Source organism: Callithrix jacchus, chromosome 15 (assembly GCF_049354715.1).
Source record: "Callithrix jacchus isolate 240 chromosome 15, calJac240_pri, whole genome shotgun sequence".
Taxonomy (NCBI): domain Eukaryota; kingdom Metazoa; phylum Chordata; class Mammalia; order Primates; family Cebidae; genus Callithrix; species Callithrix jacchus.
In genome coordinates this window covers 23,511,639-23,653,881 of record NC_133516.1, presented here as the reverse complement: position 1 = coordinate 23,653,881, position 142,243 = coordinate 23,511,639, and the positions used below count along the sequence as shown (strand labels likewise).

The 142,243-nt window shown below is 46.9% G+C and overlaps 3 protein-coding genes and 2 pseudogenes across 24 annotated transcripts; 4 read left to right on the top strand and 1 right to left on the bottom strand.

Annotated features, from left to right (window-relative positions):
• Positions 1-15,329: 15,329 nt before the first annotated feature.
• Positions 15,330-18,475, bottom strand: FAM43A (family with sequence similarity 43 member A). Its single transcript, XM_008981425.4, has one exon. It carries the CDS (start codon positions 17,532-17,534, stop codon positions 16,272-16,274), a length of 1,263 nt encoding a protein of 420 aa, XP_008979673.1. The 5' UTR covers positions 17,535-18,475; the 3' UTR covers positions 15,330-16,271.
• A 15,942-nt stretch (positions 18,476-34,417) lies between these two features.
• LSG1 (large 60S subunit nuclear export GTPase 1) lies at positions 34,418-76,025 on the top strand. Of its 2 annotated transcripts, XR_001907284.4 has the most exons (15): positions 34,418-34,587; positions 37,377-37,503; positions 41,338-41,458; positions 41,609-41,695; positions 42,287-42,373; positions 47,596-47,656; positions 49,861-50,037; positions 54,634-55,047; positions 56,538-56,639; positions 56,725-56,868; positions 58,908-59,031; positions 66,052-66,131; positions 67,703-67,876; positions 70,125-70,619; positions 75,900-76,025. XR_001907284.4 is itself a non-coding variant. In XM_002758209.5 (14 exons), exons 1-14 carry the CDS (start codon positions 34,489-34,491, stop codon positions 70,302-70,304), a joined length of 1,977 nt encoding a protein of 658 aa, XP_002758255.4. In that variant the 5' UTR covers positions 34,418-34,488; the 3' UTR covers positions 70,305-71,321. The 2 variants fall into 2 exon arrangements, 1 of the variants encoding a protein (XP_002758255.4); XM_002758209.5 differs by lacking the exon at positions 75,900-76,025 and having other exon boundaries at positions 70,125-71,321.
• LOC103788205 (grainyhead-like protein 2 homolog pseudogene) lies at positions 60,835-63,547 on the top strand (annotated as a pseudogene). The gene has a single exon (XR_013527221.1). The product of XR_013527221.1 is annotated as a grainyhead-like protein 2 homolog pseudogene (transcript).
• Positions 76,026-77,137: 1,112 nt separating the features above from the next.
• TMEM44 (transmembrane protein 44) lies at positions 77,138-125,798 on the top strand. 20 transcript variants are annotated; one of them, XM_078350541.1, is made up of 12 exons: positions 77,138-77,478; positions 78,243-78,372; positions 80,860-80,986; positions 82,720-82,813; positions 84,978-85,144; positions 85,357-85,443; positions 92,072-92,242; positions 94,320-94,466; positions 99,189-99,293; positions 109,419-109,573; positions 120,635-120,667; positions 124,538-125,798. In XM_078350541.1, the coding sequence occupies exons 2-11, from the start codon at positions 78,281-78,283 to the stop codon at positions 120,654-120,656; spliced, it is 1,167 nt and encodes a 388-aa protein (XP_078206667.1). In that variant the 5' UTR covers positions 77,138-77,478; positions 78,243-78,280; the 3' UTR covers positions 120,657-120,667; positions 124,538-125,798. The 20 variants fall into 20 exon arrangements, with proteins under 20 accessions (XP_078206667.1, XP_078206666.1, XP_035130821.1 ...); XM_078350540.1 differs by lacking the exon at positions 78,243-78,372 and having other exon boundaries at positions 120,638-120,667; XM_035274930.3 differs by lacking the exon at positions 78,243-78,372.
• Positions 125,799-137,287: 11,489 nt separating this feature from the next.
• LOC100387548 (small ribosomal subunit protein uS2 pseudogene) lies at positions 137,288-138,115 on the top strand (annotated as a pseudogene).
• Positions 138,116-142,243: the final 4,128 nt, after the last annotated feature.

The window sequence follows — 142,243 nt, the reverse complement described above, 5'->3', positions numbered from 1 at the left end:
GTCCCAAATGCAAGAGCCAGCCTAGGCTTCCTGCCCACTGACAAGCAGGTCAGGACCATCCTCTTTATATCTAAAGGAAGCCCGCTGGAAAATAGGCATGAAAACAAAGCCCCCCGGTGCTTTTGTGAAGGGATTAAATAGTATTATTATTAACAATAATATGTTGTTATTATTATTACTGTGAAGCCCTTGATTTTTATAAATTAATTTACACATAAATAAAATCTTTTTCTGGCCAGGTACGGTGGCTCATGCCTATAATCCCAGCACTTTGGGAGGCTGAAGTGGGCGGATCACAAGGTCAGTAGATTGAGACCATCCTGGCTAACACGATGAAATCCCATCTCTACTAAAAATACAAAAAAAATTAGCCGGGTGTGGTGGTACACGCCTGTAGTCTCAGCTACTCAGGAGGCTGAGGCAGGAGAATCGCTTGAACCTGGGAGGTGGAGGTTGCAGTGAGATGAGACGGCACCACGGCACTCCAGCCTGGGTGACAGAACAAGACTCCGTATCAGAAAAGAAAAGAAAAAGTCCTTTGCTAATGGTTGATAGACATTCTCTACTATAGCCACACTAATTGGTAAAGCATTGAATTACTTCCATATCTACTAAACAGCCACCCACCCAAGCCTCGCTACAGTACTCCTCCCAAGGGTCTCCTCTGGGAGAGCCCCACTATACACACCTGTCCAAGACCCAGCAATCAAAGAGTTAACAGCTGGCTAAGCAGGGGCCCTGTGACCTATTGGCCAGTGCTCTCACCAGTGCCACTCAGCTTGGTGGGTGTCCATGCCACGCTGGTCATTCAAGGTTTTACTGCCTCTGCCAGGCGTGGTGGCTCACGCCTGTAATCCCAGTACTTTGGGAGGCTGAGGCTGGTGCATCACCTGAGGCTGGGAGTTCAAGACCAGCTTGACCAACGTGGAGAAAACCCATCTCTGCTAAAAATACAAAATTAGCTGGGCATGGTGCCATATGCCTGTAATCCCAGCTACTCAGGAGGCTGAGGCAAGAGAATCGCTTGAACCCTGGAGGAGGAGGTTGCAGTGAGCCGAGATGGCGCCATTGCATTCCGTCTCAAAAAAAAAAAGTTTTACTGTCTCCTCTGAGACGTGTCTGCACTGAGAGGCTGAGGGCAGAACACCCTGCGAAGTCCCTGTGCACCCTGCACTCTGCTCTCTGGCTCTGCAGTGGCCTCAGTGTGCGAACACAAGTCAGGTGGCTCCAGAATAGCTGCAGGACCAACACCCAGGGCCTTCAGACCCTGCTTTAGTTGTGAGGGAGAGTGAGAAGCCTCCCCAGTGACTGGCACTTAGATGTGACCTCCTTCCCCTTGGCTGAGCCCCAGAGTCCCATGTTGGGTGCCTCTTAAAAACCAGAAATAATAACACCTAACAGTTATAGGGGCAAGTCTTTAACCTGCTGTCTGCATCAGTTTCCCTCTGTTCAGTCCAATGGGGAGGGATAATGACCTATCTTCGGTTTAATTAACAACTGGGCCCTGCTGCTGGGAGATTCCCAAACCCAAGTCTCCCTGTAATTGCAAACCTTTATTTCTTTGGGCACTTTGATGACAGCCACATAATGGGAGCTGTGGCCCCAACCCCACCCACTGCCTTGTACTTGCCAACTGCCAACATCTGCTGCCTCTCCCTGTTACTCTCCTGTCTACCAGCCCTCCCCCAGGACGCCTTACCCATAATCCCCTCTGCCTTGTGCCATTCTGCAACACTCGGAATCAGGAGACCAGGACTGCTTGTTACTTACTCTACGGCCATGGGAAGCCCATACCTGGGGACCAGCACTTGTTTGCATATGGTAGGTTCTAAACACTTAGGGGTCACCTTCCTTTCTACTCCATTGTACCCCTTAATCCCCAGATCTCTCATATCTGGAAATTGAATTACTAATACTGCTCTCTGCTTGCCTTGTTGGGTGATTATGAACAACAGGAAAGAAAGCATCTGAGCACAACTTTTATAAGTTAAAATGTATCACATACACAGAAAAGCAACTTCCTTGGAAGAAAGGCTTGGAGGCCAGATGCAGTGACTCACATCTGTAATCCCAGTACTTTGGGAGGCCAAGGCAGGTGGATCACCTAAGGTCAGGAGTTCGAGACAGTCTGGTCTACATAGCATCTCTACTAAAAATACAAAAAAATAGCTGGGTGTGGTGGTGAGCACCTGTAATCCCAACTATGGGAGGCTGAGGCAGAAGAATTGCTTGAATCCAGAAGGTGGAGATTGCAGTGAGCTGAGATCATGCCACTGCACACCAGCCTTGGCAATAGAGCAAGACTCCATTTCAAAAAAAGGAGAAGGAGAAGGAGAAAGGCTTGAAGGGCTGGTAGGATCACTAGCCAGACACAGCCTCCCAGGATGACAATCCCCTGGTGAAGGTACCCAGTCAATAGTCTGGCCTTTACTAGTGGAGGTCCTAAGGAAATACTTGGTCTCCATCTTCAAGTTATTTTGGGGGAAGCAGGAATCCCAGTAAGCAATTAGAAAAGGAAACATCAGGCTCTGCTTGGCTAAAATCTATCCCTGCCACACTCCCTAATTCTGCCAAGACCTAACCCAAGCCTGACCTCCAGCTTCCTCCAGGAGGACAGCAATGAAAATTCCTCACGTTGGTACACTTTTTCATAAAAGGTGGCTTACATGTACTATTTCCTTTGAATTACACTGTGTCATAAGGTAGTGTAATTATCCCTATTTACAGTTAAGCACATAGGACCTCAGAGAATTATACCACTTTGTGCAATGTCACAAGAGAGCCTTGTAGGACGGAGGTGAGCCCAGCCTGTGAGTCTGAAGCCTGTGCTTCTCCTCCAGCCGCTGGTTGGCCTCCAGGAAAGATGCAACTTGCTTCCTTTGCTTTCTTTTGTCTTTCTGCCTTTCTTTTTGTTTCTTAATGATACCTTTATTTTAGCTATTAACAGATGTATTCCTAATGTTATCAAAAGATAATAATCATAATAAAGTAATTCTGTATTCCATTAAAAGCCAAACCAGTGGCCGGGCACGGTGGCTCACACCTGTAATCCCAGCAGTTTGGAAGGCTAAGGTGGGTGGATCATCTGAGATCAGGAGTTCAAGAGCAGCCTGACCTTGCTTATAGCCATTACTAGAGAAAAAAAAAGAAAAGAAAATTTAAAAAAGAGCAGTCTGACCAGCATAGAGAAACCCCATCTCTACTAAAAATACAAAATTAGCCGGGCATGGTGGCACATGTCTGTAATCCCAGCTACTCAGGAGGCTGAGGCAGGAGAATTGCTTGAACCCAGGAGGCAGAGGTTGTGATGAGCTGAGATCCCACCATTGCACTCCAGCCTGGGCAACAAGAACAAAACTCCATCATAAAAAAAAATTTTTTAAAAAGCTATACCAGTAAATTTCTCAGATAATCCTGTTAGGTACCATAAGCCTTTCTAAAAACACCATTTTTAATCAAAATATTTCTTAAAATGCATTATGCAATTCTTTATTTTTTAATCAGATTAGTTTATTGAAAATGTAACATGCTAATAAACACAATAAAAATCCAAATATTACCATATAGTATAAAGTAGGTAAACTTCTTAAGGATGAAAATCCAGTATTTCCTCAGGACCCTCATGACTGAAGGCCAGCCTTGGCCTAGAGTGGCCCCACCGAGCGACTATAAAGGTCCACCTGGCTGCCCACCCTCCAGGCCAGTATGAAGCGTTAACTAGTTCGCAGAAGTGTTTCTGAGAGTGGACAGTGACTCCTCAGTTGGGCATCTCGGTGGGGCCATGGCAGGGGGTGGATTCACTTAGAGGCTTCCTAGAGCATGCAGTTACTGCTCACACCTGTCTCCAGGTCCTCCTCTCATCTGGAAAGCAGGTCTTTCCCTCTCTGCAGGTGTCTGGGCTCCCTGGCAAAAGGCAGCTGAGGCCTCTGGGAAAGAAGAGTGCAGGCCTCTCCCCTAAGGTGGCTGGGTCTGACAAGGAAGTGGAGTGGAAGGCCTGCAAGGTTTCTGATCTGCCCTGCACACTGGGAAAAACAAGACCGCCCACTCTCTGCAGCCTCACAGTGCAGAGGGAGGACCAGTGCAACAGGTCACAGGAAGACAAATCTCAGAAGAACTTTCTAAGAATCAGAGCTGTCCTTTTAGGGGCTGGGCTGTCTCAGGAGAGAGATCTGCTTCTAAGAGCCATAAGAATTGAGGGATTGCCCCTCCTCCCAAGGAAAGACAGTCTAGCTCAAAAAGTCCTTCTAGACTTGAGCTAATGTGATTTTCAGCATCTATTTCTGAGAAGTTACTTGGGCTCTGGGTTCTGAGCTCTATTTAAAACACCCTTAGGACCATGTGCAACGTGATGATGAATATGATTTCCCCATGACCCCTCCAAAGTCTAAGTTTGTATAAACCTGAGCCAGTGGTCATAAAATGAAGATAGGACAAGAGAGTAGGTACTTTTTCTGTTTGGGACAACTAAAGTTGTAGCTTTCAAGATTTGAATCTCCAGGCCTGGCACGGTGGTTCACACCTGTAATCTCAGTGCTTTGGGAGGCTGAGGCTGGAAGATTGTTTGAGCCAAGGAGTTTGAGACCAGCCTGAGCAATAAAACAAGACTTCCATTTCTACAAAAAATAAAAATTTAAAAATTAGCCAGCCATAGTTTCACTCACCTGTGCACTCCAGCTACTCGGGAGGCTGAGGCAGGAGGATCACTGGGGCTTAGGAGTTCAAGCCTGCAGTGAGCTGTGATCACACCACTGTACTCCAGCCTGAGTGGCAGAGCAAGACGCTGAAAAGAAATTCGAATCTCCAGTGTACAAGCAGACTTGGACGAGTAGGACTTCCTCTTCACCTGTTGCAGAGTCTACACACCTCTTCTCCAAGCCCATTTCTCCATTTCTCTTTCCTTCTGGACACACAGCCAGGCTACATTTCCCAGCTTTTCTTGCAGTGACATATAGCCAGGAACTGAGTTCTGCCCAATGGAATGTGGGCAGAAGCTGTGTGTATCCCTTCTGGACCTGACCCATTAAAATGTCCTAAATGATCATACACACTCTCTGTCCACTGGAGGACATTCTTGGGCCAGATGTGGATGACCAGAGAGAATTCCAAGACCTTAGAATATAAATCAACAATTTTTTCCTATAAATGGCCAGATGTAAATACTTTAGGCTTGTGAGCTACCCAGTCTTTGTTGCAGCTAGCCAATGCTGCTGTTAGAGTGCAAAAGCAGCCATAAATATGTAAGTAAATGAGTGTAGCTGTGTTTAGTAAAACTTCATTTACAAACAGCTGGCAGACCCAATCTGGCCCATGACTCCTGCCCTAGGAGATGGCAGAGCCACAATGGAGAAAGAGCCTGGGTCCCTAAATGAATGCCTGGCAACCAAGAGTATTGATACTGACTGTTGCATAATTGAGAACTCATCTTTTATTATGTCAAGTCAGCAAGAGTATGAGACTTATTACAGCAGCTGGTAATCTCTACCCTATTTATTATACTCACCATATTCTATTTTTTTCTGATGGCCAAGTTTGCAGGTCAAGAAATGGACCACTAAGGAAGAAAATGTGAATGATTTTCTGAAATGGCCTTTAAATGTACAGGGCTGGAGAGAGGTTGCACGTAGATTTTCAAAAACACCTCCCCCACCACCAAAAAAAAGTTCTAGAGAATGATGCGTCCTCTAGAACCCAAGTCAGGCAGCTTTATGACTCCAGGCAGAGCCCTTGAGGAGACCCACTTTGACGGTGAAAAAGGATGAGCAGCTCCTCTGTGAAGCTCTTTGTGATCACCCCTCCCTCCCTTGGGTGGGTTGGCTGCCCCTCCACTGTGTTCCCTCAATATTTTACACATAAACTGACCATGCCTCTTCTTATGTTGAACTTGTCTTACACGCTTTGCTCTTTTCTGCTGGATTTCAAGTTCCATAAGAGCAAGGACTGCATCTCGTCTCCCTGGGTTCATTCTCCAGCCCCCCACTTTATCCCCCAACCTCCCCCTTTCCCCATACTCTCCAACCTCCCTCCACAATCAGCACAGTTCTTGGCACACAGTAGATACCTTGTAATTGTCCCTTCAATGAAGGAGAGAACAGAAATTAATGAATGAAGACATGTACAGATTAACAAAATTGCCTTGATTACAGGTGGGTGGCCATGTCGTTTATCACTGATCATCAAACTGGAACGTCTTGAGAGTGAAAGGTGGCTCTACTATAATTATGTGATAACACTGGACATAAACCAGGACTGTGCTGAGCAAACTGGAATCCACAGTCATCCTAGCAGTAGGCATCTTTGGACCGTGGTCTCCAGCAATATAGAGCATCCCCAAAGGGAATCCTGGTTTCAATTAGGTTAAGGGCATTTAATATGAAAAACAAACAAAGAAGAAAACTCAGAGCTCAATGGAAAGGAAAGGCTGATGTGATCTGAAGTGTTTTTTTGGCAGAAATCTGGGAGGATCAGCATAGCTCTCTCATTGCGCTATGAGTTTTCACTGATCATTTCACAATGCCAAGCACAACAGGTTGAGTTGACAATACAGCTCATGTCCACCCTTGAGCACTCCCAGGCATTCCCAGAGGAACGCATGCACGTGCGCGCACGCACACACACACACACACACACACATTCATACCACCGTTCTAGCAGGATAAAAGAATCACACATGTTCTCATGTATGCTCTCTCGCTGCGCATGTCTCCAAGAAAAACCTCAGAACCTCCACATTTCTAGAAAATAATCAGTACAAACAATTACTTTTAAAGGATGTGTGTCCATTTCAGGGATATCTATTTAAGAGGTAAATGAAATCACAATTCCAAATATTTGTGGAAAGTTTTGGGTGGTCGTGTGTATGTGTGTGCTGGAGCATAGAACACTAATCACAACAGTAATACTGACCTGGGCTGATAATCAGATGCTGACTAAATGAATCCCATTATGTAGAACAAATAAAAATGCAGCCAGGGAGCGTAGGGCAGCTGCCTGCCGTGCTCCCCTGCCACAGCTGAGGGGCTGGAGATGGCCATGTAGTCCAGGTGGATATTGAGATTTTGGATGGAAAGTTGACCATAATCTTTCCACATGAAGCGTGTCATTCAAATACCCACCTACTGCTTCCTATTCTTAATGGATGACTTCATTTTTTCAGGTTTTCCCACCTTAGGCCATGAGATATGTTTCTGAAAATGTTCCTACCAGTGGACACATTGGCTCTGCGGGTGAGCCTGACTGCGGCTCACTCAGCCAGGCTGTATTCTTTCAGTGAGAATACTCCAGCTGCAACTACTCCTTTCCTGCACTGCACTTTACAAGGCACTTACTGGTCCAACGTTTAGATTCAGAGCCGAAACACAGCCTGAGAGAGAGTTTGATTAGGTATTACCATCTCTAGGTCACAGAAAGAACTGGTGCCAAAAGGAAAACTACCCAAGGTCAATGAGCTAATACGTGGGAAAACCAGTGCCAGAACTCACTCTTAAGTGCATTTCTCCTTAGCTGTACCTTACAGCCTCACCCATAGGAATATTGCCCACCACCCCATCCTGTCCTCAGTTCCATATGTGTCGGGTAACACTGGACACTTGCTGAGACCTGGGGCAGAGGAATGGAGTGGCAGATTTATCACAGACAACTGGAACCTGTTTTGATCTCATCAGCGTGGACACCTCCAAAAGCACCCGACCGGCCATGGACTCCATTATAAGTTTCCTTCATCTGTAACCACCGCTGCAGACACAAGATAGGAGAGGCCTCATACACCTGGCTGTGTCTATGCATCTCTTTCAGACAAGCAGCATGGTTTGGTGCAGACACAGACCATAGCACCAAATCACATGTTGCTCTTTTGAGGAGATGAGCTTCTCTACTGGAAATCAGGTGGCGAGCACCAGCGAAGGTTTCCCCTGGGAATCAGAGCCACTGGGGCCAAGGTGACATACAAAGATGAAGACAGATTTCTCTACAGGGGAAGCCTTGGGGGAGGACAGACAGAAGCTGTGGGTAAGGAGCTGCTGATGTTTTGGTAGATTTGTAAATGGTACCTGGGATTCATTAGCAAGCCCTGAAGTGAAACACAGAAGTGAGAGTGTGCTGATGCAGGACCCAGCGTCCTACCCATCCTTCCTCCTTGAACTCATGTGACCTTGGAAACTTTATTTTCTCTTTCTCTGGGCAGGAGTTCGGCTGCAAGATTGGAACCTTTAGGAATGTGGGTTATAGTGCTAGGGGAACGTCTATAAAGTTATTAAAACTACTCCCTGCACTGAAATATTTGTTGCTGCCCACTCTGGCCTCCTCCTATTATGGTGCCTAAAAATAGCCTTAATATTTGGCCTGTTAGCTCTCAAAGACTTTTAATATTCAGGAGTCCGCTATTAAACTGTCAGGTCCATGGGAAAATCATTTAGGCAAGTGTTTGGGATATTCACTGCAGCTCGAGGTGGCAAAAGTGGAGACTTTACCAGGGTGAGGAGTGGGAGAGCCCCAAGCTTCACGCACATACAACTGGCTGGTGTTCCAGGGCGGTGGGGCTCCCTGCACTGTTGCAGTGAGTGTCTGAAAGACAGCAGTGTGGCGTCTTAGAAGGGGACTAGGGAAAATCAAAACTTGGGTTCCAATCCTGGCTCTGCTGTAAGCTTCCTGTGGCCCATGCACAAGTCCTTTCCCTTCTCTGGGCTTCAGTTTCCCCATCTGTAAAATGAAAGGACTGGAACCAAGGGGTGATGAGGTTCTGTCTGGGCCCTCAGGATGAAGGAGGGTACAAGATTTGGAAGTGAGCTGGTGAGCCATGATTGGCTAATCCTGAAGCAGAGGGTAGGGAGAATCCCCAACCATCAGCTAAGACCAAACTCTCTTAGAGAAGGAATCCGGTATACGGTGAGTCCTAGAGCAGGAGAAGCCTACTGCAAGAGAGACAGGGAAGCATTCCCCAGGCCATCAGCTTACTCCTCTTCCCAGACTTCCTCAAGTGGGTCTTGGTCTCCATTGTCAAAAGCAGCAAACACCCTACTGCCAGGTGCCCTCATGGTCTTTGATCAGATGCTTCAGCTCTCCCGAGTTTCCTTGGACAGTTCCCGGGTTGCCTCCAAACTAACTTATCCCCATCTCAAAGGATTCAGGGAAAAGAACATAGGACCTGGAGTCAGGGGACCTTGAGTTCTGGTCCCAAGTTGCTGAGTAATCTTAGGCAAGTGATCGCACTTCTCTGAACCCTAACTTGGCCTGTAGGTTCAGTGCCAGTCCCATTTCAGGACCTACATGGCCTCTAAGTTTTGAGGTAATGAAAGGGATATCTACCAGGTGGTTCCTGGCTTGGCCAAGGGAATGTCACTTCCAAACCAGACATTGCTGAAGGTCCAGGAACGTAGGTCTGAAGATTAGCTCTGTCCTCAGAGCCCAGATAGTTTCCAGCCCATAGTCAGAGGCTTTTTCTATTTTGTCCTAGTAGGGAAAGGGGAAAGGGAGAAACTCTTGACCTTAGCCTTGGCTTCTTGAAGTCACAATAGTGAAAGTCTTGTTGTTGTCTGTACAGCCACCCACTTTACCGTGAGGATCCTGGGGCTGGTGAGGGGAAGTGACTTGATTGACACCAAGGCAGTCTAGAACACTCCAGGCCTGGACCCAAGTGTCTCCCTTGCTTTCTGCCACACCACCTTGTTTGAGTCTTTATTCAGCACAATTTAGGGAGATTTGGACAGTGAACTTGGGGCTGGGATGAGCAGGAATAAGACTCCAATTCCTGGGCCGGGCGCGGTGGCTCACGCCTGTAATCCCAGCACTTTGGGAGGCCGAGGTGGGTGAATCACGAGGTCAAGAGATCGAGACCATCCTGGTCAACATGGTGAAACCCCATCTCTACTAAAAATACAAAAAATTAGCTGGGCATGGTGGCGTGTGCCTGTAATCCCAGCTACTCAGGAGGCTGAGATAGGAGAATTGCCTGAACCCAGGAGGCGGAGGTTGCGGTGAGCTGAGATCGCACCATTGCACTCTAGCCTGGGTAACAAGAGCGAAAGTCCATCTCAATTAAAAAAAAAAAAAAAAAAGACTCCAATTCCACTCAAAGCCAATTCCAAATAAACCATCCTTCTCTGAACCAGAACCAGCCCTCCCTAGAAGGTCAGGGAAGTTCCAAGGAAATTCTTAGGAATTAAATATACCTCCTGGAGAGTTGAGGAATTGAATGATTTCCAATCTTCCCTCCTTGCCAAACATATATCCTTGAAACCTTGGTTCCTACCACTGGGCAGTGACCTTGAGCTTAATTAGACCTGTTCTCCTCTCCTGGGGTGGAATCACTCCTTTACTCCTTCCTTTGCATTCCCTGAGTACCCACTAGGTGCCAAACCCTGTGTTAAGTATGGTGAATCAGAGCTGCCTAAAACATATACCTGTCCTTGAAGAATCCAGCCAACCAGGAAGGACACAGATGATTCATAATCATGATACAATGGCAAGAGCTCCTCCACCCTCAAACTATACCCACTTTTCTAGGACAGGGTCTCACCACACCAGATTTCAAGGGTGGGAGCAAAAGAAGATGAAGTTCCTCTGGGGGCTGCCACCCCACTCATCAGCAGCATTCTCCCCAGGAAGACAGACGCCGAGCCCCTTTACCTCCAGCATCATGCATCTAGTACATATTCATTCACACTTGGTCTGGGGACTGAGGGTTTGTGAACATCAGAAATATTTCTCATCAAGCATCTACTGTGTATGAAATGTGGGAGTACAAATAAGGGGAAAAGAAACAGGAAATTCAAATGCCAGTTTCTGCCATCCCAAAGCTAAAAAATTGTTTATATGCCATAACAACTGGAGGCCTAGGCCAGGCGTGATGGCTCACGCCTGTAATTGCAGTACTTTGGGAGGCCGAGACAGGTGGATTGCTTGAGGTCAGGAGTTTGAGACCAGCCTGGCCAACGTGGTGAAACTCTGTCTCTACTAAAACTAAAAAAAATAGCTGGTGGTGGTGGCATGTGCCTATAATCTCAGCTACTTGGAGGCTGAGGCAGGAGAATAGCTTGAACTCCAGAGGCAGAGGTTGCAGTGAGCAAAGATCACCACTGCACTCCAGCCTGGGTGACACAGAAAGACTCTTGTCTCAAAAGATAAAATAAAATAAAATAACTGGAGGCCTATTCAAAGTACATCAGTTTAGGAGTTTGCACCTGTGGGTCTTGGTCCCTTAGCATTCCCTGGAATTGCAGGATTGGTGCTGGCTGATGCCTACGTGCTTGGGGAACTTTTCCCTTAAAGCCTGGGCTTTGCTATCTTTCAGGCAACATAAGGTCTCAGCTAGGTTTGTGGGAAGGGTAAATAAACTTAAGACCAGGTGGGGAGCTGGGCCATAGGGGAATGATGTGTGAATCTGGAGAAATGGGATAGGACAGAGATAAAGAGCAGGGGAGAAGAGGAAGCTGTTAAAGGGTCACTCTCCATGGGGGTTAGAAACAAGGACCTTTTCTGGTACCACTTAACAGCTCAAGAAAGAGGAAGGAAGGCGTGCCAAGTTCCAGGGCCAGCTTGTCACCGTGTAAACCACCAAGACGATGGGTAGTCAAGGCTGCTCAAATTGGGTCACAAGAGCTTTAGAGCAAGCAGTCGGGGTTTGTTTTAGGGGACCCCAACAGGGATGAGCCCGAAGAACAGAAAAGGTCCTGGCTAATGGTAAAGCCAGATCCAGGTGTGGCTGCTGTAGTTTGGATGTTTGTTCCCCCAAATCTCACCTTGAAATTTGATCCCAGTGTTGGAGGTGGGGCCTAATGCGAGGTATTTGGGTCATGGGAGTGGATCCTTATGAACAGACTAATGCTCTCCCTGTGGAGGAGAGGGAGGCAATGAGTGAGTCCTCTCTATTCACTCACTTGAGAGCAAGTTGCTCAAAAGAGCTTGGCACTGCCCTTCTCCCCTTCTCTTGCTTCCTTCTTCTTGCTATGTGATTCCTGCTGCAGTTCACCTTCTGCCATGAGTGGAAGCAGCCTGAGGCCTCACCAGGGCAGAAGCTGGCACCATACTTCTTGTACAGCCTACAGAATGTTGAGCCAAATAAACCTCTTTATAAATTACCCAGCCTTACCAGGCACGGTGGCTCATGCCTGTAATCCCAGCACTTTGGGAGGCCAAGGTGGGTGGATCACCTGAGGTTAGGAGTTCAAGACCAGCCTGACCAACATAGCGAAACCCCATCTCTATTTAAAAAAAAATTCAAAATTAGCTGGGTGAGGTGGAGGGTGCCTGTGATCCCAGCTACTAGGGAGGCTGGGGCAGGAGAATCACTTGAACCCGGGAGGCGGAGGTTTTAGTGAGCCAAGATTGCACCACTGCACTCCAGTCTGGGCAATAAAAGTGAAACTCTGTCTCAAAACAAATAAATACATAAATAATAAGTTACCCAGCCTAGGGCATTCCTTTACAACAACACTAAACCGACTAAGACAGTAGCCATGTGCAACAAGCCTGGAGCAGAGAGTGCAGAGCGCCCTGGGCCGGGCAGCCTCCTGGCTGCCTGGAGCCCTGGGCAGTTTCCCACATGTTAGCCATGGCTCATGGCTCCTAGCCCCAGCAGTCCGTGCACATTTCCAGGACTGTCATGCATCAATTACCAGCAGATGCTGGGACTACTGATGCATACCACACAGAGGAAAGAGTTCTGCTTATTAAATTAGTAAATCGTGTTAGAAAAGACGGCAACTTACTCCTGATAGAATTTGTATGTTTCTCGTGATCCTTGGCAATTACAATGAGATTTTTAAATCTCCAATATGGTGCCAGGGGTATAGATTCTACCAATCAGTTATCTCCCTATTCAGAAGCAGAACCCTCAAAAACAGCTCTGTCCCCTGGGAGGAAATTGTGCTTTCTTAGTATAACAGAGTCTTTCTAATTTGTTTAAAATCTGTTCTGCTGACTGAGGGGCAGTGAGAGGGGTGTTTCTTTAGGGAAACCATGTATGTGTGCACACACACGTGTGTGTGGAGGGGGTGTTTTCTGAAGCCCTAGTAGTTGAGAGGGTATGAAATACTATTGTTTATTTGATATCATTTTATTCCTCCCACCTTCCTGCTCACATATGCAACAAATGGTAGAAATGAACGTGGGATGCTTGTGCTGTGAGAAGTTGATGAATGCCTCCTCCCCGGACGCTGCCACCCCTGGAAGATAGCGCTTGCTGTCGGAAGTCACTCTGTTTTTCAGGCACTCAGTGCTGCATTGTTGAACGCAGAGGATTACTTCGGCTGCGAAAGAATGTGGGAAGTGTCTCACTGCACTTAAACTACCATCAGGTGAAGTCAAGGAGAAACATGAGCCTCACTCTGCAAGAAGGAAAAGTTCAATTTGATGAGTAAACCTGACTTCAGGTGTTTTCTGGAAGGCGGATTTTATCTAATGACTTAGCTTTGTTTTTGCCTCTCTGCTCTTTTCCCTTGAGCTCCAGAAGCAAATTGGTTTTAGGGTCTTTTTTTTTTTTTTCACTCAAAACATCTCTTCTTACTCTAGTGATATCATCCCTGGAAGACTGAGATGTAACAAGAGGTGAATCATGTGTCACCTTCGCTTCTCTTCTAGAATTACATCAGTCAGAGCTCGGGGGTGCAGTGGGGATCAATGCCAAAAGGCAGAGGGGAGGAAGGAGAGATGGGGAGGGCACAGACAGGGAGGAGGGGAGCTGGCTCCTTTCAGCCTGCTTCTTTTCTTCTTCCTCCTCCTCAACCTTCAAGTCCCCCTTCCTATTTATAAATCACATAAGAGGAACAATCAGACTTTAAGAGATGGCTGCTTTATATTTATTGATGGTGTTGGTTTCAATGCCATTTGCCTGAACTTTGGACCAGTCACCATATGCCCATCCGTCACAGATGAAAGCCATCACTGGCATTCTCACCAGACACTTAAACTAGATAAGAATGAAGACACACAGACCCTGCCCTGCCTCCCAAGTATTAGCCATATTATCTTCACTGTCTCATCTCTTCATCAGTTTCAAACAGCAGAGGACTTCGCAATGCATGGAAATAATTTGAAATGTGAAATCTAGTCACACAGGCTAGTGATGGCCCACACAGCCATTTGCTGATCAGGTGAGCGCATTGGGGTGAAAGGGCTGGGATTGGGGGGCGGACTGAGATTTGACTTTCCTGACCTCTCTCTAGCTGGGGTTTTTAATGTCATTCAATGATGTGTATCTGAGGTATTCATGGAGAGAGATCGAGTCTCACAACCAAGCCAAAAGAGAATAGATTCAAAGGCCTGGACCTTGTCCTAATGCCCTTAAGAAGTGACTGAATATTTTTTTAAAAATATTTTCCACTCACCCTCTTTTATTTCTTAAAGCTAGTTCTATGCCTGAACCACTCCCGTTAATTAGGAAGAAAATCTTTCACCCTCCTTTCCTCTATGGTTCCAGTGAATTCCAGACCCCTTAGGATTTCTGGGTCTAGCTGCTCAGAACATATTTCTGATGAAAACAAAGCAAAGTGGCCTCAGGACACCAGGGAAGGCCAGGAGCGAGATCCATTTCTGCAACACAGGAAGAGAGGCCCAAAGGGGCAGAAGGAAAATGTAATTTGCAGAAGGCACAGTTTTGGCAGCATCTTATTACAACTTCCAGCTGATCGGGTGTAGCCAAACTAGAGACATCTGTTTGGAGTTTACAACAGAAACAAACACACAGAAAGCATGAAAGCGCTCTAACAGCTCCTCTCCGGCTCGACCTTTGGGCCATCCCCCCACTGGGCCACAGTGAGTTATAGAAGGGAAGGAAATGGGCTTTGCAGCCTGCCCAGCCACCCACCCACCTGCACCATGACTCACTCACACCAGGATCAGAACTTGTCAACTTTTCTCTCCCCCTGGTTTTCCTCCCAGGAAAAACAGAGATGGCCCCACTCCTCAGAGAACTCCTCTTTGGGTTTTTAGTTCATCTTTAAAGCTCCTTGAGCTGTTTGTGAAGGAAAAGATAACGGGGTCTCCTCACACTTGATTAGTAGTACGGTGGTAAAATCTCGGCTGACCTGGAAAGTCACTCCTCCATAACCTCACAGGTCTGAGAGTGCAATAAGGAACTCACCTTGGCCTCTCCGAAAGACCAGAAAAAGACCAGACTCACACAACTTCATGAGTGAAAAAAACGAGATAATACCTGAAAGGGGGCCCCAGACACAGCACCTGCAGTCGTGGGGGTCCAGGAAGGCCCCAGATGATGCATCAAGTGGACCTTCCTTCCCTAATTCTCTCTAAGCATAGGAAAGACCAAAGACTGTCCTGTGCCACCCAGGATTGGACAGTCTCCCACTCCCACACAGCAGTTCCAGACATTCACCTGATCTGTTACATTTTCCTCTTTATTCTCTCCCCACTGGCTGCAAACAGAACCAGAACAGTGCTACTTTTTTAAAATAACAAAATGTTTTATACACATTTCTGTATATACAACTGAACATTTTACATGTTTCTTTTGCACAGCAAAAGATATAAACAATCAGCTCTGAGAACACAGTTATGTACAGAAAAAAGTCAAAAATACTTCACAACAGTGCAAAAATATTTTACACAGTATCATGGAGTGAGATCTTTTGAGCAAGAGGAAGGGTGTGTGTTTGTGGGTGTGTGTTTCTAAAGGAAAACTCCTTTTTAAGATATTAGATGTCTTTAGCTGTAAACAAAATGCAACTTTCTTTCATCTCCCCCCACCACCCCCCAAACAGTTATTTGAGGAATTTGGCAGAATTTCAGGGGTCTGAGTCTGAGGTAAACAGCCCGAGCTCTTGCATCAAAAAGAACCAAGGGCCAAGGGGTAGCATTAAAGCCTCAAACACCTTGAGAGCAAATTCTTGTTTTTTTAAATGACATGTCAGTGACAGTGCAGGGCCACTCCCAGGGGGTGGGAGGAGGAAGTGAACCCCTCCTCCTCAGGCCCCAGCTGCCCCACAAACAGGAAACTGGCCAGGCACCTATGGCCTGAGACTAGGAACTTCAGCCAGCCTTCCTTCACCCGCACCCCAGAAGGCTGCCTCTCTCTCCCTCCTGGCGGGGTTTCTCCCCTCGCATCTCCCCGCATTCCCACACGCAACCCGAGTCCGCCTGGCACAGAGCCAAAAGTGCTGGGGCGGGAGCGGGGGCGGGGAGGTAGGGGAGCAGTCGGGGAATTCTGGGCCTGGGCCCCAAAGGCCCCATTTCCCCTTTCCTGGGGGCGGGCAAGGGACAGGGAGGTGGTCGGGGCAACGGATGGGTAGCCACGGTGCAGCGCTGGGGACGCACGGAGGAGTTCAGTTCGAGTGGGGCTCGTCTGTGCTGGCGCTGTCGGCCTGGCTCGACCGGTCCCCGGCGGTGGCGTCCGGGCCCCCGCCCTCAATGGAGCTCTCGCTGCCCGTGCTGTCGCCTGACAGCAGGCGCGTCACCCGCAAGTCGGCCTGCAGGGTGCGCACGTCGTTGCCGAAGCTGAGCTCGCCCAGATCGTTAATAAGTTGCGACAGCTCGACCTTCACGTCGGAGGCGCTGCCCAGCAGGAGAGGCGGCGGCCCGGCCCTGGGGCCCAGGGAGCCAACGCCGCTCCCCAGCGCCTCCCCGCGGCCATTCTCCAAGGTGTCCAACAAGTCCCCGCACTCAAAGTGCATGGCAACCACCAGTGCCCGCTGCGCCTCGGCCTCCTCCTCTGCTGGATCTCCCTCTGCTGCGCGGTTCTCCTCCTCCTCCGGGGAGCCCTCGGGGTGCTCTTCTTCCTCTTCCTCCTGCAGCTCCTGCTCCTGCTGTTCGCCGAGCAGGTCCTCGGTGATGGAGCCGAGCTTGGGCGCGCTGCGGCTACGCTCCACCGGCGGTTTATAACAGCTGGGGCCGTGCAGGAGCAGCTTGCGCAGCGGCACTAGCGGGATCGTGTGCGCCCCCACCAGCTCCTGCTGCTGGTGACGCGCGTCGTCCCGCCGCTTGAGGCGTTTAAATTCCGCCAGCGCATTAGCCGACGTCTGGTAGAGCAGCAGGGCCATGGCCTGCGCCTTTTCGGGCTTGGATACCAGCACCGCATGGCAGCGCAGCATCACGGCCTTGTGCTTCAGCTCGTGCCGGTACACCCAGGCGAAGACCTTGGGCAGCCGCGCGTCCGCCACGCAGTAGGTGACGCGGTGCAGCAGGTACAGGTGCCCCGGGCGGCGCAACGCACGCTCCTCGGCGTGGACCATGCGGATACCCTGCGCACTCACCGTCAGCTTCATCTTGGTGCCCTGACGGCCCGCCTCGCTCTTGCTCCAGATCTTGCCCACAGCAAGGTCCGTGCAACCGTCGCCGCGCGCCTGGATGGTGGTGGCATTGCCCAGGTAGAGCACGGTGTAAGTTGGGTCCTCGCTGGTGATGTGCAGCTTCTTGCGCTTGGAGCGGAACATGCTGCCCACCCGGCTAAGCGCGCCTTCGGGGCACGCCCGCGCCAGCGAGCTGAGCGCCGAGTAGTGCAGGCTCACAGCGTAGCCCTTGGGCTTGGACGCCTGCCGCGGCGGCGCCTCGGCCAGCAGCTCGAACTTGTGCTTCTTCCACGGCAGCATCTCCGAAGGGCGCCCCGGCGCAGCTGGGCGGCGGCGGCGGAGCGCCGGATGCGAGCCCCGCTGAGCCACCGGCCCCAGCCGGGCTCGGCCCGGGCAAGATCGAAAAATAAAATTCTACTGGGAGTGGCCCAGGGGTAGGGAGTTGGGGGGAGGCGGGGGAACCCCTCAGAGAGTGGGGGTAAATTTTCTAAAAAAGAAAATATTCAGCTTCGATTGTGCTGAAAAGGTATGTGTGTGTTGGGGGGGAGTTGAGGGGCCAAGCGCGCACACAGACTTACCCCAGCCTGGGCAAGGGCGAGGGCAAAGAGTCTCAGGCAAGCCACAAAATGCGAGAGAACGAGCGTGGAGCAGAAACGGTCAGGAAAAAAGCTAGAAGCGCGCGTGCAAATAAATAAAGAGAGCCCCAGCAACAGCACTGGGATGGTGCGAGAATATGCAGGAACTCCTCGGCGAACGAGAAGAGGGTCCCCTAACACACACAACCCCTAGGACTGGGGCCGAAACCCGGGGAAACTCTACAGCGAGTGTGCCCAGGGGCCGCTGCTCCCCACCTCCAAGGGGTGCTGGAGACGAAGAGCCCCTCGGCCGGGCTGGTCTCAGAGACAGCAGCTTGCCCCAAGTGCGGTGGGAGGCTGGGTCCGGCTGACCGCGGCGGGCCCCGCGCAGCAGTCCCGCGGGGGCTCACTGCATCTTCGCTCCGCCAGACACCGGGGACTCGCGCTCGGCCGGCTCAGTGTCCGGGATAGCTTGGCCAGGGCAGCGCTGGGCTCCGAGGGCAGGGGGCGCGCATGGTCGGCTCTGGGGACCGCCGCTACCTCATTTCTTCCCTCCGAGGCGATGTCCAACTCCGCTGCCCGGCTCTCCGCGGTCGACTGCCCGCCTTTGCAGCGCGCCCTCTCCAGTGCTGCGAGCGATGGCCAGCTCGCCTGCTTCACATCCTTGCCGTCCGGGAGGAAGATCTCGGGTAAATATAGGCCGGCGCAAACCATTCGCCGCGCGGGGACAGGGGAGGAGCAGAGAAGAGGATCTGTTTCGGGCTCCGACGCCGGGCAGATTCCCGGTCTCTTAAAGGGACCCGGTGACAGCCATTGCTCGAGGGAGCGGCGAGACCGGTCCAATCCGGCAATTACATCTCAAATTTATCAGCATCTCTTTTGTCTACGGAAATCTCTGGGAACTGGGGTTACCCCGCAGCAAAAGGACTTGAATCCTGACACTCCACCCCCAGGCTGAATTGCAACTCGATGAATACAGGTATGTCTAGATCGAAACTTCTGGGGTAGGTGGCAGAAGATGAGATTATAGGCTATAATTTCCTAAGCAATCGTTTGGGAAAATAGTGGTTTCTTCCTTGTGTGACAGCTCTCCGAGAATAACTGGGTGCTGTTTAATATTCTTATTTTCAGAATTGTATTCGATATTAAAGAGAGAGGCACAGAAAACACCAAGGCTTATCTGTCACTGTCTTGGAACTGGTATTCACAGGTAAGCGGCAGACAGTGAAAAGTCAGGTGCATGGTAAGATGATTGGAGTGAATCCTGTAGACTATCAACAATGAATAAGGGGCTTCCCGATCTTAACCCCCAGCAAGACCCCCTCCTGCTGTCGGACCTCAGAGTAGAACAATTTTTTGATATACATACAATTTCTTTCTTTTTCTTTCTTTCTTTCGAGACGGGGTTTCACCATCTTGGCCAGGCTGGTCTCGAACTCCTGACCTTGTGATCCACCCACCTCAGCCTCCCAAAGTGCTGGGTTTACAGGTGTGAGCCACCATGCCGGGCCTGAGATAAATACAATTTCTAAGTAATGCGTGTGTAGTTAGTTTACTTCACCAGGCCATTCATGCAGTTTTATTATATATCATTGACATATTTTGGATGAGAATTCCTAGTAAAAATTCAAATGACATTTTTTATTTGAGTGACAAATACTGCCTGGCCACCCTCCAATGGGAGTGATAATTGCATCAGTATTGCTTTTATCAAGTGCCAATTGGACAGTGTAGTTGTAGTCCTCTGGCCCGATTCACCCTTAGCCAGTAACTCATTTCTGGGCCCTTGAAACAACCTCCTCACTTCTATGGTCTCCTCATTCAAAGCAAAAAGACTTATAGCTGGAGTGGGATAAATGTCCAAACTATCCTGCATCAAACTCCCAGGCTGGTCCTGGATGAGGACAGTGATCCCTTGCCACCATCCAAGTCCACTGGGGATCTTTAATGTCTCTGGCTTCCACGCCAGAGTCACTGCAGCCAATCCTGGGAATTCCCTAACCCTCTACCTTTGCCAACTTTTAACCTTCCTTTGAACTCTAATTCAGTTTTCTCAGTCATTGATGCTGAATTTCCATTTAAGTCACTTTTATGACTGCCTTTGGGTGCCAGGCCCTGAGCTAGAAGCAGACAGGATTCCTGCCTCAAGAAGGTCCTAGTCTAATGAAGACTGTAAACTTTACCCAACTCTGTCTGGGGTTCCACTGGACTGTAGTTTCTATGCAAGTACCTTGTATCCTCATTGTGGTACAAATAGGCACTCAATAACTAGAATTAATGAGCAAGACACGCATGTGAACAAGAAGACAGAGTGGGCTAAACGCTATGAGAAAGACCCAAAGCACTATGAGAAGCTGGAGGAGGAAAGCATTCACGGTGACTGGGAAAATCAGAAAAGTCTTCCTGGAGGTGGTGACCTTTGAAAGATGAACAGAATTTATACAAACAGGAAAAGACTGAAGGACTTCCTGGATATAGAGGGTAGCAAAATTACAGAAGCATGAAAAGGCATACATAAGGCCAGGCACAGTGGCTCACGCCTGTAATCCCAGCATTTTAGGAGGCCAAGGCAGGTGGATCACTTGAGGTCAGGAGTTCAAGACCAGCCTGGCCAATGTGGCAAAACTCTATCTCTACTAAAAATATAAAAATTAGCCAGGCATGGTGGTGCACACCTGTAATCCCAGCTACTTGGGAGATTGAGGCAGGAGAATCCCTTGAACTTGGGAGATTGAGGCAGGAGAATCCCTTGCAATGAGCCGAGATCACACCATTGTACTTGAGCCTGGATGACAGAGTTAGACTGTCTCAAAAAAGAAAGAAAGAAAGAAAATGTGTACACATGTAATAATTAGGATGGAGCTTAATGATTGTAACAATGAAAGAAGAAAGCTTCCTGACTGTGGTTTTCAGCTCTCGTAGTCTCTGAGGGAAGGAATGGCCTTTTCGTGGCTAACTGGCCCCATAGTGTCGCTCCTCCAACGCTGTGTAGTGCCTTACTCCTCAGCTGCACTGATGGCTCAATGGAGAGATGCCAGACATGCTGTTGGAATGAGTTAGTTAGGACTATAATAAGCCATTTAAGCTAACAGTAATTTCTTAAATTTCTGGAGTGTCTTGCAGTGGTAATGAAGGAGAATAAAACATTCTGGCTGAGCGCGGTGGCTCACGCCTGTAATCCCAGCACTTTGGGAGGCCGAGGCAGGTGGATCACCTGAGGTCAGGTGTTCAAGATCAGCCTGACCAACATGGTGAAACCCCGTCTCTACTAAAAATACAAATATTGGCCAGGCGTAGTGGCTCATGTCTGTAATCACAGTACTTTGGGTGGTCAAGGTGGGTGGATCACGAGGTCAGGAGTTTGAGACCAGCCTGGCCAACATAGCGAAACCCCCGTCTTTACTGAAAATACAAAAATTAGCTGGATGTGGTGGCACCTGTCTGTAATCCCAGCTACTCATGAGGCTGAGGCAGGAGAATCGCTTGAAACCAGGAGTCGGAGGTTGCAGTGAGCCGAGACCGTGCCACTGCACTCCAGCCTGGGTGACAGAGCGAGACTCCGTCTCAAAAAATATCTGGTAAGAATATATCAAATGAGGCTGTGATAAGTGACCTTTAGTTGGTCCATCATCTTGAAGTCCAAACTCCACAAAAGCAGAGGTCATGTTCAAGCAGTGATCATTTCCAAATGGCTCCAAGTTCCAAGGCTCAAGAGGGTGTCCGGAAGAGGAAGACGGAGCAGTCGCAGGAGCTGAGGCTGGTCTCAGCCTTGGTGAGAGGCACCACTTTGTACTTCGTACAGTGGCATGGACACCAGTGGCCCACAGAAGCAGGGAGAAGGAGTCCACTCGTGGCCCCATTCTTGAGCAGCAGCCAGAGTGCCAGTCCCAGCAGCACAGGCCCACAGAGCTGCTCCTGTTGACAAGGCTATGTCGTGGATTGACTGCCTTCCTAATAATCTTGTTTGCAACCTTGGGAGAACAGAAAGGTTCTAGGCCAGTGTGAACACCCTGGTGTGAGTCATGCTCTGTGCCTGTGCTCAAAGACCCAGGAGAAGAACCTGCTATCCCCCTGTGGCCTGGACCTGGGCCAGCCCCAAGAGCCTGCCTCACTTTATGGAGAAGCTGGCCACCCCACCTGAAGCACACACCACAGTTAAGGCTGCGTTTCTTCAGCTGGGAGAGCTGGCAGCACCCGGTATGAGTCTACATCACAGATCTGAGGCAGGGCAATTCCAGAACAGACGGTCAGTGAAGTGGAGCTGGGAAGCAGGTTAGAAACTGCAGACTGTAGTTTTTTAATGACACTGCCCCATCTACTGGTAGCAGGCAGACATGCTGCTTGGTGGGATGGTTTCTTCTTAAACCGGATAAGCCTGTGGTTGGAACTACACAGCTGGAAGGAAATGCTGCAATCAAGAGTCCCCGCCCCAAACTCAGCATCCAGAAGTCAGCCTTCCATCCCACAGAGGCTTTGGACCAGCCTCCTCCCACCTCCTGTCTTACATTATGCTCCTTCCCTTGCCCCCTCCTCCACCATCCCACTCAGAGGACATTGGCTTCAGAGATGACACATGACGAATCTGGAATCTTCAACGTCATCCAGTAAATAGTTGTGGAGAGTCTCCCATGAATGTGATGACGCTGCTGGGGATATAGCACTAAAGAGGACAGATAGACAGGTTTTTGCCTGCATGAGAATTGCAGCGGATGGTGGAGGCGCGACAGGGAAGAGGGGCAGACAGTGAACAAAAAACTAATAAAATACATGAAAAGTCTCTGGAGCAAAGGAGGCAGTGCTAGGAAGGGAAGGTGGCTGGTTTAGACAGCATAACCAGGGAAGGTGGCTGGTTTAGACAGCATAACCAGGGAAGGTGGCTGGTTTAGACAGCATAACCAGGGAAGGTGGCTGGTTTAGACAGCATAACCAGGGAAGGTGGCTGGTTTAGACAGCATAACCAGGGAAGGTGGCTGGTTTAGACAGCATAACCAGGGAAGGTGGCTGGTTTAGACAGCATAACCAGGGAAGGTGGCTGGTTTAGACACCATGGCCAGGGAAGGTGGCTGGTTTAGACAGCATAACCAGGGAAGGTGGCTGGTTTAGACAGCATAACCAGGGGAGGTGGCTGGTTTAGACAGCATAACCAGGGGAGGTGGCTGGTTTAGACAGCATAACCAGGGAAGGTGGCTGGTTTAGACACCATGGCCAGGGAAGGCGACTCTGGGCAGAAGCTGGAATGAGATGAAGCTGCAAAGACATGGGGGAGAGCATTGCAACCTGTATGGCCCAGTACGTAGTCACCAGCCCATGGGCTGCTGCTGACACTTGAACCATGTGTCACTAGGTCAATGAGCTGACCCAAATTTATTTGCTCTGCAAGTATGAACTACACACTGGATTTTCAGGACTTAGTAAAACAAAAAGAATGTAAAAAAATCTCAATAACATTATATTAATTATATATTGAATGGTAATATTCTGGCTATGTTGAGTTAAATAAAATAAATTATTAAGATTAATTTTACCTATTTCTCCAGCCTGGTCAACATGGTGAAACCCTATCTCTACTGAAAATACAAACATTAGCTAGGCATGGTGGTGCATGCCTGTCATCCCAGCTACTCAGGAGGCTGAGACAGGAGAATCGCTTGAACCTAGGAGGCGGAGGTTGCAGTGAGCTGAAATAGTGCCATTGAACTCCAGCCTGGGCAACAGAGCAAGACTCATTCTCAAAAAAAACAAAAATTACTGTTTCTTTTTGCCTCTTTTTTTTTTTTTTTTTTTTTTTTGAGATGAAGTTTTGCTCTTGTTGCCGGGGCTGGAGTGCAGTGGCGTGATCTCAGTCCATAATTTCCACCTCCCAGGTTTAAGCAATTCTCCTGCCTCAGCCTCTCCCGTAGCTGGGATTATAAGCATGCACCACCACACCCAGCTAATTTTTGTTTTGTTTTGAACTCCCAACCTCAGGTGATCCACCCACCACAGCCTCCTAAAGTGATGGGATTATAGGCATGAGCCACCGCGCCCAGCCTTCTTTTTGCTGGTTTTAGCCCAGCGAGGTCCGTGTTGGACTTCTAACCTGCAGAGTTGTGAATGTGTTGACTTAGGCTACTGCGTTCGCGGCAGTTTGCTCCAGCAGCAGTACCCCTCCCATCCAGCCACCTTTTCACTTGTCCTGACTCTTCCTCTCCCACTCTCCTCAACTCGTACCCTAAATTCTCAGCAGTTTCCCAAAGCCACGTGCTCCCCCAGAGCTTAGCAGAACTATGAGGCAGAGAAAGCTCCAGCCCCTGTCAACCTACAAACAGCATGTCTACCCCAAGCCCACCTCCTCCTCCAGGCTCGGAAGTCTCCCCTCCCTTCAGCCTGCCCCTCAAAGCCATCCTCAATACCTACCACACCACACATCTGACCTTTTCCTTCCCCCCATTTTAACCTTCAAAGTGGCTTCCCATGAGCCACAGAATACACTCCCACTGCTCAGTATAACACAAACAGCATGGTGGTGCATGCCTGTAATCCCAGAATGTTCAGGTCTGGTGCCTGCCTTGGCTCCAGCCTCATTCTCTTCTCCTGGACTCCTGATTTATGAAGCAGCAACAGAGAATAGACTGCACTTCTCCCCGTGCCTGGTTCTTCCCTTCCTGCCATGACTTATGTGGCTCTCTCTAACTGAAATGACCTCCTCCTGCCATTTCTCCTGGCCGGTTTTACTCATTCTTGCAGAGCCAGCTCTGATACCATTTTCTCCAGGAAAGCCACCTAGGCCTACCCATAGCCTTCTCCACACCCCTCGTGGGTATCCTTACTTCTGCACTTGCCTTGTTATAATAGTCTTTTTTTTTTTAGAGGGAGTCTTGTTCTGTTGCCTAGGCTGGAGTGTGTGATCTTGGCTCACTGCAACCTCCTCCTGCCAAGTTCAAGTGATTCTCCTGCCTCTGCCTTCTGAGTAGCCGGAATTACAGGCGCCCATTACCATAGCCAGCTAATTTTTTGCACTCCCAGGCTGGAGTGCAATGGCACGATCTTGGCTCACTGCAACCTCTGCTTCCCGTGTTCAAGTAATTCTCCTGCCTCAGCCTCCTGGGTAGCTGGGATTACAGGTGCACTACCATGTCTGGCTAAGTTTTGTATTTTTTTAGTAGAGATGAGGTTTCACCATGTTGGCCAGGCTGGTCTTGAACTCCTGACCTCAAGCCTGCCTCAGCCACCCAGAGTGCTAGGATTATAGGTGTCAGCTACCGCGCCGGCCTGTAATATCGTCTTTAACTCTCTGCCCACCCCCCAATAGACTACAGGCTCCTTTTGGGTGGTGTCTATATTTTATTCACTCTTTGTATCCCCAAATTCTAGCATAATGCTGGCCACCAAATTAATGTGTGGCAAGTGTTTGTAGAATGAACTTAGTTATGTGTTTATTTTTTTCCTTTTTTTTTTCAGCACAATACTGCCAGTGAGTATTTATTTCAAAGTCACCAGACTGTTACAAAGAGACTGTCAGAACTGGAAGAGCCTTATCTGGAAGGCCCTTAGAGATCATCTAGTCAACCTCCCCTGATTTTCCAAATGAGGAAACTGACGGCACAGTGCAATCGCGTGGCCATAAGGCAATTTAGGGACCACGCCAAGATGAGGACTCATGTGGCCTGAATCTCAATCCAGGGTCCTTTTCTGTGGCTAAAAGTAAAGCCAAAAGCTCTTAAACACATATGTTTAGAACCCATGTTCTTCCTTCGCTCCCCATCTAGGAAGAGTAGCTTTGGGGCCCACAGGTTCATTCAATGACCCCAATGGGAGCAGCCCTACCAGCCAAACATACTTCTCTCTGTGACTTGATTGAGTGGTCACTCACTGGGTACCTTAATCAAAAGGGCACTTTGCCAGTGGCTCTCACTGCCCCTAAAGACGTTAGAGTCAAGCACGACTGTCACAGGCCTCCCCCACTGAGATGGGTCTCTGTGGTGCTTGAGATCACACTTGGGTCTCGGAGAGTCTGGCAGCCCATTTCGCATTGCAGGCAGAATAACTTGTAGTCAAACAGTGACCAGACCAGGGCCCTCTTCAGGAAGGAAGTGGACTTCCTGCTAAGCCTGGAAGGATGGGCAGATTGCTGTGGACGGAGATAGGAGAGAGCAGTTCAGAGGAAGGAAATGGCTCATGCAGAAGGGAGTTAGTGCTGAACATCAAACGACTGGGCAAGAGGAGGGAACGCAAAAGTACTGAGTCCCTCCTGTGTGTCACACACTGTGCTGAGTCAGATCTGTCCAAAGGTTACATGTTCCTAAGAGTGTTGTCAGCGCCTAAGAGGGTTGTGCTAGTCTCTTCATTTTACAGAGGGAAAGACCATGGCTTGGAGGAGTTAAGAAATTTGCCCACTGGGCACAGTGGCTCACCCCTGTAATCCCAGCACTTTCGGAGGCTGAGGCAGGCAGATCACGAGGTCAGGAGTTTGAGATCAGCCTGGCTAACATGGTGAAACCAGATCTCTACTGAAAATACAAAAATTAGCCAGGTATGGTGGTGGGCACCTGTAATCCCAGCTACTCGGGAGGCTGAGGCAGGAGAACTGCTTGAGCATGGGAGGTGGTGGTTTCGGTGAGCCAGGATCACACCACTGCACTCCCGCCTGGGCGACAGAGCAAGACTCAATCTCAAGAAAAAAAAAAAAAAGAAATTTGCCCAAGATCCCCAAAGCCTAAGTTCTTTGTGTTTGGGTCCGGCCAGGGTCCAACTCCTGATGGCCCTGAATGGCAGGCAGAGGCATCTCATAAGCTGTGGTGAGTCACTGGAGGCACTAGAGCAGGGACCTGCCATGATCAGAGCCAAGGCTCAGGTATGCAAGATTGGCAAAGAAGGAATCCAGACCCCCACCCCCAAGCCCTAACTAACTGAGGGACCTGGAGCATGCTGCTGCCCTTCTCTCCCTGTTAGGAGCTAATCAAATTCTCATTCATTTCTAAGATCACAAAAAAGCTGTATGAATTTCCTGCAGCGGCCATAACAGATTACCATCAATGAGGTGGCTTAAAACAACAATGTATTCTCTTCCTGTTTGGGAGGTTACAAGAAGGCAGCATCCTTCCTTGCATCTTACTAGCTTCTGATGGTCACCTGTCATCATTGGTGTTCCTTGTTTTTTAGACATGTCACTCCAATCTCTGCCTCTGGAATCACATGGCCTCTCCCTTTGTGTCTTCTGTATATGCAGCCAGATGTTTCTCTTTCTAAAATAGTAGTAATGGGCTTAGGGCCCTCCTAATCCAGTGTGAGTTCATCTTCACTTGATTACATCTGCAGACACCCTTTTCCGAACCTGGTCCAGTGGCTCATGCCTGTAATCCCAATATTCAGGAGGCCCAGGCAGAAAGGTCATCTGAGCCCAAGAGTTTGGAGAACAAGCCTGCACCACACAGTGAAACCCCATCTCAAAAAAAGACCTTTTTCCAAATAAAAGCACATCCACAAGTAGGGGTTAGGTCTCACTCTGTCACTCAGGCTGTAGTGTAGTGGCGCAATCATAGCTCATCACAGCCTCGACCTCCTGTGCTCAAGTGATCCTCCCACCTCAGTATCCTGAGTAGCTGGGAACACAGGCACACGCCACCACACCCAGCTAATTTTTTTTTTTTACTTTTTTGTAGAGATGGGGGTCTTACTATGTTGCCCAGGCTGGTCTTAAACTGCTGGGCTCAAGTCATCCTCCAACCTCAGCCTCCCAAAATGCTGACATTACAGGCATGAGCCACCAGGCCTTTTTTTTTTTTTTTTTTTTTTTTGAGATGGAGTCTCACTCTGTTGCTTAGGCCAGAGTGCAGTGGCGTGATCTCAGCTCACTGCAACCTCCACCTCCTGGATTCTGGCAATTCTCCTGCCTCGGCCTCCCAAGTACCTGGGACTACAGGTGCACACCACTACGCTAGCTATTTCTTTTTTATTATTTTCATAGAGACAGGGTTTTACCATGTTGCCCAGGCTGGTCTCAAACTCCTGAGCTCAGGCAATCCACCTGCCTTGGCCTCTCAGAGTGCTAGGATTACAGGCATGAGCCACTGTGCCCAGCCTGAACATCTTTTTAAGGGACTTCATTAACTCAAAACAGAAGCTGGATTTCCAACAAAGCTCACTGAAAATAAATAAATATAAAAGACAAAAGATTAAAACAGAGCCCATGGCAGGAAATTGCAGGAGTGACAGAGGAGCAATAGACAAGTCAGAGGTCTACAAACTCTGGAGGTCACCCTGTGACCAAAGCTCCCAGAAGTGTCCTCACCAAGTCTCTTGTCTTGGAGCCTGTCCTTTCATGGGCTGCTTGTGTGGGATCTTGGACAAGGCCCAGGCAGAAATGCAAGGGTACTAGAAGGAAGCCAAGAGCAGTGAAACCATGAGCCTTACAAGCGAGCCTTCTCCTCAGTGCCACCAAAGGCAGGAGCCAATAAAGATTGGTTTGTCCCCTCTGAAGATGGAAGGAGGAGAAATCATTAACGCCTTCATGATTAAGTTTAAAGCAGAAACCATGGATCTTTTCTTCAAAGTGATGATTTTTAACATTTCCATTTGTATTGGTAGTATTTGTGACTAATGATGACTGAATTTGCCAGGTGGCAGTTCATGGTACTCTCAACTCTCTCGTGACAATGAGGGCAAGATGTACTCTTCTCCCCACATTATATGGTGAAGGCATCACCCTGCTTTCGCCAACCTTGGCACCCTCTCTGAGACCATCACTGTTCCCTTCCTGTTTCAGACACTGGGATGAGGCAAGGGGTAGCATAAAGAGGAAGAGAACCTGCCAGGGTCAGGGGTCTGTAAAGTACCTTAGCAGTTCTTTATTTCAACACCCACTTTGAGGCATGAACCTGACTTAGAACATCTGACACCTGATTAGCTGACTTTTGCTTGAATACCTCTGATGGCAGGGAGCTCACTACCTTACTAAGCTGTCCATTACATCTCTGAGCCACTCTGATTGTAAGAAGTCTCCAACACGTTGAATGTAAAATTGTAACCCTGTGGTTTCTATCCATTTGTTCTGTTGTTCTTGCCTTGTGTCTTCTCAGAACTGTCTTCTCTCCCTTACCTATGACTGTCCTCCACATAAATGGCAGTGATTCCCACACACCTCCGGAGTCCCCCTCCTTAGGCTGGCCACATTTCTATCAGCTTTTCCTCACACAACATAGCTTTGCATTCCATCACCATCCAGGTCTACATGCATATATTAGTATATTTATTTTGTGGTGATTTAAGGAGACTGATCACTTTTACAAACAAAAAGTAAAATCCTAGTGGTCAGATGCACTTTTAATAGAGTAAGGTCTACCTAGTGCTGTAGTTCATGAGTTGAGCTATTTAACCCTGGCTGAGTCTCTCTGTTAGGCTCAAGTCTTCAGTGTAAGGTCTTCAGGGCAAGGAGTTTGTCCAGTGCTGAATTTTCAGAGTCCTGTGATGAATGAGTGAATGAATGAGTGAGTGAATGAATGAATGGGAGAAACCTAGGTCTTTCCATTTGCAGATTTTAGAGTTGGTTATTATTCATTCTACTTCTAGCCTCCTTTATTTTACTTTGCTTAACTGTTTTGGGTCTCCATTTCTAGACCTAAAAGTGCAGTAAAATAATAGCCTTTCTCACTTGACTGTCAAGAGGGAAAAGTAATTGCCGTCATCTCTGAATAGAAGATACTAGATATTCCATACATAACACAAGTTGAGAAAAAGTTCATGGGTTCAAATATAGTGTACATAAAATCTTGTATCCTGTATCACCAAAGCAAGAAGTCTTTTACACTTTTTTTTTTTTTTTTTTTTGAGACAGAGTCTCGTTCTATTGCCAGGCGCCAGGCTGGAGTGCAGTGGTGTGATCTCGGCTCACTGCAACCTCCACCACCTCCTGGCTTCAAGCAATTCTCCTGCCTCAGTGTCCAGAGTAGCTGGGACTACAGGCATGTGCCACCACCCCCAGATAATTTTTGTATTTTTAGTAGAGATGGGGTTTCACTATGTTGGCCAGGATGGTCTCGATCTCTTGACCTTGTGATCAGCCTGCCTCAGCCTCCCAAAGTGCTGGGATTATAGGCGTGAGCCACCATGCAGGAACTTAAATGAATCATTATAATAACCACCAATAAATGTCTACTGAAAGTATCATGACTATAGTTAACAATATTGTGTTGTATATTTGAAAATAACTAGAAGAGAGGATTTTTAATGTTCTTACTACAAAGAAATGATAAATGTATGAGGTGATAGACATGCTAAACATTCTGAATTATTACACAATTTATATGTGTATCAGAACTGCACCTTGTACATACAATTATTATATGCCAACTAAAAAGATTTTTAAAAGTCTGCTGAATTATTGAAACTCATGTGAGAATCCACCAATTTTCAACAGGGATAAACGGAGAATGGCAGATAATCAGGGAGTTTCCCTGATTCAATTTCGTTCTACAGAGGCTGCCAGACTTCAGTTTTCACCACTGTCAGCCTTATGCAAACTGCTTTAATGTCCTTTGAGAAGGAGGCGATGTATCATATGGGAAAGGAGAGAGACCAGGCTGCAAGCTCGCCTTGGAAAGACTTTTCTGCCACCAACACATTTTCGGCCAAGGTGTGAAAGGAAAAACAAAACAGAAACCAACCCACTCTTTCCCCTCCTTCCTCCGACAGATGCGGAGCCCAGGGACACAGCAGCGTGGACTTAGAGAGCTGAAAGCAACTCCAAAGTTTGTTGCTGGGTGTGGGTTTCAGAGCTTGCAACTACGTTTGTTCAGACGCGGTGGAAATCGAGCATTATGCAACACTATGAATAGGGAACCCTCCCTGTGTCGCTATTTAGAAATTGGATGCCAGGCTTCCAATCCCCAAATCAATACAGCCTCCTCCAGGAGCCAGCTTTTCAGAGAATCCTGGCTTTATCGGAAGTGCTCGGCTACGTGGGGAATCAGAAGGATCTGACCCATCTTCCAGATACAAGCCTGGTGGGTGAGAGTTTCTGCTGGTATGAGAAAGTTTGGCTAGGTAGTGTTGTTCCCGAAGTGTGTGGGTGAAATGGCTTCTGCAGTTGGAGGGCAGGGACCTGCCCTAATTTATCTATGCAACCCCCTCACTTGGGTAGCAGCCAGGACCTCGATCCACCCTTCATCACTGCCATCGTCACTCCTCCCCCCCCCAACAATCTTACTTCGTTCCTTTTAATCTGGGTCCGATGATCTTGTCTCATCAACACCCTCGATTTCCTTCCTCCTTGTCCTTCTCACTGAAAAATTTTCCAGCTGGGTTCTCACCTTCATTGCTTAGTTGTTAGGGGGGGAAAATGTATTCAGCTGTGCTAGTTGGTACCCCACAAATTACTGGCAATGACCTTGCAGCATTTTCTTGTTGGCTACCTCTCCAGGAGAGGAATTGTTATTAGCCCCATTAATCAGATAAGAAGACTGAGATGCAATTGTCTGTCATCGGTTGATTTTCATAACGTCTTGGGAGAAATATTAGAATTATGTATCCTTTCCATTCAGCTAGGAATAGTTGCTGCTAATTAAATCTGGATAACGTTTTGACTCCTCACCACACCTGATTATTACTTTGGTTTAATTGGTCAAGATTTTTTTTTTTTGAAACAAAGTTTTACTCTTGTTGCCCAGGCTGGAGTGCAGTGGTGTGATCTGGGTTCACTGCAACCTCTGCTTCCTGGGTTCAAGCAATTCTCCTGCCTCAGCCTCCCATGTAGCTGGGATTGCAGGCATCCACCACCACGCCCAGCTAATTTTTGTATTTTTAGTAGAGACGGGGCTTACCATGTTGGCCAGGCTGGTCTCGAACTCCTGAGGTCAGGTGACTCACCTGCCTCAGCCTCCCAAAGTGTTGGGATTTCAAACGTGAACCCGCATGCCTGGCCTTATTTGGTCAAGATTTTTTAAACCCTTAGAAAAGTGACAATAGAAAACCTAAGTGTTTGTTTTCTCAGAAATCTTTGGAGGTGACACAATCAGGAAAAGGAAACTAGGGTGAAATCCCAAGTTCCTGGCTGACTGAGCTCTAGGAAAGAGATAGCGAGTTTCTTTTTTTTTTTTTTTTTTGAGATGGAGTTTCGCTCTTGTTACCCAGGCTGGAGTGCAATGACGCGATCTAGGCTCACCGCAACATCTGCCACCTGGGTTCAGGCAATTCTCCTGCCTCAGCTTCCTGAGTAGCTGGGATTACAGGCACGCACCACCATGCCCGGCTAATTTTTGTATTTTCAGTAGAGATGGGGTTTCACCATGTTGACCAAGAGGGTCTTGATATCTTGACCTGGTGATCCACCCACCTTGGCCTCCCAAAGTGCTGGGATTACAGGCGTGAGCCACCGCGCCCGGCCTGCGAGTTTCTTTATATCATCTCCTAGTATTATTGTTAAAACATGAAATCCACCTAATCTTACTTCATGAGTTAATTTGATCTTTAGCCACTTAGCTGTGTAGAGAATGCCGGGAGCTGTCTGCTAATTCTATTCAATCTCACTTCTGGAGACTATGTGCAGGAATTTTAAAGATACACTGTTTCTAAATTGGGAAACAGGAGAAATCCTGTTCCTATGCATTCCTTTGCTCATCTGTGAGCACTGCCTTCTCAAACCATTGCCAACCACTCCACAGCTTGTCAGCAGTCCCCTTGGGCACTTCCCAAAAGTCATTTCAGTTCAGTAAGAGAGGTAAGGTGTAGCAAACAGAGGGCTTCCCAGGGAAATCAGAAATGGGTGGGAGTCTGGACCCAGTTTCACCTGATGCTAACTTGCTATGACTGACCTTTAGTCAATCCACTTCTGTGTCTTTATTTGCACACAAAAAGAGTGGACTACTCTTGCTATTCCAAGTGTGACCCAGGGACCAGTAGCACGGGTATCACCTGGAAGCTTGTTAGAAACAGAGCTGCAGGCCTCACCCCAGACCTTATGAATCAGAACCTGCATGTTAACAAGATTTCCAGGGGATCCATGGGCACATTAAAGTGTGAGAAGCCCTGGATTAAATGGATTCTTGACCCTATGATTTATTTTATTTCTTTTTGGCTGTTGTTTTGATACTATTTATGTTGTACAGCATGGTGTTTTGATACATGTGTACACTGTGGAATGGCTAAATCAAGCCGTGCTAGGTAATACATGCATCACCTTGATCCTATGATTTAATAATACATGTTTGGCCGGGCGCAGTGGCTCACGCCTGTAATGCTAGCACTTTGGGAGGCTGAGGCAGTTGGGATCACCTGAGGTCAGGAGTTCGAGACCAGCCTGGCTAACATGGTGAAACCCTGTCTCTACTAAAAATACAAAAGTTAGCCTGGTGCGGTGGCCGACATGTATAATCCCAGCTACTGAGAAGGCTGTGGCAGGAGAATCGCTTGAACCCAGAAGGCAGAGGTTGCAGTGAGCTGAAATCATGCCATTGCACGTCAGCCTGGGCAACAGAGTGAGACTCTGTCTCAAAAAATGAAAATAAATAAAAATACATGTTAACAACTCTCATTCCCCCTCTCTCCAGGAGTGTACAGACTAGTGACAAGACTTGGGTTTGATTCCTGACACTGCAGCACTCAATCTATGACCTGCTCAAGCTGCTTTTTCTAAGCATGGAAACAAAGAGATGGTTCTCCAGATCAGTGAGAATGTCTAAACTGACTTTATATTCCAATTATAGGGAAATCGAACATTAAAGTGAGGAACAAAAGCCCAGGCCTCTAGGAGTGGAGCTGGCTCACTGTTTTCACTTTCATTTTAATTATTATTATAAAAAAAAAATTTTTTTTTGAGACAGTTTCAGTCTTGTTGCCCAGGTTGAAGTTCAATGGCGTGATCTCGGCTCACCGCCGCCTCCGACTCCCAGGTTCAAGCGATTCTCATGCTTAGTAGAGACGGGGGTTTCACCATGTTGGCCAGGCTGGTCTCGAACGCCTGACCTCAGGTGATCTGCCCGCCTCGGTCTCCCAAAGTGCTGGGATTACAGGCGTGAGCCACCGCGCCCAGTCCATTTTAATTATTTTTTTAAAAAGTAATGAAATTGTAACTGTTTAAACACTTCATTTGAAATAAAGCGTAAGTCACTTCCTGTTGGCTTTACAACCTTGCCAAGCTCTAGAAATATTATTCAGCCTCTCATTCCAAATTCACATTCAGGCGAAGACATTTCTCTCCAGTTCGCAGCTGGGGACGGATAGGTAAACAAAAAATTAGTTGCTGGGCTGGGCCTCAGAGAGACCACGACCCTGGAACGCCAGTTGAAAACCAGCGCTGGGAAACTTCCCCGTCCTAGCGCCACCGAAACACTCTTCCTCCGAGTCTCCGCCTCCTCCTGACGGAAGCCGCGGGAGGCGGAGCTAGTGCCGCTTCAGTTTCTTGCCGGACGGACGCTAAAGCCCGACGCACAAATCGGGAATGGACCATTCTTTTAACTCATCCAAACTCGAGACATTCGCCAGGAAATTTACAGAAAAGTTCCAGAAGCATCTTTTCATTTATATTCTATAATACTGGCAAGCTCAAGACGTAAAAGAGCACTTTAGGACAAGTGATTCTGCTTTCCCCTCTCAACTTTGAGACTGAACGACTTGGGCTCGCTTATCGTCACTTCCGGTAATCCAACTGTGAATTTCGGAAACTGCACGCGCCGAGAGGCGAAGGTTCTTGCGGCGGTTGTGTTGCCATGGGCCGGAGGAGAGCTCCGGCCGGTGGGTCGCTGGGACGGGCCCTTATGCGCCATCAGACTCAGCGGAGCCGAAGCCATCGTCACACTGACTCCTGGGTAAGACAGACCATGTCGTCTGTCACCATGTTTTCTGTCTAGCCTGAGTGTTGCAAAATTCCGGGTCAAAAGTCAGATAAGTTTTCCTGGATGGAGGCCTCAGCCGGGTTTGGAAGGATGAGTTGATGTTTTTGCGAGGCCGAGTAGCAGGTCCTCCTCCTCCTGGCAACGTCCAGAACACAAAGGCAGAAGAAGCTTGAAAGGAGGGTTAGTGTGGTGATGAGGCGGGGAGTGAGAGAGGCGTGGAGTGAGAATGTGAAGACTCTTCAATGCCAGAATGTGTTGAGTACGTTTGGATTTTGCCCTAGAAGCCACTGGAGTGCTTGAAACTTTCTGAGCAGGAAAAAGACAAAACGTATTTTTGTATTAGTTTGTTCAAAAGAATGGATCTTCCAGGAGCGATTGGTTACTGCCAGAAATACAAAATTCAGATCCTTGCTTCACCCCTGCGAAGCACCCCCTAGTGGTTTAGCTCAAAGATAAATCATTGATTTCTCAGCTGTGATAGGACCTAATATTTTACTAGGTTACAGAAGGATCTTTAAACAATGATTGAAGTGATTTGGCTTGTGTTAATCATTCTAGTCGTTATTTTCACCACTCATTCCCCTGGAATGAATGAGAATGTATTGAGTTCTAAAATCGTGTACTAAAGTGTGTCCCTGGAGCTAACTAACCGTGTGCCACTGTCACACCAGCTGATTTTCATCCATGTAGTCTGCAGAGTAAACAGCATTACAGTGCTTATCCGTATTCATCAGGTCAGAGTTACTCTGGACATTAGATTACTGGTAACTTGTATTAGTTTTGAAGCAACTTGTTATTAATGAAGCCTTTTAGGAAAGACTGGGAAGATTGAACTTGTATTCTGAAGAATTGAATCCTAATCCTTATTTTTGCTGATTTTATCACTACCTAAACTTTTGGCCCTTAATATTTATTCATACATCATTCATTCAATTTTAGAGACAGGGTCATCACACTCTGTCACCCTGGCTAGAGTGCCAGTGATGTGATCACAACTCACCACAGTCTCAAACTTCTGGGCACAAATAATCCCCCTGCCTCAGCCTCTGAGTAGCTGGCATTACAGGTGCACACCACTAGGCCTGTTTTTTTTAGAGACAGTGTCTTGCTGTGTTTTCCAGGGTGGTCTCAAACTCCTGGCCTCAAGCAATCCTCCTGCTTTAGCCTCTTGAGGAGCTGGGATTACATGCATAAGCCACCACACCTGGCAATTTTTTTTTTATTTGTACCTATACTAAGTATATAACTTAGGGTGATGTTTATTAAACTCTGGGTTGTGTCTGGAAATCAATTTAGTGGTTTGCAACTAGCTTTTTTGTTTTTATTTTTTCCCCAGCAAGATAGAGAAATATCAGAATGTGTGACATGTAATCGGGTATGGTTTCAGTATTCTTTATTGCCCAGGCTGGAGTGCAATGGTGTGAACTCAGTCACCACAACCTCTGCCTCCCAGGTTCAAGTGATTCTCCTGCCTCAGCCTCCTGGGTAGCTGGAATTACAAGCATGTACCACCTTGCCCAGCTAATTTCTTTGGATTTTTTTTTTTGAGACGGAGTTTCGCTCATTACCCAGGCTGGAGTGCAATGGCGCGATCTCGGCTCACTGCAACCTCCGTCTCCTGGGTTCAGGCAATTCTCCTGCCTCAGCCTCCTGAATAGCTGGGATTACAGGCACGCGCCACCATGCCCAGCTAATTTTTTGTATTTTTAGTAGAGACAGGGTTTCACCAAGTTGACCAGGATGGTCTCGATCTCTTGACCTTGTGATCCACCTACCTTGGCCTCCCAAAGTGCTGGGATTACAGGCTTGAGCCACCGCACCTGGCCATTTCTTTGGATTTTTAATGGAGATGGGGTTTTATCATGTTGGCTAGGCTGGTCTTGAACTCCTGGCCTCAGGTGATCCACCCACCTCGGCCTCCCAAGGTTCAGGGATTGCAGGCGTGAGCCACCATGCCTGGCCTGTTTCAGTATTATTTTGTTTCCATTTTACTATACCGAAGGTACTTGAATGTTTTTATCACTGTATGTACATACACCTTTGGGTCACTATGTAAAATGTATTTCTTTTTTTTGGAGGTGGAGTCTTGTTGTGTCGTCCAGGCTGGAGTTCAATGGCATGATCTCAGCTCACTGCAACCTCTACCTCCCAGGTTCAAGCTATTCTCCTGCCTCAGCCTCCTGAGTAGCTGGGATTATAGGCATGCACCACCAAGAGGGCTAATTTTTGTATTTTTTTTTTTTTTAGTAGAGACAGGGTTTCACCAGGTTGGCCAGGCTGGTCTGGAACTCCTGACCTCGTGATCCACCTGCCTCGGACTCCCTAAGTGCTGGGATTACAGGCATGAGCTACCTCACCTGGCCTGTAAAATGTATTTCTTATTGTGGGACTATATCAGGCGAAGTTTTGACTAATTTTGACTAGCACAGTCAGACAATCTGAGTTCAGGTTCTAGTTCTGTCATTTAGTTTTCGACTATAGGCAGGTTATTTTATCTGTTGAAGCCTTAGTTTCATCATCAGTAAAATGGAAATGTAATAAAATCCACCTCAAAAGATTTCAAAAATTAATGAAATTGTGAAAGGGAACTGTCTATTATGAGGTAAGAATGTGCTTCTTTAAGTATTAACTGTTAGTATTGATTCTGAAGGGGCTGCAGCCACCCTTGAGACCACAGACTAATTGCAAGGAAGTTTAGAGCTTATTGGATACCAAGAGCAGAAGAGAGCAGCTGGGTTTATTACCCTGTGTTTTGTTCATAGTTGCACACAAGTGAACTCAATGATGGCTATGATTGGGGTCGTCTTAATCTTCAGTCAGTGACTGAACAGAGCTCTCTTGATGACTTCCTTGCTACTGCCGAACTTGCAGGAACAGAGTTTGTTGCTGGTAAGTTGTTTATTGCTGACTACACGTGACACTGGTCACATTTCCATCTGGGGCTGAGGCTTTTTTTTTTTTTTTTGAGACAGAGTTTGTCTCTGTTGCCCAGGCTGAAGTGCAGTGGTGCGATCTTGGCCCACTGCAGCCTCCACCTCCCAGGTTCAAGCAATTCTCCTGCCTCAGCCTCGTGAGTAGCTGGGACTATAGGTATGCACCACCACGCCCAGCTAATTTTTGTATTTTTTAGTAGAGATGGAGTTTCACCATGTTGGCCAGGATGGTCTTGATCTCCTGACCTTGTGATCCACCTGCCTTGGCCTCCCAAAGTACTGGGATTACTGGAGTGAACCACCATGCCTGGCCTGAGTCTGAACAATGAGTAGCTATTAGGACAGGTGAGATGATATCAGACCTTTTACACAGACAGGCAGAGGACTCTAGTCAAGATGTGAAGCAGCAGCCAATTGTGTTCAGAAAATGGCTAGAAGTTTGGCTTTGGTCATGCAGGGGACAGGGTGTGACAGAGACACCTCCTCAGAGTACAGGTGCTGAAGAGGTGGGCAAGGGCTAGATTCTGCAGAGAACAAAGGTTTAAGGGAGGCTTTACAGGGCTTTAAGCAAATGTGCAGTGGGATTTCAGATTTCATTTTTTAGTGTTTTTGAGGGGGGTGAGTGGGTTCCAGCTTTAGTGAGCTATATAATTGGCAACTAAAAATTGTATATAGTTACAGTATATAATATGATGTTTGGTTATACTTACGCATTGTGAAATGATTACACAATCAAGTAATGAATGTATCCATCACCTCACATTGTTTTTGTGTGTGTGTGTGGTGAGAACAAGATATACTCTCTTAGCAAATATCCTATTATTAACTAGTAAATGCGTTGTTACTAACTGTGGTGACCAGGCTCTACATTAGATCTCCAGAACTTACTCATCCTGCCTCAGTAAAACTTTACTGTTTGATCAGTATTTTCCTATTTCCCCCATTCCCTAGTCCCTGGTAACCACCATTTTCTCTCTGCTTCTCTGAGCTTTACTTTTTTAGATTCCACATGTGAGTGAGATTGTGTGGTATTTGTCTTTCTGTGCCTGGGTTATATCATGGAACATAACGGTTCATTCATGTGTCACAAATGTCAAGATTTCCTTTTTCTTTTTTTTTTGGAACATAAGATTTCCTTCCTTTTTTTTAATGCAAAATAGTATTTCATTGTGTGTATGTATATGTATACATATATCATGTTTTCTTTACCCATTCATACACTGATGGGCATTGAGGTTGGTTCCATATCTTGCCTATTGTGAATAGTGCTACAGGGAATATGGGCGCGCAGGTATGTCTAATGGCTACATGACATTTTTTTTTCTTGCCCAGGCTGGAGTACAATGGCGTGATCTCAGCTCACTGCAACCTCTGCCTCCCGGGTTCAAGCAATTCTCCTGCCTCAACCTCCTGAGTAGCTGGAATTACAGGCATGCACCATCATGCTCAGCTAATTTTTGAATTTTTAGTAGAGATGGGGTTTCACCATGTTGGTCAGGCTGGTCTTGAACTCCTGACCTCAGATGATCTGCCCACCTTGGCCTCTCAGAGTGCTGGAATTACAGGCATGAGCCACCACACCTGGCCGCTACATGAGATTTTATTTTCTTAAAGATCACTGATGAATTTTAAGGAAGCAAGATGAGTTAAGAAACCATATCATTTTAGTCTAGCAAGATAAACAGGCCAGAACTGAAATAGGAGTAGAAGAATGGAGAAAATAAGAGGAACAAGAACACTTACGGAGCTGGAGTAAACCAGACTTGATGGAGAGGGTGGCTTAAGTGACAAAGAGTGAGGAGACAAAAATAAACTCCTGGGTTTCACAATGAAATACTGCTTCACCCACTAGGATAGCTAAAATAAAACAGTAACAAATGTTGCTGAATTTGTAGAGAAATTAGAACATCATACATTGCTGGTAGGAGTAGAAAATGGTGTCTCTGTTTTTTATAAAAAAATTTTGGCAGTTCCTCAAAAGGTGAAACATGGAATTGGCATATGACCCAGCAGTCCCACTCCTGGGTCTATGCCCAAAAGAAATGAAAACATGTACACAAAAACATGTACATGTGTATTCATAGCGGCATTATTCATAATAACCATAGAGTAGAAACACCAAAAAGTCTTAAATAGGCAAATCTGTAGAAAGTAGATTATTTCCCCCAGTTACCTGGGGATGGACAGTGACTGCTGATGGGTAAAGATTTCTTTGGGGTGATGAAAATATTCTAAAATGGATTGTGGTGATGGCCGCACAACTCTGAATATGCTGAAAGTCATTGAATTGTATGCTTTAGTGGATGGATTGTATAGTATGCGAATCCTATCTTAATAAAGTTATTTTCTTTTTAAAGTCAGTAGTAATCTCTGCCAGAACAGTGTTAGTGGAGTGATAGAGCCACAAGTGGAATTAGAGAAACAGAAAGTGGGAGGTGAGGACATCAAGGATTGACTGTTGCAGGGAAAGAGAAATGTAAGGGTGTGTGTGAGAAGGATCAGGGTTAATGGTAGTATGTTCTTAGGTTATGGGTGAGACAGTTGAGGGGGGGTTGGAAAGTTTGCTTTGGCAGTATCTGTTAGAAGTTTACAGATGCAGGCTAGGTGCAGTAGCACACACCTGTAACCCCAGTACTTTTGGAGGCTGAGGTGGGTGGATCACCTGAGGTTAGGAGTTTGAGGCCAGCCTGGCCAACATGGCAAAACTCTGTCTTTACTAAAAATACAAAACTTAGCCAGGCGTGGTGGCGCAGGCCTGTAGTCCCAGCTACTCAGGAGGCTGAGGTGGGAGGATCACTTGAGCCTGGGAGGCAGAGGTTGTGGTGAACCAAGATTGTGCCACTGCATTGCAGCCTGGGTGACAGAGTGAGGTCTGTCTCAAAAAAAAAAGTTTACAGTTGCATATCCTAGGACCCAGCACTTCTACTTCTCAGTGTCTCCCTAGAGCAGCAGAATTGCTCAGAGAACTCTTTAATACATAGATTCCTGGTCTCATCCTCTAGAATCTAGAGCTTCTAATTCAGTGAGTGTGTGTTAGAGCTAGAGCATTTACATTTTTAACAAGCTCCCACATGATGGTGCATTTTCATAATGAAAACTTGGAAACTGAATGTTCCAATAGCAGGGAAAATGGCTAAATAAACTGATATAGTCACAGTATGAAATACTGTGTGGCAGCCAAAAACAGTGTTGTAACTGTGGATAGTTCCTTGGCATAAAACTTCATTTGGGAATAATAATTTATCCAAGGCTAGAAGAATCTAAATGAAGACAGCTGAAACTTTCTTAGGCTCTCATTTGTAGTTTTCTAAGTTTATCAGTATGACCCACACTCTGCATCTGTATTGCCTCTTTTTTTTTTAGATGGTCTCGCTGTGTTGCTCTATCTGGAGTGCAGTGGTGCGATCTCGGCTCACTGATTCTCCTGCCTCAGTCTCCCGAGTAGCTGAGACTACAGGCACCCACCACCATGGCCAGCTAATTTTTGTATTTTTACTAGAGGCGGGGTTTCACCATATTGGCTTAGCTGGTCTCGAACTCATGACTTCAGGTGATCCGCCTGCCTCAGCCTCCTGAGTAGCTGGGACTACAGGCGTGTGCCACTGCACCTGGCTAATTTGGTATTTTTAGTAGAGACGGGGTTTTACTATGTTGGCCAGACTGGTCTTGAACTCCTGACCTTGTGATCCGCCTACCTTGGCCTCCCAAAGTGCTGGGATTACAGGAGTGAGCCACCATGCCTGGTGCTATATTGCCTCTTAAGTAATAGTACTTTTCTTTATTTCAACAGAGAAACTCAATATTAAGTTTGTGACAGCTGAGGCTAGAACTGGACTGCTATCTTTTGAGGAGAGCCAGAGAATTAAGAAGCTCCACGAAGAAAACAAACAGTTCTTGTGTATACCAAGAAGGTGAGTTGAAGAAGAATTTAGAATGCCCCAAAACATACAAGACCACTAAGTATTCGTTCTTTTTCTCAACTGCCACGATTAGATCCAAATGCCCTATTTTGTTTTGGTTACTTCTGTGAGGAATTTCTTTTCCTTCTATGATTGTTTCAGACCAAACTGGGACAAAAAAACTAGCCCAGAAGAACTCAAACAGGCAGAGAAAGATAACTTTCTAGAATGGAGACGTCAGCTTGTCTGGTGAGTATTATAGACTTATAATACTTATCTTACCTTACCTTGAAAGGTGAGTACTTACCTTACCTTGAAATCCTGAGTCCAGACATTTGGCGTGCGTGCGTGGCCATTTGCATTTTGAAGTTTTGATTCTTTTAAAAAGGAAATGGGAGCATTCTACTGACAAGGACGGATAGATGTGTGTGCAAAAACAACACTGCTAGGTGCATACACACCCTTGCACAGGGATAGTGAGTTGGTTACTCTGTTCAGTTCCTGGCCTTTTCTTTCATTCCTTTCTTTGGCCATTGGGCACCCTGGAGTTGATCACTGTGCTCATGCACATTTTCCAGTAAGAGTTGTGGGAAAGAAATGACTTTGTGTGATAGATAAACTTCCAGGGCATAAATAGCTTCAGAATAAAACTTGAATTTGGTGGCATAGTGTATGAATAAATAGTATTTTTATGGTGTCTCAGCAGGAAATACATAAAATAATTTGACTCGATATTTGTACACAGTACTTATTTTTCAGGTAATGAATTTGAGCATTTACACTGCTAAAAATTGTCTATTGTAATCTGGCAAAGATACAAACTTCTCACTCAAAAACTAGGCTAGAAGAGGAACAAAAGCTGATACTGACTCCATTTGAACGAAATTTGGACTTCTGGCGCCAGCTCTGGAGAGTCATTGAGAGAAGGTAAAGTACCATTTTCTTTTGTGTAATAAAGACATTGTAGTGACGTTCTATTAGATTTGAATGCTGATACAGGCTTATAGGCTCAGGGTATAGGGAATTAAGTTATGCAGAGGGTTACTGAGAGTCATAAAAAGTATGATACTGTTGTATATTTTGTATAGGTTTTTTGTTATTAGATGAATATGTTGATAAGTGTGAGAATATTGAATATTTTCTGTAGGATGAATTCTGAAGCATCTACATAGATATTTTAGCAAATGTATATTTTGAGTGTCTACTGGCAATATGGAAAATAAGGGCACGGAAAGAGTTAAGTTCCTGCCTGCAAAGAGCATGTATGTTAAGGGGAGAGGCAGATGTCGACGCTCATGTCAGCTGACTTTCACCACGGTCAGCTAAGCGCTAAGCAAAGCGGCTGGCACCAGAGGCACACAGATGGATGGATGGATGGATGGATGGATGGATGGATGGATGGATGGATGGATGAATTCTTGCACTCAGAGAGCTTAATACGTAGTAAAATACAGAGGGTGGTAAAATTCTTGCTTTGCTGCAGGTAGAAAGGCTGTGGGCCGAGTCATAGCAGAGGAAAGAGCAGTTGATAAGTATTGAAGAAATCACGAGAATTTTTTTTTTAATTGCACTCTGAAGAGAATGATTTTGACAAATTGAGAATGGAAGATTTTTATTCCTTTTTATGTAACACTAAGGAGAATTCCTGATTGTTAGAAGTTGCTGAATCAAGTGTCTCTAGTCTCACCTCTTTGGTGTAGTTAAAAGGTTTTTGTTTTCCTTGAGGAGTTTCTGAATTACTTTCAAGGACTCCATAAATGAACCTTGTATTTGAAATGATGTTTTTTACCAAGGACCCTTCAGGCTGGTTTCTTTTTCCCCTGAAATCTATACAATGAACCTTATAAAAAGAACACTAGGAAACAGAATGTTTTAATTGGGATTCTCAGAAAAGAATCTTATCACATTTAGCATTGTTATTAAGAAAACGGCCCAGCTCATTCCTGTAATCCCAGCATTTTGGGAGAGCAAGGCAGGTGGATCGCTTGAGGTCAGGAGTTTGAGACCAGTCAGAGCAACATGGTGAAACCCTGTCCCTACTAAAAATGCAAAAATAAGCCAGGTGGTGGCCCATGCCTGTAATCCCAACTACTCGGGAGGCTGAGGCGGGAGAATCACTTGAACCCAGGAAATGGAGGTTGCAGTGAGCTGAGATCGCGCCACTGCACTCAAGCCTGGGCAACAGATCCAGACACTGTCTCCAAAAAAAGAGAACAGGACTCGGATTAAACTTGTAAAAGTCACTTACGTTTCTAATTAGGGTGACGACAATTAAAGTCACTTAAATACCCCCATCCACTGCTCTCTGGGGATACAGAAAGAGCTCTTGGGCTGGGATGTGGGGAGGTCAGAGAAGCAGGGCACACCTCTCAGGAGGAAGAAAGGAAAAGCCTACTGCAGATTACCAGCTCCTTTTACTCAATTAGGCTTGAGGAGGGGGCAGAACCGCTCTCCCAGGGGACTGGGGAACTTCTGTGGAGCAGAGTAGACTCTTCCTTGGTGCCTCCTTGGTAGTTGAGGCTGTGTGCTCCCGAGAATGCCCGTTTTCTTATTTCCAAAGAGAAGTGGTAACAAGCACAGAAGTACTGCAGCCTGGACCTTGAGGGGAGCCCCCTCCACCTTCACACTCCGTTACAGTTTTTCTTTTGTTTTCAGAGTTTTTCCTGCTTCCCCTATTATCTGTCTTTCCTGTTCGTTCCTTTTCTTTTGATTCTGGTTCCGGACTGTTACGGAAGAGGCCTTCCTTCGATGTCTAGTGATGCTTGTCTGTCTGTATTTAAGAACAAAGCATTACAAAGCCGATTGACAGGCCTGCCTGTTTAGGTGGAATTCGCCAGCTGGTGAGTTTCGCTGTAGGGTGCCTGGGCAGGAGTCAGTTCTATGTTGTAGGAATACCCCAAGGTGTTAAGATCTGCCTTTTCCCCAGAGCCAGTCCGTTTTTAAAAAGAAGAATGACCTCCTGGCAGGAAAGGGGCAGGAGGTGGTATAATACAGGCTGCTGGGCATCTTCACAGTTGAGTATCTTCAGAGGCTTACGTTTCATTCTCCTTTTTGCACTGTGGCAGCTCTTTCCCGTTTTCCCTCTGAGGTCCCAGTCCTGGAACGTCTCAAGTTCATTTTCTCCATAGTAAACTCCAGCCTTCTGCTGTTGGGGTGGGAAAGCAGGGCTGTGTGATGGGTTGTAGTTGCCTCTCTGAATGGAACAGAGGAGCCGACCTACAAGCTCACTGTTCAGACTGGTTACAGGCCCAGGCCTCATTCTTGCCCTTGAGAGACAGAGCTGATGCTTCTAATCCTGGGCTTTCTTTATTGTCTGGGGCATGAACAGCTTTGCTTCTTATTGGTTTGATATTTGGTTGCTGCTGTTCTTTCTCTTTATCCTAATGAATTTCAGCCTTTGTTTTTGTAGGTTTTGAGAGGGAGCAGAGGTAACCATCTGTGTTGAGTTTAACAGGAAGCCCCTCTTACATTTTTTAAATCCCTAAATAACTTCCCAAGTGAGCCTGTACATCTTGAGACTTCTAGCTTCAATTGGATTAAAGTATCATTTGCTCTGTTGCTCTGTTATTTTTGTTACGTGGTATTTCTCGTTTTTTAAAATAAGAGAATGTTTCCTAACTCATGGAATATAGTTGTCAGAAAGTGGATCTGAGTTACGTAGAAATATTTATTTAAAAATGACTGCCGCCACGTCTTTGAATGGCAAATATTTATTGATGCCTTCTCCACAGCAGATGTCTCCTGTTCGGTAACAGGCTGGCTAAGCCATCTGCCTCTTTCATTCTAATAGTAGTGGTCAGAAAAGATTAGATGTATAATGTGTCGTTGAAATGCAGGAAACCACAGAGGCACTGAGGGCAGAATACTGTATTCCAGGAAGATAAGGCACTTCCATGGTGCTGCATCGACCCTGCCTGCTACGAGGCTGGCGCTTCGCTCTGCATCCTCATTCAGCACATGAAGCAGCTGTCTTAAAATGTCTTCTTTTCTTACTGGTGTTTCTAAACTGACGGTTCTTTCTATACATTCAGTTTGTCGACATAATGTTTGTAGACGTTGTAGTTTGTCCATTTTTTGGCAATCATTTTTTCATTTACTATTAAATATCCCATTTGAAAGTGAATGCTTACCTTAAAGAAGGAAATACTAGAACCAGTTTAACTAGAGAACTTAAAAAACAGTTTGTCCAAAATTAGCAAGTCTGTGAGTTTCGTTGCATCACAGGATTATGCTAAAATTTTAACTATTCTAAAAGAAAATGCACTTTTATTGTCAAAAGTGTGCCCTAAATGGTAACCTTAATTCCTTGATGTTGGGCATATTTGCAAAGTTGCCCCAGAAAAGGCTAGTTAACAGAATGAGGATTTTGGGGAGACCCTGCTGTGAGGTAGTAGTCGTGCATCTGTAGCTTATTTCCTTCCAGTGGCAGTCATGGTGGGCCTTTATAACATCTAGCCTCAGAGGCTGAAGGAAGGGAGGAGCCTCTCAGAGAAGCGAATTTTTTTTTTCTCCTTGCAGTGCTGGAGACCTGTAGTCCCCACTGTATTTGTGAGGGATTTGAGGGGCTTGCCATCAGCTGCAGAGTTGCCTTATTGCCGTACCTCCTTATATGTGTTGGAAGAAGTTGGACTTGCCCTTCCTGCTTCAGCCGGGCTCCCTAAATCCATACTTTCCTGTTCTGTAGTTTTGCCATTTAAACACATCTTGGAATTGGTGGATGACTGTTTCCCAAAAATATGCTTGTTTCTTGTTATTCCTGGGTTTAAATAAGATACTAGTTTCAATAATGGCAGGTGTCAGCGAGTGATTTACTGGTTTTCTTTTGAGGCCTTAACATGAATGCAGATTAGGGATTGAATATCTAGTAGACTTCACCTTGGAGTGAAGTATTTGGAATACCGTTTTATCTCACCAGGAGTACAGTGGATGTTTTGGCAATGAAACGTCATCTGAACCCCCCTCTAGGCTGTATGAGAGCAATAGCATTTATGATTAAGAGCATAACCTCTGGTCCAAGCTGCCTGGGTTCCCATTCTGGCTGTGTTACTTATTAGCTGGTGGCTCTGGGCAAGTTACCTAAGTGCCCTGAGCCTTAAGTCACTCATACATAAACTGGGAATAATTAATACCTTAAAAAATTAATATATGGGCCAGGCATGGTGGCTCATGCCTGTAATCCCAGCACTTTGGTGTTGCAGCGAACTGAGCACAGAAAGTCAACACCAGAAAAAAAGTATGCCAAATTGCAGGGTTTATTGCTGGCGACCACGGAGGACTCACGTCTCTCCAACCCGTGGCCCCGAAAGAAGAGAGATAAGACCTTTTTATACCCGCAAAACTACCTTGGGAGTGGGGGTGGAGATGGGAATGAAAGCTGTCAATCACCTCCCAGGCTAATCCTAGGGCCAGTGTATTCAAATCACCTTCTGGGCGGAGAGGAGGGTGAGGGGGTTCCGGACATTTCAAGGGCCAGGGGACTATTCTGATTGTTATTTAAGGGGTTCACAGATGCTAAGATTAGCATTCATTTACGCATCGTCTGGGTAGGGGTGGGATCCATAGATTTTCAGTTGCTTGGCGCCAGGATGGAATTATCTGGGGCTGCTTACTCTGGGAAACAAAGGCCAGCAATTCTGGCAGATAAGAGAAGGTATGCAGCTATACCTCTCTTTGCATCCTGCAAATAATCTAGCAGTTTACAGAAACCAAGGTTAGCAGTCCTTGTGAGGAGAATGGAAACATTTTTGTCTTTTATAAGATGGCAGTATACAGGTTCCAACTCTAAGTTAGCTATATCACATTGGGAGGCCAAGGCAGGCTGATCACCTGAGGTCGGGAGTTCGAGACCAGCCTGACCAACACGGAGAAACCCCGTCTCTACTAAAAATACAAAATTAACCAGGCGTGGTGGTGCGCACCTGTAATCCCAGCTACACAGGAGGCTGAGGCACGAGAATCTTTGAACCCAGGAGGCAGAAGTTGCAGTGAGCCTTGATTGTGCCATTGCACTCCAGCCTGGGCAACAAGAGCGAAATACCATCTCAAAAAAATAATAATAATGTATGTCCAGTGCTTCATATATTGCAAGTGTTTGCTACTCTGGCCATTTCCCTTCACAGTGATTGGTCTATCTCATGTTTGTTTTTCAGTGATATTGTGGTCCAGATAGTAGATGCTCGAAACCCACTCCTGTTCAGATGTGAGGATTTGGTAAGTCAAGTTTGACAAAATTCAAACGTAAGTCCTTTGAGTAGCAATGAGAGGGCCGCGTCACTCAGTGCAGTGACTGTAGGCATACATTCTTTCCTCTCTGGCTTTGTTTAATTAGGCCTCCTCCCCTTCCAGGGTCCGGAGCTTGCATAATGCCACTGTTTAGACAGATGTTTTCTCTTCTCAAACAATTGTTTCTATCTGCAAGAAGGCACAGACACTTACATGGGCTTTCTAGCTTTTACTTTAGAAGCCACTTAATAGACATTTGCCAGTTTCCCATTTTTCAGGAAACCCCAGTTGAAACAGCATTTTATTTATTTATTTTAGCATATTGCTGGTCACTTCACTTTCTAATTCATCCCGTAAGTTCTCTCTTCTCACACTTCAGTTATGACTCCCTGTGGTATTTTACAAGTGGGCTAAGTTTATGAAACACCACAGGGGTTAATAACTAAGGTGTGAGAATCCCCTGAGATAATGTAATAAAGCTTTGGGTTGAGAACTGTAGTACTGTGCTATAGCTGGCCTAGAGTTAGAGCCTGAACAACACCATTTTATACAAGACCAAGCTTGGCGTCTGTAAATATAACTGCTAGCTTGCTCTGCAAAATGCCCACTATGTAAAGCCGCTCACCTTTTCTTATCAGTAACTGCCTGAATTGCTGGCCTTTGCTTACTGGTAATGACCAGAATAAGCAGCCCAAGCTAATTCCATCCTGGCCCCTGCGACTTGTAATAAGTAACTAAGATCTGTGGATTCCACCCCTGCCCAGACGATGTGTAAACTAATAACTAAGGCTTAGCTTGACTTCTGTAAACCACTTAGGTAACAATTGAAGTGACAAGTCCCCTAGCCCCTTGGAATGTCCGGAGACCTGCGCCCTCCTCTCTGCTAGGGAGGTGATTTACGGAATCCCCTCGCCCTCAGAATGTCTGAATTCCTTCACCCCCACCCCCGCCCCACACCCTCACCCAGGAGGTGGTTTATGGGCATTAAAAGGTCTTGTCACCCTCCTTTCGGGGCCACGGGTTGGAGCCCTCCGTGGTTGCCGGCAATAAAGACCCTGCAATTTGGCATAATTTTGTCTTGGTGCTAATTTTATACTTGATCCAAATACTTCCAGTACATATTATTCTTCATTTATTTATTACTATTTTATATATGTAATTTTTTGTAGAGACAGGATCTTGACATGTCGCCCAGGCTGGTCTCCAACTCCTGGGCTCAAGCAATGCTCCCCACTCCGCCTTCCAAAGTGCTGGAATTACAGGCATGAGCCCCCATGTCTGGCCCAGATTATTTTTAAATAACAAAAATATTAATGATAGGCTGGGCACCCACTATTAATATTTTTGGTGATTCAACGATCACGCCTGTAATTTCAGCACTTTGGGAGGCTGAGGCGGGCAGATCACAAGCTCAGGAGTTAAGACCAGTCTGGCCAACATAGTGAAACCCTGTCTCTACTAAAAAACTTAAAAAAATTCGCCGGAGAGGGTGCTGTGCGCCTGTAATCCCAGCTACTCAGGAGGCTGAGACAGGAGAGTTTCGTGAACCCTGGAGGTGGATGTTGCAGTGAGCTGAGATCACGCCACTGCACTCCAGCCTGGGTGATAGTGCGAGACTTCGTCGCAAAAAAAAAAAAAAAAAAATTAGTGGTGGAACTTCTTTTCAAAGCTTACTGAAAGGATTAGTATAATGCATCATGATTAAAGATCTTTAAATTTAGGATGTGATTTAAAACTGGGGGCAGAGCCGAGGGTGGTGGCTCAAGGCTGTAATCCCAGCACTTTGGGAGGCTGAGGCGGGTGGATCACGAGGTCAAGAGATCGAGACCATCCTGGTCAACATGGTGAAACCCCGTCTCTACTAAAAATACAAAACATTAGCTGGGCATGGTGGCGCATGCCTGTAATCCCAGCTACTCAGGAGGCTGAGGCAGGAGAATTGCCTGAACCCAGAAGGCAGAGGTTGCAGTGAGCCGAGATCGTGCCATCGCACTCCAGCCTGGGTAACAACAGTGAAACTCCATCTCAAAAAAAAAAAAAAAAAAAAACTGGGGGCAGTCTGTAGGAGTTGGGTGGAAAAGAGAAGAAGAGAAAAACTAGGGGCAGTAAAAACTTTTATTGGGATCTTCCATATAATCAGCTTCATTTTTTCCTTGTTTGAAGAGGTCTTTCTAAATCTCTGTCTTGCTTAGGAATGTTATGTGAAAGAAATAGATGCCAATAAGGAGAACATCATTCTGATCAACAAGGCAGACTTGCTGACTGCTGAGCAGCGGAGTGCCTGGGCCACACACTTTGAAAAAGAAGACGTGAAGGTTATTTTCTGGTCAGCTTTGGCCGGAGGCATTCACCTGAACGCTGACTCTGAGGTAATCTGAGGGACTTTTCTTGGTTGGGTTTCAAAAAGGAGGATTTTGATTTCTCATTAATAATGCTTCGCTTGTTCTTTGTTTATTCTTATTGGAAATTTATGGGAATTAGAACCCATGTGCTGCATTAGAATGACGTATAGAAAGTAAATCACAGTTACTCTCTCTGTGGCTGTTGAATAGTCTGACATTTCCACTGTTGTTACACACTGATACTAGCTATATTTTTTAATTTTTAAAAAGATTGTAGGCAGGAAGTTGTATAGGAAGTTCCACAATGACCTTGTAACTGCTTTTAAGAGACGTCGGAACACCAGGGTGCAATTGAAGGAGGCAGTCAGTTCTCAGGACTTGATTAGAATCCCTTTTGACTTTGTTTGGAAAACAAAGAAACCGAGTAACCCTTAATTAAGATAAACCACATTATTTTCTTAATCTTGTAACCCAAATTTTGCAGAAGTAGTTGGAGCTTTGTTTTCACTTTCGAATAAAATAGTAACTCTGAAAAGAAATCAGTGATAATTGTAGAGGTGGAGAGGCTTGCGAAGTACTGTCTTTTTCCATGTTCTCGTCTCCTGTGTCTGTGTATCAGACATCTGCTGACTTCAGAGTGTTGTGTCTAGCTGGGTTATGAATACAGCACCCTCCCCTCCGTGAGCTCAGTTTATAAGCTCTCATCTCTGTCTCTGGGAAGGAGTTTCTTCCTCCCCCTCCCTGTCAAACAGTTGCATATTTCTCTTTGACTGCTTTAAGCCACAGGATGCTCGAAACCAGGTAACTCGTTCCTTTTTGCCTCGAAATTTAGAAAGTTCTTCCATTCAGTGGAAGGAAGTCAGCCACCGTATCCTTTGATCCGAGGACTCTGTCCCTTCAGTTCTCTCCTGCAGCTGTGCATTTTGTGCTTTCGTGTTCCTCATAGACACAAGCTCCGGGGCGCCCTCCTCATAGACACCAGCTCCGGGGCGCCCTCCTCATAGACACCAGCTCCGGGGCGCCCTCCTCATAGACACCAGCTCCGGGGCGCCCTCCTCATAGACACCAGCTCCGGGGCGCCCTCCTCATAGACACCAGCTCCGGGGCGCCCTCCTCATAGACACCAGCTCCGGGGCGCCCTCCTCATAGACACCAGCTCCGGGGCGCCCTCCTCATAGACACCAGCTCCGGGGCGCCCTCCTCATAGACACCAGCTCCGGGGCGCCCTCCTCATAGACACCAGCTCCGGGGCGCCCATCATGGGTGCCTGTTTACTTGTGTCAGGACTGCCGGTAAAACTGGCCACGCCTAATTGAATACGTTATTCCAGGTGGTGTTTGTCTAGGGCAGGTACAGAGCACTCATCTTTCTTGTCATCAGGATATTCACATGCATTCAGTTTCTGGTAGTTCATCCCCTTTCAGAAGCTGTTTGCTCTTGGCTCATTGAACCTGTGAGCAACTGAATCCCTCAAATATCAAAAAAATAAAAAAGACTTATTAAGCAAACTTCATCCCATCTTTACATGTAGAGAAAGACATTCGTTCTGTTTTATCTCACCTTAGGATAGTGCTGTTCCCTTTAAATATGTTAATGATTTGGTACCAAGGCAGAGTTCATCTTAGAGTGTGCGGTTAGAGTTTCCTTACCTTCTAGCTGTGAATTTTCACGTCATTGATAACACTGTTGAACAGGATAGGAGCAAGGATACGGCCCTGTGACCTTTTGTGGACTTACTAGCAGCACTCTGCTAAGCGTTTTTACGTGAATATAGATATATTCACAAGAAGGTAATAATAGTTATTACCATCATTAATTAAAACTAACCCGTAAAAGTAATAAGTTAATAAAAACATATTCTTTACCAAGCACCACTGTTCTAAACACTTTACATATCTTACTCATTTAATCTTCTCAGCATTAAGTATAGATCCTTACCATTCTTAGACAGAAGAATAGTTCGCCCTCTTAAACCATTATTTCTGTTGTTTCAAGTCTTTTCTGAACGTCATTGTCTTACTGAAGTTTTAAAAATAGGTATTATCATTATATTGCTCTGCTGCGATGCCATAACCCTGTAAAAAATGGAAAGATGAGTTTCTGCAGGTTTGGCCTCTCTTGACTTACTAATCAAGTAGTCGCTAACAAAGGGAAATGAACCTTTTTGCATGATCAGTAACTCTTATTGCCTCCTGTTGACCGTCTTATTGTTAGAGCTCACCAGGTAACCTGTGGAACTGTTTTAATGTCAGTCACTGATGGAAGGTAATTCCTTCCTCCTTTTTAAGAGTTAGGCACCATTTGATTCTCCCAAGTTTTCTGGACTCTGCTGTTCTCCGTGATTTCTCAGGCTGCAAAGTCTTACTTGTAACCATATCTGTAATGTGGGTATCAAACATGAACGTATTAGAAGCAGCTTAATAGTCACTGTTTTCTCGCCTGAAAGTTGGGTTCATCTTCTGCAGTTGTTCAGCTTCTGTTGTTCAACCTCAGTTTTCAACTTCCGAAAAATGTGACGTTTTTGAAAAGACAGAGCCCAATTCTGAGTTGACTATCTCTGGGTTTCCTTTGGTCACCTGGAAATTACACTGTGTTCCCCAAAAGATTGAGTTTTTCCTTCTTTCTTTTAATTTTTAACTTAATTATGGCAAAGTCCTTTTATTGTCTTCACTACTTTTCCTGAGACTGAACTGCTCCCAGCTGTAGTTTTTCTATTACACATTGACGTTCAGTTCGCATTCTTGTTTTTCTGTTTCTTTAGTATTTTAAAATGACTCAAAAGAGTTCACAGTGAGGACACTGACTTCTTTACATTCACTGCTCATTTACCATGGAACGTGCTTCCAATTCTGTATTTCTCTCATAAGCCAGGTTTCTTTTTGAGTTGCCAGGCTTGATTGTGAAATCATCCTATTTTTCCTGGCATTTTGTTTTTATTTCTGCTTTCTTAAGATTTAGGATACATGTTTGAATTCACTGTGACCCCTTCTGTGACTGTTAATCATTCTAACACAAAATTACTTGGAAATCATACAAGCTTTCCATTACTTTCAAGTCCTAACAAATTCACCCTTGTTGATAAGACTTAGTAACTGTAAATTGCCTTATTTCTGCTTTGTTGTCAAGAGGGACTCAGAAGAATTAACACACCCATGAGTAGTAAATGATTTTTACCTTTCGCTTTCCAAAGGGAATCTTTCATCTCTTTCATTGGTAAATTTCCACATGTGGAGTTGAGTTTTGCCACCGCATTTCACACACACAGATCTGTGCTCCATGGTACTTTGACTTACTAAAAGCAATTAAGAGAGGAGAACAGTTTTTTTAAACATGCCAACCACTGTCTTTAAAAATACAAACGTGGCCGGGCGCGGTGGCTCATGCCTATAATCCCAGCACTTTGGGAGGCCGAGGCGGGTGGATCACGAGGTCAAGAGATTGAGACCATCCTGGTCAACATGGTGAAACGCTGTCTCTACTAAAAATACAGAAATTAGCTGGGCATGGTGGTGCGTGCCTGTAGTCCCAGCTACTCAGGAGGCTGAGGCAGGAGAATTGCTAGAACCCAGAGGGCGGAGGTTGCAGTGAGCCGAGATCGCGCCATTGCACTCCAGTCTGGGTAACAACAGCGAAACTCCGTCTCAAAAAATAAATAAATAAAATAAAAATACAAATGTAAAATGAACTGCAAATGGCAAAGTTGCCCTTGCTTTGTGCAGAGTATGTTAAATGTGTTGTTGCTCCTGAGAAATGCTTTGTTTTATTATGTAGCCCATTGCAAAATAATGTACTGCCAAAGAATTAAGTTGAACATAAGCTTTTCCCCTTGTGTTCTTTGAAGTGTTGTTGTTTTCTGTTTGTTTTTGGAGAGACCCTGTCTCTGGTCTTGAATTCCTGGCATTGAGCAATACTCCCACCTCAGCCTACCCAAGTAGGGGTATTACAGGTGCTGGGATTACAGGTGTTACAGGTGTGAGCCATCACACCTGGCCGAAAGAGTTATTTTCAATTACAAAAGCAATACATGTTATCTGTATAGAGTTCAAATAGTATAGAAACATATAAAGTAAAAAGTGAAGGGAAGGTCCCATTTCTCCTCCCCTCCACGAGGGCGCCACCATTGATGGTTGTCTGTCACAGCACTGAAAGGCTTTCATTGTCTTCTCCCTATATCACCTTTCAGTCTCCATCAGAACTTTGCTTGTCCTCTGTTCATCCCTTTTTTTTTCCTTTTTTTTTTTTTTTTTTTTTTTTTTTTTCAGACAGAGCCTTGCTCTGTCGCCCAGGCTAGAAGAGTGCAATGGCGCCATCTCGGCTCACTGCAACCTCCACCTCCTAGGTTCAAACAATTCTCCTGAGTAGCTGGGATTACAGGTATGCACCACCACGCCCAGCTAATTTTTGTATTTTTAGTAGAGACAAGGTTTCACCATGTTGGTCAGGCTGGTCTCAAACTCCTGACCTCAAATGCTCTGCCCGCCTCAGCCTCCCAAAATGCTGGGGTTAAAGAGTGAGGCACGGCGCCCGCCTGTCCTCTGTTCATCTTGCATAACCGATTCATTAAGTATCTTGCCTAGAGTGGAAACTGCAGTTACGTACTTCTGAGTGTTTCTATTTTATCAGGAAGAGGTAAACAGAGATGATAGACAAAGCAATACCACTGAGTTTGAAAACTCCAGTTTCGACGAGGCTGAAATTTCACACAGTGAGACCGAACATCTCCCAGCCAGGGACTCTCCTTCACGTAGTGAAAATCCCACTACTGATGAAGATGACAGTGAGTATGAGGACTGTCAGGAGGAAGAGGAAGATGACTGGCAGACGTGTTCAGAAGAAGACAGTCCTGATGAAGAGGACTGTGGCCAGGACTGGAAGGAAAGCTGTATGTCAGATTCTGAGGCTCCGGGCAGGAACACCCCGCAGAAGAGGCAGATACACAACTTTAGCCATCTGGTATCAAAGCAGGAGTTACTAGAGCTTTTTAAGGAGCTACACACTGGGAAGAAGGTGAAAGATGGACAACTTACAGTCGGACTGGTAAGATGACATTATGTCAGAACATTGTTACCACATAATGTCTTTATTCCCCATTCCTCAGTAGCTACATGAGGACCCCAGAGACTAACCAGGCTTCTGGCATCACAGGGAACATTGCCCTCTTGTTGCCCACTGGCATCATGAGATTAGGCAGTGGGACAGACAGACCCCAACTCGAAGGAATCAGCTTCCTCAAGGGTTGTACTGGTAACATACCTGTTCACATTAAATGCATCCTCCAGTTTCCCTTCAGTAAAGCTTTTCCTGTCATATGAAGGACCAAGAGAGCAGAATAAAAGAGATGTTATTGTTGTCTTCAGACTTCAGCCCAGTGCTCTTTTGACACGCTGTGATCCTTGCCAGCTTAAGCTGTAAATGTTCCAGATGCTTATTAGGGAGAACCCCAACATCTTGGGGCTGGACAAAATTGACAAATGAGTTAGTTGCATAAACACTGCAGAGCATAGCAGATGGGGGAAGTAGATCACATCCCCAGCTTTATATACCCTAGTTCCAAAAGTGGCTGTGGAAGTGCCCAAACCCCAAGGGGCTACAGTATGGTTCTAGGTGGCTCCATCCTTAGCTAAGGAGATGTAAGGTGTTAGAGAAGGTATTTATTATAAAGATCTATCTATAATATAACAGTGAGGGAAAGGAGATCGTGGCAGGTTTGAAAGTCTCCTAGCTTTTCAGTTGCATGCTAAGTATAGCTAATCATAATTATTTTTGAGCCCCCTTCTCTCCTGCCCCAACCCCCTGCCCCAAAATGCCTGCTTAAAATGACTAAAGTAGATTAGCATCTTATTTTACTGCACTAGTTAAAAGAGTTGTCTGTGGAGTCAGACAGGCCTAGGTGTGATTCCCAATTCAGCAGTAGAACTAGCTTGTTATGAACACTGGGAAAGTTGCTTAATGTCTTTGAGCTTTCAAGCTTCATTGTCTATATTGTTGCTAAAAATTTGTATCAGAAAGTTCAACTTCTCTACAAGTACCCTTCTTTCTCACATTTATGGAAAAACTGAGCAGCCTTCCTCATTTTCTGAATTTCTCACTCTAGAAATTCTGTAAACATTTATTGATCACCTGCCACATGCCAGGCAAGAATGCTGACTCTTAATTGAAAATTTAAAAAATGTGTTATGATTATTAAAATGTCCATCTGGTCATCCTCACCCAGTGTCGAAGATGCAACAGAAACAGCTGCCTGTAGATGGGGCAGTGAGGGAAGGCTGGGAACAAGGGGATGAAACAACAAAACCTATACAATTAAAATGTGCATAACCTGACCATATGTCACTGGAGACACATCTGAATAAATATACCCACATCACAGGAGAAAAAAAGATGTCTCAACAAACACAGAGCATCGATTTCAAATCATTTTCTCAAGTAACCAGATGCTTATGCTAGTCTTGCCACTATCTGTAATGCCTCTGAGTCTTTGATAGATGTACTGTTTTCCTGTTTGGTAACTGCTGAGTCTCTTCTAGGTGGGCTACCCTAATGTTGGTAAGAGTTCAACAATCAACACCATCATGGGCAACAAGAAAGTATCTGTGTCTGCCACACCTGGTCACACGAAGCACTTTCAGGTATGTCTGTAGTTCCTTGCCACTCCTATGCTGCTCTTTCTTTGTTTGTTGTATGCCCAGCTCAGACCTCTTATTTGTCTTTCAGACACTCTACGTGGAGCCTGGCCTCTGCCTATGTGACTGCCCAGGCTTGGTGATGCCATCTTTTGTGTCTACCAAGGCAGAAATGACTTGCAGCGGAATCCTCCCAATTGATCAGATGAGAGATCACGTTCCGCCTGTATCATTAATATCCTTTCTGCTTCAGAAACACTGTAGTTATTATGTGCGTATTAGGGCTTCAGGTTTGTTTTAGGCATTTGAGGGATTCAGATTTGATGAGGAATTTAAAATACTAGTGATCTGCACAAGTTCATAGTGTGAGATAGCATGAGAACTTCAGAATTAGAACTTCACTTCCTATTTCAGCAGTGCAGGAATGGAAGAGTCCAGGTTTCAGATACTCAGCTCCAAGTTGCAAACCTGTTTAACAATGCCATTTAACCATTTCAGTGACCTTGGAAAACTTGCTTTGCTTTTCTCTAAGTGGGGAAAAATCATCGATATCACGGTTGATTAATCAGTATAACTAACATATATTGAATACTTGCTATGTGCTTTTCTAAACCCTAACCTAGTATCTTTTAATCCTCAAAAAACAACCCTTAAGGCAGACACTGCTGTTATTCCCATTTCTTCAAACTTGAGGAAACTGAGGCACAGAGAAGTTAAATAATTTATCTAAGCCCTTATAGCTAGTAAGTAGTAAATTAGGAACTCTACTGCCTCTCAGTAGCATAATGAATTAACTTACATAAAGCATCTAGGACAGTCCCCAGCATGTAAAAAGGACTCAAAGATGGATTTGTGAAGAACTATGTGCAGGGGCCAGTCATGGTGTTTCATGCCTATAACCACCAACACTTTGGCAGGCCGAGGTGCATAGGTCACTTGAGCCAGGAGTTTGAGATCAGCCTGGCCAACATAGCAAAACCCTGTCTCTACTAAAAGTACAAAAATTAGCTGGGCACAGTGGTGCACGCCTATAGTCCCAGCTACTTGGGAGGCTGAGGCACGAGAATTTCCTGAACCTGGAAGGCAGAGGTTGCAATAAGCTGAGATAGTGCCACTGCACTCCTCACTGTGGGTGACACAGTGAGACTCTTGTCTTTAAGAAAAAAGAAAATGAAAGAAAAAAACTTGCAAGATCTGAGATTTTACTCTGTTTACGAGCTAACAAGTTTGTCATTGTTTTGTGGATACTAGCAGAAAACAGGAGACTTCATGAAACTGGCACAGTAATCCATTGGCTCCTGAGTAGGGTAAAATTGCAGACCCTTCATAACTAAAGGCCACAGCTTATTTATAGATATATCTATTTGAAAAAGTATATACCTTTTTTTTTTTTTTTTTTGAGATGGATTTCACTCTGTCACCCAGGCTGGAGTATAGTGGTTTGATCTTGGCTCACTCTAACCTCTGCCACCTGTTTAATCAATTCTCCTTCGCCTCCGAAGTAGCTGGGATTACAGGTGCACGTCACCACGCCCAGTTAATTTTTGTATTTTTTTAAGTAGAGACGAGGTTTTGCCATGTTCAGCAGGCTGGTCTCAAACACCTGACCTCAGATGATCCGCCTGCCTCGGCCTCCCAAAGTGCTGGGATTATAGGCATGAGCCACTGTGCTGGGCCTTTTAAGTTTCTAATTAATAGTTAGACATGAATTATTTATTGCAGGCAGCCTCAGGTTAGGTACTGTGGAAGGTAGGGCATGAATGGAGATGGCTCCTGACTTTTATGACGCATCAGTCTGTTGGGGCACATGAGGCATGTATGTGAATAACTTGTACAACACAGAATATCGTTACTGGCTTAAGGAAAATTCAGACAAACTGTAGGAGATTAGACAGAGGAGGAAAAGTAATCCCGCATAATTGTAGACATTAGAAACAAAGACTCCACTTGCTTTATCTCTAAATTAGAATCATCTCACAAATGCGTGATCTTTTCAGGGTAAAAATATGGCATCTTTAAAGTCTGCTTCAGAGATATTTTAAATTATTACTTTAAAAGAATTCCTATGGAAGAGTTGTTGGAACTTAAGGCCTTGTTTAAAAGGAAAAAAAACAACTGAGTCTTTTAAAATTAATCAGTAACTATGCTTCTGCTTTGGAGAGGAGAAAGTGTTTGTCATACAAGTGACGAAGTACCATGTTCCTAGAGGCAGGTTTCTTATGCCATGGGGAGGAGGGAGGCAGTTCAAGAGAATGGTTTCCCTGACAAGCTTACGTTTGCCAGAATATTCCAAGACATGTTTTAGAAGTTACCTATGGGATTAATATCATAAAGCCTAGAGAGGATGAAGATCCCCACCGGCCTGCAACGTCAGAAGAACTGTTAACAGCTTATGGATGTAAGTTGTGATTCATTAGAAAACATGAACAAAAGTAACAGCATACCTAATTAATAGAAATGACAATAGTAATAGTACTAGAAACACTATTGTGCAAAGATAGAAATTTACACTATTTCTTTAGCATTTTCAAGCCGTCTTCCCGGGTGAATGTTTCTGTCTCTGCAGGCCTTGCCTGCAAAGTAACCTGAAGTGCAAATAGCTTTTAGGACGTTTGCTGCTTTGACGGTACCCACGTGCAGGCACAGGGTTCTCATCTTAGGCTGTGTTGGCTCTTTCTGGAGCCTTCTCCCAAACAAGAAGAAAAGGGCTGTGTGGAAGGAAGTGAGTATGCACACCAGAGCGAGACAGGAGAGGTATGAGGGAACACCAGCAGGGAAACCGTCAGAGACGGGACGGAGGGGAGCTTGGTTAGGAGAGAGGCACAAAGCGTCCTCCTTCCATCAACCCCAGAAACCTTACTTGACATTAAAATGAGCCCACAGCCATCCCACCTTCACATTTATCCCAATTCCACATGAGAACCTATGATTTCTTACTTTAAATGTAAACTTTAAAGGTGGCCTGGAGAACCTGTGTCTACCTAAAAAAAAAATAGCAGTGTTAGGAACATTTCCATGCATGTGTGGCTTGCCTTTAAGGGATTGCCACTTGCTGGGAAGGAGTTCAGGTGATTTCAGTATTTACTGGCAGAGAAAGGTGAAAGGTGATTTGATATGAATCACACTTAATCAAACCTTGAACGTACAGACTCTAACGAGGAAAAATACTAAACACTTGTGGTAAAACTATTGTCATTACAGATTCATAGAGCAAGAAAAGACCCTGAAGATCACCTCACCTCCTAGCCCCCACCTTTTTATTTTTGTTTTTTGAAACGGAAGCTCAGTGTAACCCAGGCCAGAGTGCAGTGGTGTGATCTCGACTTAGTGAAACCTCCACCTCCCTGGTTCAAGAAATTCCCTTGCCTCAGCCTCCGGGGTAGCTGGGATTACAGGCACCCGCCACCACTCCAGCTAATTTTTTTGCACTTTTTGTAGAGATGGGGTTTCATCATGTTGGTCAGGCTGGTCTTGAACTCCTGTCCTTATGATCCACCTGCTTCAGGCCCCCAAAGTGTTGGGATTACAGGTGTGAGCCACTGCGCCCAGCCCTAGCCCCCGCTTTTAAGAGTAATCTGAACTCAGAGCCTGAGCTGACCCAAGGTGAGGTGGCTGGTCAGTTGCATACCCTGGGTGGGATCTCTCTCCAAGATGTTAGCCTGGAAAATGCAGAAAGGTGTACTCCACCAAACTTTCAATTTGATTGTACTTCCAGATAAAACTGAAAAGAATGAGTCTTTTAAGATTTTTCATCTAATGCTGCCTTATAAAATCAGAGTAAGGAAAAAGCCAGTTTGTAAAAGCAAATGACCACACTCACAGTTTTTAAGTTCAGTATCTGCAAGTGCATGTAGAATAAAATCTCTGGCTGTAAATTTTCAAAGATACTGCCAAATTAATGTCATTCATTCTATTTTGTATTTCTTTAAATAGTTGTGAAGTTGAACATCTTTCCAAATGTTTTGTGGCCATTTGTATTTCTTCTGGGAATCACATTTTCCTGTACATGGTTCCTGTCTTAATGAGTTCTAGAAGTTCTTTGTTATATGTGCTACACGTTTTTCCCAATGTTAATTTACGGTGTCTTTGTCCCCACAGAAGTTGACGATTTTAATAGACTGTGTATTTCCTTTTTGGTTTGATTGGGTTTGGTGTTTTACTTGGGAAGGTCTTATCCATCCCAAAAAGATAAAACTATCTGGAGAAAGTTACCTGTGGCCGCCCAAGTCCGCCACTTTGTGCTCTGTGTCCGCCCATTGCCACGATCCAGGAGGACTCCGCGCCGCCCGGCCGCCTCCGAGCTCGGGCCCCATGTGAGGGGCCCCCCCTTATCCCATCTTTCCGGCTAGACTTGAAAGTCCAGTTTCACCAGAGGCTGAGGCTCCAGGAAAAGGGGAGCAAGTTCATTGGATCAAACATGTCACATGAGTCGGACAATAATAAAAGACTAGTGGCCTTAGTGCCCATGCCCAGTGACCCTCCATTCAATACCCGAAGAGCCTATACCAGTGAGGATGAAGCCTGGAAGTCATACTTGGAGAATCCCCTGACGGCAGCCACCAAGGCCATGATGAGCATTAATGGTGATGAGGACAGTGCTGCTGCCCTTGGCCTGCTCTATGACTATTACAAGGTTCCTCGAGACAAGAGGCTGCTGTCTGTAAGCAAAGCAAGTGACAGCCAAGAAGACCAGGAGAAAAGAAACTGCCTTGGCACGAGTGAAGCCCAGAGTAATTTGAGTGGAGGGGAAAACAGAGTGCAAGTCCTAAAGACTGTTCCAGTGAACCTTTCTCTAAATCAAGATCACCTGGAGAATTCCAAGCGGGAGCAGTACAGCATCAGCGTCCCCGAGAGCTCTGCCATCATCCCCGTGTCGGGAATCACTGTGGTGAAAGCTGAAGATTTCACACCAGTTTTCATGACCCCACCTATGCACTATCCCCGGGGAGATGGGGAAGAACAACGAGTGGTTATCTTTGAACAGACTCAGTATGACCTGCCCTCGCTGGCCACCCACAGCGCCTATCTCAAGGATGACCAGCGCAGCACCCCAGACAGCACGTACAGCGAGAGCTTCAAGGACGCAGCCACAGAGAAATTTCGGAGTGCTTCAGTTGGGGCTGAGGAGTACATGTATGATCAGACCTCAAGTGGCACGTTTCAGTATACCCTGGAAGCCACCAAATCTCTCCGCCAGAAGCAGGGGGAGGGCCCCATGACCTACCTCAACAAAGGACAGTTCTATGCCATAACACTCAGCGAGACTGGAGACAACAAATGCTTCCGACATCCCATCAGCAAAGTCAGGAGCGTGGTGATGGTGGTCTTCAGTGAAGACAAGAACAGAGACGAACAGCTCAAATACTGGAAATACTGGCACTCTCGGCAGCACACAGCGAAGCAGAGGGTCCTTGACATTGCTGATTACAAGGAGAGCTGTAATACAATTGGAAACATTGAAGAGATTGCATATAATGCTGTTTCCTTTACCTGGGACGTGAATGAAGAGGCGAAGATTTTCATCACCGTGAATTGCTTGAGTACAGATTTCTCCTCCCAAAAAGGGGTGAAAGGACTGCCTTTGATGATTCAGATTGACACATACAGTTATAACAATCGTAGCAATAAACCCATTCATAGAGCTTATTGCCAGATCAAGGTCTTCTGTGACAAACAGATGGGAAGCCTGGGAGCATGAAGCTAGAGGAAATCCTGGCTCACTCATTTCACTTGAAAATGACCAACAGAAAAGAAAAAGCAATTAAATCCTATAGAATGTTTCATGAGAAAAGAGATTAAGATCAGACTGACTTCCCTATGAATAATGAATGCCTATCAAAAAGGCCTACAAAACAAGTGAAAACTGTAGCCTGATATTTCAAAATAAGCTAAATGAAATTAAAGAAATAATGGAAGTTTGAAGATCAACACGAATCACAATTTGAAAAATTCAGCTTGAGATGTGTAGAAAAAATAGAATGACTTGAAAGGAGATGAGATGGAACTCATGGAATTTAGAAATAAAGGATTAAAATATATTAGAAATAAAAACTATGCTAGAAGCAGTACAGAGTAAATAAATGTAAAAGATAATACTTTAAGAAAACAAGCTGGAAAACAACAACATTTTTTAAATCAGAGGAAATGAAGAAAGAGGTGTGAGATAAAATACAGATATAGATGAAAGGTAAAGAAGATGTGATATAGGCCAGGTGCATGGCTCACACCTGTAATCCCGGCACTTTGGGAGGCCAAGGTGGAAGAATCACATGAGTCCAGGAGTTTGAGGCCAGCTTAGGCAACAAAGCAAGACCCTCATCTCTACAGAAAAATGTAAACATTACCCAAGTTCAGCGATGCTTGTCTGTAGTCCTAGATACTCAGGAGGCTGAGGCAGGATGATTGTTTGAGTCCAGGAGTTTGAGGTTGCAGTGAACTATGCTCTAGCCTGGGTGACAGAGTGAGACCCTATCTTTAAAAAAAGAATTCAGCATACATATAATATAAATCTTTGAGAAAAAATAGTGCGAGGGTGGAATAATAAAAATACATATGCTTTATGCATTTAAATACATATGCTCTAAGGGAAACTTTAAACAGAAAATGTATGTATTTAAACAGCCCACCACCCACTTGGGAAAATTGATCCAGTATAACCAATACCAAATAGTTAAGTTATTGGACTTTTGAAAAAAGAAAATAATATAATTTGGGCATCTCAGTAAATAAAATAAATATTAAATTACTTATAAGGCAAATTTGATTATCAAACTTTTAAACAGCAATACCTTGTCAGAAGACAATGTTATTTAAGGTAACGAAGTAAAGAAAATATGAGCCAAGAAGTTTATACGCAGCCAAATTGACTTTGAAGCATAAAGAGAAACACAGGCACAACAAAATAAAATAACAAACTCCCTGAATCCGAGAATATTTCTTCTTAGAGACTCCAACTTTAGACAAGCAATATTACTGTAAAGACACTGATAAAATGACTGGTGGTGAGCATTCAGGATCTGTTTGCCTGTAGATCTCATTCCTAATGATGGCAGAGTGTGACAGTGTATTCTGATAAGGTAGACATTGTACAATTATTTTAAAATTGGGAAGGATAGAAAGGAGAGCATATAAAAAATAAAATAAGTTGACTAACCGCTTATAGATATTCATTGTAAATGAAAGGATACTACTTCATATCAGATGCCAGGGAGAGAGAGGAAGGGAGAGATGATATTAGCAGCCAGTTCACTATTGCCCATCACTCTTTTTTAAAAATTATTTTTCCATAAGTTACTGGGGTACAGGTAGTGTTTGGTTACATAAGTAAGTTCTTTAGTGCTGATTTGTGAGGTTTTGGTGTGCCCATCACCTGAGCAGTACACACTGTACCATATATGTAGTCTTTTATCCCTTGCTCCCCTCCCACTTTTCCCCAGAATCCCCCAAAGTCCACTGTATCATTCTTATGCCTTTGCGTCCTCATAGCTTAGCTCCCACATATCAGTGAGAACATGTGATGTTTGGTTTTCCATTCCTGAGTTGCGTCACTTAGAACAATAATCTCCAGTCGTATCCAGGTCACTGCAGATGCTGTTAATTCAGCCCATCACTCTTAAAGGTGCTGCAGTCAGTTGTATTAAAGGTCTATATGCTGTTAACATTCCTGAGACTTCTGGTTTAGCAATAACAGAGCATTGAGAGAAGTAGGCTCCAGTGAGCAGACAACAGTGGCAGGAGGAAGCAGAGATGGGCCATGACAATTTCAGTTAATGCCAATCATCCAGCTTTCAGAGCAGCACAACAATCAATAGGACAGTTTCCATGACACTGGTAGGACAATAGAACAGTACACAGTAGGAAAATTCACAATACACAGTACACAGTAGGACAGTTCATAGTATACAGTAGGACAGTGCACCGTAAGACAGTTCACAGTACATAGTAGGACAGCTCATAGGACACAGTAGGACAGAGCACAGTACACAGTAGGACAGTATACAGTAAGCACACAGCAGGATAGTTCACAGTAGGACAGTTCACAATACATAGTACACAGTAGGACAGTTTAGGACAGTACACAGTATATAGTAGGACAGTACACAGAACACAGTAGGACAATACACAATAGAACAGTTCACAGTACATAGTAGGACAGTTTCCATGACACAACAATCAGTAGGACAGTTTCCAGGACAGCAGGGAGGTTTCTGTGACAATTTCTAGAGGCCTGTTAAATCAATAGACATAGTTATGTCGAAATGGTGAAATATCAAAGGCACAGACAGCATAAGTAATTTCCCCAGAGACACACAGGGAGAATGCAGAGGAGTTAGATGCAAATCTAGGCCTGATTTCAAACTCATTCTTCTGGAACTGATAAATAACTGTATACAAAAAATACTGAAATGACAACTGGCAATTCAAAACCTCCATAAAGAGCCAAAGTAGCCTTTAAAAACAAAACAAAACAAATCAGCTTCTATCTTTAATTCAGCAATATTAAATATTAAGAAACATTTTCAAACAATGTATAAGAGAGATTTTTAAAGCATAAATAACAAAGCATTTAAATAATTTGAATTCCCTTACTTTATTTCAGATATTCCAAGGGAGATTGTAGAATCCCCCTCTATGAATCCCCTTCTTAGAAATAAAGAACAAAGTCAGAGATGAGGAGAAAGAGGGGGAAGAATTAGAGGAATCTGGCAATCCATTCGTTTTCACTTTGGCAGTTGGAATTAAAAGTGAGAGAAAGGGTTAAGGATTCTCCTAAAATTATTCTATGTTATAGTGTTATTGCAATAAGTAATAAGAAAAAGAAAGAATAAAAGCCTGCGGATGCATGGAGAATGTTCTATTGTTGTTCACCTATGTCCTAGAATGAGAGGGACTCTAAGATGCTAAGAGGGCAAATAAAATTATTGATTGATTATAAAAAAAAAAAAAAGATAAAACTATCTTCCTGTAATATTTACTTTTTTTTTTAACATTTAGATATTTAATCTGCCTAAATTTATTTTTGTATATTGTGTGAATTAGGATTCTAACTATTTTCTTCTGACCTGGAAAAGCCAGTTGACAGCTAGTATGTGAGGGAGCTGAGTCTTGAACCCAGCCTGTCTGCTGAAGCCACGTTCTTAACCACTGTGTTTGCTACTCCTCTAATTGAGTTAGTATTAAAGGGGTCTTACTGGGGAAAAAAATGTAGGTATACCATTAAATAAGAAAACTTGATCTATTGCTTTTTGTTTTGCAAATAGTATTGACAATGTAGCATTCTCCTACAGGTAGCCTCCATGAATAAATGTTTAAAATAAAGAGGAGTAAGAATGCATAGTTATTAATAGAAGCTACATCACCTCGGTTGTCTTTGTTGTGATACTCTGTCATCTGAGAGTTTGCAAAATTCTTTTCACAGATATGCGAGGATTCATGACAGCGCATGGACAGCCAGACCAGCCTCGATCTGCGCGCTATATCCTGAAGGACTATGTCAGTGTAAGCGATCCCTGCCTCTATGCTCTCGAATACCTAAGTCTTTTTCCACATTCTGTGTTCTTAGATAATGGCAACCTGTTGTGTTATAAAGGAAATATTTTTTTCATTGAAACTGGAGCTGTGTTCTTGATCTAGGGTAGTTGACGTTATATGGATTAAAGATGGAGGTCTCTGAACACCTATTACGGGTGAAAATCACCAGTTTATGCATCCGGCTTTTCCATCTCCTATAGCCCTTTGCTTGTTATGATTGCAATCATTGTCACAGTCTTTGTAGTAAAGCTGTTTATATGCCTAGCTCTGTATTTCTCTAGTAATGATATTATTAACATCTAACATTTCTTCGAAGCTGACCCTGCTAGAAATAGTTCTGTTTTACATGTGTCTTCTCAGTAAAAATACGTAACAAGTCTGTAGGATTATTATTTCTCCTATTCAAATGAGAACATGCTATTTGGGGGTTTCCCCGTGGTAAAATGGAGATGAGCTGGGCCTATCTCATGAGATTATTGGGGGGGGCACTAAGCTCAGTGCCTTGCACATAATGAGCCCCCAATAATGGTTATGTATTAAGTTTAATTCTTTCCTCAAGTAAGCATTATAGGGCCCTGTTAATAACCAGTTGTGAGGGTTAGGCTTTGTTTTCTTTTTGAGACAGAGTCTCACTCTGTCACCTAGGCTGGAGTGCAGTGGCATGATCTCGGCTCATGGCAACCTCTGCCTCCGGGGTTCAAGCCACTCTCCTGCCTAAGCCTTCTGAGTAGCTAGGATTACAGGTGTGTACCACCACACCCGGCTAATTTTTGTATTTTTAGTAGAAACGGGGTTTCATCATGTTGGTAAGGCTGGTCTCAACTCCTGACCTTGTGATCCACCTGCCTTGGTGTCCCAAAGTGCTGGGATTACAGGTGTGAACCACCACGCCTGGCTGAAGATTTGGTGGTTCTCAAATCCTCAGCCTTCTCAAGACCACATCAGTGGAGCTCTTGGAGCATAGTGGCAACCATATGGGCTTGCCTTCAGTTCAGGAAGAAAGCAGTTAATACTATTGCTATGGATAAGTCATGTATTCATTTACCACTTACCATGGAGGCTGTAAAGATGAGGTAAAAATAGTCACAGCCTTCAGAGCATTTATGATGGAAAGAGGCAGACTTGCACCTAGTGAGTGCCTGCAGCCCCGCATACAGGAGTCTAGGAACTCCCCTGACTTGAATAGTCTGCCCAACATTACCATTAGTCATAACTATTCAGTTGTGTCTTGAGTTTGGTTTTGGAAAATATTCACCATAAGTATAATCATGTCAGTATACTGAAGAATACTTGAGTGGGAATGAAACCAAGGGAAAAGAAGAGAGTTCATCCTAGTCTGGGGGGCATGGGAAGAGCTGGATGTCTCGAACACTTTGACCATTATAGAGAAAGGACTCTTGAGCTGCAGTAAACCAAAACTCAGCTAACTTAACTAGAAGGCAGAAAGTTCCATCAGAGTGTGACTGGGTGGAGATGTCTCCTCTGAGGCCACGGATGGCACTGAGGATGCACTGTTCTCGTTCATGTTGTCTTTGTAGGGTAAGCTGCTGTACTGCCATCCTCCTCCTGGAAGAGATCCTGTAACTTTTCAGCATCAACACCAGCAACTCCTAGAGAGCAAAACGAATGGAGATGAAATAAAAATACAGCCAGGCAGAAATAAAAAAGCAAAGCAGATTGAAAATATAGTTGATGAAACCTTTTTCCATCAAGTAAGTTTTAAAGCTTTTCTTAAACCTCTGAGCCAACACTTGATAACAGCTTTATTGAGTATCACATGCCATAAACACATTTCAGTAACCTTAAAAAGGATTTCATAACCCCCAAAAGAAACCTTATTAACAGTTACTCCTTGTTCCCCTTTTCCAACAGCCCCAGCAACCAATAATCAATCTTTATGTGTAGATTTGCCTGTTGTGGACATTCCATGTGAATGGAATCATACTGTGTGCTCTTTGTGACTGGCTTCTTTCAGTTAGCAGAATATCTTTAGTTGATGTTGTTGTTTTGACACAGAGTCTTGCTCTGTCACCCAGGCTGGAGTGCATTGCACCGATCTCGGCTCACTGCAACCTCCGCTTCCCAGTTTCAAGCGATTCTCTTGCCTCAGCCTCCTGAATAGTTGGGATTACAGGCACACGCCACCACGTCCAGCTAATTTTTTTTTTTTTTTTTTTTTTTTGTATTTTTAGTAGAGATGGGGTTTTACCATGTTGGTCAGGCTGGTCTCAAAACTCCTAACCTTGTGATCTGCCTGCCTCAGCCTCCCAAAGTGCTGGGATTACAGGCGTGAGCCATCGTGCCCGACCTTAGCATGACATGTTAAAGATTCATCCATGTTGTAGCATGTATCAGTATTTCATTCCTTTTTATGACCAAATAATATTTCATTGTATAGATGAGCCACATTTTGTTTATCCGTGTATCATTTGATGGGCATTTGGGTTGTTTCCACTTTTTGGCTACTGTGAATAATGGTGTACAAGTTTTTGGGTGGACATGGATGTCCTTTCTCTTGAGTAGATACTGGGGTTGCTGGGTCATATTGTACCTCCATGTTTAACATTAGAGGTGTTGCCAAACTTAGCCCAAAGTAGCTGTGCTGTGTTACATTACCCCCAGTGATGTATGAGGTTTCTCATTTTTCCTCATCCTTGTCAGCATTTATTATTTCCCATCGTTTTTATTGTAGCCATCCTAATACATGTGAGGTAGTACTGCATTATAGTTTTGATGGTTATTTCCCTAATTACTAGTGATGCTGAGCATCTTTTTACGTGCTCTTTGGCACGTGTATATTTTCTTTAGAGAAGCATCTATTATTAAGTTGTAAGAGTTCTTTATGTATTTGGGATACAAGTCCCTTATCAGATTTATGATTTCCAAATATTTGCACCCATTTAGTCAGTTGTCTTTTCTCTGAGCCAACACATTTGGTGATAGAAAGTGCTAAAGAACAGACTTCATAAATGTCTTCTGCACTTTAAAATGTTGATAACTTTAGTTGCTGATATCACAGCTACAATTAATTTGTCAGCAGTATTTTAAAGGACAAATCTACAGGCCAAAGAGGTAAATCATATAGTTGTAGCTTAAAGATGTGTTTAAGTGACTGCTATAGCAAAAATGGGACAGGGGTTAGGAGGGGGTGGTCAGCTGTGTCCTGAGAATGCTCTTGTATTTATCTACTGTTTTATCTGGGGCCTCAGACAGTGAGCCTGGAAGTAGGCCCAGCAGATATCACTCCCTGAGGACACTGGGGCTCCAAGAGATTGAGTTGCCCCAGGGTACCTGCTTTAAACTGCATAGTGTAACTTAGAGTGTAACTTAGATATTCGCAGCTCCTACTGTGAATTACTTCCAAGTTGGCACCAGTGTTTGGAAGAAAATTTACCAATATGCAAAAAGATCACAAGTTTCTTCTTGGGCCTACAACCGTCATACAGAACATTTATTTTGAATTTTTAAATGTTTACAGGTTTCTAAAGGCTACATACAGGAAAGCTGAAAACTTGCCATAATTTTAATATAATTCATATGTCTAAACTGTGGCCTCTAGAGTAATATTTTACTATTATAAGTAACTTATAAATCATATTGTAATTTTTTTTTTTACTAAGTAAACTTAAAATTTGTTTAGAGTCCATTTCTAATTTGGTTGAAGCAGGTTAAGTTTTGATATTAAGACAAATGTCCAGAAAACAGCTGGGACTGAGTCTAGTTGTCGATGGCATTTTCAACTATGGGACTAAACAAAGTTGATGAGGGAATGAGGACGGAGAACAGATGACCTGAAGACAGAATGCTGGGGAGAGGAAGAGGACCAGTGAAAGGGATGGATGGAAATTCACTGAGTGATTTACTCCTTCTTATCTTGAAGTGATCCACTAACAGTACTGTGCATATCCCTTAAAGGATAGCCTGCTGACACCTCAGATAATGTTTTCTCTTCGTTCCTAGGAGAATGTGAGAGCTTTGACCAAAGGAGTCCAGGCTGTGATGGGTTACAAGCCCGGGAGCAGGATAGTGACTGCGGCTACTGCGAGCTCTGAGAATGGGGCAGGGAAGCCCTGGAAGAAACATGGCAACAGAAATAAAAAAGAAAAAAGTCGTAGACTCTATAAGCACCTGGACATGTGAAGTTGGGCTATAATGGAAGGTCATCTGCACTGTGCAGATGGGAAAGAGCAGAGGCCGCTGGTTGCCTATGGAACGGTTCCAAGACACTGGCACTGTAGAAGGGGCCTGCTCTTGTGGAACACAGCTGCACCCCACAGTCTTCATGTCAAGACTGAGGGCCTCCTGGAAACACCAGCTCTCACTAGAAGGAGTTATTGGGGAGCCCCAGAAACCTACTCCAGCTGCACCCAGCAGTCTTCATATCAAGACTGAGGGCCTCCTGGAAACACCAACTCTCACTAAAAGGAGTTATTGGGGAGCCCCAGAAACCTCCTGGTAGGCACAGTGGTTCACGCGCCAACATGGTGAAACTCCAGCGAACCTCCATCTCTACTAAAAATACAAGAAAATTAGCGGGGTGTGGTGGCGTGCACCTGTAATCCCAGCTACTCGGGAGGCTGAGGCAGGAGAATCACTTGAACCTGGGAGGCAGAGGTTGCAATGAGCAGATATTGTACCATTGCACTCCAGCCTGGGTTACAGAGTGAGAATCCATCACAAGAAAAAAAAATGGCAAGGGATAGTTCATGAGACACATTTGGGACAAAGGTGAAACAGAAATTCCCCATTCCGAATGCCGTCATTGGGTTCCTCAGATTCTAAACAAGGGACTTGCATTCAATTAGTGGGTAGTGGGGGCTCACTTCCACTGAGGAACGTGTAGAATATATCCACTGGGTGACGGGGAAGCTGCAGCATTTACTAACTAGCCGTCTTCACTGGTTATTCCACTTATTTAAAATATGTCCAGAATAAGCAAATCTCTATATAGAGGAAGTAGATTAGCGGTTGCTTAGGTATAGGAGGGAATGGGAAGATTGAGGCCTGTCTTTTGCAGGATAAAAATGTCCTAAAATTGATTGTAGCGATGGTCATACAACTCTGAATATGCTTAAGACCATTCGTTGGTGAATTACATGGTATGTAAATTATAGTTCAATAACATAGTTACAAAATACAATCAGAAGCATGAAAGCACTACTGATAATGGTTTACATCTGTGTCCTCTCCAAATCTCATGTCGAAATGTAAGCCCCCATGTTGGATGTGGAGCCTGGTGGGGGTGATTGGATTACGGGGGAGAGTCCTCATGAATGGTTTGGCTCCATACCCTCCGTGCTGTTCTTGTGATAGTGAGGTCTCATCACATCTGGTTGCTTCAAAGTGTGTGGCGCTTCCCCTCTTGTCTCCCTCCTGCTCCAGCCATAGAAGATGTGCCTGCTTCTCCTTAGCCTCTGCCATGATTGTAAGTTTCCTGAGGCCTCCCTAGAAGCAAAAACTGCTGTGCTTCCTGTACAGTCTGCAGGACTGTGAGCCGATTTAACCTCTTTTCTTTATAAATTCTGTCTCAGGTATTATTTATGTTTCTTTTTTTTGTGAGTCAGAGTCTTACTCTGTTGCCCAGGCTGGAGTGCAGTGGCACAATCTTGGCTCACTGCGACCTCCCTCTCCCGGATTCAAGCAACACGTCCTTCCCAGAAGAGAAAGCTGTTGAACTCCTGGCCTGTCTCCCCACACCATTGGCTGCCCTTGCCCAGGCTGCTGTCCTTCAGAAGGACGGTGCCTGAGGTCCTGCCGCCCCTGCCAACAGGAAATGCCTCTGAGCAGTCACATCACTGCCCACCGTCCAGAAGGACAAGTGCTCCGGTCCGCTTGTTAGTTTTTCTTTTCGGCTAGCTCTGAACCGTAGCCAAAAATGTAATCTTTAGCTCCTGGGCAGCCCTCTGAGGAGCCTGGTTAAGGAACTGATTCATTTCCTGAGGGCTGACCACGTGCAGAACCCTGTGGAAAGTACAGGGAGAGCCTGGGTGGGGTTCTAATGGCCTCTGCAGAGCTGCTGCCATGGCCTTGTTGCCAAAATCAAACATAAAAAGGCCCAGTTCATGCGTTATTTCTTGAAAACCTTCCCTCACACCCCCGCTCACAATGCTGGGTGTCACCAATGTACTTTAAACATGTCCCTGCTGTAGTACATGTCACATTTTTATGGCCTGTTTAAAAATCAGGGTATTTGGCCAGGAAGAGTGGCTCTTGCTTATAATCCCAGCACTGGGAGCCTGAGGCGGGTGGATCATTTGAGATCAGGAGTTCAAGACTGGCCTTGCTAACATGGTGAAACCCCACCTCTACTAAAAATACAAAAATTAGCTGGGTGTGGTAGTGTGCTCCTATAATCCCAGGAAGTGGAGGTCGCAGTGAGCCAAGATCGCGCCATTGCACTCCAGCCTGGGTAACAGAGCTAGACAGTGTCAAAAATAAAAGGCCAGGCACGGTGGCTCACACCTGTAATCCCAGCACTTTGGGAGGCCAACGTGGGTGGATCATAAGGTCAGAAGATTGAGACTATCCTGGCCAATATGGTGAAACCCCATCTCAATTAAAAACACAAACATGAGCTAGGCGTGGTGGTGCATGCCTGTAATCCCAGCTACTTGGGAGGCTGAGGCAGGAGAATCACTTGAACTCAGGAGATAGAGGCTGCAGTGAGCCGAGATCATGCCACTGCACTCCAGCCTGGCAACAGAGCAAGACTCCATCTCAAAAAAAAAAAAAAAAAATCAGTGCATTCATTCAGCAAATATTTCCTTATTATGTGTCAGGCACTGAGCTAGGGGCTGAAGATGCAAGTATAAATTAAACAACCCTGGCTGCATGCAGCTCACAGCCTGGTAGAAAAACAACACTCCTCACCCTTTCAGAGCTGTCAATAGAGCAGGGCAGGTACAAGGGCTTGGGCCCCCACAGGACCAGGACACCGAGTCAGCTGAAGTAAGGATGGTTGTGGTGGAGGAGCTTGGTGAGGGAGAACTGGGAGTTTGGTTTTAGACATGTGCAATTAGACATGCAGGTGGAGATGTCAGGTAGGCAGTTGTATATGTGAGTCTAAAGTATGAGAAGGAGGTGACTTGGAGCTATGCATTCAGGAGGTGCAGGTGCAGGGACGGAAGTTAAAGCCAGACACCCGATGAGATCCCCAGCAGAGGATAGGTAGGGATGAGAACCAAGAATTGGGCCGGGTGCGGTGGCTCACGCCTGTTATCCCAGCACTTTGGGAGGCCAAGGCGGGCAAATCAACTGAGGTCAGGAGTTTGAGACCAACCTGACCGACATGGAGAAACCCTATGTCTACTAAAAATACAAAAATTGGCCAGGCGTGGCGGTGCATGCCTGTAATCCCAGCTACTCAGGAGGCTGAGGCAGGAGAATCACCTGAACCCAGGAGTCAGAGGTTGCAGCAAGTCGAGATGGTGCCATTGCACTCCAGTCTGGGCAACAAGAGCAAGACTCCATCTCAAAAAAAAAACAAAAACAGAACTGAGCCATTATGTCTCCCCATGATTAGCTGACCTCCTTCCTTTTATAGAAAGAAACACACAGTGCAAGGAAGCTCAGTGCTTTGCCCCAAGTCCCAGTACAACTGCTGCACCGTGGAGGGAAAATTCCAGTGTAAGATCAGCAGGCTCCAGAGCTCACACTCTTCCCATTGCTTCTTTCTTTTTATTATTTTTTTGAGATGGAGTCTCTGTTGCCCAGGCTGGAGTGCAATGGCATGATCTCAGCTCACTGTAAACTACACCTCCCAGGCTCAAGCGATTCTCCTCCCTCAGCCTCCCAAGTTGCTGGGATTACAGGTGTACGCTACCACACCCAGCTATTTTTTGTTTTTTTAGTAGAGACAGGGTTTCACCATGTTGGCCAGGCGATCTCAAACTCCTGATCTCAAACTGTGAAGGAATCAACCAAAGTTGTGCCAATTTATTACAGCAACTACTGGAGACGAATCTATGCTGAATCCAAGGACATGTGCCCAGGGAGCTGGACTTATGTTATATGTAAATTTTCGGTGCCACAAAGAAAAGTCAGCACTGGGACAAAGGATCTCTCAGCAAGGCAATCTTTACTTCCTGCAGAAAGGGTACTTTCACCAGCAGTCTAGATTGTGTTCAGTTTTAGATTGTGAGGTCTGGCTCCAACCAACGGAGATCAGACACAGCACTAGGATGATCCCAAATGCGTAAAAGATAAATATGTCTGCTTTCCCTTTGTTCATTGTACTCTCACTGCAAGATGGCTAACAGGAGCACCCTTTCTGCAGGAAGTCAATTGTCTTGCAGTGAGTTGTGATACCAGCAATCTATGGACCACACTGCCCCAACTCCTCAGCCAGGGGACTTGAAGCAAAGGACTCAAACCCTTGAACTAGGGGTTTTTAGACTGGGATCCTGGGGAATCCACTGGGGAATCCATAGTTGAATTTCAGGGTGCGGAGGGTGGTTCATAAATTTTTAAAAACTGTATGAGAAACTGTGTGTGGTGTGCACACACATTCCTATTTTTCAAAGACGAGATTTTTTTCTTTTTCAGATTCTCAAAGAGGTCACAAAAAAGGGTTAAGAACTAACCACTAACCATTAACCACTAATTTAAGAACAAAGTGCTGAGGTGTGTAAATCCAGCCCAGAGTGAGTGGGGAGGAATAAAGCACCTTTTAAATCAGGCCCAGCTCTGAGAGTTCATGCTGAGCCTGAGTGGGAGGCAAGCCATCTTAAGGTGAATCAAATTAAGAGTGGTATCTTCAAATCTCTACAAACTCACAGCTCAGGGAGCTCTGCCCTAGGGCCTGGTGAGAGGGTGATACAAGACTGGGTGGGGCATTTCCCTACTTTAGCAGGATAGTGAGTGAATTATCTTTTGAGAACAGCAGATGGACAATATCCCCAGGGGAGTGAGGATTTAGGCAATCACAGGTTAGTATCTGAGGGAGGTAAAGGCAGAGGTGACCACTGATGAGCACACAGGACACACACCAGAAGCTCCAGGAACAGACGGCAGGGATTTCAGATGGGGGGGATGTCCTCCCACAATGTGGGAAGTGGCTCAGCTAGAAAGACCCTGTGGGTACTATTTATAGACTATGAGAAAGTTGGGCTATGTATTTTTTTTCTTTTAACGCTTGAATCACTCCATTCTTCATCTTGTTTTATTATTTTAATTTTGGCCCTTTTTGGTAAAAAGCATATTTTAATTGTACCTTTTTGTTCAGTTGCTAGCTTAATTTTTTTCTTCCTTTCCCTTTTTTTTTTTTTTTTTTGACAGGGTCTTACTCTATTGCCCAGGCTGGAGTGCAGTGGTGCAATCTCAACTCATTGCAGCCTCTGCCTCCAGGGCTCAAATAATCCTCTCATCTCACCCTCCCAAGTAGCTAGGACTACAGATGCATGCCACAATGCCAGGCTGATTTTTTGTAGAGATGGGGTTTCACCATGTTACTTAGGCTGACCTGAAACTCCAGAGCTTAAGTGATCCACTCGCCTCAGCCCTCCACCCCCCAAATTGCTGGGATTACAGGCATGAGCCACAGTGCCCCACCAGTTGCTTGCTTAATTTCTCTCTCTCCTACTGGACTGTAAGCTCCATGAAGGTAGGACCCATGTCCGTTTCACTCAATAGTGTCCCCAGCTCCTAACACAATGCCTGTCTTAGTCCATCTGAGCTGCTATAACAAAATACTTTGCACTGAGTGGCGTGTAAATAACACAGATTTGTTTTTCACAGTTCTGGAAGCTAGGAAGTCCAAGATCAAGATGTCTGCAGATTTGGTGGAAGCGCCTGCTTTCTGGTTCTTGCTGTGTCTCCACCCTCATAACCTAATCACCATTAAAAGGCTCCACCTCCTAATACAGTTTGGTGTAAAAGTACATTTATTCATTTATTTAGAGACAGAGTCTTGCTGCGTTGCCCAGGGTGGAATGTATCGGTGCGATCTCGCCTCACTGCAACCTCCACCTCCCGGGTTCAAGCAATTCTGCCTCAGCCTCCGGAGTAGCTTGGATTGGCGCCCGCCACCATGCCTGGCTAATTTTTGTATTTTTTTTAGTAGAGACGGGGTTTCACCACGTTGGCCAGCCTGGTCTTGAACTCCTGACCTCGTGATCCGCCCGCCTCAGCTTCCCAAAGTGCTGGGATTACCGGTGTAAGCCTCTGCGCCCGGCCAAAATTGTACATTTTAAAAGCACTAAGTTTACTGCATATAAATAATATCTCCATAAAGCTGTATTTTTTTAATTAAATGATTTTTTTTCAATCCATCTGTAGAAATAATTTTTTCAAGTCATGTCTTGTTTTAAGCAAACTTACTAAAATCAATAAGGAGATTTAAAAATTACATTAATAGTTTGCTCTCAAGAAAAACAGCCCTGTGTACTTGAACCGTGAGCCATGCGGCTGGACAGGAGGCGGCTGGTTCCACAGATAAGCAGTTCCTTGGCTGCCGGGGCTGTGGTCTAGGATGACATCCCGAAGCCAGGCTTGGGCGACTGCCTGGGGGCGGACGGTGCCGGGGACAGCTCCAGAAAGGAGAGTGAGAGGCGGATGTGGGGGTATTTGTTCTCCGGCATGTTAGTTTCCTCCTAACTGGCCTTGCACCCCACCCTTTTTATTGCACCGTGTCCGGTATCAGGACCAGGCCCCATTCACCTTGGGATCCCAGCACCCAGGCGCTTCAGCAGCGCAACTAATTGCATTGTTGGCTCGGGAAAGGTGCCGAATGCCGGAAGGGACGCGGTGCCTTAACAGTGGCCAGCAGGGACCCGGTCCTCCCCGAGCCCAGCCGCCTGCCCTGCTCGGGTCAGGATGTTGGAGGTGCCTGACCGCTAAGAGGCCCGCGGGGAGCTGGCGCCCGCGGCGGCTGCAGTCTTTGTGCCCGAGCAGCTCCCGGCTCCCACCGCTGGGGGGCGGCCTCCTCCCCGCCGACCCCCGACAATAGCGCGAGGGGTGGGGAGCGCGCGGTCCCGGAAACTTTTCCCCGGCGCCTTAGCAGCCGCCGCCTGCGTCCGGGAGCGCGCCCTTCTCTGCCCGCGGTCTGTGCGCTCGGCCGGGACCGCTGCGGCAGAACGGAACCCAGAGAACGGGGCTCGGGGCGCCGGCGCTCGCGGCTGCCTGCGGCGGGGGAGGCTGCGCCCAGGTCCCCAGCCCCGCAGAGCGCGCCCAGACGCGCCATGGGGGAGGCGCCCAGCCCCGCGCCGGCGCTCTGGGATTGGGACTACCTGGACCGCTGTTTCGCCCGCCACCGCGTCTGCATCTCCTTCGGCCTGTGGATCTGCGCCTCCTCCTGCTGGATCGCCGCCCACACGCTGTAATGGGGCCCTGGGTCGGGGGGCTGCCGGGCGGGGAAAGAAGCGCCACGCCCCTGCTACTCCCTCTTGGAAACCTAGAGGAGAAGGCGGAAAGGGGGGCTCAGTAACAGGATCAAATAGAATATTGCTCCGTAGACTGAAGTGGGGTACTTCTTTCCAGATCCTACGCACAGGGAAGCTGGGCTGTGAGCCACAAAGAGGAGGCTGGGTGGTGCAGCCGATGGGGCCCCAGTACAACACGAGCCCTGGTGCTATTGTCAGCCCTTGCCCCATTGACTCGTGGTATGACTGACTCGTGGTATGACCTTCGCAAGCTCTGGGCCTCCTGTGACTGGGGATAATACCGCATAGGATGATGGGAGGATTAAATGATTCAGTACGGGTAAAGCGCTTAGTAAGTGCTCATTAAACATCATTTGTATTGCTCCAGCTAAGCCACCAACTCTTGGCAAGTCCCTTGATGTTTCTGGCCTCCATTTACCCAAAGTCCTCTTAGATAGGAAGGGGAGTGATGATCCAACTGGCCTGTCTTTTCCCTGGTCTGTCCAGCACCTGGACTGGTTTTGCCAGAGGCTCACCATAGCCTAAGTTCTAAGAGTGAATCTCCAGGTCCTCAGCCGCCCTGTCCTAGGCTTGGAAATCCACTAGCATTGTCCAGGATTCCCTGGCAGGGGAGAAAGGACCAGCACCCCGGGAGAGGTTACAGCTGTCTCCCCGTAGGTGCTCAGTGGTTATTCTCCTAAGGCATGTGGTCGTATTGCAGAGATTCTGCAGCCCCACTACCCAGTGACTGGAATACAAATGAAAAGAAGCCTAGAACATTTACTATGGGCCCAGCGTTGCATTCATTTAACTCATTCAGTGCCTGCCACTCACAATATCAGCACCAGGAGGTGTCACCCCCACTTTCGGTAACGAACCCTGAGGTTCTGAGAGTTTAACTTGTCTGAGTGAAACGAAAGCACCAAAACCCCAGCTCCTACTGAAAAGGGGCAGGCTGGTAAAAGAGGTTAAACTGTCCAGATCAGAGGCTGGAAACTAACAAGGCACTGGACACCCAGTATCCATTTGTTCCTCACAGAGTCCTCAGACCAGCACTGTTAGGCACTTTCCACCCTTGGAGGGGTTAAGAGCAAGCCTCTGCTTCTCACCCTGCTTGGGATCTGGACATAACTCATTTGTTGTCAGGGCCTTGCCATCCCTGAACGTCTCCCGTCCTCTTCTCTTTGGAGGACGTGTCTTCGGAGTGGTGTGTGGGGTGGGTTAAGGTCAGCTGGAACCCCGGCCCCAAGAGCTGGGGAAGTGGCTGAGAACAGGGTGCAGAGCAAAGCCCCTGCATGTGAAGAAGGGGCTTTGAAGACCACCACTAACTCACCTTCTCACCAGAGGCCTCACTTTTCTCCTCTCAAATGGGAGGGTTGATATAAATTATTTCTAATTTGGTTCCGCCTCTGGGAGTCTCCAATTTAAGAATTTTCACTCCTGGCTGGGCGCAGTGGCTCACGCCTGTAATCCCAGCACTTTGGGAGGCGGAGGCAGGTGGATCATCTAAAGTCACGAGTTCAAGACCAGCCTGGCCAACATAGTGAAACCCCGTCTCTACTAAAAATATGAAAAATTAGCTAGGCATGGTGACAGGCACCTGTAATCCCAGCTACTCCGGAGGCTGAGGCAGGAGAATCAGTTGAACCCGGGAGGCGGAGGTTGCAGTGAGCCGAGATTGTGCCATTGCACAGCATAGGCAACAAGAGCAAAACTCCGTCTCAAAAAAAAAAAAAAGGATCTTCACTCCTTGGCCTTGAATTGGTTTTAGGAGCTCAGGACCCAGATTAAAGTTGATGTTGCCACTGTGAGTTTCAGATTTGGGCCAGCAGGTCAAGAACTGTTTAGAAGCTGGGGCGCGGTGGCTCATGCTTGTAATCCCAGCACTTTGGGAGGCCTAGGTGGGAGGGTCACCTGAGGTTGAGAGTTCGAGACCAGCCTGAGCAACATGGAGAAACCCCATTTCTACTAAAAATACAAAATTAGCCAGGCGTGGTGGCACATGCCTATAATCCCAGCTACTAGGGAGTCTAAAGCAGGAGAATCGCTTGAACCTGGGAGGCGGAGGTTGCGGTGAGCCAAGATCATGCCACTGCACTCCAGCCTGGGCGACAAGAGTGAAACTCTGCCTCAAAAAAAAAGATAAAAGAAAAGAAATATTTAGAAAGCCAAAGCCTTCTGTCATCCACCATTCCCAAGGACAGGCACTCAGAATCAGCCACGTTGTTCGAAGGATGTGGAATGAGTGCCGCCCTCTGGTTAACAGAAATGAAACCAGAGCTGCAGTCATGCCTCAGTGTCTCCAGAGAAATGTAGCAAAGAGGCACGTACAACAATGCATTTCTGAGACCCTGTCAGTGATGCTGATAGAAACCTCCGGCCTCTTCCAGCCCGTTCTGCCCTGCCCTTCTGTGCATATTCTCTGGTGGATATGGGCTGGAGAGGGGCCATAAGGAGAGAATGAACAGGGGAAGGTTCTAAGGAAAGGTCAGCACAAAGTGCCAAAAAGGCTCTCCCTGTAAAGAACATGCTCGTTGTGGACACAGGCCGGCAGAAGCCAGGCTGCCCCACTTCCCAGGTGGTTTAGAAGAATTTCACTTTAATTTATTTAGGAGAAACAAGTTTCTTTTTAATTTAGGCAGTTAACTCTGCTCTGCAGTTATCTGTAGTGGTTGGGTTGCTTCCCCCCCCCCCCCCCCCCCGAGATGGAATCTCACTCTGCCGCCCAGGCTGGAATGCAATGGCATGATCTCGGCTCACTGCAACCTCTGCCTCCTGGGTTCAAGCACTTCTTCTGGCTTAGATTCCCGAGTAGCTGGGATTACAGGCACTCGCCACCACACTCGGGTAATTTTTGTATTTTTAGTAGAAACAGGATTTCATCATGTTGGCCTGGCTGGTCTTGAACACCTGACTGCAGGCAATCAAAGTGTTGGGACGTGGCCTCCCAAAAGTGCTGGGATTATAGGCGTGAGCCATCCCACTTGGCCTGGGTTACTTTTATAGCCCTCCTGTTTCCCTTTCAAAAAATAAAACCTGATGGCCACATTTTTAGTGCTAAGTGGGGAGTCATCAAATGGAGCCAGCCTGATTTGGAGTCTGAACGTAATTCCTCTTCACTAAAGGAGGCGGTGTCTTCACATCTCATGAGGTCTAGCTCCTGTCACGGGCATCTGGACAGGCGGCTCGGGAGTCTTCTGATTGTTTCCCGTCCGGAAACTAAGTTCAAAAACACCCCCTAAAAACCTCAGGGACACATGAAGATGCCCTTTACAGATGCACGAGTTTGGGTCCCAACTCATGGGTCCTGTGTTCTGTCAACACCCCTGTCACCCCAGGCTTCTCTATCTGAGATGTACAAAGAAATCCAGACAGGACCAGTCGCCACTGTGTGCTGCGTGCTGCCTCCTGACCAGTCTGTGCGACACTGTGGGGGCTATTCTGGCCAGACAGCTCACAATTCAGGTATGTTGGGCCTACAGCTGACGGTGGCTTAGGCCAGCAGAGGCCTGACCTCTCTCTCTGCTGCAGCCATGTGGCTTCTGTCTTGTTGCTTCAACGTGCATAGCACAATGTCGCCTCAGAATCTGTGCCTTTGCTGTTTTTTCTGCACCCCTCCGAGGCTCTTGTTCCCGATATCTGCTTGGCTCCCTGCTTAGTCCTTCAGGTCTTTGCTCAAAAGTTACCTCTTGGTCAGTTGCAATGGCTCAGGCCTGTAATCCCAGCACTTTGGGAGGCTGAGGTGGGTGGATCACTTGAGGTGGGGAGTGGAGACCCTGTGTCTACTAAAAACAAAATTAGCCGGGCGTGGTGCATGCCTGTAATCCCAGCTACTTGGAAGGCTGAGGCAAGGAGAATCACTTGAACCTGGGAGGCAGAGGTTGCAGTTAGCCAAGATCACGGTATTGCACTCCAGCATGGGTGACAGAGCAAGACGCTGTCTCAAAAAAACAAGCAAAAAAAAGTCACCTTCTCAATAAGAACTCCCCTGCTTATAATGGTGACCCACCTCTTCCACCAGTGTTCTGGATTCCATTATTCTAATCTATTTTTATCTATAGCTTAATCCCTAACGCACCATATACTTTACTTATGTGTACTCCTTTTTTTTTGGAGATAGAGTCTCGCTCTGTCACCCAGGCTGGAGTGCAGTGACATGATCTTGGCTCACTGCAACCTCTGCCTCCTGGGTTCAAGCAGTTCTCCTGTCTCAGCCTCCTGAGTAGCTGGGATTACAGGTGCATACCACAACACCCACCTAATTTTTTTTAAGCCTTCTGCAGCTTGTAACCCAGCTAATTTTTGTATTTTTAGTGGAGACAGCGTTTTGCCATGTTGCCCAGGCTGGTCTTGAACTCCTGAGCTCAGGACAATCTGCCCACCTTGGCCTCCCAATGTGCTAGGATTTACAGGTGAGCTGCCAAGCCTCACCTGTTTATTACTTCTTGTATGTGAACTCCCATTAGAATGTCACCTCTACAAAGGCAAGGATTTGTTCACTGCTGTATCCTTATCACTTTAAACAGCACCCGGCACCTAGTAGGTGCTTAATAAATAGTTATTTAGAGCTTTGACTCAGCCCCAGCTCATGTACTGGTGGCTGAGTCTTTTCCCAGGTGGTGATGTAGGCTTTGGGGCAAGGGAAAAGTAGCTTCAAGTTTCCCAAAAGCCTAGGCGCTCAGACAGACCTGTGTAGAAGGGTCCTATCCCAAAACACGTATACCCAGGAAATCCTGTTGTGCCCACTGTGGAAGCGCCTCCCGGGACTGTTCTTGGTCTTATGCCCATCCAGGTAGAAATGAAGGAAGGCAGCCTAGAGGGCAGGGCACAGATTTGGAGCCTTCTAGACCCTGCTTCAAGCAGCGTTGTCTCAAAAGCAAATCACCTTTCATTTTGGGTGCCCATTCTCATTAGCTAATAGAATACAATAGGGCCGGCTGGGTGAGGTGGTTCATGCCTGTAATCCTAGCACTTTGGGAGACTGAGGTGGGCACACTGCCTGAGCCCGGGTGAGACCAGCCTGAGGCATGCAGACCAGCCTGCGTGGTGGTACATGCCTATAATCCCAGCTACTTGGGAGCCAGAGGCAGGAGAATCACTTGAATCTGGGAGGCGGAGGCTGCGGTGAGCCGAGATGGTGCCATTGCACTCCAGTAAAAATACTTGAATGCCAAGACTCTCTTCCCATTTGCTCCCAGGTCTTCACGGGTGCCTACCTCGCAGCTATTGATTTAGTGAACTTCATGTTCACCCTCTTCCCAGTCTGTGGATCCAGATTCAAGCCTAATGCAGGTGAGTACGTGGCTGTCTGTTCCTGTCTCTATTCACCCATTCATTCTTCAGCACACTGAACGCCTACTCCTTAGGACTCTATGAGTGGGTGCCAGCCAGACACAGAGAAAGGAGAGGGTCTCATTAGGGCCACCAGCTTGGAGGTGTGTGCACACTGTGGACAGCCAGAGGGAGGGAAGGGCTGCTGGTGTCAAGGAAATTCAGGGCACTAGGGCTGGGACCACAGGCCGGGCATTCGGGCACACAGAGCAGCATGGGCAAAGGCTAGGAGGAGGGTGGAGTAGGGCATGGGGATGAATAGTGATATCTCAGCGTGCAAGTTCGGGGTGGCCAGGTCAGGCTTCACAACTGCTGGATGTGGATGCCAGGAACAGGCACGGGGCAACACAGGCAGGGGTTGGAAATGATGGGGCAGGATGAGTGGCCCTGAGCATCTACAGCTGGGGCTTCTTGAGAAGGGTCAGTAGTGTGCTTGGACCCTTGTTTAAAAAGAAGGGATGAGGGGCCGGGCGCAGTGCCTCATGCCTGTAATCTCAGCACTTTGGGAGGCCAAGCCAGGCAAAGGGAGGTCGGGAGTTTGAGACCAGCTTGGCCAACATGGTAAAAACCCATTTCTACTAAAAAAAAAAAAACAAAAATTAACTGGACGTGGTGGCATGCAGCTGTAATCCCAGCTACTTGGGAGGCTGAGCCAGGAGAATCACTTAAACCTGGGAACTGGAGGTTGCAGTGAGCCAAGGTAGCACCACTGTAGTCCAGCATGGGCAACAAGAGTGAACTCCATCTCAAAAAAAATAATAAAAGAACAAAAGGGATGAACTGCATGTGGTGGCTCATCCCTGTAATCCCAGCACTTTGGGAGGCTGAGGTGGGAAGATTGCTTGACACCAAGAGTTTGAGACCAGCCTGGGTAACATAGGAAGACCCTAGCTCTGCAAACATTTTAGAAAGTAGCTGGGCATGGTGGTGCATGCCTGTGGTCCCAGCTGGGGAGACTGATTTGGGAGGATCACTTGAACCCTGGAGGTGGAGCCTGCAGTGAGCTGTGATTGTGCCGGTGCACTCCAGCCTGGGCAGCAGAGCGAGACCCTGTCTCAAAAATAAACAAATACATTAGAGGGACTGCTGCTGCCTCAGTGTGTAGTGTAGCATGCCCTCAGCTGTCAGTGCTGCCCACTGAGTATTTTTAGAGTTTCTCAGGAGAGAGCTGGGCAGTGGTTTATACCTAGAATCCCAGCCACTCATGAGGCTGAGGTGGGAGATTGCTTGAGCCTAGGAGTTCAAGTCCAGCCTGGTAGAGTGAGATCTCACCTCAACAAGAAAAAAACAAGTAAAATTGCTCAGAGGAGTGTCTATCTTATATTTCAAGGAGATTTTCAGACACCACTCATGGCCGGGCACGGTGGCTCATGCCTGTAATCCCAGCACTTTGGGAGGCTGAGATGGGCAGATCACGAGGTCAGGAGTTCCAGACCAGCCTGGCCAACATGGTGAAACCCCATCTCTACTAAAACTACAAAAAATTAGGCAGGCATGGTGTCAGGCACCTGCAATCTCAGCTACTCGGGAGGCTGAGGCAGCAAAATCACTTCAAACCAGGAGGCAGAGGTTGCAGTGAGCAGAGATCATGCCATTGCACTCCAGCCCGGGCCACAGTGCGGGCCTCCTCAAACAACGACAACAACAAAGAAACAAAGGCCCCGCTCACTGCTGTTTGTCCCATTCGCAGCTCCTGCTGGTGCCATCACCGATTCGCTGGTTGATGCTCTCACCACGCTTGACCTTATACCAGTTCTGCTCTGCGGAGACTGTAGAAACCACCAGGGGATGGTGCCTTATCCCTGGGAGCGCTAGTCCCAGTGAGGCACTGCTGTCTGCATGCAGATCCATACAATAGAAGATAATGTCCTCTCTCATCTCCGCCTAAGGAAGGAGAACAACACCAGTTATGGGAGCAGGGGTGTGCCCCAGTGGTGGAGAGGAAAGGCTCCTTGAGGAGGTGGCTCAGTTACAGGGCCCCGAAGGGTGGGGAGGAGCTGGCCTGCAGAATAACGTGGGACCCCGTTTTGGCGTCATGTGGGGAGTTGACACCAGTTCTTCCCAAGCAGCTATCTGACAAGTTCTAGGTCCCAGGAGCCACGTGGGGTTTTGGTGTCTGTTGCAGATTGGGAAGCCCGAGAGAGGAAGAGGAGGCGGCGGCTTGGGGCGGGCGTGTTTGCCCTGGCCCTGCCACTGAGCCTGGGTCCGTGCTGGGCTCTCTGGGTTGCTGTCCCAAAGGATTCAGCCACCATCCGGGGGCCGCAGCGGAAGCTGCTGGCGAACCTGCTGCAGGTGAGGCTGAGCCATTTTGGGGAGGACTCGGGGTACTGTATGTCCTGCCAAATGCCCAGGGTGGGATGAGACGGGAGCCGGGGCAGTAGGGTTAAGCCTTCCATTGTTGGAGGAAACCTGAAAGCAGGAAAGGACTCCTGAGCTTTGGCTGTCTCTTGGGGCGCATGGGCAGACTGCACTGTGTGCTGACGGCGGATCACCTGTTCTTGCAGGAAAACCCTGAGATCCTCGGCTACCTGCTGGGTGGCATTGCTGCCTTCGGCTCCTGGGCTTCTCGGATCCCCCCTCTCTCCAGAATTGTGAGGCTGGGGGTGGGCCTGGGACTGTGGGTCACATGGCAGGTCTCAGGGCATCTGGGAGCATCCCGAGAGGGGCAGGTCTCAGGGCATCTGGGAGCATCCCGAGAGGGCCAGGTCATGGGGCGGAGGAGGTGTGGCATCACTGTGGGGGCATGACGTGGACTCAAATTTTTCTCAAGAGCATTAGTGTGTATGACAGCAAGTGGGGGTGTGTGTGGAGAGTGGGCAGCCAACCCGGGCCTTCTGAGGACTACGGGAGCCTCTCGGGGAAAGCCCAGGTGTACTTTCCCATTTCCTGTAGCAAATGAAAAGCAAGCTCTGAGGGAAAAGCCCCTACACTGGATAAACCCAGGAGAGAATGAAATTTGAGAGACTACAGGAGTCAGCTGTGAGGTTCTGTGTAGATCAAGAGTGTCTTACTGGCAGGCATTCTCCAGGCATCTGGGTGAGGGAGGCCCTGTATTGACCAGTCCTTGGGGGGTAAGATGTGAGCAGGGCTGAGTGCTCACCCTCCGGAGCTCACAGTCTCATGGAAGACGTAGGAATGTGAAGCAGCATCTCCCAATGCTTGAAGAAAGATAGGAACGAGTGTTTGGGGCCGTGCGTGGTGGCTCACACTTGTAATCCCAGCACTTTGGGAGACTGAGGCAGGTGGATCACGAGGTCAGGAGTTCGAGACCAATCTGGCCAACACAGTGAAACTCCATCTTTACTAAAAATACAAAAATTAGCTGGACGTGGCGGCAGGCACCTGTAATCCCAGCTACTGAGGAGGCTGAGGCAGGAGAATCGCTTGAACCCAGGAGGCGGAGGTTGCAGTGAGCCGAGATTGTGCCACTGCACTCCAGCCTGGGCGACAGAGCTAGACTCCATCTCAAAAAAAGAAAAGAAAATAATAAACAAGCATTTGGGGTTTCAGAGGAGAGAGAAGCCTCCTACACTCTTCAAATGAGCAAGAGTGAAAACTGTTTACGCTGCCAGGCGGTGGGGTAGTGGGGAGGTGTCATGTTGGCTCAGAAGGGAATGTGAATTTGAGGACACAGGCTAGGGAAAAGCCATCGACAGAGCACACAGGAAAAGCCCCCATGCGTGAAAGCACCTGAGAAACAGCAAGACTGTGGATGTGTGACAGCTGCTCTGCCAAGTTTCCTGTGCAGATGACTCTGAGACAACTGCTCCTGTCTCACTGATTGAACAGTGGCCAAATCCAGCCCCGTGGCATGCCATAGGCCCATTTCATCTAAAAAGAATCAGCCGGGTGCGGTGGCTCCTGCCTGTAATCCCAGCACTTTGGGAGACCGAGGCAGGTGGATCATTTGAGGTCAGGAGTTCAAGATCAGCCTGGCCAACATGGCAAAACCCTCATCTCTACTAAAAATACAAAAATTATTCAGGCATGGTGGCGGGTGCCTGTAATCCCAGCTACTCGGGAGGCTGAGGCAGGTGAATCATTGGAACCTGGGAGGTCGTGGTTGCAGTGAGCTGAGATTGTGCCACTGCTCTCCAGCCCAGGTGACAGAGCAATAATCCATCTCAGAAAAAAAAAAAAAATTACTTGCCCAAGAGCGTCCTGATTAGCATTTGGGGATGGAGCGTTGTTAGTGGTTGTTTGCGAAGTCAGTGAAGCTGAAGTCTGTGCTGTGACTGCTGCATGGGTCTCATCAGTGGTGTCCTGTCTTTAGATTAATGGAGGGGAGAGTGGTGACCATCTGGTGGTCAGCAGCCCACCAGTGTGGCTCTCCAGGGTGGTGTCAGAGCTGGGAGGCCAGTGGCATCAAGACCTGTGAAGGAGCTGACACAGTGCCCTGACCCCGATAGTAATTCCCTAGGGCTGTTGTAACAAAGTGTCGCTAACTCTGAACAACAGAAGTTGATCATCTCAGTGCCAGAAGTCAGAAGTCTGAGATGAAGGTGCCGGCGGGGCCGTGCTCCCTCTGCAGGCTAGGGAAGGATCTGTTCCAGGCCTCACTCCTCTCCACGGTTCAGGTAGCTCCTTGGCTTATGGTAACTTCAGTTTCACGTGGCCTTCCCTCTGTACCTTTCTGTGTCCGACTTCCTCCTTTTTATGAGGACATTGGACTAGGACCCACCCTAATGACCTCATCTTAACCGGATCATCCACAAAGACCAAAGACCCTATTTCCAAATAAGGTCACATTCACAGGTACTTGGGGTTGGGACTTCCACATCTTTTTTTTTTTTTTTTTTTTTTTGAGATGGAGTCTCATCTGTCACCCAGGCTGAAGTACAGTGGCATGATCTCGGCTCACTGCAACTTCTGCCTCCCAGGTTCAAGCGATTCTACTGCCTCAGCTGCCAGAGTAGCTGGAATTACAGGCATGTGCCACCACACCTGGCTAGTTTTTGTATTTTTAGTAGAGATGGGGTTTCACCATGTTTGGCCAGGTTTGGTCTCAAACTCCTGACCTCAAGTAATCTACCTGCCTCAGCCTCCCAAAGTGCTGGGCTCACAAGTGTGAGCCACCGCGTCCAGCCTAGGAACTTCAACATCTTTTGGGGAGCACATATTGCAACCCATAACATCACTCCACCTAAAACAGCCCCAGGCAAGCCCCAGCACTGTATTTTCTTCAGAGCATTTGGAACTACCTGAAAGGTGCCCCTTATTTCCCGGTTCTGCCTGGTCCGGCAGTGGAATGTTAGCACCTTGCGGGTGGTAGCCTTGTCTGTGTCGTTTCTCATTGCCCTGCAGGCACCTGGGGCCTGATCATGGTAGGGGTCAGCAAACACTGAGAGAGCCATTTCATCTGGCCTGGAAAAAAAGGAAGCTGATGGGTGCGTGAATCAGAGGGCTGTGTGGCGGCAGAAAGAGCAGCCTTGTTCTCTAAGTCTCAGAGAACAGAACCAAGACAGGGAAGAGGTTGGGGATGGGCCTTTTCCTGTTTTTGTTTTGTTGTTTTTGACTTTGTTTTTGAAATGGAGTCTTGCTCTGTCACCCAGGCTGGAGTGCGGTGGTGTGATCTTGGCTCACTGCAAACTTCGTCTCCCGGGTTCAAGCAATTCTCCTGCCTCAGCCTCCCGAGTAGCTGGGACTACAGGCACCCACCACCATGCCCAACTAATTTTTGTATTTTTGGTAGAAAAGGGGTTTCACTATGTTGGCCAGGCTGATCTCGAACTCCTGACTTCATAATCTGCCCACCTCAGCCTCCCAAAGTGATGGGATTACAGGCGTAAGCCTCCGCGCCCAGCCATTGTTGTTTTTGAGACAGAGTTTCGCTCATCCGCCAGGCTGAAGTGCAATGGCTCAATCCCAGCTCACTGCAACCTCTGCCTCCTGAGTTCAAGCAGTTCTCCTGCCTCAGCCTCCAGAGTACAGGTGCCCACCACCATGCCCAGCTAATTTTTGTATTTTTAGTAGAGACAGAGTTTTGCCATGTTGGTCGAACTCCTGACCTCAGGTGATCCACCTGCCTCGGCCTCCCAAATTGCTGGGATTATAGGCATGAGCCATCACACCTGGCCCCTTCCTGCTGAGTAAAAGGTAGAATTTCAGGGTAAGCCACTACACACTGCCTGGCATCTGGATAGCCGTCAGCATTCCCCCGCCCTAGGAGGTAGTCCTCTCCCCGTCCCTACAAGGTAATGAAGCCTGAGGGCCCCCAGGCAGGATGATGAGTGAGATTCCACTGGGGATTCAAAAAAGGAAATGTGGTATTTATAGGGAAGTAGATGCTGCCACCTCTCAGTGACTCTGGTTGCATGGAGAAGAGCCAGGGCTAGGGTTTCCTTCGTAGGGAGAAACCCAGCAGGATTTGGGGTATTCTGGGAAGCCAGGCCAGCATGGCTTCAGACCTTGGCTCTCCCAGAAGCTGCTCCTAATTTGGCCATGGTGAGCTTGCTGAGGAGATGGCTGGGTGGCATTGGTGGGAAAATTCCCATTGCTCCAGGAGTGAGTCCTTGAATGGGACAAGGGGTCTGAACAGCCACTGATGAGTGAAGCATTCTGCTGACACCAGGAGTCCTGGCAGCTGCAGGCACCATCTTGGCATGTTCTGACTCCAGCCCCTACACGGACGTGCCAGGCAACCCACAGGGGGCGTGCTGCCTGCATCTGTCCTGCCTGTAGGCAAGGCCTGCATAGGCTGGAGAGGGACTGCCACATCTCATTCAGCCACAATCGAGTTCTGTTCTTCAAGCAGAGGTTAAGCACCTACTGTATGTCTGGTGCTGCAGATAAAAGCTCTCTACTTTTTTCAAGGTCAGCCCCAGGCCTGACCCTGAGAAGAGACTTATTTGGAAGACAGTGGGCACTGTCACTGGTTAGCATGGGAGTGAGGGCAGAGGCTCCCAGTGCGGGCTCATCCTGAACAGCAGTGAGAGCAAGGCCAAGAGGCAGGAGGCCCACGCCCAGCCAGCTCTGCCCGCCACTTCCCCTCTGGCCGTCAGTGTCCCCTATAACATCGTGGTGGGGTGGTTAGGCCGGGAGACCTCAAGGACCTCTAGCCAGAGAGTGCTGCTCCTGTGTGAGGTGGGAGGGGCTGATGGGAAGGGGCTTCGTCTCTATCCTCAGCCTCTGGGTCCAGTGGGCCAGGCCCCACCCTCCCAGCCGGCTGCCCCCACCTGGGAGAAGCATTGGACTGCGCTCTTGCTGTGATGCAGTCTTCAGTGGGGCAGGCCAGACACAGGGAGGCCTGGGGACAAAACTGGAGGGGACGCAGACGGAAATGTGACGCTCCTAAGGATTCATTTTGAAAGTTAAAATTAAAATGGGGCAAAATTGGCCAAAACATGCTTTTCCTCCTGATTTTTTTCCATTCCCTAGCCAAAGCCCATATATCTTTAAAGGTGGTCACCGAATGAACATATTTAATGAGCCATCTAATGAGTTTATATATATATTATATATATAAACTAAATTTTATATGTATTATAAATAAACTAAATTATGCATAAACTTATCTATATATAATTTAATTTATATAAAGTTAAATTATACAAAAATCATAATTTATGTATATGAACTCATCTAATGAATTATAATTTAGTTTATATATAACTCATCTATTGAGTTTAATATATAAACCAAATCATTTACAATTTTTATTCATAAAAATTTATATATTTAAATATATAAGTATATAATCATAAATATATGGTGTTGGCCAGGTGTGATGGCTCATGCCTGTAATCCCAGCACTTTGGGAGGCGGAGGCGGGTAGATCGCAAGGTCAGGAGTCCGAGACCATCCTGGTCAAAATGGTGAAACCCCATCTCTACTAAAAATACAAAAATTAGCCAGGCGCAGTGGCAGATGCCTGTAATCTCATCTGCTCAGGAGGAAGGCAAGAGAATCACTTGAACCCAGGAGGTGGAGGTTGCAGTGAGCTGAGATCACGCCACTGCACTCCAGCGTGGGCACCCGAGCAAAACTCCATCTCAAAAAAAATATATAGTGTTTACGTATACATATTCATGTATATATAAAGTGACTTTCTGTATATAAAGGCTACTTACATATAAATAGTGCATATTTCCTTTTTTGAACCAATATTTTCATAACATATGCTCCAGAAATGTCCTCTTGGCTTTAAAATTTTCAGAATGTCATCTCTCATTTTTCTGACCTTCCCCATCTGAACTGGCTCAGGTACAGAAGGGTCAGGCCTTAGCTCTTCTTTTTTTTTGAGACGGAGTTTCACTCTTGTTACCCAGGCTGGAGTGCAATGGCACAATCTCGGCTCACCGCAACCTCTGCCTCCTGGGTTTAGGCAATTCTCCTGCCTCAGCCTCCTGAGTAGCTCTTCTAATTTGATCTCTGTGTTTGGCTGTTCTTGCGTTGCTATAAAGGAATGCCTCTGGCTGGGTCATTTGTAAAGAAACGAGATTTAATTGGCTCCTGGTATTGCAGGCTGTCCAGGCATGGCGCCAGCCTCTGCTGGGCTTTTGGGGAGGCCTCAGGGCCTCATGGCAAAAAGCAAAGCGTGAGCAGGCAGGCCACTTGGTGAGAGAGCAAGAGTGTGCTCAAGAGGGTGGGAGGGAAGGTGCCACACATTTTTAAACAGCCAGATTTCTAGAGAATTCACTCACAATCCTGAGGCAGCACCCAAGGGATGGTGCCAAACCATTCATGAAAAATCCACCCCATGACCCAGTCACCCCCCCACCAGCACCACCTCTAACACCAGGGATTAGGATTCAGCATGAGATCTAGGGGAACAAATGTCCAAACCATACCCTCATGTTCTCCCAGCAGACACTGAGAAGCCCTTGCCCAGCATCAGGTGCTGGGGCACTGAGATGGTGAGGACCCCGTCCAGCTCTCAGGAGCCCTCTGACTGTAAAGAGCTGAGTCATGATCAATACAAGGTAGTCTGCTAGAGGGATGTGTTAGAGCCCAGAAGAGGGAGTTGCTTGCTCCCCTTAGGATGGAGTTGGTAAGGGAAGGTTTCCCAGGGTTAAGTTCAAGCCAGGTTCTGAGGGATGCGTAGGAGTCTGACAGGCAGAAGAAACAACTTGAGTAAAAACTGGAAATGTAACAGAAGCATTGCCCTGGGAGACTGGTTGTGGGCAGAGGGCTTGCCCCACAACCTGCTGTGCCACTGAGGGACGTGGGTCTTGTGATCTGGTGCTCCTCCCTGCCCAGCCCCTTCTTCTCTCTGTGCAGTGCCGGGGGAAGACATTTCCCTCCATCCATCTATGGGCCCGGCTCCTGTCGGCACTGGCTGGCCTCCTCTATGCCTCGGCCATTGTGGCGCACGACCGGCAGCCTGAGTACCTGCTTCGAGCCACACCCTGGTTCCTGACCTCCCTGGGCCGCGCTGCACTGGACCTCGCTGTATCCACCCAGGCCTGGGGAGCTCCCTGCCTGCAGCCAGAGGAGGCCTGTGTCTCCACTGCTCCCTGCCCCTGCCCCACTCTCCTTTTCTCTTGTTAGATGGAATTCTCCCAGCAGCCAAGGGATGGTTTGAAGGTTGGGGCAGGCAGGCTGTGTGTGTGGTGGCTCATACCTGTAATCCAAGCACTTTGGGAGGCTGAGGCATGTGGATCCCCTGAGGTTGGGAGTTCGAGACCAACCTGACCAACATGGAGAAACCCCGTCTCTACTAAAAATATATATATATATATATATATATATATATATATATATATATATATATATATATGTATATATATACACAAAATTAGCTGGTGTGGTGGCACGTGCCTGTAATCCCAGCTACTTGGGAGGCTAAGGCAGGAGGGCAGGAGAATCACTTGATCCTGGGAGGGAGGCGGAGGTTGCAGTGAGCCGAGATCAAGCCATTGCACTCCAGCCTGGTCAACAAGAGTTAAACTCCATCTCAAAAGAAAAAAAGAAGAAGAAGAAGAAGAAGGTTGGGACAGGCAAACACAAATGCAATTATTTGTAGTTTTATGTTTCCCCCTTTTTTTTTTCTTTTGAGACAGAGTCTTGCTGTGTTGCCCAGGCTAGAGTGCAATGGCGTGATCTCAGCTCCCTGCAACCTTCACCTACCAAGTTCAAGCAATTCTCCTGCCTCAGCCTCCCAAGTAGCTGGGTCTACAGGTGCGTGCCATCACGCCTGGCTATATTCTGTATTTTCAGTAGAGACTAAAAATGTTTGTATTTTTAGACGCTGCCTGTGGGTGATGGCTGTGCTGTGTTGGTGGTGGGGTGTGTGTGGGCAAAGCAGGGCTGCACCCTCTCTGCAGGTGCTAGAGGGGAGTCTTCGCTTGCGTCTTCCAGCTGCTGGTGGCGCTTGGTGTCCCTTGGCACATGGCAGCATCATTTTCATTTCTGCCTCGGCCTTCACATGGCCCTCTTCCCTTTGTGTATCTTCGTGTGTCTCCTTTTCTTACAGGGACCCCAGTCGCTGGAGTCAGGGCCCAGTCTAATCCACAATGACTCCATTGTCTCTAATTATATCAGCAAGGACTCTACTTCCAATAAGGTTACAGTCTGGGCCAGGCGTGGTGGCTTACACCTGTAATCCCAGCACTTTGGGAGGCCGAAGCAGGTGGATCACCTGACCAGCCTGGCCAACGTGGTGAAACCCTGTCTCTACTAAAAATACAAAAATTAGCTGGGCATGGTGGCAGGTGCCTGTAATCCCAGCTACTCAGGAGGCTATGGCAGGAGAATTGCTTGAATTGGGGAGGCAGGGGTTGCAGTGAGCTGAGATCATGCCACTATACTCCAGCCTGGGCAACAGGGAAAGTCTCTGTCTCAAAAAAAAAAAAAAAAAAAAGTCACGTTCTGAGGTGGATCTGAGTTTTTGGGGACACCATCCAACCCACCACATGTATTGTCACTGTAAGCCAGGCCTGTCAAGAAAGATGTTCCAGGCCAGGCATGGTGGCTCACGCCTGTAATCCCAGCATTTTGAGGGGCCAAGGCAGGCAGATCATGTGAGGTTGGGAGTTCGAGACCAGCCTGACCAACATGGAAAAAACCCTGTCTCTATTAAAAATACAAAATTAGCCCGGCATTGTGGCACATGCCTGTAGTCCCAGCTACTCGGGAGGCTGAGGCAGGAGGATCGCTTGAACCCGGGAGGCAGAGGTTGCGGTGAGCTGAGATTGCACCATTGCACTCCATCCTGGGCAGCAAGAGTGAAACTCCATCTCAACAACAACAACTACAAAAAAAAAGGAAAAAAAGATGTTCTTCATAATGCTTTTGTTTTGCAAATATTTTCCAAGTGCCTGTTAGGGACAGGGTCTCATTGGGTTCTGGGCCCTTGTGGGAACAGGTCTATGTGTCTTCAGACGAGCTACTCTCTGTCCCAGGCAGGATAAAACTGGGGAGGGAGGAGAGTAGGTGAGTCGGGGTGGGGGGCAGCATGGTGTGAAGGGGTGAAGAGCCGCAGTAGGTGGCTGGAATCTGCTTCCTCCCTTAACTTCTACCGTCTCAGATTATTTTCCTTTCGTGTGTGATGAAGAGCAAGATGAGACAGGCGTTGGGATTTGCCACTGAAGCCAGAGAAAGCCCCGACAGCCAAGCCCTTTTGACCTGTGCAGAGAAAGAGGAAGAGGACCAGGAGGCGAGCAACGAGCACAAGGTCTCTGGCTGGAAAACTCTGGTCCCAGCAACAGTATCTTGAGAAACAGCAGGATGCTGTGGACGTGTGAAAGCTGCCTGCCGAGTGTTCTCTGCAGGCGACAGACAGCTGTCCTGTGTTGCTGACACACAGTGGTTAAACCTAACATGACATGTAACGGGCCCATTGTGTTTACTGGTATGGAGTGGACGGGGCAGTGAGCCTCCGTGAGGGATAGGACTTAGGAATTCTGGAAGTCCCTCCCTGCTTGGCCAGTTGGTCACTTGATTTTTATTTGTATTTTATTTTACTTTATTTTTATTTATTTATTTGTTTTTTGAGATGCAGTCTCGCTCTGTTGCTCAGGCTGGAGTGCAGTGATGCAGTCTTAGCTCACTGCAACCTCTGCCTTCCGGTTTCAAGTGATTTTCCTGCCTTATCCTCCTGAGTAGCTGGGATTACAGACACATGCCACCACACCTGGCTGATTTTTTTTTTTTTTTAGATGGAGTCTCACCCTGTCACCAGACTGGAGTACAGTAGCGAGATCTCAACTCACTGCAACCTCCGCCTCCTGGGTTCAAGTCATTTTCCTGCCTCAGCCTCCTGAGTAGCTGGGACTATAGGTTTGTGCCACCACACCCAGCTAATATTTGTATTTTTAGTATAGACAGGGTTTCACCATGTTGGCCAGGATGGTCTTGATCGCTTGACCTTGTGATCTGCCCGCCTCCCAAAGTGCTGGGATTACAGGTGTGAGCCACCGCACCCGGCCAATTTTTTGTATTTTTAGTAGAGACAGGGTTTCACCATGTTGACCAGGCTGGTCTCAAACTCCTGACCTCAGGTAATCTGCCTACCTCCACCTCTGAAAGTGCTGGGATTACAGGCATGAGCCAGGGTGCCCAGCCCACTTGGTCACTTTAAAAAGCTACTGTTTATGTTCAAAGCTAAGGGAACCCTGAATGCAATAGGAGCCTCCATTTTCCCAGTTATACAAATATTTTGAAGTTTTTTTGATCACTGAATTACTTAATATATGTTTAGCAATGTAGATGAAATAGTCAAATGCCCACTGAATTCTTTTGAATAATTTACTTAGTGGTATATAAATTCACATGCTACATACCTTAATATATTTATTTTTAAATAATGTGATTTCGGCCAGGTGCTCTAGCCTACACCTGTAATCCCAACACTTTGGGAAACCAAGGCAGGCGGATTGGTTGAGCTCAGGAGCTCAAGACCAGCCTGGGCAACAGGGTGAAACCCTGTCTCTACCAAAAATACAAAAAATCGGCCAGGTGTGGTGGCACATGCCTATAGTCCCAGCTACTTAGGAGGCTGAGGCAGGAGGATCTCGATCCTGGAGGCAGAGGTTGCAGTGAGCCAAGATGGCACCACTGCATTCCACTGCAGAGTGAGACCCCCATCTCAAAAAAATAAACAGGGCCAGGCATGGTGGCTCACTTCTGTAATCCCAGCACTTTGGGAGGCTGAGGCAGGCAGATCACGAAGTCAAGAGTTGGAGACCAGCCTGGCCAACATGGTGAAACCCTGGCTCACTAAGAATACAAAAAAAAAAAATTAGCTGGGTGTGGTGGCGCACGCCTGTAGTCCCAGCTGCTCGGGAGGCTGAGGTAGGAGAATCACTTGAACCTGGGAGGCGGAGGTTGTGGTGAGCTAAGATCACACCATTGCACTCCAGCCTGGGCACCAGAGGGAGACTCCATCTCAAAAATGTGAATAAATAAATTCTGTGATTTTCACTCATACTTCTCCAAAAACCGTATTCCCACTTTCACAGGCATCTTTAACATCTACGTCGTTACCACCACCTAACAGTGCTCCAGAGGCTGTCATCATGCTCAGCTATGATACAGCCTTTGGGAATCGGCTTGTGGTGTTGTCTCCACAAAGTTTTCTCAAGCCACAAAGACCCATTTCCTATTTATGGTCACTGGAATGTAACTGCTTACTCTATTGCTTTTTGTTGTTGTTGATGATAGTGCTAAAAGCTGATCTTTAAAAGTGTTGTTTAGGCTGGGCGCAGTGGCTCACGCCTGTCATGCTAGCACTTGGGGAGGCCTAGATGGGCAGATTGCCAGAGCACAGGAGTTCGAGACCATCCTTGGCAACATGGTGAAACCCCATCTCTACTAAAAATACAAAAAATCAGCCAGGCGTGGTGGTGGGCGCCTGTAGTCCCAGCTACTCAGGAGGCTGAGACAGGAGAATCACTTGAACCCAGGAGGAGGAAGTTGCAGTGAGCTGAGATTGTGCCACTGCAGTCCAGCCTGGGCAACAAAGTGAAACTCTGTCTCAATATATAAATAAAAAGTAAAAATGTTGTTTACCGTAATATCAAACCTTTATAATTATGTCATGCCACTGCCAAAAGTTAACATGTCCCCTTTTATTGATTCAAATAGGTGATCTCTATAAGTAGCCAGAACTTATTCTATTCTAATTGAAGCCATTTGTCTTCATCAAAAGTCTTTGGGGCCGGGCGCGGTGGCTGACACCTATAATCCCAGCACTTTGGGAGGCCGAGGCGGGTGGAACACAAGGTCAAGAGATCGAGACCATCCTGGTCAACAAGGTGAAACCCCGTCTCTACTAAAAATACAAAAATTAGCTGGGCATGGTGGCGCGCGCCTGTAGTCCCAGCTACTTGGGAGGCTGAGGCAGGAGAACTGCTTGAACCCAGGAGGCGGAGGTTGTGGTGAGCCGAGATCACACCATTGCACTCCAGTCTGGGCAACAACAGCGAGACTCCGTCTCAAAAAAAAAAGAAAAGAAAAGTCTTTGGTTCCAAATAGTTGAGAAAGCACCTCAAAGAAAGCCTATAAGGACTTGAATATAAAGTGGCTTCCTTTTTTCTAAGATTTTTTTTTTAAGACAGAGTTTCACTCTTGTTGCCCAGGCTGGAGTGCAATGGTGCAATCTCAGCTCACCACAACCTCTGCCTCCCGGGTTCAAGCAATTCTCCTACCTCAGCCTCCCGAATAGCTGGGACTACAGGCATGTGCCACAATGCCGGGCTAATTTTGTATTTTTAGTAGAGACGGGGTTTTTCCTTGTCGGTCAGTCCGGTCTTGAACTCCTGACCTCAGGTGATCAGCCCGCCTCGGCCTCCCAAAGCACTGGGATCACAGGCGTGAGCCACCATTCTCGGCCCTTTTATTTATTTATTTATTTTGGAAAAAAATTTCTCATGTATTACCTGAACTCTTCACTACTGACTCCTCTCACAGAGAGTGGGAATGAGGCTGTGAATGAACCTCCTTTGTGACCAGGATGGAGGCAGTAATGGGGAGTGCATTTGGACCAACAAGAATGAAAACTGCTCCTCCGAATGTTCTGCAAATGGCTTACCAATGTGATCTGACTGAGTCAATGAAATAGATCATGGTGTGTGTATATGACAGATGAAAGCGTTTTATATAGGTCCTCAGACCAGAGATCCAAGTTCCCAGTGAAGGCCCTAGTGGGAAGTTATTTTCATTTCGTTCTAGCAACTGTTAGGAAATTGTATCCCAAAAGGGGGCCAAAATAGTAACAGGGCGCTGTGTGTCTTGAAATTCTGAAGAGAGAAGTAGAAGCCTTTGGAGTCTCTCTTTAGCAATCCTTCAGAGCAGTGGCCCTAAACCAGGATTACCTAGGAAATGTTAGAAATGCAGATTCGAGGGCTCCACGCAGATCTCCCGAATCTGAAACTGAGGGTGTGGTCCAGCAATATGTATTTTATTTATTTTTGAGATGGAGTCTCACTCTGTTGCACAGGCTGGAGTGCAGTGGCATGATCTCACCTTATTGCAATTTCTGCCTCCTGGATTCAAGCGATTCTCCTGCCTCAGCCTCCCAAGTAGCTGGGATTACAGGTGCCCGGCACCACACCTGGACAATTTTTGTATTTTCAGTAGAAATGGGGTTTCACCATGTTGGCCAGGCTGGTGGTGAACTCCTGACCTCAGGTGATCTGCCTACCTCCGCCTCCCAAAGCACTGGGATTACAGGTGTGAGCCGCTGTGCCCGGCTGCAATCTGTATTTTAGCAAGCCCACAGGGTGCTTCTGATGTGCACCAAAGGTAGAGAACCACAGCTTTGCAAAAGCCCTTATTTGGCACCTCTTGCAGTGGTTCCCACATTTTGCTGCATGTTAGAATCATCTGGGGAGCGTTTAAACTATCCACTTTTTTGGTTACATCTCGTACCAATGAAATCAGAATCTCTGTAAGTGGGAAGTAAGTATTCGTCGTTTTGTTTGGAAGACAGGGTCTCGTTCTGTCACCTAGGCTGGAGTGTAGTGCCTCGATCACAGCTCACTGCAGATCGCTGCTCAGTGATCTTAAAACACAAAACCAACCAGGTGTGGTGACTCATGCCTATAGTCCCAGCACATTGGGAGGATCACTCCTGGATCACGTGAGCCCAGGGGTTCAAGAAAAACCTGGACAACACAGTGAGACTTGTCCCTACAAAAAAATTAAAAACATAAAAAATAAAGATTCCTAGCTGATGCTACTGTGCTGCAAAATTTGTCACATCAAAGAGAAAGATAAGATACATCTTATAGGAAGCAGAAAGTGAGATGTGCTGTAAAAAACAAAACAAAACAAAACAAAAAAAAAAACAGAAAATACCACGGGGATTCTTTTGGATAAAATGTGACCTTGTTTTTAGAAAATGCCTCCTGACTTTGAGAATTCTCCTTTCTGTCTCCCTGCCTCTACTTGCAAGAATTCGGATTGGGTGCCTCTCACCACACTGTCACACTGCAAGTCACTGAGGACAATGACAGCAATCAATCGCTACATGGAGCTGACCATCGAGCCTGTGCAGCAGGTGAGTGGCCATCAGTCACATCCAGGGGCCCAAGAGGGTGGGAAGCAGTCATGGAAGGCTTCCGGAGGAGGTGATGCTTTAGCTGAGGGATGAGTAAGACAAAGCAAAGAAGCAGGTAAAAAAGGAGCTCTCCAGGTGGGGGTGTTGGAGAGAAAAATATTTTCTCTGTACCCTCATAACTGATGAAACAGACTAACGAGAAAAAAACCAGCTTTAGTTATTTGTACATGGAAATTTACAAAGAAAACTGTGGCTCAAGGAGGTGGCCAGACGATGGAGGCTTATATACCATATCAGGCTGAATAAAGGAAAAGAGGCTTAGGGTTCCGGGGTGGGAGGCGAGCTGAGGGAGGACCTGTGTGATAAGTAAGGGCTGTCTTGCTATACAGCTAAGAAAGAGTCTCGGGTGACAGGAGTCGTCTCCAGAAGTAGCTCTCTTCCTGGTGCAGAAATATCTTTACAAATGGAAATTTCCTTTATAAATAGAAATTTCCTTTAAGAAAGGGAAAATTTATACTCGATTTTCAGGCAGTTAGGGGATGTTAATAGCTCCTGTTGCTTTTCAAATACCTTTAAATCTAAAGAATCCATATGCTGGCCGGGCGCGGTGGCTCACGCCTGTAATCCCAGCACTTTGGGAGGCCGAGGCAGGCAGATGACCTGAGGTCAGGAGTTGGAGACCAGCCTGGCCATCATGGTGAAATCCCGTCTCTACTAAAAATATAAGAAATTAGTTAGGCATGGTGTCACATGCCTGTAATCCCAGCTACTCAGGAGGCTGAGACAGGAGAATTGCTTGAACCTGGGAGGCAGAGGTTGCTGTGAGCCGAGATCGCACCACTGCACTACAGCCTGGGCAACGAGAGTGAAACTCCATCTAAAACAAAAAGAAAAAAAAAAAAGAATCCATATGCTAAAGAGGCATATTTTGGGGTGGCATATGCTGGTACCCTTCGGGAGTGAGGGGAGATGAAAGGGTGAAGGAAGGGGTCGGGTCATTTAGACGTGGAGTCTACCTATCATCTTGAGGGTGATGGGAATCGGGAGGCTTGAGAACTGGAGACTCCGGGTCAGATGTGTATTTTAGAGCCATTCTGGGAAGTTGTTGTGGGTGGCCTGGGGCAGAGGAGACTAGCAGCTGAGCAGCCTGTCAGGGCCAGTCCGAAGCCTGAGAAAGAGGCAGTGTGACTTAAACAGAGGGTGGAGCAGGTGGAGAAGCAGAGACAGAGTTGAGAGAGATGGGAAGTGGAGCATTGGAGGGGTGAGGAGGTGCGGGTGAGGCGGGGGCTCCGGATGACTCCCTGAGTTCTACACGAGGGGTCCTCATGAGGAAGAGGATTGGGAAAGAGGTGATGAGAAGTTCGCCCCATGTCCCACAGTTCCACCCAGACGGTTCTTGTCAAGGTTACCAATGACCTCCAAGCTGCTAAATCCGCCGTCATTGCATTCTGAGATTCCAGAGCTTTGCACCTGGCCACCGGCTGCTCCCGGCGCCTGTGGCCCGCACTCTTCTGTGCTTTCTGCCCCTTCACAGGCTCTTCTTTCCTCGCAGCCTCTGCTGGCTCCTCCTGTAAGCTGGACTGTAGAGAGGGAGTCCAACACCCTGTCCCAGGCAGGCTCCCTGCTCCTGGCGGACCCCTGCAGTCCCACAGTCGCCTCGCTCTGCATATCAGTGCTTGCTGACTTCCCCGGTTCATGTCTCCGTCCTTACCCCTCCCCTCAGCTCCCATCTCAGCTGCCCAGCTGCCCATTCAGCTGTCACCATATGGCATTTCAGTTACCGTGTCCAACACAGAATTCTGGATTTCCATGCCCAGACCGGCTCCTCTGCCCATCCTCATCTCAGTAAATGACGCATTGTCTATGCAGTGGCTTAAGCCCAAAATTCCTCTTTCCTCGGCCCCACCCACATGCCCATCCATTCCTTTTAAGAGTCCTGTAAATGCTTCCTTATTTAAACTAGGTCTTCAGTGCCTCGGCCTCCTGGCTGATCATCCTCTCCACTTCTCCTCTGGTCCTGCCCTGCCCATCTCTAACAAGCAGCCAGAAGAATCATTCACAAATGTAAATGACATCTTGTTCCTCTTGTTTAAAACACTCCTGGCCAGGCGCGGTAGCTCACGCCTGTAATCCCAGCACTTTGGGAGGCCAGGTGGGCGGATCACGAGGTCAGGAGATAGAGACCATCTTGGCTAAAAAGGTGAAATCCCGTCTCTACTAAAAATACCAAAAAAAAAAAAAAAAAATTAGCCAGGTGTGGTGGCACGTGCCTGTAGTCCCAGTTACTCGGAGGCTGAGACAGGAGAATCTCTCGAACCCAGGAGGTGGAAGCTGCAGTGAGCTGAGTGAGCTGAGATCACGCCACTGCACTTCAGCCTGGGCGACAGAGCAAGACTCAGTCTCAAAAAAAAAAAAAAAAACCAAAAAAAAAAACAGGCCAGGGCTCTCAGTGGCCCACACCTGTAATCCCAATGCTTTGGGAACCTGAGGTAGGAGTATCACTTGAGGCCAGGAGTTTGAGACCAGCCTGGACAACACAGCAAGACTCCACCTCTCATCTCCTTTTCATTCTTGTCTAGCTACACAGAGTTTCTCTCCATTCCTCTGCCCAGAATGCTCTTCCTCCCAATTTTTCACACGGCTACCTTTTCTTGTCTTTCCAGCTTCAGCATAAATGTCTGCTCCAAAGCTCTTACTACCACGTCTGAAGTAGGACCCCTCTGTCCTACACTCTATTTTATTACCGGTTTCAATTCTCTGCAAAGCACTTATCACTGTCTTTTACTTTGGTTTGTCTGCCTTCTGCTGAGGTGTATACTTTATCTCCTGTCTTGTTGACTCCTGGTGCTTGTACCATTGCAGTCCCAGGCGCTCAGTAAAGGTGTGTTCTGAATACATGGTCCAGTGGTGAGGGCCCCGCCAGGCCGCCCAGACTCACAGGTACCTGCAGAGAGTCTGAGCCTGAGAGAGAGGTTTTGTTCTTTGCCATTGTTGCTCCCTGGATACTGGGTGATCAGAACCTGGTGTATGACCTACGCGAAGTTCAGAGAGATTCAGAGCATGCCTTTACAGCTAGGAGCCCGCCTCAGCCGTGAAACCATCCTTCCGAAGGGAGGGAGGAGGCGGGGCATCCGGGGAATCTCTTGGGAAGGCATGGGAGTTCCTGCAGCATCTGGGCAGAGCTTTGCACTGAAAAGTTGGTGTTTTTTTTTTTTTTTTTTTTTTGAGTTGGAGTTTCCCTCTCATTGCCCAGGCTGGCGTGCAATGGTGTGATCTCAGCTCACTACAAACTCCGCCTTCAGGGTTCAAGGGATTCTCCTGCCTCAGCCTCCCCAGTAGCTGGGATTATAGGCGTGTGCCACCACACCCAGCTAATTTTGTATTTTTAGTAGAGATGGGATTTCTCCATGTTGGTCAGACTGGTCTCGAACTCCCTACCTCAGGTGATCCACCCACCTCAGCCTCCCAGAGTGCTGGGATTACAGACATGACCCACGGTGCCCAGCCTGCTCTGGAAAGTTATACTTCATGGGACTTCGGAAGAATAGTGTAAAAGTTGTATTCACTTTAACCCTTCCTGGAGCTCAGTCTTGGCAGGATTCTTGGGAAACAGACTCCATGAAAGAAGAGTGTGTTCCACCTTCATTCTCTCCCACCGAAGCCCACAGGGGTGTCTTCAAGATTCCATCCAGCTTCTTCCTTCTGTGTCCATCAGAGGGCAAGACGAAGAAGCCCCACGCCCCATGGTCCACCCGGGCTGGCAGGCACCTCCCTCAGCGCTGGGGGCACCCCTCCCCTCATAGCCTATCTACTGAGGGGGACGGACTTGCCAGGCTCTGAGTAAAGAACAGCAGCCAACGCTTCCATGGTACTTATGAGTTAGGGTACTGGTCTAACGCTTTACACAGATTACACAGATTAACTCCCCACAGCCGACTCCTGAACTGTTATACTCATTGCACAGATAAGGAAATTGGGGCTTGGAGCAGTTAAGTGACCCGCTCAAGGTCACACAGTTTGTTGGTGATAGAACCAGATTCAGACCCGCCTCTACCTGAGTTTGTGCCATTGACCTCTGTGCCATACAGTCTTTTACTTGGCATAATGGCTGACACCAAGTAAACGCTTGATAAACGGTAGTTTATTCTTAAAAAAATACTACTACTGACTGGGTGCAGTGGCTCACGCCTGTAATCCCAGCACTTTGGGAAGCCAAGGCAAGTGGATCATTTGAGGTCAGGAGATCGAGACCAGCCTGACCAAAAGGTAAAACCCCGTCTCTACTAAAAATACAAAAAAATTAGCCAGGCATGGTGGCGGGCAACTGTAGTCCCAACCACTCGGGAGGCTGAGGCAGGAGAATTGCTTGAACCCAGGAGGCGGAGGTTGCAGTGAGCCAAGATCATGCCACTGCACTCCACCTGGGTGACGGAGCCAGACTCTGTCTCAAAAAAATAAAAAATAAATAAAAATAAAATAATACTACTTACCATGTAAGTGTTAATAAAAATTATCCTAACAACTTTATGAGGAAGTGTCCTAGTCTGTTTCACATTACCATAAAGGAATACCTGCAGCTGGGTAATTTAGAAAGAAAGGAAATTTCTGTGGCTTATGGTTCTGCGTGTTTACGTGGCACCAGCTTCTGCACTGATGAGGCCTCAGGCTGCTTCCACTCATGGAGGAAGGCAAAAGGGAGCAGGTTCCACATGGCAAGAGAGGGAGGAGGGGGTGCCAGGCTCTTTCTAACAAGCAGTTCTTGCAGAACAAAGTGAGAACTCACTCATGTGAGAATCGTACCAAGCCACTCAGAAGGGCTCTTCCCCACGACCCAAATGCTCCCACCGGTCCCCACTTCCAACACTGAACTCACATTTCAACATGAGACTCGGCGGAGTCAAACGAACCACTTCCAAACCAGAGCAGAGAGATACTAATATTATTTCTATTTTCTTTTCTTTTCTTTTTTTATTTTTTTGAGGCAGAGTCTCACTCTGTTGCCTAGGCTGGAGTGCAGTGGCACAATCTCAACTCACTGTGACCCACACCTCCTGTGTTCAAGAGATTCTCGATTCTCGTGCCTCAGCCTGCCAAACAGCTGAGACTGCAGGCACACGCCACCACGCCTGGCTACTGTGTGTATGTGTGTGTATTTTTAGTAGAGAATGGGTTTTGCCATGTTGTCCAGGCTGTTCTTGAATTTCCGACCTCAAGGGATCTGCCTGCCATGACCTCCCAAAGTGCTGGGATTACAGGTGTGAGCCACTGCACCTGGCCTATACCTATTATTATTATTTTATTAACAATTAATAATGTTATTTTAAATTGAGGCACAGAGGTTAAGTAACTTGCCCAAGACCCTACAGTTAGAAAAACCACAGAGACAGGATTCAAACCAAGCCTGTCCAATTCGGGGACCTGGGCTTTTATAAAGAGCATATGCCCTCCGTGCTGCCATTTTGTACCTGCTCCATTAGCAGTTTTAAACATTGTTGTAACATTGTGTAATGTGAATGTCCCAATGGGCAAGATTGGGAGAAACAGGTACCCTTGCTGGCCATGTGCTCTGATGCGTATCCCGTTGGAAGGGCCATCTGGAACTGGGTGAGGAGAGCTGCAGAGGTGTTCCCTTGTTTTCCCAGCAACCACCTGAGCACTGGTCCTATGGAGTGATTTTCCAGGAGACGCAGGGGGAGCAGTGCCGTGGTTCAGGCTGAGCCTCCAGAGAGGCAGAGGTGCACGGGGCCACATGGATCAACTCACATCCTTGGCTTGGAGCCTTTGAAAACTGTTTTATCTGTTGACTTGGGTGTGGTCAGGCCCTGGGCATTTATAGAACATGTCATTGTTGTTCCTGGGAGGCATCTCTTCCCCACTCCCATCCAGAGCCTTCTGTTTCAGCATCCTTCCCAGCTGGGCAGCAGCGTGGCCCTCCCCTGTGTTCCTGGGCTGCTTCCAGAATGCTACCTTTGTTTCTCTTGTAGATTTTCTCTGCCCATCCAGCTGACTCTCATGTGAACCTGTGCACTTAACATATCAAGGGCAGAAGCCCTGCTTGATTTGGGTCAAGTACTCATAGCCATTCTTCTCATGCATCCAGAGCATCTACATCTGAGCCCTATGACACCCCCTCACTGGAGGTGAAGCAGGGATTATCATCCCCTTTTATTTATTTATTTATTTTTTTTAAAAAAAGAGAGAGAGATACTCAACCCATACCACCCGCAAAAACGTTGTTACTAATTAAAAAAAAAAAATCTAGGCTGGATAAGGTGGCTTATGCCTGTGATGCCAACACTTTGGGAGGCTGAGGCAGGCAGCCTCCTTTTTTTTTTTTTTTTTTTTTGTCTATGTAGGTAACTGCATCTGTGTCTACATCTGTGTCTATATCTGTGTCTGTGTCTGTGTTTCCATCTACAGATGTATCTATATCTGTGTCTGTGTCTTTTTTTTTTTTAGGGAAAAAGAGAAAAAGAAGGGGAAAAAAAGAAAAAGAGGGAAAAAGGAATATTACTTCATTCCTAAAATGGGTTTCAATAATGGCCGATCAATATTTTGAATGTTTAAAGTGGTTAATGCATATTTTATGTGTTTAAAATGGAGACCTCTATTGTGTTTATTTGTTCTGGCTCTGAGTTCAAGTCCTGGATATCGTTATCAATTTTTTGTCTCGTTGAATCTGAGTCTCATTATGGGTCTTATTATGTATCTGGGTGTTAAGATCTCTTATTGTTACATTAATCCTTTTACCCTTGCATCCTTGTAGCTTTGAAATCTATTTTATTAAGTGTGAGAATTGCAACTCCTGCTTTTTATTTATTTATTTTTGCTCTCCATTTGGTTGGTGAGTTTTTTTCCATCCCCTTGTTTTGAGTCTTTGTATATCTTTAGATATATCGTTAGATTTTGTGGATAATGTATATTTTGTGTGTTTAAAATGGAGAGCTCTATTGAGTTTATTTGTTCTGGATCTTAGTTCCAGTCCCGGATATCGTTATCAATTTTCTGTCTCTTTGAATCTAAATCTCATTATGGGTCTTATGTATCTGGGTGTTAAGATCTCTTATTATTACATTAATCCTTTTACCCTTGTATCCTTGTAGCTTTGAAATCTATTTTGTCAAGTATGAAAATTGCAACTCCTCCTTTTTATTTATTTTTGCTCTCCATTTGGTTGGTACGTTTTTTTTTTTCCAACCCTTTATTTTGAGTCTATGTATATCTTTGGATATACTGTTAGATTTTGTCTGTATCTTTTGATTGGGAGATTTGGTCGATTTAAGTTTAGGGTTGCTGCCCTTTGATATTAACTGGCTATTTTGTCCTTTCGTTGATGAAAATTCTTCTTTATGTTAATGCTCTTTACTTTTTGGTGTATTTTTAGAAAGGGTCATACTGGTTGTTCCTTTCTGTGTATAATGCTTCTCTTAGAAGTTCTTGTAAAGCAGGCCTGGTGGTAATAAAATCTCTGAGTACTTGCTTGTTCCTAAAAGATTTTATTTTTCCTTCAAATGTAAAGCTTAAATTGGCAGGATATGAAATTCTGGGCTGAAAGTTCTGTTGATTAAGTATATTGAATATTGGCCCCCACTCTCTTCTAGCTTGTAGGGTTTCCGTTGAGAGATCTGCTGTAAGCCTAATAGGCTTACCTTTATGGGTAACTTGATCTTTCTCTCTGGCTGCCCTTAATATTTTCTCCCTTCGTTTCGATCTTGGTGAATCTAACGATTATGTGCCTTGGGGTTGGTCTTCTTGAGGAATATCTTTGTGGTGTTCTCTGTATTGCCTGGGGTTGAATAGTGTCCTGCTTTGCTAAATTAGGAAAATTTTCCTGGATAATGTCCTGGAGAGTATTTTCCAGCTTGAATTCATTCTCTCCGTCACATTCAGGTACACCAATCAAGCGTATATTAGGTCTTTTCACATAGTCCCATATTGCTTGGAGACTTTGCTCATTCCTTTTTATCCATTTTTCTCTATTCTTGTCTTGTCGTTTTGTTTCATTAAGTTGGTCTTCGACCTCTGATACCCTTTCTTCTGCTTGATCCATTTGGCTGTTTAAGCTTGTACATATTTCACTAAGTTCTCGTGTTGTATTTTTCAACTCCATAAGTTCATTTGTATTCCTCTCTATATTGTCTATTCTTTTCAACATTTCATCGAACCTTTTTTCCAAGTTCTTAGTTTCTTTACATTGGGTTAGAACAAGTTCCTTTAATTCCTAGAAGTTTCTTATCATCCACCTTTTAAAGCCTACTTCAGATAATGGAACACAGTCCTTTTCCATCAGGGCTTGTTCCGTTACTGATGAGTCCTTTTCCATCAGGGCTTGTTCGGTTGCTGATGAGTCCTTTTCCATCAGGGCTTGTTCCGTTGCTGATGGGTTCTGATTTTGAGTATACTCGGCCTTCTTAGGCTGCTTTTTTCCCTTCATTTTAGATAAACTGCCTTTCTAATTAGGTTTCTGAGTCGACGTCAGACTTATTGATTCCCAGTGCTGGGATCTGAGCAACCCACTGTGGCGGCCTAAATAGCAGCGATAAGACTGATGGTGCTCTTCTGCCCGGGAATCTCTGGTCTGGCTTCCCTCTTGAGTCCGCAACAAGCGGCTCTGACTTCCCGGAGCTCCAAACTCCGGTCAGTAGGGGAGGCAGTCCCGTTGGCTCTGCATGAAGAGCTGCTGCGCCGAGACGCCGGCAAAACCGCTGCGGCGGCCACAAGAGTTGCGCTGGCGACGCGTGGGGCTCCTCCACTGGGAATCGGCTGATCGGTGAGTGACGAAAATTCGTCTAAAGATGTGGCGTCGTCTCGTTCTCTGAGCTTTCACTGGGAGCTACAATCCTGAGCTGTTAGTGGTCGGCCATCTTGGATCAATCTCCTATCATCCCCTTTTATAGACATTAGGTAACTGAGACTCAGAGAGGACAACTGTCTTTCTTTGGTGATGTGGCTTGGCTGTGTCCCCACTCAAATCTCATCTTGAATTTCCATGTGTTGTGGGAGGGACCCAGTGGGAGGTAATCGAATCATGGAGGCAGGTCTTTCCCCTGCTGTTCTCATGACAGTGAATAAGTCTCACGAGATCTGATAGTTTTAAAAAGAGGAGCTCCTTGCACAAGCTCTCTCTTTGCCTGCTGCCATCCGTGTAAAATGTGACTTGTTCCTTCTTGCCTTCCACCATGATTGTGAGGTCTCTGCAACCATGTGGAACTGTAAGTCCATTAAACCTCTTTCTCTTCCCAGTCTCAGGTATGTCTTTATTAGCATCGTGAAAATGAACAATACATTAGGTCACATGGTTAATTTAGTGGAAGAGGCTGGTCTAGAAAGCAGGTTGGTTGTCCTGTTGTGTGTCAGTGGAATGATGTGAATTCTGCAGGACTCCAGAAGTTCAGCTGGTGGAGCTCTGTAGATCTCTGAGGGAGTCTACGTGAGCCCATGTGAGGAAGCTTTGGTCTGCGATGGATAGATAGATAGATAGGAAGGTAGGTAGGTAGGTAGATACACAGAGAGAAAATCTCACAAGTTCCTTTCTACCTTAAACCTTCCTAATTCATCCCAACTCACTTTCATTCCCTGCTGGTGGCATGGGGAAAGCCTCTATGGGGTACATTTATAGCAGTAGCTATGCAGATTTCAAATGTACATACTCTCTTTAATCCAGCAATTCCACCTCTAGGAATTTATCCTTTATCCTGAAATATTAGATGTACAGTGTAATTTACTGCAAGAGGCTGGAAACACACTAAACACCCATTAGTAGGGGATTGGTGAAACAGACTGGAAACACCTAAAATGCTACCAACCCCTCCTGCCCCAATCTTCTGATTTAGAACTATCTCTAAGGCATAAGTGTTAGGTGGAAAAAAGCAAGATGCTTGAGAGAATGGAGTGTGTGCTACCATTTTGGAAAGCAAGGGAAATATGTGTATGTGCATTTGACACTGGGCAGTGGCTGCCCCTGGGGAGAACTGGATGGCCAAGGCAGGAGAGCACAGGGGGACGCTGCCCTGCACACCCTTTTGTACATTTTGAACACTGAAGTTTGCGAATGCTTTGACACTTCATCCACCAAGACTAAAATACCTGTCCCTGTCTGCCCTTTCTCACATTCCTTGTAGGCAGGCTGCAGTGCCACCAGGCTGCCAGGTGATGGACAGACGAGCACTGGAGATTCGTCCCTGCAGGAGCCCCCGTCATATCCTCCCGTTCAGGTCATCCGGGTCCGAGTGTCTTCCAGCAGCTCCTCCGAGGTCCTCTCCATCAACTCTGACCTGGAGGTACATGGCTGTTGCCTGCTGGGCGGGTGCGTGGGTGCCATCATTCGCTGACACTTGCTGGGTGCTCCTGGGGCTTGCACAGCTGTTCTCATCTTACCCATGTTAACCTCACACCTGCTAAATAATTAATGAGGGCAGGCACGGTGGCTCATGCCTATAATCTCAGCACATTGGGAGGCCAAGGTGGGCAGATCACTTGAGGTCAGGAGTTCGAGACCAGCCTGGCCAACATAGCAAAACCCCATCTCTACTAAAAATACAAAAATTAGCCAGGCATGCTGGCTCATGCCTATAGTTCCAGCTACCCAGAAGGCTGAAGCAGGAGAACCACTTGAACCTGGGAGGTGGAAGTTGCAGTGAGCAGAGATTACACCATTGCACTTCAGTCTGGGCACCAGAACAAGACTCCATCTCAAAAAAAAAAAAGAAAAGAAAAGAAAAATGAATGAATTTCTTCAGGACTCCTACAGTCTATGTCAGTACTGATAAGAGGTTTCCATCGTCACGTTAATTACAGGGACACTGCATATTGGAGTCCGATCTTCATAGATCACTTGCACGATAAATGCATGACTAATAACTTTTTAAAGGTCTCAGTGTTGCCTGGGTGCGGTGTCTCACGCCTGTAATCCCAGCACTTTGGGAGGCTGAGGTGGGCAAATCACCTGAGGTCAGGAGTTTAAGACCAGCCTGGCCAACATGGCGAAACCCCGACTCTACTGAAAGTACAAAAATTAGCTGGGTGTGGTGATGGGTTCCTGTAATCCCAGCTGTTCTGGAGGCTGAGTCAGGAGAATCACTTGAACCCAGGAGGTGGAGGTTGCAGTGAGCTGAGATCGTGGCACTGTACTTCAGCCTGAGCGACAAGATCGAAATTCCGTCTCAAAAAAATTAATTAATTAAAAATACAATTAAAAAATAGCTAGGTGTGGTAGCATGTTCCTGTAATCCCAGCTACTTGGGAGGCTGAGGCAGGAGAATCACTTGAACCCGGGAGGTGGAAATTGCAGTGAGTGGAGACACGCCACTGCACTGCAGCTTAGGTGACAGAGCGAGACTCCCTCTTTTTATTAAAAAAAAAAAAGTCTCAGTGTTTCTCAAACTAATTTACCCATGGGAGCTTTTCTTCTTCCTGAGGAATACCAGCTATATCCTACTGCACTGGTGGTGCCATAAACCCTGCGGTGGGCATCATGGCTGACACGCATACATTTTACCTCATTTTGAGTTTTTGTTGTTCTTTTTTTTGAGATGGAGTCTCATTCTGTCGCCTGAGGCTAAAGTACAGTGGCGCGATCTCGGCTCACTGCAACCTCTGCCTCCTGGGTTCAAGTGATTCTCCTGCCCCAGCCTCTCAAGTAGCTGAGACTACAGGTACCCACCATCATGCCCGGCTAATTATGTAGAGACAGGGTTTCACCATATTGGCCAGGATGGTCTCAAACTCCTGACCTTGTGATCCACCCACCTTGGCTTCCCAACATGCTGGGATTACAGGGGTGAGCCACCACACCCGGCCTTGAGTTTTTCTATCTACTAATCACACACAGGTGTAACTCTCTCACTGGTCCCACAGTTGTGGTTCCTAGCCCTACTCAGTGAGGAAGTTTCCATTTGTCTGCCGAGAAATAAGAACCACAGGGACAATGTAGCGACTGCTTATATGTCAGTAGACAATTGCTAGCTGTCTTCAGTGAGGGAAGAAGACTGGCTTTCATTTTCAGTTCTTCTCATCTCAACCATCTTGGTGTTAAATGCCCTTTGGGAAAGAATGGTAATAGGAAGCAGTAGCTGGTGTCACGTTTTTGGTTTGGGTTTTAATTGGCCTTATTTGGCCAATTAAAGTCCCCTAAGATTGGTTGAACTTGTACTGGCCCTTGAAATCTGAAACTCAGTACCACTGACTGGGATGAAGCCAGTGGTGGCAGCTCTGGCCTTTCACAGCCTGCCCAGCCTAAGGCACCCCCTGCCCTCACTGGGTGCGCCGCCTGGCCATGGGCTGTTCTCTGGCCCCAGGCCTTTGGCCTCATTGCCACAGGTCAGAATCTGACCCAGAGACTAATGGCTCCTTCCTCTGAGGGCCCAGAGAATATACCTTTTTTTTTTTTTTTTTTTTGAGATGGAGTGTCACTCTGTCACCCAGGCTGGAGTGTAGTTGCACAGTCTCTGTTCACTGTAACCTCTGCCTCCCAGGTTCAAGAGATTCTGGGTGCTACAGCCTCCCCAGTAGCTGGGATTACAGGTGCCCACCACCACGCCTGGCTAATTTTGTGTGTTTAGTAGAGATGGGGTTTCACCATGTTGGCCAGGCTGGTCTCGAACTCCTGACCTCAGGTGATCCACTCACTTTGGCCTCGCAAAGTGCTGGGGTTATAGGCATGAACCACCATAGCTGGCCCCAGAGCGCATACCTTTCTGACACCATTTCACTGCTGGCTGTGTGCCCTGGTGAGCCACGGAGGCCTGGGTTGTCTTTGCGTCTCTGTGTCCCTCCATCCTGGAGCACAGCTGGTCCCTGAGGGCTGGGTTTGATTTGGGAATTTTGCATGCTTTGGGCTTGTACTCCTGTTATTCTGTGTTGTCTGGTTCTTGGATCTGGTCTCAGAATTTGTAGGGCACCCAAGGCAAGTGGCTGGCAGCCTGGAGCCCGCAGTCCTGGCAGAGATCTAAGGCTAAAGGGGACCGGAGTGAGCATGGCAGCAGGGTGTGCTCAGGGGGCAGGGACAGTGAAGTTGGTGAGTCTGGGGTGGGCGGGGGAGAGGGAGAAGCAACATTTGCTCTGTGAAAACAAGGTCGAGGCTTGCCGCCCACCCTGTTGGGCCGTTTTTCTGTTTTGCAGTCCTTGTTCTTTCTCTACTCTTATCTCTCTCTTTTCTAGAAATCTATTGTTAAAAATATGTAAATTCCGGCTGGGCACAGGTGGCTCACATCTGTAATCCCAGCACTTCAGGAGGCTGAGGCAGGTGGATCACCTGAGGTCAGGAGTTTGAGACCAGCCTGGCCAACATGGCAAAACCCTGTTTCTACTAAAAATACAAAAATTAGCGGGATGTGGTGGTAGGTGCCTGTAATCACAGCTACTGGGGATGCCGAGGCAGGAGAATTGCTTGAACCCGGCGGTGGGGTGGGCAGAGGTTGTAATGATCCGAGATCACACCACTGTGCTCCAGCCTGGGTGACAGAGTGAGACTCAATCTCAAAGGAAAAAAAAAGTAAATTCCAAGAAGACAAGGCCACATACTTAAATCAGGCAAGTGGAAATGAAAATGCGTTTGCCCATGTAAAAGGAATATATTTTTAGAAGTTTGGCCGCTGCAGCCTCCCTCCCCATAACCCTCACCCACCTCCCAACACAGTCTTCCTCCTTCACGCCCGAAAACATACAGATAATACAAATGACAAAGCCACTGAGGTCCTGTCAGGAGACAGCTTAATACCAAACTAAACAGAGATAATAGCAGGTCAACCGGGATTGTAAGGTTTCCAATAGAGACTGTTGAATAAATGAACAAGAATCTTTTTACAGGTATGTAATCCCCTGGGCCTTCTGGTAATCTATATATCTATATTTTCTGTTTTCTTTCTTTTTTTTTTTTTTTTTTGAGACGGAGTCTTGCTCTGTTGCTCTGTCGCCAGGCTGGAGTGCAGTGCCGCAATCTCGGCTCACTGCAACCTCCGTCTCCCAGGTTCAAGTGATTCTTCTGCCTCAGCCTCCCGAGTGGCTGGGACTACAGGTATGCACCACCCTGCCCAGCTAATTTTTTTTTTTTTTGTATTTTCGTTGAGACGGAGTGTCACCATGTTGGCCAGGATGGTCCCAATCTCCTGACCTCATGATCCAACAGCCTCGCCTCCCAAAGTGCTGGGATTATAGGTGTGAGCCACCTTGCCCAGCCTATTTTCTCTTTTTAAAACTAAGAAATGTTTTTGGGCCGGGCATAATGGCTCACGCATGTAATCCCAGCACTTTGGGAGGCCGAGGTGGGCGGATCACAAGGTCAGGAGATCGAGATATTCCTGGCTAACATGGTGAAACCCTGTTTCTACTAAAAATACAAAAAATTAGCTGGGCATGGTGGCATGCACCTGTAGTCCCAGCTACTCAGGAGGCTGAGGCAGGAGAATCGCTTGAACCCAGGAGGCGGAGGCTGCAGCAAGTCAAGATCGCACCACTGCACTCCAGCCTGGGCAATAGAGCAAGACTCTGTCTCAAAAAAAAAAAAAAAAAAAACGTGGCAGACCTGGGATTCGAACCCAGTTCTCTCTGCTCTGAAGCCTCTCTTACCACTGTACTCCACTGCCTTAGCAGAGACTGGTACCCAGGGAGGTGTGCAGGACCATGTTTATTATGCATTATTCCCATTTTACAGAAGAGAAAACAGACCCTCTGCCCAAGTGTCTTTTCACTCAGCTGTGCTGACTCTGATCTCAAGGAGTGTCAGAACAGGAGAAGGCTGAGACAGACAGGACCATGGGAGTGTGGGGCTCGCATGGAGGGAGAACTTGGATTATTATTTTTTCTTTTTCTGAGACGGAGTTTTGCTCTTGTTGCCGAGGCTGGGGTGCAATGGCGCCATCTTGGCTCACTGCAACCTCCACCTCCCAGATTCAAGCGATTCTCCTGCCTCAGCCTCCCAAGTAGCTGGGATTATAGGCATATGCCACCACATCCAGCTAATTTTGTATTTTTTAGTAGAGATGGGGTTTCTCCATGTTGTCAGGCTGGTCTCGAACTCCTGACCTCAGGTGATCCACCCACCTCGGCCTCCCAAAGTGCTGGGATTACAGGCGTAAGTGCTTGGCTGAGAACTTGGATTATTTTTACCTTCCCTCGAGTGTCCCACTGGCTGCACTGGTCAGGGTACCAGAGGAATGATGCGAGAGTCTCAGTATGACCAGTAACCATGTAGAGGTCTTTTTCCTGGGCTGTGCAGATTTCTGTCCATCTCCATACAAGACAGCATACCCCACGGAGACTGCGGTTCTATTCATTCATTAACTCACCCGTCCATTCAGTACACGGTGAGCCTCACTCCTGGCAAAGCCATCGGAAGGGCACAATGAACAGATATTGAATAAGGGTTCCTGAGCTCAGAGTCCCGTGCCTGGGGTCTACATGTAGGTGACAGAGGCCCAGAGAGAGCAGGGCTTACGAGACTGACCCTCACTTTCTGGGACAGACAGAACCTATATTATAAATGCAGGCTTGACTTCCCCCAGCATTGAAACTGCTAGGGATATCACATTTAACTGTCGTTTTTACCTAAACGGGGCAGGGGTATGTGTGACAGCAGGGAAAGAACCTAACACTGTGCTGTGAGTGGCCTGAAGACCGCTGCTCCTGTAGATTTTATTTATCTATTTTATTTTTGAGACTGAGTCCCACTCTGTCACCCAAGCTGGAGTACAGTGGCACAATCTCAGCTCACTACAATCTCCACTTCCCAGGTTCAAGGGATTCTTCTGCCTCAGCCTCCCGAGTAGCTGAGACTACAGGTGCCCACCATGACACCCATCAAATATTTTGTATTTTTAGTAGAGATGGGGTTTCACCATGTTGGCCAGGCTGATCCTACACTCCTGCCCTCAGGTGATCCACCTGCCTCAGCCTCTCAAAGTGCTGTGATTATCGGCTTCTTTTTCTTTAGCCTCTGGGATTCAAGAAAAGGTTCAGTCCACCTTGGTGACAAAAGTACATTTACAGCATCTAGTCATTTTTCCCCTTCTGTGCTTCCCAGCAATGCCGGAGTCCTGGTATAAGCTTTATAGGAATTCTGCAAAGAGGCTGTTTCTGTCATTGGAACAAAGTCTGCATACTGGGGAATGCCTGTGACTGGAGCCAGTGCAATCATATGTGGGTGTGGGTGTGGGTGTGCGTGTGCGTGTGCGTACGCATGTCCATGTATCTGTGTGGGCCATGAGAACAGGGCCAAATGCCAGATTGCTCTGTCTGAAGAGGGCCAAGTCTCAGGCCCATGTGTCCCTGCTGATTCTGTGCCTAAGGCTCTTGTGTTCTCTCTCTAAACTTTCTGGCACCAGCAGAGATCAGGGTACATTCCCCTGGATATCTGCCCTTTTTTTTTTTTTTTTTTTTCTGAAAGAGAGTCTCACTCTGTCTCCTAGGCTGGAGTGCACTGGCACGGTCTCAGCTCACTGCAACCTCTGCCTTCCAGATTCAAGAGATTCTTCTGCCTCAGCCTCTCAAGTAGCTGGGACTACAGGCGCCTACCACCACAGCCGGCTAATTTTTGTATTTTTAGTAGAGGTGGGGTTTCACTATGTTGGCCAAGCTTGTCTCGCACTGCTGACTTTGTGATCCGCCTGCCTTGGCTTCCCAAAGTACTGAGATTACAGGCATGAGCCACCAGCCCGGCCAGATGTCTACCCTTTTTAAAGCCAATCATTTGTTCTGGGAAAAACGTATGTATGAGAAAGATGCTTCACTGGGCCCCAAAGGGAAGCAGGGCTATGCAGTGGAAAGACCCTTGACCCTGGAGTGAGATGCACAGAGGGGCTTGTCTGGGTCTTGGGCCTGCCCTGGAGTTGCCATGTGTTGGTTTCTCCCTCTGGAAATGCAGATCACGAGGCCCTGCTCTCCTTATATTACACAGTGATTAGGAAGATCAGATGGGAGTGCTGTTGGCTCTTTGCGAGACAGTCAAAGGTGCTATGCATGGTGCAGTGGAAACAGGCTGGAAGTGAGGGCTCTGGGCTCGAATACTGGCCTCGGCCCTTATCACTGTGGAACCAGGCAACACCGTTCATTTCTCTGGAGTCATTCTGAAAGTAGAGATAATGGCTTCACGGAGGATGTTGAGGCCCCGACAAGGTCAGGATGTCTCGAAGCTCCGATGCAGTAGAGCACTGTTCACATCCTGCTAATTGTGAAGCTCCAGCTTTGGATTGGGTCACCCGTAAGGTCCCATTTAGCAAAGGGACCTTAAGCATGAAAGTATATTGTTGAAGAAGGTAGGTGGAGGTGAATTACACTGAGTCAATTCTTTTTTTTCTTTTTTTTTTTTTGAGACAGAGTCTTGTCTGTCACCCAGACTGGAGTGCAGTGGCACAATCTCAGCTCACTGAAACCTCCACTTCCTGGGCTCAAGTGATTCTCCTACTTTAGCCTCCCGAGTAGCTGGGATTACAGGTGTGTGCCACCACACCTGGCTAATTTTTAGTAGAGACAGGGTTTTGCCATGTTGGCCAGGCTGGTCTAGAACCCCTGACCTCAGATGATTTGCCTGTCTTGGCCTCCCAAAGTGCTGGGATGACAGGCATGAGCCACCGAGCCTGGCCACTGAGTCAGTTCTTATACACAGAAAGGCTTCCATCAGGAAAACAGAAAAGTAAACCAAAGCAAAATGTGTTTATGCATCTTGATAGCACAGCAGTGCAGGCTGCTGTGACACCTGCGTTGCCCAGACACCGCTCTGAAAAACTTCTCTGCTCTTAGTCTCTAGAGGCATTTCCAATCTGGCTGCCCCAAATCCAGGTTAGAGCCTCGTTCCTTCCACCTGGACTGATGCAGGCGCTCCTGATTCTCGCAGAGGAGCACTCTGCCTCCTTTCATTTCTGTCCTACAGGGAATACAGCATAGAATTTTCCAACTCTTCACCCCAGCCTGATGCCTCCCTGCTTGAGGCCTTCTGGGCTCCTTGCTGCTAAGCCTGAGCTCCAGGAAGCCTCCCCATCTGTGCTGTCTTTGCAGGACCTTCCCTGCACCCAGACAGCTTTCTATTCTCTGGGTTTCTTTGCCTTTCTGTCTTGTCTTCCTAACTTTCACTGTCCTGTCTAAATCCTCCTTCCAGGAAGCCTTTCCTGATCCTGAGTAGGGCTGCCAGATATAGCAGGTAAGAAATACAGGCCACCAGCCAGGCGCAGTGGCTCACGCCTATAATCCCAGCACTTTGGGAGGCTGAGGTGGGTGGATCACGAGGTCAGGAGTTTGAGACCAGCCTGGTCAACGTGGAGAAACCCTGTCTTTACTAAATATACAAAAGTTATCCAGGCATGGTGGCACATGCCTGTAATCCCAGCTACTCAGAAGGCTGAGGCAGGAGAATCGCTTGAACCCGGGAGGCAGAGGTTGCTGTGAGCTGAGGTCACGCCAGTGCACTCTAGCCTGGGCGACAAGAGTGAAACTCTGTCTCAAAAAGAAAGAGAGAACGAGAGAAGAGAAAAAAAGAGAGAAAGAAAAGAAATGAAATACAGGCCAGTCAGTGAAATCAGAATTTCAGACAAACATACACTAAGAAATTATTCACTGGCCTGGCACAGTGGCTCACGCCTGTAATCCCAGCACTTTGGGAGGCTGAGGCAGGTGGATCACCTGAGGTCAGATGTTGGAGACCAACCTGGCCAACATGGCAAAACCCCCGTCTCTACTAAAAATAACAAAAATTAGCTGTGCATGATGGTGGATGCCTGTAATCCCAGCTGCTCAGGAGGCTGAGGCAGGAGAACTGCTTGAACCCCAGAGGCAGAGGTTGCAGTGAGCTGAGATCGCACTGCTTCACTCCAGCCTGGGTGACAGAGCGAGACTCCACCTCAAAAAAAAAGAGAGAGAGAGAAAGAGAAAACTGAAACTGGTGTATCTGGCCAGTCTTAAAACTCTATTTTATTTATTTATTTATTTATTTATTTTTGAGACAGAGCTCGCTCTGTCACCTAGGCTGGAGTGCAGTAGCACAATCTCAGCTCACTGCAGCCTCTGCCTCCCAGGTTCAAGCGATTCTCCTGCCTCAGCCTCCTGAGTAGCTCCTGACCCGGTGATCTGCCCACCTCGGCCTCCCAAAGTACTGGGATTACAGGTGTGAGCCACCGCACCTGGCCAAAACTTTATAATCCCTCCCCAGTTCAGCACCATCTCACCTCCCCAAAACTGCAGAGACATCATGTCTCCCCAAATGTAAGAGTAAAGAGTTGGACAAATGGTTTCTGAGGCTCCATCCAGCTTCCACAGTCTAAAATGTAAGCCTAGAAAGTGACCCTATTTTCTCGATAACTTAGACACATCATAAACTCTTCAGGAATTAAGGAAGCATTACTACATGCTGTACAGACAAAGGCTATAGGATACTTCTAGATTTCAGAAGCATAGAAAAGTGTGCTTTTAGACATGAGGTGCATTAAAATGCTGTATGCAGTGGTTTGAGGCGGTGATAGAATCATGTTTCTGAAGATGATTCAAGGGCATATGGAAATGCTCGTATGTTAAAGGAGAAAAGCCATTAGCTTTTATTATTTTATACATAATACATAAATGTTTCAGAGGGCTACTGAATAACTTTTTAGAGGCTATCTTTTAAGAATAGAATTATGATAGTTTTTTTTGGGTAAGATGGAGTCTCCCTCTGTCACCCAGGCTGGAGTGCAGTGGCACCATCTTGGCTCACTGCCACCTCCACCTTCCAAATTCAAGTGATTCTCCAACCTCAGCCTCTAGAGTAGCTGGGATTACAGGTGTGCGCCACCACCCCTAATTAATTTTTGTATTTTTAGCAGAGATGGGGTTTCCCCATATTGGCCAGGCTGGTCTTGAACTCCTGACCTCAAATGATCCACCCTCTTCCGCCTCCCAAAGTGCCGGGATTACAGGTGTGAGCCATCGCACCGACCCAGATCTTCGTTTGAAAAAACCATATACTTTTATTTATTTTTAGCTTGGGGGTTGAGGAGAGACCTCAAATATCAAGATTTGGGTTAATTGTACTCCGTAGGCACATTGTCATTAGCGATTTATAAAGTAACTTTAAAAATATTGACTATCCCCACTAGAGGGCACTCTTCTTAAATTTTAGATTGCCTGTAACTGAAGATTTAAGATCTTAAGTTTCAAGATTTCATTTTAACACAGTTGGGGACTGGAGCCTATTTATTTGTTTGCTTGTTTGTTTGGTTGGCTTTAAATAAACTTTTTGACTAAGTTAACTTTTTCAACCCTCCTTTTTATAATCTACATTTCTGTTTTGCAGAGTGTGTGGAACAATCCATTTAGTAATTTGTATCTCTTCCAAACAATCTTTTTTTTCAGTATATATTCCCTCCGCAGGATATTATTTAAAAGAGGAATGCTAAGGGATTATCACTAATTTTGTTAGGTATAATAATGTCATCGTGCTTGGGTTTTTTTTTTTTTAAATCCTTGTCTATGAGATACATTTTGAAATATTTATGGATGAAATGATTTACATCTGGCTGGGCGTGGTGGCTCATGCCTGTAATCCCAACACTTTGGGAGGCCGAGGTGAGCAGATCACTTGAGGTCAGGAGTTCAAGACTAGCCTGGCCAACATGGGGAAACCCTGTCTCTACTAAAAATACAAATATAAGCCGGGCGTGGTCATGAGGGTCTGTAATCCCAGCTTCTCAGGAGGCTAAGGCAGGAGAATCGCTTGAACGTGGGAGGCGGAGGTTGCAGTGAGCCAAGATCGTGCCATTGGACTCCAGCTTGGGCGGCAGAGTGAGACTTTGTCTCAAAAAAAAAAAAAAAAACATACATTTCCCAGGTGCTGCAGGAGGTGCTGGAGTAACAAGGGCAGACATGATGCCTGCCCTGCAAGAATCTGAGTCAGACATACTTGAGGTTTGGGGTGGGACCAGCCATGCAGTAAACACTGACTACCAATGAATCCTGGCTGGTAGCAAATACCCCGTTCCTGCAAGGCAGGGATTTTATTGGCATCTCTTTCTTAGTTTTATGGGTTTGAGTTGAATCATGTCAACCATGTGGTTAATAAATGAGAGATTTATTATTATTACTACTCCTAATAATAATTTCTACTAACGGTAATTTTAAAATCTTGATAGATTATAATTTTTCCCAGGACATGTAGCCTTTCATAATTATCATAACTATCTCATTGATCAGTTAGCTAAATTGCAACTGCTAGGAGCTGCTGCCTTCCTGCTTGCTGAAGTCACCTGTCGCTTTGCCCCCAGCCATCTAAGGGCCTGTCTCCTGGCTCACTGAGCAGACAGGCTGGCCCTGAGCTCTGCTCTGCTATGTGATGGTGGCAAAATCTGTCCAACGCTTTTCCTATCTCTCTTTTTATTCTACAGCAGAAGTATTGGGAGGCCCTAAACTCAGAGCAGGTATGGACAGTCATGCTCTTTCTCTTCCAGGAGGGGTTTACCTATGGCTTGATTTCAGTCCCTGTTTTTGTGAGACCTCCTTAGATGGCTGGCCCCATGACAAATTCCTTTGATTAAAAAAAAAAAAATGTCTGCCAGGCACAGTGGCTTCCGCCTGTAATCCCAGCACTTTGGGAGGCCGAGGCGGGTGGATCACCAGGTCAGGAGTTCGAGACTAGCCTGGGCAACAGAGCAAACCCCATCTCTACTAAATTATAAAAAAATTAGCCAGGAATGGCAGCGTGTGCTTGTAATCCCAGCTATTCAGGAGGCTGAGACAGGAGAATCACTTGAATGTGGGAGATGGAGGTTGCAGTGAGCCGAGATGGCACCACTGCACTCCAGCCTGGGTGACAGAGCAAGACTCCGTCTTGAGGAAAAAAAAAAAATGTCAAATGAGAGGCAAGACTTAGGTTCCATGGGATTTTCAGGGCTCTCTCAGTTTTGAGTTCTGCTTTGTGGGTATTCAGTTGAGCCCAGGCTATCTAGTAGGGACTCCAAGAAGGTGTGTAACCCAGTGAAGAAACATGGCTTGGAATAATAGTGACAGACGTGGCTGCAGCAGCTGTGGCAATAAACAGTTCTGCACATCGTCATTCTGGGACCCTGGGCAGCTCGCGCTGTCTCTGTGCCACCCTTGCCTCCAGGTGACAGATGGGCATGTTTTGTGACAACTACCTGTGCCTCTCGTCTCCTAGGGTTGTTTCTGATATGAAAATGGATCCTCTTTTGCTCAGATTCTCTCATGCCTGGTTTCCAGCGGTGGTTTTATTATAAAATGAAGTTTTAGGCTGGGCGCAGTGGCTCCTGCCTGTAATCCCAGCACTTTGGAAGGCTGATGGGGACGGATCACCTGAGGTCAGGAGTTGGAAACCAGTCTGGCCAACATGGGGAGATCCCTGTCTCTACTAAAAATACAAAAATTAGCTGGGTGTGCTGGTGCGTACCCTGTATCAGTTTAAAGGCTCATCTGATCAAAGGGACAGGTTGTTTCTGTTTGCAGGCACCTGAACTGGTCAGGGTTGGCAAGAATAATTCTTAAGCAGCCATTTAAGAAGCTAGAACAGTGGTTTTCAATTATCAGGGCATCTAAGAATCATTCTAAGAGCTTGTAAACATGCTAAACCTTAGGTCTAAACCCCCTACCTGGGGGCTAGGGTGGGCCACCAGCATCAGTGGGTTTTTGTTTTGTTCTCTTTTGTTTCGAGACGGAGTCTTGCTCTGTCACCCAGGCTGGAGTGCAGTGGTGCGATCTCAGCTCAGTGTAACCTCCACCTCCTGGGTTCAAGCGATTCTTCTGCCTTGGCCTCCCGAGTAGCTGGGACTACAGGCATGTGCCGTCACACCCGGCTAATTGTTTATAATTTTAGTAGAGCTGGGGTTTCACCATATTAGTCAGGATGGTCTCCATCTCCTGACCTTGTGATCCACCCGCCTCAGCCCCCCAAAGTGCCGGGATTACAGGAGTGAGCCACCGCGCCCAGCTGGCATCAGTGTTTTCAGCCAGCAGCCTGGGTGCGTCTGGCCTGACTGGCCAAGAACGCACTCTGACAACAATGATCTAGGTCTCATACCTCAGCTGGGAAACAGTTTTCATCAAAGAGCACACTGGCCATCCTCAGAGAACAGAACAGAGCCCTACTTCTTTCACTGGGGAGGGGGGTCATGTAGGCTGAGGGGCCTGGTGGGCGCTTTTATGTAGGATCTGATAGTGTCAGAAAGGAATTTGGTTAAAGGGCTCCAGCCAGGTCTGCAACCGCAAGTTAATGAAATGTTTGCACTTCGAAGTGGGTGGCACAAGCCCAAACAGGTATAGGGGATGAGGGGCACAGAACAAGTCACTGCAGGGTCACTGGGGATCAGGTGGTCTTTTTAACATGATGGCTTTTAAAATCACCGAGTATTAGAACTCCATTCAGTTATTATCAGTGCATCACTATCAAACTGGGCTCTTTATTTCTGTTCAAAACAAAGCCGCAACTTGTGTTTTATAACTGCCATGGCATGAGCATGACGTCAGTGGCTCAGGGGCCTTCAAGGTCTGCTCTGGGACCTCTAAGGATCCCAATGTTTGATTCAGCTTCAGTTCGAGCAGCGTTAGAGCATCTTTCTCGGAGTGCATGTCCATGCCTGGCTCTGTTATCTGGTCCAAACAGACTGTCTGCCCAGGCAGACACATCCTGCGTCGGCTTTGCTTGCTGTCGTTTCCTGGTACTGTCGAATCTGACCTTGTGCCTCAGAATCATCAAAGAGGCTCAGAAACGGGAGGTGCTGATCCAGTACCACAGCTTACAGGTGGGGAAACTGAGGCCCCAGAAAACGAAGGCAAATTAGTGACAGGAGGAGGACTTGAGCCCAATCCCTACCTGCCTCCATGGCTGGAACTCCAAAGGTAACACTAAGGAGCCCCTTGGGCTTGAATCCATCATATCAGAACAACGGGAGGACTTCACAGACAGCTTCGTCAGTGCTTGTGTGCCCACTTGTTTTGTTTTTGTTTTTTTTTTGAGGTGGAGTCTCACTCTGTCGCCCAGGCTGGAGTGCAGTGGCGTGATCTCAGCTCACTGTAAAGTCCACCTCCCAGGTTCAAGTGATTCTCCTGCCACGGCCTCCCAAGTAGCTGGGACTACAGGCATGCACCACCAGGACCAGATAATTTTTGTATTTTTAGTAGAGATGGGGTTTCACCATGTTGGCCCGGATAGTCTCGATCTCTTGACCTCGTGATCCACCCGCCTCGGCCTACCAAAGTGCTGGGATTACAGGTGTGAGCCACTGCGCCCCACATGCCCACTTGTTTTAACTTTTCACTCTTACCCCAGCAAATTTTAATTTCCCATACTCAGATCTGAGTCAGTGAGGAAATAGTCACTGGCAGTGCCCACCACTCTGAATTGGGATTTAAGTGTTGACAAGTCTGCTGAGCCTCAGGTTTAGAGGAAGCACCACATAGGAGGCAAGAGTGAACCTTTGCTGTGTTCCCGAGGAGCTCATCTACTGAGACAACAAGGCAGATGTCCAAATAAATGTCAGGGCTGTCTGTGCCCAGGTGCAAATGAGTGGAATCGGTAATACAAAGCAAGATGCAGGTGTGAGCTCAATGGGCTAATGCAGTCAGGGCATGCTTCCTGAAAAGGTATTTATCTGGCCCATAAAGAACAGGCTGAAGCTGGGCGTGGTGGCTCAACCCCGTAAAAGCCGAGCACTTTGGGAGGTGAGGCGGGTGGACTGCTTAAGTCCAGGAGTTCAAGATCAGCCTGGGCAACATTGCAAGATTTTATCTCTACTAAAAATTAAAAACCTAGCCAGGCATGTAGTACATGCCTGTAGTCCCAGTACTCGAGCGGCCAAAGCAGGAGGGCTGCCTGAGCCCAGGAGTTTGAGGCAGCAATGACTGTGACGGCACTGCTGCACTCCAGCCTGCGTGACAGAGCAAGACCTTGTCTTTAACAAATACAATGAAAAAGGATTAAGTCTGCCTGCCTTTTTTCCAGGGATGAGTTAGGCATGGAGTCAGGATAAACAGAACATGACTCAGTCTTACTAGACAAGGACTTGGTGCAGGCAGACAATAGTGGAAAATGAGGGTGGGAAGAAAGTGAGCTATTATGTTTTGGGTGGATGCCCATTAGTTCCGTGATTTAAAGTTATGCTTGCCTCCTTAGGTCCTAGAAACACAGGCCTTACCTGTGTAACGGTGACTTGTCCTTACCCTTTTGTCCTTGTCTGTGCCTGGATCATGGGAACCAGGATTGGAGCTGTTGTTTCGGGGGTTCAACAGATGAGAAGCATCCGTGCCACCCAGGTACCCTTTGTATCTTTTCTTCACAGTGGGACCCTGAGGATGTGAACCTTGAAGGGAGCAAAGACAACGTGGAGATACTCGGATCCCAGGTGTAGCGGGACTCTGAGGACAGCAGACCTGAGTGCTGATGATTAACACCTTTGGAGCCAGCTGACCAGCTCAGAGCCCAGGATCAGAAATGTGTTCAGTAATGCAGCGGGAATCAATCTGCACTGACTCCGTGGCAGGAACTGAAGCTGCTGCAGAAGCTGCCCTGGAAAGTGAGGAACCAGGAGCCGCCACTGAGTGTGGCTGGTGGATGTCATAGCTCATAATGGAGCTAAGACTTTGGGTCCTGTGGACAGACCTGGACAGGGCCGGCATTTGTTCTGAAGATTACAAGTTTACAGACAGCGCTTGCATTGTAAAGATAATCCAAAGGACATTGGACCCGCTTTTCCCTTTATTCCCTTGAGATTCGGCCATAAACTGAATACCTGCTAAGTTCCAGGAAGAAGTTTTTTTTTCTTTTTCTTTTTTCTTTTTTGAGACAGAGTTTCCCAGGCTGGAGTGCAATGGTGCAATCTCGGCTCGCGCAACCTCCGCCTCCCGGGTTCAAGTGATTCTCCTGCCTCAGCCTCCCAAGTAGCTGGGATTATAGGCATGCACCACCACACCCAGCTAATTTTGTATTTTTAGTAGAGACTGGGTTTCTCCATGTTGGTCAGGCTGGTCTTGATCTCCTGACCTCAGGTGATCCGCCTGCCTTGGCCTCCTAGAGTGCTGGGATTATAGATGTGAGCCACTATACCCAACCATGAGTTAACCTCACAAATAGCGAGTATGTTTGGATCTCAGCAGAGCCCATTCTGGAAGATCTGGCTGAGCCAGATGAAAGGGGTGGGCCCTGTGCTGGGGGGCCTGGGGCACACACCAGAACCAAGACCTGCCTCCTGCCCCCCAGTCACCCACTTAAGTTATCTACTGGAAGTTATAGATATGACTGTGTGGCCAGCCAAGTGTTTGTGAGATCACTGACACTGCAAAACAAAGGAGACTGCACTGGGTACCAGGACTTCCTCCAACCTGGCAAGGTGTGTGCTGAGGTGGGGTTTGCAGGTCAAGGGAACTGTGTGCTTCAGGAACTAACTAAATGCATGTGGAGGATAAGAGGCATCATGAGAAGTGTTCAAGCACAGCAATCCCATTTGGGGATGATTTGGAGACTGCCATGAGTGAGGGAAGGGCGCAGGGAACGGGGCTAAGGTGGGAGTGAACATTGGGGTGAATAAATTCTTTCTAAAGAAATTAAAGTGTTTCCATGTGGAGTGCAATGGTAAGTATGAATCCCTGCACAGTTACAGAAGTCTGCCCCCAGAGGAACTGGGAGAAATGCCAAGCAACACAGTTCTGCTCCAGGCTGGCCCACAGCCACCTGGGTGACTCAGCTGTAGCAGCCCCGTTTCTCCTGAGAGGCAGCACAAGTTCCAGCAGCATGAAGGGGGTGCTTTGGGGAAGTAGGTTGGCTCTGCAGGTCTCTGCATGGATCCTAATGCCCGGGTGACCTCTGAACTACAAGTGATCTTAAAGCCGCCTAGTTATCCCCTTTATCTGAACTGTGTTGGTCCCTTTGTTGAAGTCAAAGTTTGTGATGTTAACCACTGAAGCTGTACTTCCAGGGAAGAGGAAGATTTGAATGGAGGCCCAGGATGTGGGGAGAAAAGAGTGTTCAAACAGATGAAAGTACAGAGGGCTGGATGCAGGGAAAGGTGGGAGTGAGCAAAGCAGGAAGGATCTGAGATGGCCAGAATGGATGATGCAGGATGGGCTGTGGGGGTGGGCAGAGGCTGAAAAGGAAGCAGACTGTGGAGGCTGGTGAGTCAGTGCTTGGTTCTGTGGCCAACTGCTAGCAGAGCAGGAAGGTGACTGACTTGCCTCAGGTACAGCACAACTGATTGGTGAGCTTTTCATCCCTAAGGCTACAACATTCCAGGAAGCAGAAATGTCGTCATGGGTACAGAATGAACCGGAAAGAGGTTTAATCTAGAGTACTGAGTGGTAACAGCAGAGCAGAAGAGCTTATCTTTAGAAAGGCAGAATGTGTGGGGATAGGATGACTTCCGGAGTTTGCCTTTAGCACACCCTCTATCTTGAGGCAAGTCTGGATCATGCTCCCTGGGGCACCAAAAATTGGTTGGATCCAGGTGAAAGTGGCCATTCACCCAAGAACATCAAATGATCTTGGCCAGGTACCATGGCTGACGCCTGTAATCCCAGCATTTTGGTAAGCTGAGGTGGGCAGATCACTTGAGGATAGGAGTTCAAGACCAGCCTGGCCGACATGGTGAAACCCTATCTTTACTAAAAATACAAAAAATTAGCCAGGCGTGGTTGGGGTTCCTGTAATACCAGCTACTCGGGAGGCTGAGGCAGGAGAATCACTTGAACCCAGGAGGCGAAGGCTGCAGTAAGCAGAGATCAAGCCACTGCACTCCAGCCTGGGAGACAATGCGAGACTCCATCTCAAAAAAAAACAAAAAATTAGCCAAGCCTCATAGCCACGCCTGTAGCCCCAGCTGCTTGGGAGGCTGAGGCACAAGAATTGCTTGAACCTAATAGGCAGAGGTTGCAGTGAACTGAGAATGCACCACTGCACTCCAGCCTGGGCAATACAACAAGAATGTCTCAAAAAACAACAAAAACCTTGCTGACTTTGAATAACACGAACTACCGAAGGGCCAGATATTATCTCTCTTCCTAGATCCCATCAGCCCAGCCACCTCCCTTCACAAACTAGTTTTGATCATCATGGTCCCAGCTTGTCTCAAGGGTAAGTCTCAAGCCTCTTCATGCACAGTGAACCACAAAACTGGGAATTTTGGAAGCAAGGTTTGGCTTCATTGTTCAACAAGACTCCTCCTGTATACAAAGCTCCAGAACACTGGAGCCTCTGTGAAGAGATGCCAATCAGAATGCCTTTCTCCTAGTAGGAGTGGGCCTCTGTTGCAGCTTTGTCTCTAGCCGTGAGACCAAGAGGGCAGTGGGAGTAACTTGCCCCAGTGACCCAGTGAGCAGTGCACCAGCTTACCTACACTAGGGAGGGCTAGGGAACAAACGAAGGAGTCATCTGCTCACCCACCTGGAGATGTGTAATACTGGCTGGTTGTGCTGCCTATCATGTGCGTGGCTTGCCGCATGTCACCTAACCTTTGTGAACTCCTTAGGTAGACTAATACCAATCTAGAAAGCCTATGGTGAAGACTAAGTGAAATAACATGTGAAAATGCAAACATAATACCTATTCAAAGTAGATTTGGAAGAGGGATTAGTGTTCCCCGCACCCCATGCTTCCTGTACACATATACTGAAAGACAGTAATCAAATAATCGGACCTACAGATGGAAGAGATTTCAGAGGTCTGAATTCCCTTAAACACAACCCCAATTAGTGATTATTCAGTCCCTACTTAAGCTACTCTAAAAAAAGGATTTCACCTATTTCAGGTGCCAAAGTCTTTATCATTCAGTGAGAGCTCTGCTAAGATTTTCTTAAAAGCCTGTCTAGATCCAGAAGAACTAACCCCCTTATCTTCCTCCCTCAGTATGATGAGGAGATTTATGAGCGTCATTTGAAGACACATTCACATTGTTTCTTTCAAAGGGGTATGAGCTTCTAGAGTAAGAAGAGGCATCGGGCCCAGGAGCATGGCTAGGCTTCAGTTCCCGGGTCTGATGCAGTGTGATCTCTGTCATTTCCCCATGTCACAGTTTCCTCATCTGTAAAGTGAAAGTTGGGTCTGATTTTTTTCATTTTTTCTCTTTTATTAATGTGCCAATTTGTTTCCCACAGCATACTAACATCTTTATAAACTTATCTGAAATAAACACACATTTCAGATATACTTTGAAAATAGGTTTCGTTTTGTTTTTAATCTTAGGGAAATTTATTTTAAAAAAATAGGTTTCATATACCTTTTCTCATATACCTATAACATATACCTCTTTCTGTTTGAATTTTACTATCCACTTAAGATAAAAACGTGTATCAATCACTAAGGAAAAGGCTAGAGGAGACTTAGAAATATCTCTAGAGCTGGGTGCGGGGGCTCACGCCTGTAATCCCAGCACTTTGGGAGGCTGAGGCGGGTGGATCACGAGGTCAAGAGATCGAGACGATCCTGGTCAACATGGTGAAACCCCGTCTCTACTAAAAATACAAAAAATTAGCTGGCCATGGTGGCGCGTGCCTGTAATCCCAGCTACTCAGGAGGCTGAGGCAGGAGAATTACCTGAACCCAGGAGGCGGAGGTTGCGGTGAGCCGAGATCGCGCCATTGCACTCCAACCCGGGTAAGAAGAGCGAAACTCCGTCTCAAAAAAAAAAAAAGAAAAAAGAAAGAAATATCTCTAGAATAATTTTGCAACAATTCCAAGATTCTCTGCACTTCTTTTTCTGTCCCTTAATTAGCCTTCTCTGTATTTTCCAACTATGGAGGTATTGCCGTACTCTCTTCGATTTTACATAGTTTTCTATGCTTTTGCAAGGAAACTCTGCCTTGAACGAACCCAAGACATAGTGCAATGTTCAGGAACATCTCCAAGTTTACACCTGCCTGTATGATATCCCAAAGGTCGTCATCAGGTGAAAGGGACGACCTTAGAGAAAAAAGAAGTTCAAGGAATGGTGCTCCCTTAAATGACTTAGTATTAGAAAATACTGACTTTGTGGCCAGGAGGCTCACGCCTGTAATCCTAGCACTTTGGGAGGCCAGGGTGGATCATCTGAGGTCAGGAGTTCAAGACCAGCCTGGCCATCATGGTGAAACCCCATCTTAAAAAAAATTTTTTTTTTAATAAAAAATAAATAAAATTTTAAAAAGAAAAGAAAATACTGACTTTTTCTTTTTCTTTCATCAACCCTGGAAGCCAAATAAGGCAACTGGGCATTCAGGACTTCTTTTGAGCAAAACACATGATTAACACGTGATTACAGAGAGTTAACTTCTTCAAGACCAGAACACGTAATTACACAGACTTAACCTCTTCAAGAGCGTCTGTTAATCTGTCGCTTGGAGAACTCTGCATACTGACTGTCCCAATTCCGTCTGAGTTTTCCATCAGCTGCCAGTGTCGGCAGCAGAGGACTCGGGTCTTCTAGTCCTCCCCTCAGGGTCTGGCAGCTGTGACTACTGCGGAGTTCAGTCCCCAGAGTCGGAAGCGCTGCCTTTCCCTTTTCAATTGCCAGGGAGCTCATTCACGACCGTGCTAGACGGGCAGCGAGTGGTCTTCTCGAACTACACGGAAGAGAAACCACCTGAACTAAACGCCAGCTCTCACTGCTTAACAGCTCCCACTACCTAACTCTTCCCAGCTGCCTCCGCCGACATCTTCCTGACCATTCCCAGCACCGCCAGCGCACTTCAGAGAACGACATTGCGACTCGGCGCATGCGCACTCCGCAGCCACCGCCTCCCGCGAGGAGCGAGGGTCCCGCGGCCCAGCCCCGCCGGCGCTGACGGCCCGGGTTTCTGCCACTAGCCAGCCGCGACCTAGCCAGGGAGAAAAACCGCTAAGGGCGTCTCCGTAGTGCAGTTTTCATCCCACGGGGTTTTTAAGGAGATAATTACGAGGTTATTTTACGGTTTATATTGTGTGTAAGACCTCCCAGCAAACTGACACAAGAGCAGAAAATCAAACACCGCATGTTCTCACTCATAGGCGGGTGCTGAACAATGAGAACACATGGACACAGGGAGGGGAGCACCGCACACTGGGGTCTGTTGGGTGGAAATAGGGGAGGGACAGCGGGGGTGGGGAGTTGGGGAGAGATAGCATGGGGAGAAATGCCAGATATAGGTGATGGGGAGGAAGGCAGCAAATCACACTGCCACGTGTGTACCTATGCAACAATCTTGCATGTTCTTCACATGTACCCCAAAACCTAAAATGCAATAAAAATAAATAAATAAAATAGCCAGGCACGGTGGCTCACGCCTGTAATCCCAGCACTTTGGGAGGCCGAGGCGGGTGGATCACGAGGTCAAGAGATCGAGACCATCCTGGTCAACATGGTGAAACCCCGTCTCTACTAAAAATACAAAAAATTAGCTGGGCATGGTGGCGCGTGCCTGTAATCCCAGCTACTCAGGAGGCTGAGGCAGGAGAATTGCCTGAACCCAGGAGGCGGAGGTTGCGGTGAGCCGAGATCGCGCCATTGCACTCCAGCCTGGGTAACAAGAGCAAAACTCCGTCTCAAAAAAAAAAAAATTTAATTTAATTAAAAAAAAGACCTCCCAACAGCCTAACGGTGTATTATGAATCATTCTTTGTTTTTAAATACATTAAGAACCTTTTTTAAATAAAAACTGTACAGGTACATGGTTTAAAGAAAGAAAATCAGATTGCCCCAAAAGGTTTATGAAGAAAAACAGTAATGTTCTGTCCCTTTGATCCCAAGAGACTCCTTTATAAAAAACTTTTGGGCCAGAGGCAGTGGCTTACTCCTGTAATCCCAGCACGTGGGGAGGCCGAGGCAGGCGGTTCACCTGAGGCCAGGAGTTCGAGACGAGCCTGGCCAACATGGTGGAACCCTCGTCTCTACTAAACATACAAAAACTAACCTGGTGTGGTGGTTGCCTGTAGTCTCAGCTACTAGGGAGGCTGAGGCAGGAGAATCACTTGAACTTGAGAGGCAGAGGTTGCAGTGAGCTGAGATCATGCCATTGCATTCTAGCCTGGACAACAGCAGCAAAACTTTGTCTCAAAAAAAATACACAAACAAAAACAAAAAACTTTTACACGTTCTAGTAGTTGTCCCCATTCGGTTTGATTTGGAACATGCTTTCCGGCTACAGGCTTCTTAAGTAAGATCATCATACTTGGTTTTCCTGATATGCATTATCTTCCGCTTCCATTAAGTACAGGCTGATGAGGCTCAGCAGCAGGACAGGGCCACTGGTGTAGTGAGAACTGGATATTCATGGTCTTCACATCCAAAGTTGTGTGGCATCCCTCGTGCCTGGACCTCCTTGGCCACACCGCTGTTCCCGAGCTAGAACCCAGCTTCTGAGCCCAGCACGCTCCAACTGCAGCCTGGCACAGTCCATGCCTCTGCTCAGGACCTGACCTTTCCCTTAGGCTTTCTTCGTGTCTTAGCACTTGAAGTCCCAGGGGAGATCTGAGGGAATCTCTAAACCCACAGCTGGAACAAGGGACGTCGTACACAGCGGCCACCACAATCTTTCCCAAGGACAGCCTGGCCTTGGATGAAAAGGGCCATTTCACAGGCCTTACTTTCTGCTAGTCAGTATAGCCTAAAGCTCTGATATTCAAATACAGACTCTAAGGCTCCACCCGGGAGGATTCTCTAGGTTTGGGCAGGGCTTGGGAATCTTTATTTTATTTTATTTATTAAAAAAATCCACCCACCTTGGCCTCCCAAAGTGCTGGGATTACAGGCGTGAGCCACCATGCCCCGCCAGGGCTTGGGAATCTTAACAAGCTCCTCAGGTGATTCTGTTACAGATGACCCAGGACCACTCTTTCAGAAACACTGTCCTCAGGAAATTACTTTTATTTATTTATTTTTTCCTATCTCTTCCAGGTATTTTATTATTTTTAAATACAGAGACAGAGCCTCACCAAGATGCCCAGGCTAGTCTTGAACTCCTGGGCTCCAGAGATCCTCCTGCCTCAGCCTCCCAAAGTGCTGGGATTACAGGCATGAGCCACCATCCCTGCCAGGAAATTACTTTTAAAACAGATCTATTTGTATGAGATGTTCTCACAAAAGTACTTAGAATAGCAAAAAATGTGATAAAGCTCCCAAACCCCACTGTTGGGCAGGATTAAACATTATACTTTATGGCTGGGGGCGGTGGCTCATGCCTGTAATCCCAGCTCTTTGGGAGGCCGAGGCCATTGGATCATCTGAGGTCAGGAGTTTGAGACCAGCCTGACCAATATGGTGAAACCCTGTCTCTACTAAAATTACAAAAATTAGCCAGGCATGGCAGCATGTGCCTGTAGTTCCAGCTACTCAGGAGGCTGAGACAGGAGAATCGACTGAACCCAGGCGGCAGAGGTTGCAGTGAGCCGAGATGGTGCCACTGCACTTCAGCGAGAGACTGTCTCAAAAGAATATATATAGGCCGGGCGCGGTGGCTCACGCCTGTAATCCCAGCACTTTGGGAGGCCGAGGCGGGTGGATCACGAGGTCAAGAGATCGAGACCATCCTGGTCAATATGGTGAAACCCCCGTCTCTACTAAAAATACAAAAAATTAGCTGGGCATGGTGGCGCGTGCCTGTAATCCCAGCTACTCAGGAGGCTGAGGCAGGAGAATTGCCTGAACCCAGGAGGCGGAGGTTGCGGTGAGCCAAGATCATGCCATTGCACTCCAGCCTGGGTAACAAGAGCGGAACTCCGTCTCAAAAAAAAAAAAAAAAGAATATATATATATACTTTATTTTTATTTATTTATTTATTGAGATGGAGTCTCGCTCTATTGCCTAAAGTGGAGTGCAGTGGTACCATCTCAGCTTCAGCTCATTACAACCTCTGCCTCCTGGGTTCGGGCGATTCTCCTTCCTCAGACTGCCAAGTAGCTGGAACTACAGGCACACGCCACCACGACTAGCTAAATTTTGTATTTTCAGTGGAGACACGGTTCACCTTGTTGTCAGGCTGGTCTCGAACTCCTGACCTCAAGTGATCCGCCTGCCTCAGCCTCCCAAAGTGCTTGGATTACAGGTGTGAGCCACTACACTCGGCCCAAACATCATGCTTTAATGAATAAATGATATTTCACTATTAAACCTAAAAGATCGTAGAAACGAAAGGGAAAAAAAAGTGTGTCTAAACATCCTGCTAAGACAAAAAAAGAAAAAAAAAAGATCGTAGAACCATAGATTGAAGAAAAGACCTGAATTACCTTCAAATCATCTACTGTAGTGCCTGAGTGGCTTGCCTGTTCTCACAACATGAATTCCCAGTTCCCACACAGTAAAAAAAAAAAGAAAAGAAAGAAAAAAAATTTACAAAAGATAGTGGCAACTAATAGGCCAGGCATGGTGGCATTTTGGGAGGCTGAAGTGGGTGGATCACCTGAAGTCAGTAGTTCAAGACCAGTCTGGCCAACATGGTGAAACCTCGTCTCTACTGAAAATACAAAAATTAACCACATGCCTGTAATTCCAGCTACTTGGGAGGCTGAGGCAGGAGAATCACTTGAACCTGGGAAGCAGAGGTTGCAGTGAGTTGTGATCGTGCCACTGCACTCCAGCCTGGGCAACAAGAGTGAAACTTGGTCTCAAAAAAGAAAGAAAGAAAGATAATGTAATCTAATAAAAGTAGAACACGAGAGAGCTTGAGCCACCATTAGCAATTATAAGAAAAATTATGATAGATTAGAAAAGTCTTAGAAATCATTAGATTCTATCGTAAAAGGATTATGTGGGTTTTTGTAGTAGAGGTTTGCTGACTGTGGAAGCGCTTAAATACATCTTTAGAGAACGGTTCTAGTTTAAAGGAGTCTACAATGGGGATGGGGTGGAAGAGTTACATGAGATTATTGGGACAATTGAGCAAATTTGAATATGCACAATGTATTAGCTAACTTTATTGTTTCCTTTCTTGACAGAAATAATAAATTATGGTTGTTGTCTGGGCGGGGTGGCTCATGCCTATAATCCCAACACTTTGGGAGGCCAAGAAGGGTGGATCCCCTGAGGTCGGGAGTTCGAGACCAGCCTGACCAACATGGAGAAACCCTGTCTCTACTAAAAATACAAAATTAGCCAGGCATGGTTATGAATGTCTGTAATCCAAGCTACTCGGGAGGCTGAGGCAGAAGAATGGCTTGAACCCAGGAGGTGGAGGTTGCGATGAGCTGAGATCATGCCATTGAACTCCAGCCTGGGCAACAAGAGTGCAACTCTGTCTCAAAAAAAAAAAAAAAAATTATGGTAGCACAGGAGAAAGCCCCTTAGGATATACATGCAGACCTATTTAGGAGTGAAGCATCATGATTTGGCAACTTACTTTTAAATATTTCAGCAGAAAAAAACGATAAATTTTTCAGGTACTTGGAGAGAGAGACAAAGCAAATGGAACACAATGGGAACAATGGATGAATCTAGGCAAACGGTATGAACATGTTCGTTATTCTTTCATCTTTTCTGTAGGTTGGAAGTTTTTCAAAGCCAGCTGGGGGAGAAAGTACAGGAATAAAGAAAGACTCTCACAGTTGGTCTGGTCAGGAGATGGGCTCTCCACACATCTCCATCACTGCTGCCAGCAGAGGACCCTGAAATCCTAGGCTTTGCAAGGAGAGAGCTGGTTACTAGAGACTGCTTTTCAAGCAGCTTCCCAAATGTGGCTGGACTCTGAGCTGACTAATTGTAGTGTGATGTCAGGCCACAAAGGGCGGGTAAATTCCAGTTTGTCTGGTACTGAGAAAAAAATAGGCCCTGTATCTGAGACAGCCCTGATAAGGTGCCTCCCTGGACATGAGTAATGGTCAGACCCAGGGGATGACCCAGGACTAAGAAAGCTGGACAATGGAAAGTCTGGAGCACTGTGACAAGGAAATTCTTCCCCTGAATTGCCTTTTCCTATTGAGGTAAGATAGTACACAATAAAGCGTCAGGCTCAGAAGTGCTGCTGCCAATCTCAGCCGGAGCAGCCGGTGCTCAGGCCGGAGCTAAAGCACATCAGCGCCTGGGGCTGTCAGCACCTGGCTTGTCTCCGGAAGGCCGTCTCTGGTCCTGACCCCCGCCGCTCACCAGCTGTGGGACTCCAATTTTTGTTCATAAAAAAAAAAAAGAAAAAGAAAAAGAAAAAATAAGTGTTCTCCTCTTCTACCTGTTTTACTGGGTGGTGTTTCAAAAAACTAAAAACCATGCCGGGCGCGATGGCTCACATCTGTAATCCCAGCACTTTGGGAGGCAGAGGCAGGTGGATCACCTAAGGTCAGGAGTTCAAGACCAGCCTAGCCAACATGGTAAAACCCCATCTCTACTACAAATACAATAATTAACCAGGTGTGGTAGCAGGCGCCTATAATCCCAGCTACCCGGGAGGCAGAGGCAGGAGAATTGCTTGAACCAGGGCGGTGGAGGTTGCAGTGAGCCAAAATCGTGCCATTGCACTCCAGCCTGGGCGACAAGAGCAAAACGCCATCTAAAAAAAAAAAAACCAACTACTAAAAGCAAATTATGAAAGGGCCTTTTCCCCCACTCCCAAATACTATAAAGGTGTCAGTTATTATTATTACCTCCTCATATGAAGCAGATAGGTTTGTAGATGCTCCCTCTTTTTTTTTTTAAGACACAGGGTTTGGCTATGTTGCCCAGCTGTTCTCAACCTGCTGACTCAGCGATCCTCCCACCTTAGCCAGTCTAGTAGCTGGGACTACAGGCACGTGCCACCTAGCCCAGCTAGAGTCCCCTGTTTTAAGTCTAGTTCCCTATTTCTTTAAAAGTCATCAGGATGTCTTTTAGGCTCTGAGGACCTTTTTACCGTGAGATTGTGTAAGTCAAGTCCTTTGAGCTTCTGAGGAGGCAGGATTGTGACGCTTTGAAATTCCCCACTGTCTCCTGAGTGAGCAGAGTGACAGAAGCTGTTACCCTTTCAATAGCATCTTAACTTGGAAGTAGACCCCTGGGGGCAAGCAGTGACTCACCCACCCTGTCATGAATGAGTCAGTGTCCCAGCAGAGCAGGGGCTGGCAGCCTCCTATTTCAAGGCATGGGAAGCAAGGCCTAGGCTCTGTCCTGGATGTTGGTCTTGTCACATTGGGGTGGTAGTGCAGAGCCCGGGAGAGAAGCTGATGACTTTTGCTTGGTCTTTAGGAGGCGAGGACTGAGCCAATGGGCATGTGATACAGAGAGCCACTGTGAGTCAGGATAAGGGAGAACTTTCATGCGGCTCTGTCTGAGCTGCAGTGGTTGTGGGGTTCCCTGTTACTGGAGTAATTCCCACATGGCCTCACCCCTCCTATAAAGATGTCTGGGGCCAGGCACCGTGGCTCACGCCTGTAATCCCAGCACTTTGGGAGACTGAGGCAGGCAGATTACTTCAGGCCAAGAGTTTGAGACCAGCCTGGCCAACATGATGAAACCCCATTCATTAGCCACGTATCAAGGCATACACCTGTAATCCCAGCTACTCAGGAGGCTGAGGCAGGAGAATCACTTGAACCTGGAAGGTGGAGGCTGCAGTGAGCCAAGATGGCACCAGTGCACTCCAGTCTGGGAGACAGAGAGACAGAGCAAGACTCCATCTCAAAAAAAAAAAAAAAAGAAGAAGATGTTTTGGGAAAGATGTATCATTGACCAGAGAGTTGGATCAGACGGCCTGTGAAGGCTTCTTCAGTCTTAAGAATCTGAGCTATTTTTGCCTAGCAATGAACTTGCATTAATGCATCTTCTGCTTAGTAGTCACATTCTGAACTTCTTTTTTCTTTTTTTTTACATTTTTTGGAGAGACAGGGTCTTGCTCTGATCTTGTGGTCCCTGTCTCAGGAACTGACTCAGCACAAGAAGACAGCTTCAGCTTTCTATGATTTAATCCCTGGCCAGTCAGCACTCCTGACTCACTGGCTTCCTTTCGCCCAACACGTTGTTCTTAAAAACTCTGCCCCCCTTTCCGCGTTACCTGGCGAGGGCTCCATATGGTGTTGTTCTGGATTCCCGTCGTAACTTAAAGGGAAACTTTCACAATATCCAGAGCCCTTGATGTCCTGCAAAGGAAGGAGGAGGATGTCCTTAAGTTCCTGGCAGCAGGAACCCATTTAGATGGCACCAACCTTGACTTCCAGATGGAGCAGTATATCTATAAAAGGAAAAGTGATGGCATCTACATCATAAATCTGAAGAGGACCTGGGAGAAGCTTCTGGCAGCTCATGCCATTGTTGCCATTGAAAACCCTGCTGATGTCAGTGTTATATCCTCCAGGAATACTGGCCAGAGGGCCGTGATGAAGTTTGCTGCTGCCACTGGAGCCACTCTAATTGCTGGCCGCTTCACTCCTGGAACCTTCACTAACCAGATCCAGGCAGCCTTCCGGGAGCCACGGCTACTTGTGGTTACAGACCCCAGGGCTGACCACCAGCCTCTCCAGGAGGCGTCTTATGTCAACCTACCTACCATTGCTCTGTGCAACACAGATTCTCCTCTGCGCTATGTGGACATTGCCATCCCATGCAATAACAAGGGAGCTCACTCAGAGGGTTTAATGTGGTGGATGCTGGCTCGGGAAGTTTCGCGCATGCGTGGCACCATCCGTGAACACCTGTGGGAGGTCATGCCTGATCTCTACTTCTACAGAGATCCTGAAGAGATTGAAAAAGAAGAGCAGACTGTTGCTGAAAAGGCTGTGTGACCAAGGAGGAATTTCAGGGCGAATGGACTGCTGCAGCTCCTGAGTTCAGTGCTACTCAGCCTGAGGTTGCCGACTGGTCTGAAGGCGTGCAGGTGCCCTCTGTGCCTATCCAGAAGTTCCCTACTGAAGATTGGAGCGCCCAGCCTGCCACGGAAGACTGGGGTGCAGCTCCCACTGCTCAGGCCACTGAATGGGTAGGAGCAACCACTGAATGGTCTTAAGCTGTTCTCATGTGGGCTCTTAAACAACATATAAGATTCATGGAAAATAAACATTGAGTTTCTAAAAGTTGTGTTCATTTCTTTTCTTTTTTTTTTTTTTATAAAGACGGGGTTTCGGCCGGGCATGGCAGCTCATGCCTATAATCCCAGCACTTTGGGAGGCCAAGGCGGGTAGATCACGAGGTCAAGAGATCGAGACCATCCTGGTCAACAAGGTGAAACCTCGTCTCTACTAAAAATACAAAAATTAGCTGGGCATGGTGGTGCGTGCCTGTAGTCCCAGCTACTCAGGAGGCTGAGGCAGCAGAATTGCTTGAACCCAGGAGGCAGAGGTTGTGGTGAGCCGAGATCATGCCATTGCACTCCAGTCTGGGTAACAACAGCGAAACTCTGTCTCAAAAAAAAAAAACGTGGTTTCACCATGTTGATCAGGCTGGTCTTGAACTCCCGACCTCAGGTGATCCGCCCACCTTGGCCTCCAAAATGCTTGGATTACAGGCGTGAGCCACCACGTCTGGCCTACTTTGGTTTTTTATTCCAGATCAGAATACCTGGGATTTCATACCAAAGTATAACAATAAATACATGTCTTGACATGAATTGTACTTCTAAAAAAAACCCCAAAAAACAAAAACTCTGCTCCCTGAATGCTGGGGAGACTGATTTAAGTGATAATGAACGTCTCCCACGCAGCCGGCCCTATGTGAATTACTCTTTCTCTATTGCAATTCCCCTGGCTTGGTAAATACGCTCTGCCTAGGCTTTGGGCAAGGTGAACCCATTGGGTGGTTACAGAAACAGTGCTGCCTGCTTACTGGGGCCATGCATGTGACTGTGAGATGATGCAGTCATTTGCAACCCCAGCTGTGCATCAGAATCGCTTGTGGTTTGTTTTTGTTTTTGATTTCAGATTTCCTGGCCCCACCCTTCATGTATTCTGATTCAGTGGATCTGGGGTAAGGCCCCTGTAATCTGTGCTATTTGCTTTCACAAATTTAGGGGCAGAAATAACGTCATATCATTTTTGTTTTTCTAGTTCTGCTCTAAAGCAGGCACATGTTTTATTGCGGGATGCCCAGAATACCCTATTGAAGCTTCCACCTACCCTGAGTTTTCTGAGAACCCTAAAGGCTTATCAAGTTCTAAAAAGTGAAGGAGCTGGCTGGGGGCAGTGGCTCATGCCTATAATCCCAGCACTTTGGGAGGCCAAGGGAGGCGGATCACCTGAGGTCAGGAGTTCAAGACCAGACTGCCAACATGGTGAAACCTCAACTCTACTAAACAAATAAAAATTAGCTGGGCACAGTGGTTCATACCTGTAATCTCATCACTTTGGGAGGCCAAGGTGTGTGGATCACCTGAGGTCAGGAGGTCAAGACCAGCCTGACCAACCACGTCTCTACTAAAAATACAAAATTAGCCAGGCGTGGTGGCACATGCCTGTAATCCCAACTACCCAGGAGGCTGAAGCAGGATAATTGCTCAAACTCGGGAGGCAGAGGTTGCGATCAGCTAAGATTGTGCCATTGCACTCTAGCCTGGGCAACAAGAGTGAAACTCTGTCTCAAAAAAGTAAAAAAAAATACAAAAATTAGCTAGGCATGGTGGCAGGCACCTGTAATCCCAGCTACTCAGGAGGCTGTGGCAGGAGACTCACTTGAACCTGGGAGGTGAAGGTTGCAGTGAGCTGAGATCATGCCACTGCACTCCAGCCTGGGTGACAGAGTAAGACTCCATCTCAAAATAAATAAATAAATAAAGAAGGCGCTGCAGTGGAATTAGTCCGGCTTCCACTCCCAGAGGGGAGAGATTGGACGGTAAGCAGTTGCCTGCTTTTCTTTCCTGCACCTCACTTTCCTTATCTGCGAAATAAGAAAAGTATTTTCCACCTCCTAAGATTGTGGTGAAGGCTAAAAGAGCACAGAGGCCGTGACAGCGCACAGTAAGTGCTCAATAAATGATGGCTATTGCCATGAAGGTGGCAAGGCCTCCTGGTTAGGGGTGTGGGCTCCAGAGCCAGACTGGGTTCACAGCCTGGCAGCCACTCTAATTCTGTAAACTTCGCACCTGTGTTTCCTTCTCTCTACAATGGGGGTGATAATGACTTCCCCACAGAACTGTTATTTTTTTACTTTTACTTTTTTTTTGGGGGGGGGGACGGAGTTTCGCTCTTGTTACACAGGCTGGAGTGCAATGGCAGGATCTCGGCTCACTGCAAACTCTGTCTCCTGGGTTCAAACAATTCTCCTGCCTCAGCCTCCTGAGTAGCTGGGACTACAGGCGCACGCCACCATGCCCAGCTAATTTTTGTATTTTTAGTAGAGACGAGGTTTCACCTTGTTGACCAGGATGGTCTCAATCTCTTGACCTCGTGAGCCACCTGCCTCGGCCTCCCAAAGTGCTGGGATTATAGGCGTGAGCCACCGAGTCCGGCCCCACAGAACTGTTATTAAATGAATTAATAAGTGCAAGGCACTTTCATCAATGCTGGGCAAATAATACCGAATAACTATTAGCAGTTATGGTTACCTCTGCTGTGACTTCTCACTGCCTCATGGTGTCACTGTTGGTCACTGGTCCTGCCCTGTCCTTAGCTTGTACCCTCCAGCTGCTCCTAGCAGCCTCACAGGGCAGCTGTGACCCTTCGAGGAGAGACCACCTCCCCCACCTCTTGCTAATCCTGGCCAAGAGAATCCCTAGTTGGGCTCCTAAATTCACCTACACAGCCTCCTCCTGGGACACCAGCTGGCTTTGGAATGCTGTGTCAGACCCGGTTCCAGCCTCACCAGCACAGAGAGCCAGGACTCCGTACTCTTGCCTGCTCCTCCCCAGAGGTTCACCCCAGGGTCTGCAGCTTTTCTTTGGCCACCTTGGAGCCTAAGGGTCTGAGAGCAGCCCTTTCTCCAAGGAGCGAAGCAATTCTTCTAAAGGAAATTACTACAGTAACTCCTGGGATCCCCCTTCCTACTCAGTTCAGATGGTTGCCCTCTGTTCCTCCAAGTGACTTAGTTAGGATATTTCCTTACCAGATGTCAACATTACACTTCTGGTGGTACCACTGCCTGGGATTCCAAGGCCATTTCTTGCTTCCTTAGAGAATCGGGGTGGGGGAAAGCCCATATGTCTAATCTTTGCTGGGAACCATACTATGTGTAACTTTAAAAACCCCCAGGCATGGCTGAGTGCGGTGGCTCATGCCTGAAATCCCAGAACTTTGGGAGGTCAAGGTGGGCGAATCATCTGATGTCAGGAGTTCAAGACCAGCCTGACCAACATGGAGAAACCCTGTCTCTACTAAAAATGCAAAATTACCTGGCTGTGGTGGCACATGCCTATAATCCCAGCTATGTGGGAGGCTGAGGCAGAAGAATTGCTTGAACCCAGGAGGCAGAAGTTGCAGTGAGCTGAGATCACACCATTGCACTCTGGCCTGGGCAGCAAGAGCAAAACTCCATCTCAAAAAAAAAAAAAAAGAAAAAAGAAAAAACACAGAACAAACCCCTGGCATGATTTCAACATGCAGCCAAAGTAGAGAATCACTAAGGTAGGAAGACAGACCTCACGGTTATGAAAACACCTGCACGCGGGGGAGGCTGTGTGTTTATTCCCTTGAGGCTGCCATTCCTCAGAACATTTTGATTCTAGAACGCTGGTGCTAAGTCGGTGGTTAGAGATCAGCTGCCTCAATGATTCTCACACAGTTTCTCAGGACTCAGCTCCTGATCAGCAATGCTGATTCAGTAGGATGGGGGTGGAGGAGTGGGAGGAATCCCAGATCGCAGTGAGATGCATGGTGAGGAACCCTGGGCAGGAGGGTTATGGGCAAGGTGGGCGAATGGCTGCCTGCACAGTTGTGCCTAAGTAGGGAGTTCAGAGAAGCAAGGGCAGAGTCTTAGAGGAGATCAGATATGAGAGAAATGTCCTCAGAAGCCGGAAAAAAACCCACAGTTCTCCCAGTTAATTGCCAAATCTCTCTCCAATAATATATCCCCTGTCTGACTATCAGGGCATATTTTCAGATGAAAGAAAATGTGTGTCTGAAGCAGGAATCCCAAGATCAGAACCCTCTGTGGGAGCGGAGGTGAACCCTTGGGAGTGGAAGCTGGGAAGACAATTGCTGCATGGTCAGTGAGGAAAGCCTTGGGCTCCG

Excerpts from the sequence above, each read along its gene's own strand:
- FAM43A (XM_008981425.4), bottom strand. The coding sequence starts at position 17,534 with ATGCTGCCGTGGAAGAAGCACAAGTTCGAGCTGCTGGCCGAGGCGCCG.
- LSG1 (XM_002758209.5), top strand. The coding sequence starts at position 34,489 with ATGGGCCGGAGGAGAGCTCCGGCCGGTGGGTCGCTGGGACGGGCCCTT. Across the intron at positions 55,048-56,537 it reads GACAACTTACAGTCGGACTG|GTGGGCTACCCTAATGTTGG; the intron begins GTAAGATGACAT and ends AGTCTCTTCTAG. Across the intron at positions 66,132-67,702 it reads TCCTGAAGGACTATGTCAGT|GGTAAGCTGCTGTACTGCCA; the intron begins GTAAGCGATCCC and ends TTGTCTTTGTAG.
- TMEM44 (XM_035274915.3), top strand. The coding sequence starts at position 77,342 with ATGGGGGAGGCGCCCAGCCCCGCGCCGGCGCTCTGGGATTGGGACTAC. Across the intron at positions 80,987-82,719 it reads CCAGACAGCTCACAATTCAG|GTCTTCACGGGTGCCTACCT; the intron begins GTATGTTGGGCC and ends ATTTGCTCCCAG. Across the intron at positions 99,294-109,414 it reads CCATCGAGCCTGTGCAGCAG|GCAGGCTGCAGTGCCACCAG; the intron begins GTGAGTGGCCAT and ends CATTCCTTGTAG.